Raw genomic sequence first — 144,179 nt, forward strand, 5'->3', positions numbered from 1 at the left:
CCACTATTTGGTTTATTTTCTATTTTCTGAAGGAGGTCATAAAAAACCCAAGTCGTTTTTGCGGGTCCTCTGGTGGCCGCTGATTGGTTCCTGTCCTTGTGTTGTTTCAGAGTTCCGCCACATTTGTAGTGTTTTATTCCCAGTAACAGGTAACAGAGTTAAGGTTCTAGGTAAGAAGTCAGGTTAAAACAGAGGGGTTATTAAGTGGAGTCCTGATGATGGCTGGGTTCTAGATCCCTGTCCTTGATTCTAAGTGTTCCGGGTCAGTGCGTGGCGGAATACTTCATCCTCTTCTGTTTCTGCCGCTGGTTGCAGAACCACACCCGCACCACGTTCTTTTTGAGCTCCAGCTTCTCGGCGATGGCGGCGATCTTTTCGGAGGAGGGCCGCGGCTGGATGGCGAAATACGCCTCGAGCGAGCGCTTCTCGGGCGCCGCGATGCTCGTGCGCTTGCGCTTACGCTCGTTCCCGCAGCCCGGAGGCGCGTTCCCCCCGTCGGCCGCGGCTGCGGCGGCGGCGCGCCTGCGCTCGTGCTCGTGCTCGGCCTCGAGGAGCCAGGCTTGCAGCACGGGCCGCAGCGCGATCATGTTGTTGTGCGAGAGCGTAAGCGACTCGAAGCGGCAGATCGTGCTCTGGCTGAGCGCGCCCACGCCCGGCATGTTGAGGCTCGCGAGCGCCGCGCCCACGTCCGCCTGCGTCACGCCCAGCTTCACGCGCCGCTGCTTGAAGCGCTCGGCGAACGCCTCGAGCTCGCGCGGGTCCGACTCCACGTGCACGCTGGTCGGCGGAGGCACGGGCAGCTGCGCGTGCACGTGGTGAAGGTGATGGGGGTGAGCGTGCAGGGGCGCGTGCAGCGGCGCGTGCACGTCCACCAGGCTCGAGGACAAGTGCTCCAGCAGCTCCGCCTCGAGCGACGACGGAGGGAGAGGAGGCGCGAGGCCCGCGGCTCCGTGCTGTTGCGCGTGCGTCGCCATGGCAGCGGCGGCGTGGCGGCTCGCGTCCTGCTTGAACGCCGCGTGGCACGACGAGGCGAGGTCGGCGGCCGCCAGCACGCTTTCATCCAAACCCGCGAATATATTGGCCTAGAGAGAGAGAGAGAGAAAGAGAGAGAGAGAGGTGGAAGAAGGGAGGTCAGCGGGGAATTGTGTCAAGAGCGGGTTTAGAAGACATGCTCCAAAGCACCAGAACGAGTGAAAGAGAAAACACACACAAAGAGAGAGAGAGAGAAGAGAGAAAGAGATGGAAAAATGAGTGAAAGAATATACAAAAATGGAGAAAGTAGTATAAAAGAGAGGTCAAGGGGGAATTGTGTCAGGACCAGCTTTTGAAAACATGCTCAAGAGGGTGGGCGGGTTACTCTCCTCAAAGCACAGATCATAAAAATTCATATAAAAGAAGAGACTGAAGAGACGCGTGGATGAAAGTGAGGAAGAGGAGGGGGAGGAGGGGTCGTCCCTGAAAGCAGTGAAAGGTGTGGAGGAGCAACATTCTGGGTGGTCGCCGTACCTGCGGGCTGCCGAGGCACGCGCGCCGCATGCTGTCCAGCGCGCTGCTGAAGTGCGCCTTTCCGTTCATGGTCATCATCATGCTGCCGGGACATGGAGGCGAGGCGCGCTCTCCTCTCACACTCTGAGCTCTGTGTACGAGGGACAACTCCTCATATCACCCCTCAACACACACACACACACACACCAGCGTCCTGCTCTTCTTCTCAACTTACACACTGCCAGCGCATGCGCACACAGTTGCCAATGACTGAACCTGAACGAAATCCACGTTTTCACCTTAGGAGCCATGAGAATGATCCACCGCTCAAAACATACCTGCTCTGTGGGGGCTACCAATGTATGCAGAGCAATATGTGGAGTATGGAATATAATTGTAGAACTACAAAGTGCTCCTGTACAGTAAGTGGAGTTGAGAGAATGGACAGTGGGCATAAAGTAATGGCTGATTGGTGTATATAGGGATTTACTGGGGTGTCCGGGTTTATCTGGTATAGGCAGCCAAGGTGGGTCTTATTACCAGCCCCCCCTCAGAGATCAGGCACATCTTGAACCCAGGTTGCCCATTTTCAGCCCCTGTTGGCCCAACTAAGGAGCTGTATTAGTAGTGTTTCCATTGATCTAGTTATGAAATAAGTTTGGCTGAAGGGCACATCCAATACACTGCATCCCCACTGTCTACCGCACAGTAAACACTGTGCTAACCTTAAAAATGTGATTTTTGGCAAGCGTGTACGCAAGTTATTAACATACTAACAGGACGTGACGAACTGTTGCTATGACAACACGCGTCTACTAAGCTGCAGATGCAATGCTGTCGGTGTACCATTGTTTTTCAAAGGGCTGAAACTCAGATATCTCCCTCCACACTGTGTAGTGCACACTGTTGGTCATGAAATAATGATTCCTGCACTGAAATAGCACATTGTATGTCGCAGAGTAAAACCACAGCTTCACATCCCTGTAAGATTTACAGCACTGCCAGTGTGTAGTAATTTAGAATCACGGGGCGGAGGACTCTCATGAGAAATGTATAACTGTTTATGGCACAAATCTCCCGGCTACAAGAAGAATCTAGCTCTATTCCCAGTACAGACTGGGCAGAGAGAGCAAGATGGAGGGGAAAAAAAGAGAAAGAGAGAGAGAATGATTGGCCGTACAATAATTAATACTGGACTGAAATTACAGTTACATGAAACAGACATGAGGACACAAGTTGAAGTATTTGTTGTCCTTTCTTCGTGTGTTGAGGTGTTAGTTAGTTTTGTTGACAAAAGTATTATAATCCGTTTTTTTAGAGTTGCCGAGCAGGGAACCCGGGTTTCCAGCTGCTAACGTTAGCATTAGCTTAATTTTTTACGTTAGACACTGAATCTGGTAATAAGTGCTTTACTGTCATTAGCTGTTGTTATAGCGGTTAGTTACGGTGACGAGACATCCTCTTTTACCCGGACATGTCCTCTTTTTCAGATTTAAAAAAATGTCCGGGCGGAATTTCACAACCGTACGTTTTGTTTTTCTAGAGCTTACATAGAATTTCGAGAAGTTTCGCTCACAAACTAGTCCCTCCCCTACTCCGATTGGTTCGCTTGAATGAGAAGAGGGCGTGGTGAAGTAGCCTAAAATCTTCTGATTGGACGGCCTGACTGTAGAGCTATCGTTATTGGTCGATAACCTTCCCTGTAAATATTTAATTGCTCAGTCTGCACGTCAGTAGTCCTTGTTTATGTCAGGCAAAGCTCATGTACCTAGCTAAGCATACAACGGCAGCAAGGGGCGGGAGCTCATCACCCCACCTCATTATTAGTGGTAGTACCAAACTGAATAATATACCGTGGCAGGTGTCGAAGAAAGCATGAATAACATTTACGGTGCTTTTCCACGGCATGGGTCCGGCGCTACGCGACTCGTCGGCCCTTAAAGCTTGTCGCTTTTCCACTGACAGTGCTCCCCCGCGAAATGGAGCCGGTGACGTCGCAAAATCTCATCTTTATCAGGAATCGCTGGCTTTGAAAACCACAACAACAGCGGTGAGAAAATTAGTACTCTCATATTGTTGTTGTTTTTTTTGTTTGTTTTTTTGGGACTGAACACGACTCCGCGCCCCAGTTCTCGTAGATCAGTTTAACTTGCTGCACGTTCGGCTTTCACTGGAAATTGTCGTTGCCCATCGGCCCCAGGAGCATATAAACCTCTTCAAAACACCTCGATGTAAATTTTATGAGCTGTCGTTGTGAGTCCAATCAAAATAAGTGTGAAAGCTGCTGTAACTTAAGAGATTTTACAAGCTTCGAATTTGTGCTGGTTTTTAACCGGCTCTGAATTTCGTGGTGATTGACATGGAATTGGCCAATCAGCGCTCTGCAGTGTTTGGACGTCACCCTTTAGTACCCAATCAGCATTGGAGCTGGGACTGAAAACTCGGTTCCAGGGACCAGGTACTAGATATGGCTAGTGCAAACGCATAAGAGCCGAGCCGAGTAGAGTCGTGTAGGTTCCATGCAGTGGAAAAGCACCATTAGGCTACATTTTTTTTATTGACAAACAGTTTCACAGCTCTTTATTGTACAGGCATTTCTACAACAGCTTTTATAGTGTCTCAGAAGAACCACCCCACCTCCTAGGGCTTCCTAAACACAATGCAGGAAGGGGTAACAAATAATTAGGACTACTTAAACTAAACTCCAACATCAACGTATTGTCTTTAATCGCTTTAACCAGTTCAGGGTCACCAGTCAATTACAGGCCATCCCATACTCACCCAGTCTCACACACCTACGGACTCCTGTGCACACCCAATCCAAAACCACTCATGCTGGAGTGTTTAGACTGTGGGAGTTGACCGGAGCACCTGGAGGAACCCCCCACAGTCACAGGGAGAACACACCACACTCGTCACAGACAGTGACTCGATTTAAAAGGACACTGGAGCTGTGACAGCCACCTGTTGCCACTAACTAGAATGAACAAAGTGGTTTTACATTTGTAACTTTTAATTAAACACGGCAACAAAAGCCGTTGGCTGAAGTGTACCTTAAAAAAATAATAACAAATAAAATCTGAAAGTAAGTTTGCACACTTCAAAGGCACCTTGTACTTGAGGAGCTTGTTTGTGTAAAGTATATTAAAATATTCATGTTGAAAAAGTGTGTAACTGTGTAGTCTCTCTGTGTGATACAAAGTTGGTTTCTCTTTCAGATACAAAGCACTCTGGGTAACAACCAAGAAAAGTTGAGAGATTTGAACCATCGGGACTGTGCTGTGGCCCCGACTGACCTCTCGGAGGATTGGTGGAGTGTTTTCACCTAGTCTTGTGTAAGTAGTGAAAGTGAAAAGTGGAGACTGCAGCTGGTTAATGTTGTGTAAAGTTGAATTCATAAACAATTTGTTGTGTATATAACACAAATAAGAACAGAACAATGCAGGTATAGCCTTCATCAACCAAGGCATAGGGAAATATAAAGAAAATGGATGTCCTTCATAAATTGTACTTTTTTTGTGTGAAATGGGCCCTCAGTGACATAAATGACACCATCTCTAAATATGACAAGAATAACACGGTTTCTAAGCCATTCCAGCTCTTTGTATGGCCAATATAAGCCGGCTGTAGAAAGAAGAGACATGAGCAGAGTGGTGACACAACTGTAGCACCTGATCCTGTCCACCTCTTCTGTTCCCCCAGACATTCAATAATTCAAGAGCTATGTGGCAGGCATCCATTACCTTGTTGGCATTTTCTTATTCATTATGGAGATTAACAGGGCCTGCCTTCTTCACACCTGCCAAACATTTAACACATCCGTAACCAGGTAGAAACACCACCATTTTCCCTCTCTGTTTTAAGACACCGTGTAATGATAAAGCCAAGCCCCCGCTTTCATCTACAGATAAGATTTCATCGCATAAATATTTCAAAAGCAGAATGTAAAATATCTCATTCATAGTTCAATCTCCTGTCTAAATTCACACGGACCCCATTTTATAATGTGGTCTTCAGGAATCTTCAGTAATTACACAAAGGTATTCCACAACATAACGCTAACTTGTGAATATTAGTCATGATAATAAGTCACAATAGGATTAGTATTTAGAATTACTTTAATGGCAGCTGCAATATTGTCACAGAATCACAAGAGTCACTGAGTTAGTACCCTCAGTGGTACATATTCTGTACCTTTAGTTAGGGAACATAATTGTACCTCATTCTATTATAATTGTAGATTTATAAATCGCCTGGACTTTTACAAATGTATACATATTTTCTGTAATATTTTTTAAACTGCTGTTATATGTTTAGAGGTACATTTAGAATGTACTTTAAGTGACCGATAATGTACTTACCTTTTTTCTTAGAGTGCACACTTACAGAGGCTACCAGTTACCTATCATATGTCTTAAATTTAATTGGTCATATGTGTACTTTTAGGCATCACATTGGCGCAGCAGGTTGTGTCGCAGTCATACAGCTCCAGGGACCTGGAGGTTGTGGGTTCGAGTCCCGCTCCAGGTGTCTGTCTGTGAGGAGTGTTGTGTGTTCTCCCTGTGTCTGCGTGGGTTTCCTCCGGGTGACTGTCTGTGAGGAGTGTGGTTTGTTCTCCCTGTGTCTGCGTGGGTTTCCTCCGGGTGACTGTCTGTGAGGAGTGTGGTGTGTTCTCCCTGTGTCTGCGTGGGTTTCCTCCGGGTGACTGTCTGTGAGGAGTGTGGTGTGTTCTCCCTGTGTCTGCGTGGGTTTCCTCCCACGGTCCAAAAACACACGTTGGTAGGTGGATTGGTGACTTAAGTGTCCGTAGGTGTGAGTGTGTGAATGAATGTGTGAGTGTGTGTCTGTGTTGCCCTGTGAAGGACTGGCGCCCCCTCCAGGGTGTATTCCCGCCTTCCGCCCAATGATTCCAGGTAGGCTCTGGACCCACCGCGACCCTGAACTGGATAAGCGATATCAGATAATGAATGAATGAATGAATGTGTACTTTTACCTACATATGTGTACTTACAATTACTGCTAATTTCTCTACATTCTCTCAGTTAAAAGATAAGAAAATCATACCATGAGTAGCTACAAAGGAATTTCTCTTTGTGGCTTTTACTGAAAAAAAACTGGGTATTTCTTTTTTTATTTATTTTCAAGAGAATGCATTTTCAGAATATTTGTAATGATATTAATAATTTAGATTCTTGTATTTTACAGTGAGACACAAGCTACAGCTGTTTATTCCTACATACAGATACATTTCAAAGACATTTGGAGATACTGTGAGATACTAACTGCTGCTTTCCTCAGTGAGCTCCATGTGTCAATGTGCATTTTTCATTCAAAGACTGTGAAATAAAACAGGTTTGATACTAGTAGCTGCAAATAGATCTTCAAATTAAACTCTTCCTTATGATTGGCTACCGTCTGAGAAAAGACAATTGGGTTCTATAAAAGGGTTTTTGTTTACCGCTCAGTTATTATATTTAACACAATGGACTGTCATCTCCAGCGTAGAGTAGGTCTCTGGTAGTTTCAGCAGAGAATCTCACCTCTGTGGATGGTTCACAGGGATAAACTGAGCTGTGTTTTATGGTCTGGAATTTGCCATTTAACTTAGCTTTCACTATTCCCTACATTACTCACTATGTAGTGCACAAATTATAGAGAACTACCTCATGTTGGTTTGCTCTTTACTGTGAGACTGCAGGTTCCATCACAAACATTGCAGTATCATGTCCACAGTCCACTGTCACAAATTAATTCTAAACTCTGTTTCAGTAAATCCGCTACTCACATTTGTAACAGGTCTGTGAAGAGGTTGCCAGTGATGCTCTCTGTCGCCCTCCTTAGATAAATTTGTCTTCAAACCAAACAATGCAGTGAACTATGGGTATCCACTCTCAACTAGGCCTAGGGTATATTGGTTGTAAACTACTTATTGTGGGATTGTTTGAGTGCATTGTATTTGTTGACTTTATTAACAGAGACCACTACAAAATGGCAGATCCCCAAAATAGTGCACTATATTGTGAATAGGGAACTGTTTCAGTCAAAATATGAAGCACTGATTTTCATAAGTAATTACTGGTATTATAAAAAACATGAAAACCATTGCACTTGCTGTTCCTACTTGTCGCATGTCAAGCCGTTAAACAGGCACAAAATGTACATATCTCTTAGCATATAACACGTATTAATTTACTGCTACCATTATAACACTAAAAAAACAACACAATACACACTAGTCTCTGATACTAACTACATAATTCAAGCTGGTAGATTAGATTGTTGTTGTTATTGGATGTAGTACATGGAACACAATGACATTTTCAAAAATGTATATTGATTTTTATGATTTAGTGTTTTTATATAAAGTTCCTATCACTGCATAGAACCAGTGTGTGTGTTTTTTTTTTTTTTTGTGGCAGAACTTCAAGTAATTAGTGAGTTACAAATGGGTCAGAATACTCTTCATTTAAAAATAAGTTTAAGCACTACGTTAGTTACGAAGGGTTTCTGGAAATGCTTGGAATTTTAAGAATGTTCTTAAGTAGAAGTTTAAGAAATACTAGGAGTTACAAACGTTTTGGAAAAGCCACCGCTGTTGTTTGAGATGCATCTTAACAGACCTGCCTTTCTGTGAATTCAGGAATTCACCCATTTACATTTACATTATTCAGAGGTTATTATTATATTTGCAGGATTGTGATGGTGTGCTAGAATCTTGCCATGATTTTAGATGACATGTTTTATTGATATGTTCTTGGTGAGTTATAACAGGAGTCTGCTCTTTGCACGAGACATTACAGAGAGCTCCATAGAAAGACCCCGTCATTGTTGTTAGCTCTTTTTTTTTCTCGCTTCCTCCATTTCCATTCGGATCCGAGTGCTCATCACTGCAGCAACAAGGGGATGAGAGAATGATGAGTGGGTACGGCTGGTGGTTGACATTCCCTCCCAGGGGGCAGTCAACAGTGCTTGCCTTAAACCGAATAGACTTTGAGTGTTTTTCACTTGGCTTCCCAAAGTAAGGGATGGCCATGTATTATTCAGTGCCATTTGAATATGTCAAAATTGCTGGAGCCAAATTAAGTTTAACACTGCACTGAAAGTTAAACTTGGGTGGCACTTGGGTGGCTCTAGTATGAATGTACTTCAGGCTATGGCAATATCAAGTGATCCACTGCTATTCTCCTTGTAATATCTCAGGCTTTCTGCCAGAACACTTTATTCTAACAAATGGAAATGAACAAAAAGCAATGTAAAAGACATTCTTTGCCGAAGAAGCCTTAAGCTGTCATGTAAGATATTGATGCGTCTGTTGAATTTTGCATCTCATTTTGCAAAAAAATAGAAAAAAAGCTACAGCTTGTGAACGCAATTAAAAGAACCAGAAGACACCATGATATATTTAGAGTGCTGACGTCAATGAAATGTAGCCTGGCCGGATAAATCAATTTAGAGTGCCTTAAAATAGAATAACAAATTGCCACTTTTTGCATATTAAAAAAGGGCAATATTTTAATATTAATATTTTAATTAAGGCACAGTGGCGCAGCAGGTAGTGTCGCAGTCACACAGCTGCAGGGACCTGGAGGTGGTGGGTTCGAGTCCCGCTCCGGGTTACTGTCTGTGAGGAGTTTGCTGTGTTCTCCCTGTGTCTGCGTGGGTTTCCTCCGGATGACTGTACGTGAGGAGCGTGGTGTGTTCTCCCTGTGTCTGCGTGGTTTTCCTCCGGGTGACTGTGAGGTGTTTGGTGTGTTCTCCCTGTGTCTGCGTGGGTGTCCTCCGGGTGACTGTCTGAGGAGTTTGGTGTGTTCTCCCTGTGTCTGCGTGGGTTTCTTCCGGGTGACTGTGAGGAGTTTGGTGTGTTCTCCCTGTGTCTGAGTGGGTTTCCTCCCACGGTCCAAAAACACACATTGGTAGGTGGATTAGTGACTTTAAAGTGTCCGTAGGTGTGTGAGTGAGTGTGTGTTGCCCTGTGAAGGACCGGCGCCCCCTCCAGGCTTTGCTTTGCGCCCAATGATTCCAGGTAGGCTCTGGACCCACCGCGACCCTAACCTGGATGAGCGGTTACAGATAATGAATGAATTTTAATTAGTGTAACAAATTAAAATATTTTGTGCCCTTTTTTTAAATCAGTCTAAAGTTTAAATAGATCAGAGTCTTTTTTTTAGGGTTTTGCTGTTTTCTCCCTGTGTATTATAATCATACACAACAAATGTGTAAAAATTAAAAAATGTAAAATATCCTATGCCATTTCATTAGAGCTTCACATAGGGCCCACCTACCTTTCCTACCCAAATTCCTACCTTCAGCAACCAAAAATTCCTGTTGAATCCTTCACTGCAACACTAAGGTTGCTGTGGCGGTTTATGATCCGATCAGCAACATGCATTCATTAACAACTATGATTACTCATAGAGCCCAAACAAGCCACAGTATCACTAGCTCTTCACAGGGGCCATCAGGCAGACACCTCCTGAATTAAGCCCAGAACACCTCCAAAAGGTCCCAGACCCACCCCAATCAAAGCCAGCTTTACAGTCCTACCTTACCCTTTACCATCAACAACCGTAAATCCACACTGGTCTCCCTGGTGACTAAAACTGTACCTAGCCCCACTGGCACCGTTAATGCATGCTCAATGCCACCAGTTCTATATGAACGTTACCTGCTACATCGCCAACAATCCCAATAGCACTTTGACAGTGCATTTCCACAAGTAATCTGTGCTCCGCTAATCCACAACCACTGACTAGACCTTTCTGCTGTTTCTGAGAACTCCTTCACAGCTGCCTTCAATTTCCAGCCCCTGATGCCAAACTGCACAAGCAGGGATGTGGCCGATTTGGCTACAAATCCTCTAACACCTATCTCCACCAGTCTTACATATGCCTGTAATTGTACTAAAGCATGTACTGAAAATCATACACATCTGATTTTAATTCTGTATGTCATATGAACGTCTGAGCGTTGCAATTTATTTTATGAAGAAAAATGTACAATTAAAATTATTTTAAAATTTTAAATTTGTAGTATGTTGGTCAGATATGTCTCTGCGAACCATAGTTGTTTAGATAAGTTACATGGACGTTTACAGTAGCAGTATCCCAGACCGCGAGCATATATCGGCCCACTGCTGGTCTACCAAAATGTAAATTGGACTGTGAATGGAAAAGTGCTAAAATAATTTAATCAGTAGTGGTCTGCCCAGAAAACGCTGTGCAAAACACTAGTGAACCTCCAGCTTTGCCCTCAGTGGATCAACAGTGGTCCGCCGTCTCCTTGCTATTAAGGATATTTCCTATAAATGCACTACATATAGCTATATTTACAATGTCTACATTATTTAAAGGAGCAATCTGTAGGATATTTACTGTACTTAGTCATAAAATGTCCAGGGAGTGTGATCATAGATTAAGGAACAAGTCAAAGCTAAAGCACTGCTGCCTCTTACAGTATTGCTGAAGCAGTATATTCTCATTGAGAAGTGCCCAGTCCTGAGCGGAGCTCCTGTGATCCCGCCCTCCTAAGTCCCGCCCTCTGTCCAATCATGTTACAGTCCACCGTGTGGCCAGGTTTACAAACACTGTCTCGCAGCCATGAAATGACCAAGTGAACATAGTTAATGTTATATTTTACCAGACCCAAAAAGCCCCGTTCCCCTTTTAAATATCTCCATGACCAGAGACAGAGTAAAATGAGTGGAAATATTGGCTTTGTGTTAGAAAATTGGAGGCAGTTTACAAGCAATGCTACAGAACAAAGCCAGAGCTGGCTAATTTTCTCCTGAACTGGTAACAGCAAATATTTTCTGAAAAAATATATGCTAGCTAGTACAGATCCCTAAAAAGGAGTAAACGCCTTATATTAAAAAAGTGAGGCATTGTGACCATTTGAAAGGGTCAGGACTGTGTTTTCTTAGTTGCGTGTTTTAAATGGTTAAAATGTTAAAAATTCAAAACGAGTTTTGTTCATACAACTTAGGGCTAGCTTTAGCCAGTTTCGCATAGCTGTTTAAGGTGGAAATGAGTATTTAATTTGAGGCTAGAGAACAAAACAAATACTACGCCCATTAACTAGGGTGACCAGACGTCCTCTTTTACCCGGACTCTTTTTTAGACTTAAATAAGTGTCCGGGCGGAATTTCACAAACGTCCGGGATGTTGTTTTTCTAGAGCTTACATAGAACTTCGAGAAGCGTTTCATTCACAAACTAGTCCCGCCCTCCCCTACTCCGTTTGGTTCGCTTGAGTGAGAAGGGGGCGTGGTGAAGTAGCCTAAAATCTTCTGATTGGACGGTCTGACTGTAGAGCTACCGTTATTGGTCGATAACCTTCAGCCTGCACGTCAGTAGTCGTCCACCCCCGGAGACGTGTCCTCTTTTTCACCATCTCAGATCTGTTCACCCTACATTTAAAGTGGTACTAAATGAATGAATGCGAAAATTGTGAATAAATGTTGAATAATACAACTGGTTTGTGGGTCTTAAATGGATAAAGTGGAAATCAGTTGCTTCAAAAAGTTTCAAAAGCGATAACATTGACTTCAGCCCTTAAGGTGGAACAGAGAATTTAAGACTCGTTAACGGACACGTTAGGTGGAACAAAAGGTTTGACTACAAAAATTGTGGTCATATTACAGATTGCGCTTTTAAAACAAAACACGTTAAAACTGAGAGGTTGTTGATTTTTGCTTTCTGTTAGTTGTAAATCAAGTTTTGAGTCGCTCCTGTTTACGTTTTAAAAGAGGATCCGCAATTTGCCGACGATCCCTTAGCGTCATTTTCAGTAAATTTACATCGTGAAACGTAAAGATATGGCATTTTGGCACAACATAATGACTGCAGTTCGTTCTCTGATCCTCCACGATTAAGCAAATACGGATTTCGGAGATTGAAGGACTTTGTTTGTGAGCAAGTGTAAAAGTCACCCTTTTTTTCCCCTTCTAAACCGTTAGTATTTTTCACGTTAAACGTCTCACAGACGTTTTTATCAGGTAAATGACCCCTTCCCCACCCCATATTTAATAATAATAATAAAAAAACACACAGCACAACATTTTCAGAAGGTAACTCTTGGAACGGAACATTAATTTTTCTTTTTTTTTCTCCTTCAAATTTGTTTTTATTGTTTGGTTTGACTTTTTCTTTTTTTTCAATCTGTTTTTTGTTTGGTTTTTTTTGGCCAATTAAAATTTTACTTGTGTTCTTGCTTTACTTTTTTCTTCTTTTTTTTGTTGTAGTTGTTCCTTTATCTCCATTCCTTTGCCTTTATTGATAAGCAAACATGCGAGTGGCAAGTGTTAGAAATCCATTTTACAAACAAAACTGAAAAATACATCCAGAGAGCCTCAAATATATATATATAAACAGTAATAAAGTCAAAATCCATCTTACACTAAATGTATTGAACTACTGTGGTAGAGTAGCGTAGACAGTATGGGTTTTCTTCTTACACTCCCGCCCCACCCCCAAAAAGGAAGAAAATAAACGGAGATCCTTTCCGTACTGAAATTTCTTGAATCATCCTCAAGACGCACACAACTGAAATCACGACTGCTACTCAGATGTTCTACACCACAGCAACTTATTCACTTTCTGAGCTAAACAAACTCCCTCTATGTGGGTTGTAACACTTTGAATTGAAGTGCTTTAAGGAAACATGGAAAGGAAAGGAGGGGGAAAAAAAAGTACATATTGTGCGGGCACAAGGCAGGGCATACAGTATATCTGCTGTAAATAAATGTTACATCAACAGTAGTTACAAGGGGGAAAATGTAAGAATTACATTGCTTTCTCTTACAGAAACAGGTTAATTGTTTTAAATTATGTATATAGGGACAATAATAAAATATGTATATATATATTTATCAGGCTTACACACAGTTTGCTCTTAAAACATCAGAGCATGTCAATACAAGCTCTTGAAGTTTTTTTTTTTTTTTATGCTACTCCTTTAAAATGAAGTACTTGAAACCTGTTAAGAGATGGGTTACTGGAATCTGAAAATGAGTTTAGGAAAAAATACACTGTCAACCCAAAAAAGCCATGAAGCTGTGGTTAAATCGAATGGGAGGTGTTTCACAAATAAGACGTGATGTGCTTTTCCAAATCTGCTTCGAAAATGAGCAGATTTCCGAAGCACTCTAGTAAATGGATTTCTCTTAACGTTAATCTAACATTCATCCTAATGGCTAAAAATAATTAATTGGTCAGTCATTACTACAACCATTTACAAAATTTACAAAAAAGGAGGGAAAAAAGTCAGAAATCTTGTAAAAAGTCAGCCGTATGCTGATAGAGTAAGGCAAAAAAAAAAAAAGGAAAATAAAGTATAAACCAAACGTACACATTCAAAACACATCTGTTCGTGACAAATGATGGTATCTTAATGATTTTTTTTTTTTTTTTCCCCATCCAAAGCGCTCTTTGGTTTTGGATGATGCAACACAGAGTGAGAGGAATGCAGTTTGACGCACACCACTGGGACCATATTTACAGAAGGTGGCACCAGAAAATCGGGGTTGGAATTCTGAAGGTTGATGGCGAACATTAGAAATGCATTAAGAGCTTTGTGTCAACACTTTTTCTAAACGAAAAAGCTGTGTACAGTGTCAAATATATGGCGCCATCTATAAACAAGTTATGTTTATGAACGGTCGTTTAAATTAACTGATATCCAGTGGTGGGGGCTGTTTGTTGTTGTTATTTTTAAAGCAGGCAGATTCCAAAAATATTCACAGTAGTCACAAATGTGAGTTACTGAGCTGGTCAAACACAGTGAAACACAATACATAGGTTTGAGTTCAATCTCAGCAAAAGTGAGAGAGGTTCCTATAGCATGAAGAGGTTTCACAGAGGTTAGCCCCTTCAGATACCTCGCATTCATCAAAACTGACCTTCACAGAAAGTGTGGCGCACGCACGCACACAAACACACACACACTCTAATCTCTTTCCTCTTTCTACATCTAAAAATACTGGAAACTAGTTTAGAAAACAAAGTGATTTTTTTGTCTATCAAACTGACTTAAATTAACTTCTTAAAAAAAAGACAGTCCTTTTACACAAGGAAACAAAACCAAAAAAAATGTATGTTGAACTCTTTCATCGTCTCCAAGAGCGACTCTCATATTCATCATCTTCATCGTCGTCGTCATCCTCTTCCTCCTCTGGCAGCAAGTAAGGGCTAACTGGCTCCTGTGAACACATGACCACAACTCATCACATCAAACACTTCAATCAACTTCAACTAATTATAAAAAGGTATTACTGGTTGTTTTTAAAGCTCTGTAAATTCAACTTAAATGAGCCTCCAGTCAGCTGCTATCAGCTAATCCAGATTCTATTACGTGTTTTTCTAATTCACACATTCTCTCTGTCACTTTATGGTTAGCTGTTGTGCAGTATTAAAATTACAAATGCATTCATTATCTGTAAGCAGGGGCCTACATGAAATCATTGGGTGCAAGGCAGGAACACACCCTGGAGGGGGCGCCAGTCCTCCACAGGGCAACACACACATTCACACCTACAGACACTTGACTCGCCAACCCACCTACCAACGTTTTTGGACAGTGGGAGGAAACCGGAGCACCCGGAGAAAACCCACACAGACACAGGGAGAACACACCACACTCCTCACAGACAGTCACCCGGAGGAAACCCACGCAGACACAGAGAGAACACACCACACTCCTCACAGACAGTCACCCGGAGGAAACCCACACAGACACAGGGAGAACACACCACACTCCTCACAGACAGTCACCCGGAGGAAACCCACGCAGACACAGGGAGAACACACCACACTCCTCACAGACAGTCACCCGGAGGAAACCCACGCAGACACAGGGAGAACACACCACACTCCTCACAGACAGTCACCCAGAGGAAACCCACGCAGACAGAGAGAGAACACACCACACTCCTCACAGACAGTCACCCAGAGGAAACCCATGCAGACACAGGGAGAACACACCACACTCCTCACAGACAAGTCACCCGGAGGAAACTCATGCAGACACAGGGAGAACACACCACACTCCTCACAGACAAGTCACCCGGAGGAAAGCCACACAGACACAGGGAGAACACACCACACTCCTCACAGTCACCCGGAGCGGGACTCAAACCCACAACCTCCAGGTCCCTGCAGCCGTGTGACTGCGACACTACCTGATGCACCACCATGCCGCCAAAAATCACAAATTTAAATATATAAATAAAATATTTTAATTTATATCAAAATCACAATTTTTAAATAATCTAAACCAAAAGCTCATATACTTTCAGATCCAATATTATCCCCAAGACCATAACAAATCGATGCACATACTTTTGCAGCTGTTTTCCCTGTTAGAACACCCATAACAAATACAATGACAAATATAATTTGCCAGTTTGCAAATGACAAGCGAGAAAAATGTATATTTATTTATTTAGAATAAAATTGTAATTTTTAATACTACACAGGTATTAAAATATAAAAGGCAGGAGATTGATTGATTGATTGAATTTTAAATTCTAATTATGTCACAAACACACAAATTATACTTTAAATTTAATTTTACACAATAGAATAAAATTCATTGCTGATGATGGTTTCTGTTGTTGTTATTAGGCTGTCATCCACTATTGATGTTTACAATCTAACTTGAAAACAATAGCAGGATTTGAAGAGCTCCTAAAAGGCCTTGAAACATTAAAATGCAAGCTCAGGTTAATTTTATTTTATTTACTATGCAGATTTACCTATTGTTTTTACTCAGTCTCACTTTTAACTCTTAATCTTACATTTATTCGAATGAAAGAAAAGTAGGTTTTTGTGTTTTTACAAGTTGGACATTAAAGGCTTGTAAAGGCAGGGAAACAGTGGCCACATGTTTTTTTTTATTTAGATGTTTTAGTGAAATGCTGAACACGTTTGTGTAAATATGTTGATTATGGCACATTCTTAGCTATTACGGCCCAAGTTCTTAAATTCATCTCTTACTTGTTCATTCAGATTTCCTCAACCTGGCGACCTGCTCGAGCTTCATGGCTGGGGAGGAGGCAGATAGCTCTCTCCACTGTTTTGAAACTGTATTATAGTTCTGATTTTAAACTTGGTGTCAATATTCCTGCTCCTTTAATGCAGTGTGAGATTACCCCATAAAAAGACACTGACACATTGACACTATGCTAGGAGCTATACTATTCATTTTCAACCAACTGTGCCCTTCTCTTTTGTAACTTAGGATTTCATCAGAATCTGTGTTGAGTCAAGATTATCTGGCTGATTGTGAGTCAATGTGTGTCAAGATGTCTTTCTTTACTCATTTCTATTATTTGAATTATTGAAGAAAATGACAGATTTCGGATTAAAAAAAAATCCCTGCCTGAGATTTGGTGGATTCTGTCACTTGGAAATTGTGGTAAATATAAAGAGTAAATATAACTTACTGCACTAACTTCTTCCTTTGACTCCTCTTCTTCTGGTTCAGTGGAGATGGATGAGGTTTTGGGTTTGTACCATGATATCTGAAGAATTCTACCTTTGAATTTTGCCCCTTGGTTTGCAGCCTGAAAAAAAGACATGCAGAATGCAGTGTCCCAAGCAACAAACATTTAGTTGCAAAAATAAACCAACGCTTTCAAATCTAGATAACTTTAGCATAGTTTAGATTAATCTATGTAGGAACTTGAAGATAAAAAGTAAGTGAGATTACATTCTCTGCTTCACTTCGAGTCTTAAACGTCATCACAACACTGTTGGCATCTTGGTCACGAAGCTCTTCAATTTCCCCAAATTTCTGTGAAAGAAAAGACTGCACGTGAATTTACATTTCTCTGAGGGAGTCAATGCTTCTCAGGCTCTAAATCAACGATCAGAAATAGTGCTGTGTGGTTTTGTGGCTTTATATGCAAGAGATTTCGCCTGTTTTTGGGTGACAACTTTAACATTTAACAGAAATGTTGTGCAAATGATGGTAAAAGTCAGATTTGTGCGGTTAAACACTGCAATCAATATCTCTGTGGAAGTTTACTTCTGAGAAACCAGGCCTAGATTCTTATATTTGATAAGATCTGAATTTATAAAAACGTATACAATTTTTGTGTTTCTCAAATGGCACATAAAAAGTACTCAAATATAATTCAAATCTTTAAAAAAAAAAATTCAGATACTTAAAAAGATACAAAATTCAGATTAAAATCTGAATAGATATTTCTCAACAGCAAGGACATAAAGAATGGTGTTCTTCTGAAGAATGTTCTCAAGAACAACACCCAGGTGATTTATGCAACGTTCCATCTGAACTTGGATGTTAGATTTTCAGAGTTTCCAAGGAGGAAATTTCAACTGGAACACAACTTAGATTTCCTTCTCAAAGTCAGATGAGCCTCACTAATCCCAAGATCAGAATCCAAGATGGCTGCCTGCAGTATTTTTATTTAGTATTTATTAGGCCTTTATCCATTGGTGTTGTTTAATAATATCAGCCTTAAACACAGCACTGTCTGAATCCTGTTTCCATGACGTTTAAATGCTACAAAACAAATGTAAGAAATGTGCTGTTATCAACCGGTATCGCTAACTGCTAACCGGGAACAAGTTAACAAGGAAAACATGGGGCATGATTTGTCTGAACCTTTAAATGGAACATGCACAAGTGTGAAGTCATTTCCACTGCCTATCAAACCATTTATAATGAGCGAATTCAGCTACTTTTTAAAGCGACACACCTTGCATATACATAGCTTTCATTTGGACCATTTTCTACAGACCTTTGGCCATATACAGAATAGAGCATTTGGCAATGGGTGCCTGACACTTTTAAATTCTTACCACAAAGTGAGGCATGAGCTCCTCTTTCTCCTCCTGTGTGACACCCAGAATGGCAAGGGCTCTAGGCCGGTGGTCCACCACCATGTGGTTGCCCATTCCTCGGCCCCTAACACTCCGCCCTCTGCCCCTGCCTCTGCCCCGGTTCTGAGCGAGAGTGGGTTTGGCTCGACCAGGGGGTAAGAGCCCTAATCGCTTGGCCTGGGAGAGAGAAGCAAGTGGTGATTACATTAGTCTAAATATGGAAATAATGATTAGGATATAATTGTATTATATCTTATATGAATACACATGAAATACTGTACAGTTATCATAAAGCATGTCACATACCACTTTGTAAGCTTTGATAAGGAGAATGTTTGTGGGAAAACCGGTATGTGTACATATACATACATAAATGCAGCAGATTACACAAGGTTTGTGAATTTTACCAGCGTAGTAAGAGTATTGTAAATGTGATAAACAATCTGCCAAAAATCTAATCATGCAAATATGAAACTTGTAAATAAAAGCTGACAGCACTGAATAACTACACACACCTGTCCAAAACAGACCTAAACACGCTATTTCATGGGAGCAATTTTTAAATAGTACTGTAATACTTAAACATTCTCTAATAACAGATTTGTATGGATTTATACGTGTTTAGTAGTAGAATCACTTCATAGTCAGTCAACAGAAATACTAATTAAACCAATAGAGCATTACAGTTCTGAAAACACACATCTAGACAAGTGTGTTTCTCCAGCAGTTACTTAGGGTCCTATAAAATCCTTTAAATACTTAAGATTAATGTTTTAAGAAATTAAGCATTTCTTATTTGTTTCAGTTGTATTTCCTTTCATTTTAAGACTCATAGCAGTTTTCCATCTGCATCCTTGACTACAAATACAAAAATGGCACTTGTCTCGTCACTTTAAAGTTTGTAAAGCTAAGAAAATGTGAACAATAAATCATTTACATTCTGTTTGCTGTTGTATGTAGCAGGAATGTGGTGGTCCACAAGGTTATACTGGCTTCGCAGTAAAGAAACAAATTTTCAGTAAGAACTCATTTATATTTTTAGTAATTGGTGCATCTCAATACTAAGAGAATAAATGAAAAATTAGAACTCATCTTTTAGTTCCATTTTATTTTTATATGTTTAATTAATTCATTTATTTTACAATTTTGGTTTTGTTGAGTTCTTGTGGTAGTACTTTTACTACTATAATAACAATAATTCTTGTATATCATTTACTGCGCTGCTGTTACTGTTGATTTCCCTTTTGGGATTAATAAAGTGAGCCATCTATCCATCTTGTAAAGCCATGAAATATGTAACAATATATTATATAAAAATAAAAATAAATAAGTTAATCACAGTTTTGTCATTGGTCCAGGAATCAACTTAAATGTCTTCCCAAAATCTATATTCCCATCTTAGAAGGCTAATGTATGGAGCACGTGGACGTATGGATGCACACTTTGTCAGGTACAAAAGTATGGTGCAGTCTTTAATCAGCTTAGCAAATATTATATAACATTTTCATATGTCAATTCCATGATTCAATCTGTGTTCTCATAGTGAAAACCACAGGGCCCTAGTTTATAGCCCTGGTCATAAAAATGGAATATATTGGACCTTCTACACCAAAGTCAGCCAGTAGGCAAGCAAATAGCTGGCCTTAAGGGTTGCAAATATGAATCCTCTGTTCCCTCACCACTCCACTAATTGTTCTTCCCTCTCTCCTCAACAGCAAGGAGATCAAACTTTAATGTAATGAAAGCATCAGTGCAAGGAGTTGATGTAGAGGCAGGATTCGTTAGGCGTTGTCCTCTGGGTCTGGTAAGTGCCTGCAGTTTAATGTGCAGGAGATGGGTAATGGCATGCATTTTTCACGCCAACTAATTTCAACCCGGCACCGGCTTCTTGCTTGTTTTGAAGGATGGTTGTGTTAGTGCAGAATGTGTGTTAGCTTTGTGTGTTTGTGGGGCGGTCTCAAGTGAGAGGGGTATTGCTGGATTTGACGTTAACATTGAGCAAAGTAAAGATGCCATTATGAAATAAAAGATGGTAGATATTTAGGTTAAAAAAATAAAAATACATTAAAAAAAAAAATAAAAATCAATATTTAATTATGGAAGCAGACAACAAAATAGTTTTAAAAATATGTTTAAAACTTCTGATTACAATAATATTAAAATGAATTATAAGCTTGAGAACGTACTAGTGGGGGCCCCTTAATATAGTGATGCACAATACATGCTTGGCTGATTGGATTTTTTGAGTTATTATCTGTCCGATATTCAAACTTTAGCCAATATTACAACAGTGAACACTTTTGTGCTCAATTTATTACTGAAATACAATGGAAAATAATGTCTCTCTCCAAGACAGAAATAAGTGCACATCAAGAAACCTCTAGTAAATCTTTGATAATGTATAAAGAAGTTAAACTAAATAAACTTAAAGATAAAATTAAAAATACAGAAATGTACAAATACTGAAGAAAAGGTTTGGCCTATGACAAAAAGAACTCCTTTTGCATACGATCACAATTATTGGTTATTAAAATCAGTATCGGCTACACCAAATTGCTACAATTTGTTATCGTATCGACCCAAAAAATTCAATAATCGGTGCACCTTTAACTTAATATATTTTTGCCTGGTAGAATTTAGGCAAGAGGACATCTCACCTCCACCTGCAGCTGTCCCAGTCTCCTCTTCAAATCGGTAGTGTCTTCTCCTGCAGTCAGCTTCTCATTAAAAAAATAAAATAAAAAAATAATGTAAACAATTGTTTCAGTCAATGTGAATGTAAAGAATCTAATTTACCATTCTTTAAAAACATATGGTAGACAGATCTGTAACAACTTGTCATTATAAAACAGTATAAAGGCTGTAAACCTGTCACTTCCCAGATGCTGGCACTTAAAGTATCAATGAAAAGTAAATTTTTATCACTCACACAGTTCACAACACAGACTCCGGTTTTTCAGTAGTAGTCCAACTACCTATGTACGGATTTTCAGCTCTCTACACTTAGCCGTTCTCAAGAAAACACCAAACCTACTCTGTTTTGAGTGGAAGACAGAGCCCCACACAACCCCAGAAGAGAGTGTACTTTTCAAATGTAATGAGAGGCATGATTCAGTCTGAGAGAGCGAGCCGTAACGACTTTCAGCTATTCACGTCATAAGAGTGTGCCAAGTCCTGCAGCTAGTACTGGGGCATTATGAGGCACAAAACGTGTGAATCCATATCGGCTGGTACTTGAACATCAGGTATTGGTGCATCCCTACCTCTTTCACACAGTACTTACATCTGGTTTGGTCTTGGCCTGCGTAACGTTGACTGCGGACTGGGAGGCAGGACTGATCTCGTTCTTCAGTTGAGAGATCTTATCAGTGAGTTCTTTCAGAGTCTTCATGATGTTGGCCCTTTCTTCTGTCTTCATACCTCGGTTCTTCTCCAAACGGGCTATCAACACCTGCGAGTGCCAATTACTGTTAAGATACTTGGACCCTGATACAAATGTGAATTTAATGCAGATAACATGCTCGATGCATTAACAAGTCTTTTCACATTATGTAGCGAACATAAAACAATCAATACCCATTTAACATTCCATCTTACCTTCTGACACTCTATCTGTTTTTCGAGCATCTCTTGTTTCTTTTTTCTCATATCTTGCTGCAACTTCAAAGCTTCCTAAATGGGGACCGGATTTTGGAAAATTTAATCAAGTGTTAACAACATACAAGGTTTTATCATTGCTGCTTATCTGCAAAGCCCAAGAGGACAAAATAGATCACCTGTTTCTTCTTCAGAACCTCCTGAGCTTCAAAAGCTTTGACTGGCTTCCCCTGTGCCTTGAGTGGAGGCTTTAGTACAGTCCGTGAATACGAGCCTTTTTGAATGCTTGCGGCAGGTGGAACAGGCTAAAAACAGAGAAATAAATATTATTTTTAAAAAAAGAAGCAAAGATATTTTTGATGTTGTTTCCTCAGTCAAAAGCACAAAAGCTCCTTACCGTTGAGGACTCTGCACTGGGATTCAGGGTTTCGAGACTGCCTGCAGGTCCCGTTCCAGAAAGGTTTGGAGGTTTGGTCTTATTTAGCACGTAAGATCCTGGTGTGTGTGGCTTATTAATGACCTGAAGATAAAGAAAAGCACAGCGTTAAGAGCAGAGGTTCTTAACCTCGGGTCTCCATGGAGTCCCAATGAGGACGCAAGAACAGTGGTGGATTGAGGTGTTGTTTGAGGCTATGATTAATTATATGATGCAGACCCATCAGCCAATCATCATTCATCATTACATTTATGAAGTTCTACAGCAGCTTGCTGCTTCCTGCTGCCACACAGGCTCTGTATTTAATTAATACAGATATATTTGTGTGTATCACTCTGTATTTGGAGGAGTAAATCAGCAGGTATTCGTAAAAACTGGTAGATTTAACGTTTAGGCACCTCTGCTACAGATTCTCTCTGAACATGTGGCTTGTAGGAACTAATCTACCATAGATTTTTCACCTCCATTTTCTTCTGCCCTGTCATCATAATTTTGACAGAATTAAATTTTTTATATACGTGAATATTGTCAGATGAGGGCCAATGAACTGTAACAAAACAGTCCTTGCTGCTGTCGCAGATGTTAACGGCTCCATCTTATAAACATATTTGTTAAGCAAGCCTAATAAAATACCAAAGGGCAAGAAAAACTACTGCGACAATTATTTCCATGTCTCCTCTGAACACATCTTCAGTCTTCACTCTTTTGACTTCTTATGGGACAGGCTTTTAGGTTGTCAATAAAATATGAAATGGTGAAGTATATGCATGTCCTATACACCATGAAGATAGCGTGGGCTGTGTGCTGCCTTCTGCATTTGAGATATGAACGATGCTCTTGGTGTCTGGCAGTGGCTCAGTGCTCCATTATACATGCTTAAATCACATAATTACAGGAACGGGAACCTCAAAGGAAAAGGCTGAGGTATTGACTTTGAACAGGAATGAAAAGTCGTTTTCTGGTTCTTGAATTCATCGTATACAGCCGAGTTGAGGAATGTTCATTTTTGTCTGTTTGTTTAGCTGCAAATATAGTGATTCAGACGGAACCTTTGACAAGCGCTCCGAACAACGAGGCCAGATTCGGCATGGAGTCCCGTAGAGGTCTTTCACACATGCAGCCCACATTGGGAGATCTTCTACGTCAGGTGCGCTCACGTGGTGGGAAGTGTAAAAAGTGCTTTAGGTTTAGTGCAGCACCTGTGCAGTGCGTACAGGAGGAACTCTGGAATATATCATGCTTCGTTCTCAAGTGTGTGCCGACTGACTTTATCCTGGTAGCACCCTAGTAAAGATTCCAGGTAAAGTCTGGATAATGTCAGGGACGAATGTTGCGGGTCGTCGAGTTCATTGAGTTTACTCCTCCTGGTAAACTCCGGAACATTCCTGGATCACAGTGCATGTGTGGAAGGGGCATGGGCCAAAGTCTATATGATAACAGCATATTCCTGGGGCTATCGTGAATAATTAATTAATATTGGCATTGAAATTTAGCTGTTTTAGTCATTTAAAAATTCCCATAAATTTATGAAACCCTGAAATACCTCAGCAACTTCTAAACTCTGTATGTTACTCTGGATATTGAACTGTCATTTTCAAATCTAACAGAAAAATGGAGAACAACCCTAGAAATGAAATATGAAGTTGGCTTGATCTAAACAAAAATACTAAAAATCAAACTTAAGTAAATATATATGTCTTAAACATATCTAAAACCACATTTCCCAAAACATCCATGGTACTTGCTTCTTTGCAACATCCTCATTTAAAAACAACAGACAGATTATAAAATTATATACCCCTCCCTTCCCATCATATCCTGACCTTGTGGGACGTAGTGTGCTGTTGTCCGAGGCTGGTGCTCTGGCCCTGTTCCTGGGCTGGTGCTGTGGCCTCTCTGTGCCAGTACACTCTAATGAAGCGGTTGTTGAGCACTGCCTCAGTGCTGGAAATGGCCCGCCGCGCCTCCTCATTGGTTGTGTACTGGATCAGAGCTGCCTCTGGGTCGCCCCCAAAAACCACCTGGTACAACAGAGTAAACTCATTCAACAGGCTCATTCATAAACACAGAACATCTACAATACAGTCGTGTTGTAAAGTGGGACGTTTCTGCAATGCTTTGGTTTTTACAATTTATCTTTACTTTGAAATAGAAGTAGCAATAATATTGTGTGCTGGGCATCATCAAGCATTGTATAAAAGCACACTGGCATTGTCACCAAGGTAAAATGTGTGTAAAACTTTCACAACAAATGTCATAAGACTGGTTTAGAGTAAGAAAATATTCCAATTCTATAGCGGTGGGTCAGGAGCCTACCCTGAATCATTGGGTGCAAGGCAGGAACACACCCAGTCCTTCACAGGGCGACACACACTCTCACATTCACATCTATGGACACTTTTGAGTCGCCAATCCACCTACCAACATGTGTTTTTGGACTGTGGGAGGAAACCCACACAGACACAGGGAGAACACAAACTCCTCACAAAGTAGTAGGACTTGAACCCACAATCTCCAGGTCCCTGGAGCTGTGTGACTGCGACACTACCTGCTGCACCACCGTGCCGCCCCAATCACAATCAAAACTTCATTTTTAAAACACTGGAAATTAAATACTAACAAATGTTATAAATCCATTGGTAATATTGTGATTGTATACATATATTACAATGGTGGTAATGCTTGTATATTTTTTTCTTTATAAGACGACAGATTAGCAATGATGGACAAAGGTTAATGTAAACTCAAAGAGTAGATTTTAATTAAAAACTTGTGCCACTGCCCTAAAGAACACTTTTGTTTATATATAAAATATTTAAGCATCTCCTTTATGGAGGAAAATAATTTTTTTTTTACCTGAATATTCACTATCGTGCCAAACTTGCTGAAATGCTCGTTCAGTTTGGTTATGTTGTTGAGGTCTCGGGGGATTTTGCGGACTTCAAGCTTAGTGTTGACGTAGTAGTTTTTCTTAGGGAACGTCGACTTGTGCTGGCTGTTGAAATTTTGCCTAGGGAGGACAAAAGTTCTCTGGTTAGATCAAATGCGTACTCCACCAGAAATCCAACACAGGTATATGCCATTTAATGTCAGCAATACGTTCTGTAAAACCAGACAGGAAAGCAACAGGACGTTGACCAGATTTCCACAGTGATAAACCAAACATTATGACTACCTCCATGTTTCTACACTCAAGAGCCATTCTCTCAGCTCCACTGACCACACAGGCGCACTTTGTAGTTCTACAATTACAGACTGTAGTCCAGCCATTGCTCTGCATGCATTGCTAGCCTTTGGGTGGTGGCGGATCGTTCTCAGCACTGCAGTGACACTGATGATGTGGTGTTGTGCTAGTGTGCTAGCACTGATAAGTTTGGAGTGACCCCTCACTGTTGGACTGAGAATAGTCCACCAACCAGTGGACCATCCCATGTCCACTGATGAAGGTGCAGCAACAGATGAGCTACTGTTCGTGAGTTTACATTTTTAATGTGGACCACAGAGGTGTGTGTGTCTAACAGAGTGGACAGTGAATGGACACAGGGTTTAAAAACTAAGCAGCACTGCTGTGTCTGATCCACTCGTACCAGGGCAACACACACACACACACACCACAACATCAGTGCAGTGCAGAGTGAGGATACGAAAAAGAAAGACCAATTTCATGCATATACTCACTTGTCCATCCAGGGCTTTTTGGCTTGAGGACCATCAGCAGAACCCAGAGGTCTCTTCCTGTTCTCCAGCTCCATGCCGAATCTGGCCTCGTTGTTCGGAGCGCTTGTCAAAGGTTCCGTCTGAATCACTATATTTGCAGCTAAACAAACAGACAAAAATGAACACTCGGCTGTATACGATGAATTCAAGAACCAGAAAACGACTTTTCATTCCTGTTCATAGTCATGTAAACATTACGTAAAATTAATACAAAAACTATTCATTGGTAAGACATATAAAAGGCAGTACAGTACATGTGATACCTCGGGAAGTCTGTCCCTCCCCTGAGGTGAGGCCGATGAGGTTCGATCTCTGGGTCTGGATTCGGGGGATGAACTGACGATACTGCATTCTGCCTGGGCCCGTGAGGCCTGGAGACTCCGGGTTATACGCCTCTGGATCATAATTGTCTGATGAGGCAAAAGAAAAACAAGGAAATAAGTCAATCTGGAGTCCTTTAAACCAATGAATGTAGATAAATAATACACTTTCAGTTATCAACTGTGCAAACTTTTACATGTATTTCAACCAGGAAAATATAATCTGAGAAAACGCACATGTTCTAATAAAATGCCACTCAAAAGAGCCATGTTTTAAATCATTTCAACAGGACAAGAGCACCACCCTCTGGTGAACATTTTTCATTACACTTATATAAAATAGCAAGAAACAGTCACACACTTTTTAGTACTTTTTTTGAGCAAAGAAACCATTAATCCCCCATTGAACCGGCTTCATTAACGTCTCAGTAAATAAACTCCACGTGATCACAACTCAACTATGATGAGTAGAGCATCTCCAAGTATTTCAAACTGGCTGGCTATTGCAGTTTAAGTGCTTAACTATTCAAACTGTCATCTGTCAATCTGCTTTAATCGTTCAACAACATAAAAGCCAAGCGGGAAAAAAAAAAACAATTTTAAACATGCATTGTGTTAAGCTCTCAAAGCTGAAAAAGGTACCACTGCAGAGTGCAGCAAAAGATAGGAGCAGTGGCTTACATTCAGATAATGTATACTGAGGATGGAGAGGGGTGGAAGAAGCAGCAGAGGAAGTAGGAGGAGGAGGAGGAGGAAGAGGAGGAGGGGGTCCCACTCCAGGCGGGGCCAGAGGAGAAGAGTTGCTTGTCCTTGCATGGGGTGAGGGTTCTATCCCACTGGCTGGGATTAGAGGAAGTCCTACATGGGACAGAACGTCAAAACTCAGTGCTTCAAAACAGCAAATTGACAGAACGTTAAGCCTGCAGTCAGCTTTTCAAACCTACAAATGACAGGCCAGTACTGAAAAACAGACTATGACATGCTGTTCATAGCAATTTCATTAATGTGACAGACAAATAGATACAGCAGTGTCATATTAAAAGAACAACACACCATAATAAAGACCTACACACAACACACAAACCTATTCTAAATGGAACATTTCTTGTCTTTTTATACTGAGACAGAGAGTGGGTCCGGGTTCGTGACGATATCCAGAGTATACACAGAAAGGCATATTGTCAAGTAACGTGGTTTAAATGACCATTCTTCATCATTGTGCTCGTATTTGGAGTCTCTAAATCATGGCTGCACTGCTCTAGCTGTATTTTCCTTTGATTTTTAATAATAATTGTTATCAAATGTATCGATTTGGTACTGCAACCCTATTTTAAACCTTTTAACCAACTTTATTTTGCGTCGTTACGTCATTTTTTCCTCATACATAGCTCAAGAGTGCCATCCAGTAGGCAGTTTTTTTTTAATTAATAGCTAAATAACTACCTGCACTCACTCATTAGAAGTATGCTTTGATGTATTTGGACGTATTGTTTAGCCCTTGGATAATGTGGGATTTAGTTATTTAATTTTGTACGTCATTTATTTATATCACAAGAATAAAGGGACCAAATTACAGCCTAAACACTTCAAGGGGGGGGTGAGAAAAATAAAAAAAACACAAGCTTGTGATTTGTTTAAAATTGCTCCTGGAAACTGCAGAATTACTCATTCATTCCGTGGCTGTAGGTTTATCCAGTTTAGGGTCGTGGTGGGTCCGGAGCTTACCCAGAATCATTGGGTGCAAGGCAGGAATACACCCTGCTGGGGCTGCAGTCCTTAACAGGGTGACACACACTTACGGACACTTGAGTTGCCAATCCACCTACCAACGTGTGTTTTTGGACTGTGGAAGAAAACCCGGAGGAAACCCACACGGACACAGAGAGAACACAGCAAAGTCTTCACTGAACCCCATAACCTCTAGGTCCCTGGAGCTGTGTACTATGGAATTATTCAAATAAAATAATTTAAAATGTGACACTTTAAAGAGAGTTCTCAAAGAAATGTGAGGTTTAGGTCTCAGGGATCAACCTTAAAGTGAAGAGCACTTTGCCTTATTGGCGATAAGTCATCCATTTAATTTAATTCGGCTCCAAGACCCATGCTACGTATAGAAATTAGGTAGCACTAATTCATGTGAACAGCTCATAGCCAATGTTTTTTATAAGGTGTGATAAAAATTAGATACTGCTGCTGTGGTTTGTTTATGGGTTTTCAGAAAAAACCAAGGGGCCAATGTAGGAGGATCTCATGAGTCAGATGTTGAATGGAAGAACGGTCCCTGGATGTGGACTGAAGCACCATCTGAGCTAACGTTACGGCTCGAATCTTTAGGACTGTTAACTCATTTCATACATTCAGCTCAAATTGGACTACTTCAGTGAGAATTGAAAAACAGAAGTACTAAGAACATTGCTCTGTTTCAGAACCTGAATACCACTTGAGGATGCAACTTGAGATGTTCTTGAACATCAAGTTACACGTTTTGACAGGAAAGCACTATCACTATACTATCATTTGGGATGGAATTTAGGAATACTGACTGTATCCACAGAATGAGCAACAAACGCAACGAGGTACTCACCAGGTATGGGGAGGATGCCCGGAGGTGGAGGTTGACCGTGGGGAGGGAAGGGCATAGGCATGATTGGAGGAGGCTCCGTCATAGGGGGAAGGGGCATGCGGGCAGGAGGGGGCATTCCAGGAGGTGGAAAAGGGATCATGGTGGGTAGGGCGACGTCGTCCACAATCAGAGGGTCGTTGCCATGGTCGAACGGACAGAGGTCACCCCTCACGCAGAATCCTTTCTCTGGTGGGAGAAAAAATAAAAATAAAAGATTCAAATAAAGAAAGAATAACAGTCACTAAAAATAAAACCCCTCCTTAAAAATCTATTAAAAATGTTCAGAAATGCTCAAAATATGTTAAACCTGTGCTTTATCTACTTTTTGTAGATTTAAAGAAATATATATATTCAATTAAAATGTAAACAAAAAATGTGAATAAAACAAAAATGTTTTGCACCTCTACAGCAGTGGTGCTAGAATCCCATTTCCTGGGTTTACTTTCCCTCTTTCAACACAATTTACCCAATGTAGCAGCTCATTAAATTCAAGCTCAATTTTATTTGTCCAACACCTGGCCATACAAGGTACAACAAAAAGTGAAATGCAACTGAAACTGTTTCAATAGAGCAGAAAAAACCATGTCCTGGACAGAAGTACACAGAAACTAGATTTGGCCACTTCAATAAAATCTATATCTTAAATATAGAGCTCTGCAAGTGGAATGTGGTCTCTGTCATCTATAAACAACACAATAAACCTTCAAGCTACTTATGCAGCTTAATTGCTAGACATTTAGGAGATCATTAGGTGCTCTAGTTAGACAACACACCCCCCCCGGTCTCTACAGACAACCTCAGTCATCTCCCACCAGTGTGAAAAATACCCAAGCTCCAGAGAGACTGAAGGGTAAATATACACACTACCCCTTTCTAGAAGCTCCTCAGAGACAGAAACAGACTGAAAAATAGCCCTGTGGAGAATTCACTGGAAAGACAGTTGCACAAAAGTCATTAGTAACGGTCATTAGAGGTGCCAGGTAGATTAGCTTCCGGGGCAAAATAAGTGATATCAGTTTCTTCAATGTGTTTCAGAAATGTCCTCATGTCTGAATATCAGAAAGATAAGTTATAATCTTCAAAACATTAAAATGTTCATTTGTTTTGGATAATTTAAAGAGGTTTTATTGGTCTAGTGTTTTTCCTGCATCGTCACAAAGATGTTTCACAGTTTTTCGGGGCCTACCACTAAGTGAGAAGGCCGAGGCGACCATGGCTTGATAGTGAGGAAGTAGTACTAAGAGCAACCGAGATTCAAAGGGGAAAACTCATCAACTTTTGTTTGGCACAGATAAAATATAAGATACCTAAATGGTATAAGTCAATAATTTGCTTTTAAATGGTATCAGTTCTTGTGATTAATCATGAATAATTGTAGTTTTTAATTTAGTATGAATGTTCCCTAAATCATAAATTAACTGTGGAAAAGAATTTTGGATACTAAGTCTAGATAAACAGCCCACTGTGATAGGTTTACATATTACGACATGTCTTTACAAATTATATTCACACATTACTATCACTCATTGTTTTCTGATTTAGACACACCAAAGCTGCTTATTTAAACTTAATTAATACACTTAAAGCCTAGGGATGCTCCACAACATTAGCTGGATGCATGTTAATAATATTTGATGTATTTCCCCCTTTTTCACAGCAACCATTCTGACACAGATTTTACATATTGTATTGTCTAAACTGGACGATTCTCCCTTTTCATTTGGGTGAAAGCCTTTGCAGCCATTGTTTCCATTTTATAAAATGAAAAGGGACACTCAGCCATTCAGCAGCAGCTGTTCAGAAGGAAACATTTGGGTGAAATTACACTTAACCCTAATTTTTAATGATTTTTTTTAAACATTTATAATTCATGTTTATAAAACAAGAAAAACTTGCAAAAACAAAATGGGAAAATGTACACATTGCGGTTCTGGCCGTTGCTAGCCTCTCCCTGCGGTTCGCTGGTCAATAGTGCGATGTTGCAGTTACTGCAACAGTCCTGTTAATGCCTTTTTCAAACAAGCACTGACTTTTCCAGACAAATGTCCAAATCCTTTGTACCGAATATTACCAGGATTTTATCCTGCCAAACCCCTAGTACAAAAATCCAGGTAATGACAGATTGAGCACGTGTAAATAGAGCAGTAATCTTCCTTGGAATTTACACTGAATTCAAACCGTGCCTCCTGCATTCATTGAAATAAAGGCCACGCTCCACCCGTATTCAGCCTTGCGAGTGAGACTGTGAGAGAAGCCATGCTGCTTAGCTGCAGTGCAGGAGATTGGTATTTTAAAGTAGGTGACATTCTTATTAAAAAGTGGAATCCACATTCCACCTTAACAAAAGACACCCCAGAGAACAAACGTGACAGACAAGAGACAGGATCCAAACCAATATAAAAAGAAAGATGGAACTATATTCTGATCCATTCAGATGTCTTAGACATGCCATGTTGCTATGAAACTGGCTTAACTTATGATCAAGTGCACACAACCACTTCTAGCATCTAAACCATCCTACCAGTTACACATATATAACTAACAATACACACTCATGATTCAGGTTCTTACCGTCGTAGTCTCTGCAGCGGTGTTTGAGGATGTTGCTCTTGCCTTCGCTGTGTTTAGAGTAGTAAGTGGACCAGCTTTCTGTGGTGCTGTCAGGAAGGTGAGCTGGTGCCACTGCTGTTACCGCGCAGGGGACCCCAGGGCTCCCCGAAGGGGGGAACTGTGGTGGGGGGTTGGGCAGAGGAAGCAGGGGGGCGGGGTGTTGCTTCTGCTGGTGGTGAGGGTTTCCCAAGGGAACAGGAGAGGGAGTGTATGGCTCCAGGTCCTTTCGCTCTTGCTCAAACTTGGATCTGTGTTCTATGGATGAGAAACAGTGTTTAAGAGAAGAGTGAAGACCCACCTTCTTGCTTTCCTACTTTCCTGAAATGGTTTACTATCATATGTAAGTACCCTTTTCTTTTCCTCAAGTGACCCTGACCTTAAATAAATCCACGCATGCAGGGCAGAACACAGCTGTTAAGGGGCTCTTACCTCGTCTTTGTCCGTGCTCTCTGTCTCTGCTCCTGCCACGACTGCTGCTGCGACTGCGACTCCTACTCCGGCTGCGGCTGTAGCTGCGTCCCCTAGAGCTCACGCCCCTGCGCTCATGCCTCTCCCGGTAGGACTCGCTGCCTTTCCCATGGCGTTCAGGCTCCCTCCGTTTGCGGTCATCTCGCCGCCGCTCGTCCCGACTCCTGAGGTAATGCATGTAATGAGAACAAAATAAAAACATCATGTAATATCAAAGGCTGATCACTCACACTCTTGTTTTTAATTTAATACTGAAACATTCATCAAAATCAGCCAAAGACTAACATTTACCACTGAAAACGGTAGGCATACTTAAAGTACATTTAAAAATGCAGCTTGGATAGAAACAAAGCTTAAGCCAAGTTCAGACAGGATTGGCACCTATTATAACCGTTATTATAAACCGTTTAATGGTAACGACACGTTCATAACACGTATGGAGGCTACTAGTGTGAACAAAACATATCTACAGGTCGTTTTGTGGTCGATTTGAGTGTGGGGCGTCGTTCAGCCACTGAGCTTTTACTTAAACCATATAAACGCCTCCTTCAGCTCCTCCGTTCTCGAGAAAACCTGCCAAAAACTCATTTTCTCCAGGATATGATGTGATATTACCCCACATTGAAATTCAGACAGGATTAATATGACCTGGGGTTGATTTTACTGCTCGTTTTACAATAGGTAAAAGGATCAGGAATCTTTCCTGAAACGCGAGGGCGCACTCCGGAAAAATAACTGAAATGGTCTGTTTGGACTGGATTAAAACTACTGATATACTCAGGTAATAATTACTCAACCCCGACGTCCACAGGTAAAACTAATCCTGAATAGGGGTTTACTTTGAACCTTTGAATATTGCATGATGTTGCTTACCTTGATTCATTGAAATCAGGACGATTCCTCAGTGGACTTCTCCTCCTTCGGCTTTCCCTGTCATCCTCAACATGACCGGCCTGAAAATGAAACTGTCGTTACTTTCACATCATAACAGAAAATAGCCTATAAATCTTAAAGATGACTCAAGAACAAAGAAAGAGCAAAGAGCAGACCTTTACCTCTTCCTTCTCGTCAGGTTTTGGAGCTGGAAATTTTGTCTCCTCTTTAGGAACTTCTTTAGCAGGTGGGTTTCCCAAGTAGTTTTTGGTGGTTAGACATTCAAAGAGTTTGTCCACAAACCCTGAGGTCTCTGTGGTTGTAAGGTGCACAAAAGTTCAATTTCAGCATCACAATACTCAACTCATGCCTTTAAGATGTAGACAACCATTTTCTATGTGAAAGCCAGTTATTTTTATTCTCCAAGTAAATCATTTAGATGTAATCTCAGAGAAAGGCAGTGATTTGATTCATAATTTCAGAGTAATGGCACATTAGGTGCTCCATTCTTACATATAAAAGTAAAATTTTGAAAATGAACGCTTATATTAATTATATTAACATAGGCTGCATCAAGTTTTCAGTTAGAGCCTGTTCTATTTTCTGCACTGTACTTGAATGTGTTAAATGACGTTGACTGCTTTAAAATCGGGCTGACCAATCACAGCTCAGTGTTCATAGCAGCAGACCAATCAAATAAGCATCAAGGAGTCAGCAGAACAGCTCGTCTTATTCATAGCAGATCACAAAAGCTTACAGAACCAGTAACATGTTTAATATATAAATCCGGAGGCTAAAGAAACTAACCATTTTTTGAGTTCACACCTATTCCAATTATTTTTTTATTTTTTTATTTAGTTTCGGAACCTTCACACCAAGTCTGACGTGTTATTTATAGTGGTGTCAATCAATAAAAAAATGATTGACATCAAACACAAGCAAAATAAAACTACTAATCACTGATGACATCACTAGGCTCTGTAAAGCCAGTGAATTTTGAGAGGAAGTTGACCAAATTTGGTAAAATGATTATTTGGCGTTTAAAATAAGAAGGTGTTATAGTTTACAGATGAAGCAGACGTTAACGTGTTAACATTGACGGCACTAATTTGCTAGAAGAGGAAGAAATAGGTTCCTCTTGTGGCAGCAGCCATGAAGCACATACTGGATTCACCCTGTTCTACAGAATAGACAACACTACAAGGAGTTCCAGCTACTCATTCAGGATCTAAAGCTGTATAACGAGCTGTTCTGAAGGCAGTGGGGGAGTTGGAATCTCTGTTGCTCCTACGTTTACATTTATGGCGTTCGTCAGACACTCTTATCCAGAGTGACTGGTATTATTCCAATGCAGCGTTAGGAGTCTTGCCCAAGGACTCTTATTGGTGTAGTACAGACTGGTTGCCCAGACCTGGAATCGAACCCAGGTCTCACACATGGTAGCCAATGGTGTTACCACTGTACCACACCAACCATGAGCTCCTCTCATTAAGACAGAAATTGCAGTGATGGTGATAGAAACCATGCTAAACATCAATTAACAGAAAACCGTTACAATTAATCAAAATCCCTGACGCCTGAAACACTGTTTTACGGTAAACAGAGTAAATCCATGGCAGAGAGGTATATAAACAAAATCTTAAGGCAAAATGTTCACTCAAATAATATTACATACTTACAAATGAACTTTTATTAAAAATTATAATTATGATCCTTCAGCGTAAACGTCAAATCATTTTCAATGAGTTTTTATAACTTGCAATGATAATATGCACAAATTCTTTAGAAATTATGCATTATGCAGCTTTCCTGAGATAAAACCTCATTTAAGTTTGCTGAAATTCTCCAGAAGTGATCTGAACAATCCTTCTGATTACAGCTTTCAATATGTTTTCTTAATAGTCTGAGTAGATGCAGAAATATCACTTATACACGTACCCTTCTGCAAGAAAACGTCCAACTGGTCAGCGCACAGGGCTCTGAGTTCTTTCTCTGGTTTGTCCTTCTTGACCAAAGCCACAACGTAGTTTGCCAGGGCAGAAGGATCAGCATCACAACTAGGAAAATCAGATTACACAACTTTAATTTTCATATTCATAACATTTGCTTGTGTTTATATAAACTAGTAAAATGTATTGCTTTGAATACGCTTCAGGTAAAATATTTGTGAACATGGAAATTACACAAGTTCAAAGAGCATTTCCTCCAATGTTTTCCTCAGCATCTTCAACACCCAGTCCCAGAATTTCAAGGATGAATCTCAAGACTTCCTACTCGCTTTATAGTGCACTGTTTGACTTCTACACCCACACAGTGCACTGTAGTTCAACCAGAATCTTATTATTGCCCACAGCATTCCTTGACTCAAAAGCTTTGCTCAGCACCTCAACCCCTAGAATATTAACCCCTGAGTCTCATGACTTTATTTTAAAAAAATAAAAATTGAACTACATTTTCATAAATATCACTGCTCACGCACCTTTAAAAATTATTCCATCGCATAATATAAAGTAGAGGTGGGCGATATGGCAAATATATGACAAAACAATGAAAAATATTTTTATTAATTTCAAGAACATTACTGCAACCAAATAAATGTTTATATGAATTATTTTGCTTTATATTTAATATATTAACAATTTGAAATGGTTTTATATTTTACTACAAATTTAACAGTTTCAAACATTCAGAAGTGACCAAAAAAAAAAAAAAAAGGTAAACATTTTCTTGTTTTGTAAACAACAGATTCTGTTATCAAGTTTCCAATTTTGTATTAAAGAAATGTAAAATATTGTAGCAAATAAATCTACCACCCAAACAAAACGCAGAAAATCTAGTGTGTGCATATAAAAAACAAACAACTGTATAAAAAGTAACTTTAAGACTCCGCAGTAAATAACAAAACAAATACAGATTAGTTGCTATGCTGAGTCAGTGAAGTTTATCTGCTTGAGTTAGAGCTCTTTGGCTGTTGAACACTTCTAACGCCATTTTTGATTTATTCTTGTTGTCAACCAGGTGCTTCTGCTGGAGGTGGTTAAACAGATTAGTTGTGATTCCCCTTTCTGTTGTTATAGGCTTATTTATTTTATTTTTTTTATGTTAAAGGCTAAGCACCAGCTCTACGAAAGTGTCAAACAAATAAATACAGTGGAATTTGAGTTCCTAACTTGTGTTTATTGATAGTCAGAAAACATGTTATTTCTTACTAATTCAAGGAATAAGGTTTAAAAGACATTTAGCCTTTAAACACACAATACCATGGTTTATGGTACATCTGAAATTTTCTAACCAAACCACCTGCATACAGCTAAAGTCACTCCCCCTTTTTTGGAGGAAATCCCTCCACCTCCAAGCCACTTTCCACTGTACTTCTCTGTGCCTAAATGACTCGTGTACAGTACACGTGCCATATTATGCATAACGTCATTATGTAAACTTGTTAGAACACCACTATTATCACAATATTGATTAATCCTTTTAAAAATTACCACAATATTATCACGAACGATACGCTATGGCACAGCCCTAATTATAAAGCATTTAAACATTCAATTTGAAAAAGAGCTGCAATGACAATTAAGACAAAGTTAAAAAATAAATGTATCCCCCTCTTTTCTCTAATTATTGTCCAGCCTACTTAGATGGTTACAGCTTTCAGAAATTGGCAGGTGGTGCAGAGGTTCTTGCTCAATGACTTCAGAACATCATAAATCTCTCACATGGCCCTGGTGTGATTTTATTCCACACTTCTTGCAGTCTCTTCCACAGTTTGGTAACTGCTGTGGGATTCTTAGCCATAACTCTCACTCCACCAATGGTCTTCCAGAGACTCATTCGTGTTTAGATCAGGTCTCTGGGCTGGCTATTGCATTACACCAAATTTAACAGCCTCAAGCAAGTGCTTTACCTTTGCAACCGTGTCAAAAGGGGACGTTGTCTTGCACAAAAACTGCTGGCAGATTGGAAAATATTTGTAAGGGAAGGAGGTTCTGATTAAGATTAGCATTCATCACACCATAGTGACACAGCGTATGGCCCACAGGGCCTTGATCATTCAGGTCTGGATTGGCTGGCAATTGCAGCTGCAGTTTGGAACTAATTCCCTATCGTGTCTCGGTATGGCCCTAGTCTCTAGGGCTTTTGTTTTACGTGGATAACCTGCATTTTGTGGAGACTTGAATGAATTAGTGTAAAGTTTTAATGCTCTTTTGGAATGACCCAACTTCTCCTGCAATGGATGAAAGCCTCAACACAGTGGGCTTAATCATAACCTGCTGTTACACTGCTCTGATCACCTCGGAGAAGCTTGCCATTGTTCAAAATCATTACAATTGCTGTCCGATAATTAAGGACATTCTCGGGCTGTTGACAGATTAACACCAATAGTTGCCAAATATTCCAAAGTGTTCCTTAATTTTGATCACAGCCTTTTCAGCTTTCACATTAATATTGTGATATATCACAGGGATCACCTACATCCCTTGAATTGGTGTTAAAACAACTTTAAATTAGGATCAACAGTGACTTTGAAATTGAGAAAAGTGCAAGTTGTTCCCCAAGTTTGATCTCCCTGAACCAGCACCACCTGCTAATATATGCAGGGGAGTTGTACACAAGTGGCTGAATCCCAAATGACTAACTAGAATAGGATGCACTGTTAGGGTGCAGGATTTATCTTTAAAAGGCCTACGTTGTGCACTACATAGAGAGGAGGGATCCAACTGAAATTCACCTCAAATAAACGGAGTGCAGCAACAGGGCAATCCACAGCTTGTTTTACCCGCAGTACTGAGCATAACGACTATCTAACTTTAAAATGTAAGACCCCGGACCCTTAGCACTTCGAATAAACGTCCCAAAACCATCATATCCTAAATAACTTTTCTGGCCCTCTCTTGGCCTAGCAAGAGACCAATCACGCTGCTTATTCGGGGCTGCGTCTTTAACGGCTCCCTCTGCCCTAGGTAGTGCACAGACATTGGGCAATAAACGGTGTTTGTCGCAGCCAAATATTTGTAAAAGGGTGTTCGGCAGTTTAGGACTGGCTATAACTGACTTTGTATTTAGGATGAAGCGAATTATTTGGATATAGACGCCGTAAATTGTATTGCCTACTTAGTGAACTAGTTAGGTAGTATGGAGGTATTTGTGATTCAGCCTGAGTATCAGTAGCATAGTTCCTCGCTTAGCTCTAGCTAGCTTCGAGCTGCAGATTAAAAGTGTAGAAATAATGTCGTGCTGGAATGTCGAAATGCTTGAACGAGACCCAGTAACCTCGCCTAAAAGGAGACGATAGTCACAGCGTGATAATAAACTGCTAAATGTGTGTGGAGGTGCAAAACCGGCCCGCGGGCTGTTAGCAGGCCAGCTGGCTAATGTGAGCTAACCAACGTTATCTGGTTAAAGATGTCATTCCCGGGGCAGACTTACATGGGCTCTAGGAGTTTAGCCAGCCACGACTTCAGAGCCTCCACATTGTCTATGATCATGGCGCCGGGCTCTCAGCAACACTCAATAAACCTGGAGATCCTTCAGCGCGATCCTTGCTATCATCGTACACAGAAATAGCGTTAATACAGCGCGGGCCTGCTCTTAATCACTGACGAATGGCTACCCGTTCAAACCCAAGACTACGGTTCAAACACACGCTGGAAACGGAGGAGTCCGACTCCTCAACGAGTCACTTCTATTCAACCGATTCCCCACTAAAACGCAAGACTCCTCAACGACTCAGCTCTCCTCAATCGACTCATCAATATAAAACCGACACCTCACTATAACAGCCGGCTCCTCACTGGCCAATGATATTGCAACCCGCTGTTCAACGAGTCGCCTCTCTACAACCGACTCACTAACCACAAAAAGACACTTTTGTGTTCCAACAAAATACCATTTTCACCAAATAAAACCATTCAATGAAATATATAGTAAATGAACAGAATTGTACAGGCACTAAGTATTTTCAAATCATAATATTCTGACTTATTTTAAATGCATTAGTGAATTATGGAATTTATTCACACTTTTCGTTGTAATTTGTGTCCCAAACATCGAAAGCAGCATGTGTTCTAGTGGAGTTCTGTAATACAAAGAGCCACTATTGTTGAAAGTGAATCACTGACTCCTTTATTTTCAACTTATATTTTTGATAGTTTTTAATGTAGTGAACCAATTACATACATAAAAGATATGCACTTTACATATTAAAAAAGCACCATAATTATTCTCTTCACAGGATGTGTTAATATATTTGTGAATAATGTGTGAACAAAAGTCGCGGTCATTCATACACACACGCGGAACCGAATCTCATTGAGTTGTTCAAAGAATCCTTTACTCGGGGTTTTAGTACGGAACAGAGAGTCCAAATGAGTCGATTCAGTGAAGAGCACAACTGTCGATTCCGTGAACCAAGCGTTTCTAGAAGGACGAAGCACTGAACGACTGTTTTGACTAGTTTGCCCTGTTCTGGTAGACAGACTATAGTTATGATGTTAAAGTAGTTGTCAATAGTTCCTCTTAACTTTTAAAAAATGTGATTGTACTGAAAACTAGTGGACTGGAGATGTCAGAGATTCATGACCATCCCTGTGTGAAGAACCCGCTTTATGGAGCATAAACTGGCTCTTTCATGAACACTGCGTCAGTTTATCAGTTTGAAAACTCTGAACTCTCAGAAAAAATATATAATTTATTGATTACAACATATTTTTGGTGCTAAAATTATTAATTTTTTATTTTATTATATTTTATTTTATTTTTTTATTTTATTATTAATTAATTATTAATTCTTTAACGCACATGACTTTACCAAACTTGTGGTTGCAGTATAACTACATTACCCAGAATGCCCCGCGCGGGAGTCTCTTTCTGAGAGTGTCATCAGCGGAGTGTGGAAAAGCCGGCGGCGTGCGGCTGGAGTCTGTGTGTGTGAGAAAAGTTCTCCTCAGCCTCGAACACAATGACGGTAGGAATTTTTCTGTGTTAACAGACACCACCTGTGTTATAAATATACCCCGCATTTTTTTGCTGTAGTGAAAAGTCGTTTGTAACTGCCATTCTTGTTGTAACGCTGTTAGCTGCGAGGCTAACGTCAGCAAACGTGCCACCATTCTTCAGCTGCTGAATTTAATGTCCTACATTCATCGTAAAAAAGAGCTCATGTTCAGCGAGGTGTTGTTATAACTGTATCGTGTAATAATATAAGCGTCCTTTTGGATGGCTTTTTTCCCTATAAGTCATAAGGGAATCTATCTACAGCTGTCAATCCGCTCTGGAGACATAAAATCCTCCATCTGCAGGTATTTAGACAAGTCCTACACATTCATAAGTAAATTTTGAATTAACTCTCTGTGCACGGAGGATAAAACGGCTTTTTGGAGATTTTTAGACATTGTCAGGAGCTCCAAATATTGATATTATATAATGAATATAAACAGAGATGAAGATATTTCTCTATTATTTAAAAAATAAATAAATTAAACTTCAGCCACCTACAAATAAGTTGTTCTTTCCTTTCAAACATACCACTCCACCTTAAAAGACATGGAGCATCTCACATAAACAAACCAGAGAACCGCACTTACCCACAGTTATTCCTTATGTTTCTAGACTTACCCTTTAATGGGTGTAATTGCATTATTATGATATTATCATTATAACAGTGGCATTAAATGATTTTAAAATGACAATAGTTTGTTGCAACTGCTTCTGGGACAATATATTGACCCTTGGTTGACGATGGCCTTCCATCGTCTCTGCTTACACCCCCTCCACTAACCTGCAGAATAAAAGGTCTGCCACACAAGTTGACCCAATTGGTTCTTTAGGTTTATGATGTAAGAAACCCTCGCAGTCTGAATCCCCCTAATCTGACACGGCCTTACTGCAGTTTAGAAGGTGAAATGCTTTGCCATGGTGTTAACTTCTTTTGCTTCTTTGTCTTGACCCTATACTTTTTCTAGAATATAAAAAAGCACCACTCTGACATGTTTACAAAAGTTGCAAGTAGCCTATTTATGAATGTGATTATTTAATGTTTTAAAATGTATATAAGGTTCAACTCTCATAAGAATCCTATTGCTTTGTTATATCGGCAATAACCAGTTTAGGCTCCATAGAGTGGGCCCCTCACATGGAGTTGACCATAATTACAATAGGTTTAATACATTTTCTCCAATACATCCACAATGTGTCATGGAATTTGGCTGTTAAATAAAGTGAAGAAGAATCACCTGAATCACTTTTAAAATGTCTGCTTTTGTGATTTATTTGTGAGATGTTGGTGAAGTGATTCAATACATAAAAATGATGTATTGAAGGGAAACTTACAGACTCAGATTTCTTTACAGTGGGTGTTGGTGGTGGGAACCCATGGTTGTGATGTCTGCGGAACACGTAATGTCAAGAAAAAATCAATCTGGCATCAAAAATATGAAATCTGATCATCCTTCATAAAACGTTTTGTGTTTTTAGATGATGCCCATAATCATTTCAAAAGGTAACATTGTGTGACATAGCTTACGACCCCTGGCAAAAATGATGGAATCACCACGCACAAAGGATGGTCACCCAGCTGATTGTATTTCATAGTGAATAAAGATATCCCACAAATGACATCTTCATTGATTATTCCAGGAAAGAAAAGGAACAGCAAAGCTTGATTTCCTGAAGAAGATTGAGGAGGAGATTCAGCAGAAATGGGACAAGGAAAAAGTCTTTGAATGCGATGCGCTTGAGGACACTCAGAAGTGAGTTTTCTGTAGATTTCAGTATGATCCAGTGCTATCAATGTGGTCATGTTGCTGTCACTGACCAGTTCTGTCAATGTTCGAATGGGTTCACAGTAAGAAGAAGTACTTTGTAACCTTTCCTTACCCATACATGAATGGGAGGCTTCATCTTGGTCACACATTCTGCCTCTCGAAGTGTGAGGTAAGTTTTGTCATTTCAACATTTGTAATGAAATTTCAGTAAGTTATGAACAAGTTGCATGTTTGAATAAAACTTATAAGAGTTTTGAAAAGTATATTTTTGACCTGCTTCTGCAGTTTGCAGTGGGATACCAGCGTATGAAAGGAAAGCATTGTCTCTTCCCATTTGGACTGCATTGCACTGGAATGCCCATCAAAGTAAGAGGTTCAAATTCTTTATCAGTAGATGTGCATGTGTACATTTACCAAGGTAGAGTAAGTTGTTTTTAAAAACATGTTGTTGTTGTAGGCCTGTGCAGATAAGTTGAAGCGAGAGATAGAACTCTATGGCAACCCACCCCAGTTTCCTGATGAAGAGGAGGACGAAGCTGAGGAGAAACCGAAGGTGGTGGATGAAATCATCATCAAAGACAAGGCAAAGGGAAAGAAGGTACAGACTTTACTGGAATGTGGGAACTTGTTTCATTTCTTAGCTAAGGTTCAGAGAACAGATTACCAGCATAAGAAATTAACTTGTCTATTCTAATAATTCAGGCCATTGCTCGGTCTGTTGTATGATTAGAATGGCTCTGCGACCTAAGAATTACATCACTGCTTTAAATACTGATGTTGCTTCAGGTATTTGATGCTGGGAATCCACTGACACCTTTTCCACTGCATGGTACTCACACTACTCTATTCAACTATACTCTGCTTTATTTTGCTTTTCCATTAGGCAAATTTTGTACCCGGTATTAGGGGTGTGCAATATTGTGTCATTCGCGATAATACCAGTATAATAAAAAAATAAAAATAAATAATATATAGTAATAGCGATATTCTGAGTTGTTTGCGAAATTATGTTGTGCGGTTACGCGTGATATGGCATATGGACATTACATGAGTCAATCAGGCACAGCACCAAGTAACTCTGTGGTGGAGGAGGTGGTTCCAAAGAGGGCAGTGGCTTCTGTAGCTTGGAGGTAGTTTGGTTTCACAATGTCATATGTACAACGAGCTGTAATATGTGAAATATTAATTTAAAAAAAAGCCTGTAACAACAAAATGGGGAAAACACAACAAATCTGTTTAACCACATCAAGCAGAAACACCCATTTGAGTATGAGGAAAGTCAAAAAAGCTCTAACCCAAACACAGAGACTACACTGACTCAGCACAGCATGTTTTTTATATTTATTATTTATTTAGTCACACTAGTATATTTTTGAAATTAAGTGTTTTTTAGTGATTTGTCTTATTACCAATGATTTCGTTATCCCAACATTTCATGATGATATTTTAGGGCTATAACACCCATCCCTACCCGGTACCTGAAACTGGGGATTTTTTTAGTACCTGCTCTCTCTCGGTTCCAAGCGAGCAAAATAGAGACTAAACCATGATATCTAAACCCTGTAAAGTGCTTTACACAAGACAATGCAGATATCCAGTAGTCGTCTTCAGTTTAAAAATCTTTAAGCTACACTAGCGATCATTTTTGTTTTAATTGAAAGAATCATGAGAGAGCTGGAAGGTGCAACAAGAACTCCTAAAAAACAACAACAAACAAATACAGGATGAGTAAACAATGCTTAATGTTGGATTCCGAAGCCTGCTGTTCCCATTAGTGATGGTGTTTTGTGACATCAACCACTACAATTTGGGAGGGAGCTGTGGAATTGGACAACGTACCAGGTACCAAAAAGCGAGTAGAGTCAAGAAGTGTAGGTATCATGCAGTGGAAAGGGGTAGCACTATTTTTTTCACTCTCTCTGGGAGGCTAGGAAAGCCCTTCCTCTCCCATCACTCAGCATGATGCCGTCCAGTGTGGCTGTCTGTTAGCTTACATAACACAAGTATGTTGTTGTATAGTGGTGTTGTCAGCAGCAGTTTGAAAAGAAGCAGTAGTTGGCTTCATGCCTCAGAGGAAGCATGTGCTTGTGTTGGATTCGGAAACGGAAAAAATTGGTAATGAGTAACTTGAGGGAAACAAGTGGGTTTAAACGTTCAACTTTGAAAATGTTCTCATGCTTTTACCTTGGCAGAGTAAAGCAGCTGCAAAAGCTGGAGGCTCCAAGTTCCAGTGGGAAATCATGAAGTCACTGGGACTCACAGACAAGGAAATAATCAAATTTGCCAACGCAGAGCACTGGCTGGATTATTTCCCTCCTCTGGCAGTGGAAGACTTGAAGAAAATGGGGTTGAAGGTAGAAATAAAATGCATGCTTGTTGTTTGTGTGGAGGATTTTACACTCACGTTATGGATTTGTAAAACTATGTAAACCTGGATCAGAGACATCATTACTGACTTTAGCGTGAGTTTGAGTAAAATGTGACAAAGTGGAAACTGTAATGAACTTTTGGTACAATCTTGATCTAAAAAGACTGTGTACTCTAGGTGGACTGGCGTCGTTCCTTTATCACAACTGATGTCAACCCTTTCTACGACTCCTTTGTAAGATGGCAGTTCCTCACTACGAAAGAGAGGAAAAAAATCAAGTTTGGGAAGAGGTCTGCACCTTAAAGTAGTCTTTATATTCTTGTGTGGTTAAAGGTCATGCGATTAATATTTGCCTTCTAATAACTCAGGTATACCATTTATTCTCCAAAAGATGGACAGCCGTGTATGGATCATGACAGACAGACTGGAGAGGTGAGTCACTGATTGAGCAATACTTCATCATATAGCATATTTAATTTTAATGGGGACATATTGTAGTGCATTTGGGATGGGATAAAATAAGTCGTTGGAATTTTTCTCTGCACTGGGGGCAAGTGCAGAGACTTTGGAATAACCCCGACTCCTCATCTAAATAAGTCTCTCCAATCACAGCGCTGGACTGTTGTTTATATGAGAACACAAAGACAAGGGTAAAGAAGAAAGGGAACCAAGCAAAAAGGCTAAAAACCAGAGCTTCTGCTTCTCACTCCCCACTACTGTGCACTCAGGGTTAGGGTACAAGTAGCTCATTATCATTTAAAGGAACAGGTGCTGAAATTGGCTGGTCTAAACAGCAATGTTCAGTCATTGGGAGAACGCTGCTGTGGTGTTTGATCCTTGAGGTGTTTTGAACAAAGCAGGTGACAGACATTTCATTAAGACCCCAGAATTCTGTTCCCTTGTGGAAAATGACTATACTATGTCCCCTTTTTAAAAGCAAACAAATAAATAAATAATCTACTATGGTAGATTATATATCTATTATTCTGAAATGAAAACTTCTCTATTGCAGGGAGTTGGCCCTCAGGAGTACACCCTTATAAAAATGAAGATGGCTGAACCATACCCAGCAAAATTAAGGTACAAATTACAAGTAGATGGCTTTCTAGCACAAATGTAATCTAGCTTGTCTTTTTTTCAAGCAAATGTTGTATACTCACGTACTTATGTTTCTTGTCCAGTGCTTTGAAAAGCAAAAATGTGTTCCTGGTGGCAGCCACTCTAAGGCCAGAGACCATGTTTGGACAGACCAACTGCTGGGTCAGGCCCGATATGAAATACATTGTCTTTGAGACTGCCAACGGCGATTTGTTCATCAGCACTCAGAGATCTGCAAGAAACATGGCCTACCAGGGCTTTACCAAGGAGAACGGAGTGGTTCCTGTCATCATGCAAATCATGGGCCAGGTTTGCTACACACACACTTACCTCACAACTTTCAAAGAAATAGAGGGAGAGAGGGAGCTTAGCTTTATTTACTCTCTTCATTTTTGGAATCCACATCAATTTACTGGTTGATTACTTGTAGTAAACATGACATGTAAACTTTGCAGAGCACTGATTGGACAGAGAGATCTGTCAATCACCATGAAATCAACATCCAACAAAATCTAGCCATAACCTTAAAAGTTAAAATGCTTCTTGGATTGCTGGTCAATGGAAAAACTCCATTGAGAGGTGCAGCCAGAGAGCCAGAGGTGCAGCAAGAAAAACTCTTGACCTGTAGGAACCTGTGAGCGGAGCTCTCTTGAGTTTAAAAAAACAACGTGCGAATACACAATGAGTACTTGTGCTTTTCAAAGCCCACAGTTTCCGTTAGAGATGGGATTTTGAGATGGTACCTGCTACGTTTTGTGGGGGAGCTGTGCTAGTCGAAAAGCGCCCAGGGAAATGCGTGTCGAGCCATGCCGAGTCAAGTCAAGTTGAGCTGATGCCATGCAGTGGAAAAGCACACTAAGACTAAGCTAGGGTGTGTACAACAGTAATGTTTTTTTTCGGCTGTAAACTAAATGCTGCCCCTCGTAGGTTATCGCCTAGGCTTGGATTCTGAGACCTGAACATTGACTAGAAGGTTGTTCCAAAGGCTGTTGAAAGGCTTTACCTTCTGCTTTACCTGTTAGGTACAGAATTGTGTGATCATTGTAGTGCTGATATTACCACACTAATAAGGGTCCTACTTCCTAGTTTGTCTAAAAAGTGCATAATCGATGCATTAGAATTGGCGCTCTTCACACACACACTCTCATCAACTCTCCATTACCTTTTTACAGGACATTCTTGGGTGTGCTTTGAGTGCACCTCTCACATCATACAAGACCATCTATGCCCTGCCAATGCTTACCATCAAGGAAGACAAAGGTACTACATAAAATCCATCCTCTTCTCCCCATTTGTACCTGCACCTCATTACACCTACCAGATGAGATGCCTCTCTTTATGGCCCTTGGGCCTGATCTCCCCTTGTTTGTAATAGCTGCAGTGAATGGCATTAGTTATTCTGAAGCATGGACCAAACAAATATGGAATATGTAGATGCGCATTGTGGATGTTACCCTGAGGCCCCTGCAACTTCACTATTTTTCTCTTTAAGTGCTTTCCTACTGCTGTGACTCAACCTGGTGAAGTAGTGTGTGCCTGCATTGCCCAGGGTCCCAGTGTCTTCAACAGGGTGAAAGGACTGAAATTGAAATGTCAGGAAACGTTAACATTTTTTTCCCCTCTTCTTCATTTGAAAGTCATTTTGCTTTTGCTGCTGGGGTTGTTTTACACGCTTAAAAATAGAGATACTAAAAGCTGATTTTTGGAGCAATGGCCTGAAAGAAATGACAGTTGTCTTTTTGAGAAGAACCTGTCAGGAGAGGTTTTGTTTAAAGAGGATATATTCTATCACTTTTCCACAAATTAACACAGTTCTGGGATCTTAATGAAATGTTTGAGGTATTCTCACCCATCTAAACATCTCTGTTTGGGACGGCCAGTTTGAATGCCTGTTCCTTTAAATGATGATGAGTGTTTCTTCTATTCACTGTTTTGTTTGTTGTACAAGGTTTAGCTTTCTGTTTTCTCCCCCATGTAAATCCAAGTCCAGTCTAGTTCAGGATACTCAGATGAGGGTTAAAAAGATTCCACACTTGATGTCTGATTGCAAAATCAGAATGGCTCATTTTAGTCCATGTTTTCTGACTGACTGGGTGGTCTTGTTCCACAGTATGTGGGTTGGTAAGCTCTCCAGATGTGGAGAGTATATATATATATATATATATATATATATATATATATATATATTTTTTTTTTTTTTATAATATGAACAAGCCATTGTTGTGGCTGGTGAGCCTTAATATTTAGGATGGTGTGTGTGTGTGTGTGTCAAGGTCAGACGGGAGTTAAATATCTCTAGAAATATTGCACCTTTATTAATAAACTTGAAAACATAGACATTTTCTACTTTACCAACAATAATAAATAACCTTGAAGGGAACATCAGTGATTCTGGGGAACTGAAGCTCTTATTTTTTTTACTTTCAGAAGCTCTGCTTTTAAGGTGGAACAGTATGATTGAGGGGTGAAAAAATGGCATTTTTGTGCATGGCTGAAGTTTAACTTGTCTAAGTTTCTTTTCACTGTTTGAATTACCACAGAAAATCATTTGTAACTCGTTGTTAAACTTTCAGTCTGTGTTTAGTTTCATGCAGTTAGCTATGTCCTGAATTTAGAGTCAATTCCACCTTAAGTAATTTGAAGCAACAAAAATTAGTAAATATTACCCACCTAAGGAGGAGGAATAGAGCAATATCTTTTTCATGCTTTTCAACGTTTGAAGGTCTCTTCGCTGTCTAAGCACCTCTAGATGCAGTGTTCCCGCCGTGAGCAGAGAGAAAGCCGAGCGTATCACACAGGTTTCTTATTTTAAACTTTCTTTTTTAATCTCTGTAACTCCAGGTACAGGAGTTGTCACCAGTGTGCCATCTGATGCTCCTGATGATATTGCTGCTTTAAGAGACATCAAAAAGAAACAGGTAAAGATATCTTCTTTTTATGTAGCCAGAAAATTACAAAGCCTTTATTACTTATTATACTAAAAACCTATTGTGTCTCTATAGGCTCTGAGAGAAAAGTATGGAATTGAAGATCATATGGTCCTTCCTTTTGAACCGGTAAGGAGCATCATCTAACCAGTCTAGCCCACTCTAAAGCAAAAGCTCGTATTCAGATTTTGAATAGTAGTCTTTTAGAATGATTTACCTCTGGTTTTGCATTGTAGGTGCCTATCATTGAGATCCCAGGTTACGGGAACCTGTCTGCTCCCATGGTGTGTGATGAACTGAAGATTCAAAGCCAGAACGACAGAGAGAAACTAGCCGAGGCCAAAGAGAGGGTCTACCTCAAAGGTTTCTATGAAGGGGTGAGGCTGCATGTTTAACCCAAGCAGTGGAAATCAATCATTAGTGACTGTGGCCATGTTTACATATGTTTTAAGTTAACAGCAGTTTTTAATTTATTTATTGTTTTCTAGATCATGTTGGTGGAAGGTTTTAAAGGGAAAAAAGTCCAGGATGTGAAGAAGCCCATTCAGAAGATGATGGTGGACAAGGTTGATACATTTCTATTTCTTCCCTTCCTGTTTGTATATGGTACTGAACAGGGAATGTTTAACTGAGGTGCTGTAATTCTTTCCCCCCTCTATTTTCATGTAATAAAGTTATACATTTGCTTTGTCATGCCTTGACAAGCCAAATCAAGTTTTTTAATGTGTATTATACAGTTTAAAATACGTAGAATTTAATAATTGAGCCCATTCAATGAAAAACTGTTGTTCATTTTTTATTATCTGTTTTTTGTGCAAATGCACAGTGATTTTTTTTTTTCTTATTCTATTAAAATAGAGGTTTTTAAAAAGAAAAATGTCATATTTTTGGTTGCATGGGCTCTATTAATAAATACAATTATTTAAAATGTTTTCTCTACAAGCTCCAGGACAGACACAAAAAACCTGTATTGAATTGTTATGAAGGTCTGACATTTTCCTTTATTTTGAAGTACTGTATTATTGTTTTTATTATAATAATAATAATAAAGGGAACAAATATAGTACGAATTTAAGGTTCTATTTGGCTTAACAGTTGTAAAAATGAATTTAGAAGTGTTAATACCTATAAAAGAGCTGTGAATACACTGCATTCAGAGATACATACTTTGAAGGCTCCAACACAGAAAATGAAATTAAGAAGCGCAACAAATGCAAATTTAATCAACTGCACCTGTGTCTGTATCAGGGTGAGGCCTTGGTTTACATGGAGCCGGAGAAGCAAGTGATATCTCGCTCAGCCGATGAGTGTGTGGTGGCCCTGTGTGACCAATGGTAAGTGAGATGTCGGAAACAGTGGTGCTGTTTTTCATTTAAATTCTTGGACGTTTAAATGACATGCTCTAAATTGCCTCTCGAAAATGCAACCACAGGAAGCTTTTGTGAGTAAGGTCTTGAGCAAGATGAAGTCCCTCCAGACCCTGTCTCAGAGAATGCAGAGAAACTCATGATTAAGTCTGAGAAATACTCACCTTGATAGTGAGGCCTCATGATATTGTGAGGTTCTTATCTTTTACCAATTACATGCCTAAGGTGTTCTTCAGCTGATGTGATACAGCAGATCGGGTCGAATTGGATCTTGTCTCCGTGTGCCTTTGGGACTTCATCCTATCTTGTAGCACAGTGAAGATTCCTGCTTATGCACCCCCCCCCCCCCCCAAAGTCCTTTTTTGTTCTTCAGACTCTCAAGGAGGTGTTTTATCTGTGACAGGTATCTGGATTACGGAGACAAGGAGTGGAAGCAGCAGGCCATGAATGCCTTGGAATCTCTAGAAACGTAAGCACATTTCCGACACAGTAGGTTCATAAGGACTTGTTTAGGAAACACCACACTGAAGGCAGAATCGACTGACCAGAGTGAGCCATGCAACACTGGTATCATTTGAACAATAGTTCTTCTGATTTTTGACTGTATTGAGGCAGCCAGGATGCTTCATATTTAACATCAATATAACAACCATTTTGCATTGGTTCTGCCAAAGCCAAAAAGTAATTGACAACATGGATATAAATGGAAATGTGCAGTTAATTGTAATTGTACGACTTACAAAGAAATGTCTTCCACAGTTAACAGACTAGTTATCCAAGGCAGCACAGAATTTCCTACTAGAATTGAGACAACCTACACCTAGACCAAAAAAAGTGGTAGGCGCAAGGGGTGAAACGTGATTGAGCTTTAGACTTTTGTTGCTGTATTCTGCTGATTTATGTTAGAAGCTTTCTGACAGTGTATAACTATCATGTTTTAGATTCTGTGATGAGACGAGGAAAAATTTTGAAGCCACACTAGCTTGGCTTCAAGAGCATGCATGTTCCAGGACTTATGGCCTAGGTAAGACCACGTTTCCTATGTGTAAGTGTATTTAACATTGATACTGAGGGTGCTTCTTTTGCTGGTTTGGTACCACTTTCAAATACACCAAGAGCAGTAATTCAAAGCAGTTTTTATTTTCAGAAGAGAATAATCTCTCTCATAGGGAGTACTTTCTCTGTTTATGTTCATAATACAAAGTGATTTTTAAAAAATAAGCTTCTAATTGAAGCCAAGAGTAACCTCCGCTCTATTCTGAAGTGCATTGTCTGCCCATAATGACCCACTTTATGGTTCAGAACCACTTGAATTTTCACCTGCAGTTTTCCCAGAGTGGCTGTTGATCTGCTTCTTTGTGCGGTTTCCCTTAGGAACAAGGTTGCCATGGGATGAGCAGTGGCTGATTGAGTCCCTGTCGGACTCCACCATCTACATGGCCTACTACACTGTGGCTCACCTGCTCCAGGGAGGTGTTCTCAATGGACAGGGTTCTTCTCCACTGGGAATCAGGTAGTGTGTGTCTGTCCTGTCGATGGACTTTGCTCTATGTTTATTCACATTCTTCCCTGTCAGAGCAAACATACACTTGGTGGGTGTGTGTGGGAGAGGGGGGGGTGCCACATTTACCCCATCAGTAGCAGAGAACAACACACACATTCAGAGCAGCAGATAGCCATCCTGTGTTGACAGAGGAGCCCAGTTCCCTCAATCAAGGGAATCGAACTAGCGACCATTTGCTCCCAAGCACATTTCTCAGAACAGATTGTGAACCAGTCAATTTCCTGTGTAGTGCCAAAGTCAGAAAACATGGAATAAAACGAGTGGTTCTAATTTTTCTCCACTCCTCACATCAAGTGCAGACATTTTAGAATTGTCTCTCCAATCACAGTGCTGGACCTGTGTTGTTGTGAGAGTGCAAAGATGAGGTTAAGCAGGGCAAAACTAACATGAGTGAGGAGAAATAGGAGTACCGAATAAAATCGTAGAAAACAAGAACTGAGAAGAAAGAGAACCAAGCGAAAACTGCTAAAAACCAGAGCTTCTGCTCCTCACTCCTATCATTTAAAGGCTAAGCACCAGCTCTATGAAAGTGTCAAACAAATAAATACAGTGGAATTTGAGTTCCTAACCTGTGTTTATTGATAGTCAGAAAACATGTTATTTCTTACTAATTCAAGGAATAAGGTTTAAAAGACCGTTGTTCCCCCCCCCACCGTTTTCCCAACGGTGTTGGGAAACTCTAATAGGCGTCTTGCCTGTGACGTAGATGGTGGACAACAACTCTAGAAGTTGCACTTAATTTAATGCAAAATGACGAAAGGTGTGTTGTTTTTGGCTGCAATCATTCAATGTACAGTGGGACATCTGTGAACAAATGGCCCAAAGATCCCAAAATATCCAGAAAACGGACTAAATCTGTCAACTTTAAACGGGCACTTTGGAAAGGACCATCCGCTCACTCCGTTATCTGTAGCTCATTTCACTGGCGCTTTTCCAACAATATGGGCATGTAAGGACACCAACGAAAGGTGTTCAAGAGCCTCTGTAACATGGAGGTAAACAGGGTAAGGACACTCACTTCACCTGTTTGAGTTGGTGTTAGTTAACGTTAGCTTGACTCGCTAAACTCGGTGGCTCAGATTATACTCGGCTACGTAGCTGCATTACGGAGGTTTATAGTGTCGGATGAATTCGAGTTCGACTTCGATCACATTTACAAGAATAACGGTACCTCTAAATTTGAGTTTAGCTCATTGCTAGGCTATTGTCATGAATAATGTTGGTTAAAAAAAAAATGTTGGTTAAAGTGGGCTAGAATATTTCGCCTTTAAAATAAATATGGCTGATATTTATATATTATAGAATGTAGTCCTGCTCTCCTCTTTATATGTTGTTTTTAAGATTTTTCTTTCCAATTACAATATTTTATTGCATTTATATATATTGTGTGTGTGTGTAGTTATTTATTGATTGATTGACTTCTGTAAAGAGTCCTACATGTCTCTTCTGTGTATATAATTCTGTGAAAAATATATGTGCTATTAGTATGATTCACCCTAGCCTGGAATCAGTAGCATTATGTTGCCTTAAAAGACTAATATAAATAATGTTGCCATAGTATAAGATTGTTATACAGAAATTATGATCAAAATATCTTTGGCTTACCTTTTTTTTTATTTTTATTTTATTTTTTATTTTTTTAAAGACCAGAGCAGATGACCCGGGAGGTGTGGGACTACATCTTCTTCAAAACGGCACCCTTCCCCAAGACGAGCATACCTAAACAGCACCTAGAGAAGCTGAGAAGAGAGTTTGAATACTGGTACCCTGTGGATGCCCGTGTCTCCGGAAAAGATCTGGTGCCCAATCATCTATCCTACTACCTTTACAACCATGTGGCCATGTGGCCTGAAGACAGGTAGGCTGCAGTTCAGTCAGGCAATTTTTTTCAGTAACATTCTTATTATTTTGTGTAGTTTAACATAACTTCAAGGATTTAGATTAGGTGTATAACCACAATAAAAAATGTTCGCTATTAACATGGTTTCTCAGTTTGAAATACATCCCTAATTAAGTAATAAAAATCATGCTATTATGAGTTTTATTATTAAAATGAGACCCTAATTCATGCAAGGTGTTAATATTAGTAAATAGTTTGAGCTATGTAGTTGGTTGTCATGGTTGACAACTACAAGTCCCAGCATGCCTTGAATATGGTGTTGTACCCATAAAGCAAGTGGATGGTTTTACACAGTTGACATATTCATTTAGAGATTGATCGACCTTGGTAACTGAAGTGTGAGAGAGTGTGAGGCAGGCATACATTAGGCCAGCAGCAGAATCTACCACATCATTACTGGTTGAATTTGCATTTAGAGGCTTTTTGCTGAGGCCAGGGGGTAAAGGAATTGTCAGAAGAAGCTGAAAACCCCAGTTGTGGATGGGGAGGACACAGGATGGCTAGGGAAGTGAATTATAAATGTTATTTTGAGTCTTAAGTAGGTTGGGGACTGTGGATGTGTGGATAAAATCCATATGGAACTGGTGGCACAGCATCGGTATTGTGGGTTCGGAAATGATTAATTACCCAGGTGAAGCACAGTGAGAGGTGGTGCAGTTAGATAAGAGTGTTGGAGCTCAGTGATAAGCTAAGTAGCAGTTCTTCAAATGGATCTGTTGAATTTATAAAATGAAGAAGCATATGCACTTGCACACTGAATACAGGACCATACCTTTTACTTTTACATTTACTGATCTAATTTAATCAGGATTTTTCCATAAAATAGCCAATTGGTTTGATATAAATGTTGCTTAGGTATACAACACAGGAAAAGACTGCTATTTGCTGTATATTCAATGTTACTAAAAGAACACATCTGAAATAGTTCATCAAGCATCCAATAAGATGAATATAGAAGTCAGTTGAAGATGAAACCTGTAGCAAAACCTGTACTGTGGTGCAGTTAGTGCTGATTTGAAATTATGAAAATGTCTAATTGCAAGGAAAGTACCCTATCAGGGTCCAGGCTCTGTTTTCATAACAACGAGGCTACCTACAGTTTGTATTAAAGGCAAAGTTCAGGTTTGTAGTCAAAAACCACTTTTTATAAAACTCAGACTTCCTAGCTCCAGTCTGTTTGCGTGTTCAATACTGTTCTAATGTGTTTACGAAACCCCAATGTCGGTAAATGATTTTTAAAAACCGGGTCCGGTATACAAGTCTTTCTCTCTGCTCATGGTAGAGGTATCTGGAGTTGCTTTTAGACAATTGAGAGACCACCAAACGTTAAAAATCATGAACCAAAATTACTTTTGCTCTACTCCTGCTCCATAGGTGGGTAATATTGGCTTATCTTTGCAGTTTTGAATCACTTAAAGTAGAAATGTCTCCAAACTCATGAGATGGCTAACTGCGTTAGTGAAACTCAAGTTATAAATGAGTTTCTGTGGTCATTCAGACGGTAAATAAAAACGTACAGAGAAGTTAAACTTCAACTACATACAAAAACAACAGCGGTTATTTTTCCCTTGTTCAACCTTTAAAGACACAGAGCTTAGAACTACATTTCCCCCACAATCGTAGACGTTCCATTTACAGTTATCCCAAAGGCCTTACAGAAGCATCCTATCGCTTCACCTGTTCCAAACACGTTCACATTGCCCAGCTGAAGTGATTCAAATCTGATTGATTAATCATTTATTATTGTTGTTATTGGCTAAATGTGGCACATGATTGTTTCTGGGCTGTGTGAACATGTCAAATCCCACCTTTTAAATCAGATTTTAGTCATTTTCATATGACTATATAGGATGTTTGTTGACTGGATTTTGTTTTGTAATTATTTATTTGCCTACACCTATGCACTGGCAGCATCATTCAGTCTGTGTCCCAGACAAATCCATGCTTCGTACATAGTGCACTGTGCGGGTGATGAAACTACAGGCTCTGTACCAAAATAATTCACTGAATGTTAGGAAAGGAGCCATGCAGGAGATGGCTCAATATAAATGGATTTGTTTTAGACACACTGCACAGTACTTGGGTGGAGAAGCGGTTATTTAAGGAGCTGTGCCCTACATAGGTCTTTGGGAGCCATTTGTTGTGGCATCGCATAAATGTATTAATATGCGCATATTTGTCATTTCAGGGGCAGATTTGTTCACATTAAAGACAGATATAGGTCACTTGCATTTATGAATGTGAACGTTCAAAACAGCTAAATCCCATCTTAGCAAAAACTTGGAATCGATTAATGAGGTTTATAATGCGAACGTAGCACGGGTCATTCTCTATTGAAAATATTTGGGCAAACACTGGAACATCTTTGTGCCATGTGAGGTTTTGAAGTGGGTTCAGTGAATGAATTATGCAAATGTCTGAATTGCTTTTCTGTTTTTTTTTTTCATTCTTTCAGTGGAAAGTGGCCAAAGGCGGTTCGTGCCAATGGACATCTCTTGTTAAACTCTGAGAAAGTGGGTTGGGTTTTTATTTTCAGTCATTCTGCATTTCACTTTCAACCTAATGTCTACGTGGTGGTGTGTGGTGATTGTCAGTCTACTCAATAAGGTACATCTTTGTTCACCAGATGTCCAAATCCACTGGCAACTTCCTCACCCTGAGTCAAGCTATTGCTAAGTTCTCTGCAGATGGTAAGTCCTCTAAAACATGCCAGACACATTTGACCATTGCTTATTTTGGCCTCATTTCCCTTGCTTTGCTCGAAAAAAGCTGGCAAGAAGCTTTCTGGGTTTGCTTTCGGATACTAAATCTGTTTCTTTTCTTGAAGCACAAAAGACAGATGGCATTGGTTTTGACGTTTTCAGACCAATTGAACGAAACAAGATTACCACCAAGGGAGTGGTTCTTGACGGCGGAGTTCTGTTAAATTTCATCAGAAATCTGAGAATAGAAAGCGAGTCCATCTGGAGAGAGCCGTGGACGTCTGGCGGACTCTCATCAGATGGAGTGTGTGAGAGGATGTGTTTGTGTTTGCGTAGTGTGCTTGTCTTGGTTATTTATGGGGAGAAATATGGCTGTCTAATAAGAATAGGCTGTTTTTAATGAGCATATTTATCATTGGTAAGCAATAGATATTTTCCATTGTGTGAAAAGTTTAGTAATTATTTGGGGCTTCTTTTAAGATATTAATCTCTGTATTCCCCTAAGGGGACTCCTATCTGAAAGAAGTTTATAACGTTATTTGTTGTGTTTGACATTATGAGTCAGCCACTTTGGTTTGATAGAGCGTGTGTTTTTATGTTGTTTTTGTGCCTGGTGGTCTAGCCACTAATCTCAAGTCAGTTAAAAGTTGAAAAAACAGAAAGGAAGGAATGAGCCTCCCTTTTATTCAGAGTAAAATGAATCCTAGAGAGCATCTATTATTAATTAATTCATTCATTGTTTGTAACGGCTTATCCAATTCAGGGTCACAGTGGCTCCGGTGCCTACCCGGAATCACTGGACACAAGGCAGGACCACACCCTGAAGGGGGCACCAGTCCTTTACAGGGCGACACACACTCACACATTCACTCACACACTCACACCTACGGACACTTTGGAGTTGTCAAGCCACCTGCCAATGTGTGTTTTTGGAGCGTGGGAGGAAACCCATGCAGACACGGAGAACACAACAAACTCCTCACAGACAGTCACCCGGAGGAAACCCACGCAGACACAGAGAGAACACACCACACTCCTCACAGACAGTCACCCGGAGGAAACCCACGCGGACACAGGGAGAACACACCACACTCCTCACAGACAGTCACCCGGAGGAAACCCACGCGGACACAGGGAGAACACACCACACTCCTCACAGACAGTCACCCGGAGGAAACCCGTGCAGACACAGGGAGAACACAACAAACTCCTCACAGTCACCCGGAGGAAACCCACGCAGACACAGGGAGAACACGCCACATTCATCACAGACAGTCACCCGGAGGAAACCCATGCAGACACAGGGAGAACACACCACACTCCTCACAGACAGTCACCTGGAGGAAACCCACGCGGACACAGGGAGAACACACCACACTCCTCACAGACAGTCACCCGGAGGAAACCCACGCGGACACAGGGAGAACACACCACACTCCTCACAGACAGTCAACCGGTGGAAACACACGCAGACACAGGGAGAACACACCATACTCCTCACAGACAGTCAACCGGTGGAAACACACGCAGACACAGGGAGAACACACCACACTCCTCACAGACAGTCACCCGGAGGAAACCCACGCAGACACAGGGAGAACACACCACACTCCTCACAGACAGTCACCCGGAGCAGGACTTGAACAGCCATCACATGCAAATATCACTGACAACAGTAAAACATTTTTTTTTCTAGAGTAGAGCCAGAAATTTGTTTTCTGTCACTTTTATTAAAAATGTACAAAGCTTTCTTTCTTGTTGGATACACAGTTTTTCTGAGCAGGTGTGTGAGCGCATTCAGATTCAGGTTTAAATGATTCCTTTCATTTTTAATTTCCTTTCAGAATAACACTCAAACATGATTGATATGTGACTTTCAGTCCTAGTCATAGTTCAAAAATGAGCCTATTATACAGTATCAACTACTATTGTTAATTCTTAATAGCAGTTAACAAATAAAAATGCCATTCACAGAAATGTAAAAGAGATCGTTGTCTCCTGCAGGCATGCGTCTGGCCCTTGCTGATGCTGGGGACACGGTAGAGGATGCTAATTTTGTGGAGGCCATGGCTGATGCTGGCATTCTGCGTCTTTACACCTGGGTGGAATGGGTGAAGGAGATGATTGCTAACCAAAACAGTTTGAGGACTGGACCTGCTGACACGTTCAACGACCGAGTGTTTGCTAGGTAAACAGCACAGTCCTGCCACAGGACCTGCCTCTAATCCCTTCCTTGCGACTGGCTTTTTGTTAACAGCTGTCTGTTTTTTTGTTAAACTGACCATGGACTTGAGCTGAAGATGCGTTAGTGCCAATATGAAGCATTCTGTTCTGTGTCTCTAGTGAAATGAGCTCTGGCATCATCAAAACTGAGCAGCACTATGAGAGGATGATGTACAAAGAGGCACTGAAAAGTGGCTTCTTTGAGTTCCAGGTAATAAATATGCTTTTTATTTTTATTGTATTTTTTATTTTTGTGTCAGGCTTCCTTCAAAATACATTTCAAAGTCCAACATATTTTTTGCTGTCTTCTCTCTGCGACTGGATCTTAACTGTACTTCTACTTTTGTCTCTCATGGTACATTTAATAGTCTCACCTTGAAGCACTGCTTCTGAGGGTATTCTAAATCTTTTCATTCTTTTATTTTTACTGTGACTTCCTCTTCTAGGCAGCCAAGGATAAGTACAGGGAGCTGGCAATCGAAGGCATGCACAGAGACCTTGTGTTCCAGTTTATTGAGAACCAGACACTGCTGCTTGCCCCCATCTGCCCTCATCTGTGTGAATATACATGGACCCTTCTAGGGAAGGTGGGTGCTCTGTTCTCTTAGCTCTGTTTCCACAGCAGAGCTGATACCTGGGTGGAGCAAGTGAAAGTACAGGTCACTTCAGTTCAGATTTATCAAGGGACATGATTGGAATTGACCTATTCGGCCGAGAACTATGAAGCCCTTGTAATTTTGTTGTTCTGTGGTGTGTTTCGTAGCAGATTAAATGTCAGAAAGGGTGACGGTGCATCGGGTACAGGGACTTAAAATTGAATACGAGGGTTAAGATTCAAAAGAACATTTGTGACCCCGACTGTCCTTTGCCTCCACAGACTGGTTCCTTGATGAAGGCTAGCTGGCCCCTGGCTGGTCCAGTGGATGAGATTCTGATCCGATCGTCACAGTACTTGATGGAGACCGCCCATGACTTGCGCTTGCGTCTCAAAGCCTACATGCAGCCTCCCAAGAGCAAGGTATGGCCCGTGTGTGATCAGCATCAGAGTGCACATGCCCTTAGTGAACAACACGTCATTTGGAAATGTTCAGGTTTGATTATCAGCGTCAGTAAACCAAGTGTGAATGGCCCATTAGTGCCTTGTTTACACCATTCTATTATTAAAGTCACTGTCCATTCTCTCAGCTGCATGGACCAGACAGGATCATTTCTACAAGTCTGTAGTTTTACAATTACCGAGTAGTCCATCTCTTGCTCTGCATACTTTGTTTGCTCACTTTCCCTTTCTTCAATAGTCAGGACCCCCACAAAGCTGCAACATAGTGACACTGACCTGGCTGTGGTGTGTTAGTGGTATGAGTGGATCAGACACAGCAGTGCTGCTGGAGTATTTGAACACTCTGTTAGACACACCTCCCTCACTGGTCCACCTTGTAGGTGTAAAGTCAGAGACAGTAGGTCATCTGTCGTCCTCTAGTCTTTCATCAGTGGACACAGGACGCCGTTGTCACTCCAGGGAGGTGGTATTAATGTTACAGCTGATCAGTCTTGATATTGTTGCTAATTCTAACATATTTTGTAGCAAAACAAGCACCTTCTTAGTGCCTGGTGATATGACCACCAATCAGTACCACGATTAAATGAATAGTTTACGATTAATAAACAATTATTTTGAATTTTTTCCCCTCATACTTTGCTGATGAAGCTTGTACTATAAATATTTTCAAGTACTAAAGCTGGGGTATTTTTTCTAATGTTGCTGGGAGCTTGTCAGTCTCTCTATTTTTGAGCCATGCACTGTTCATATTTGGTGATGTAACTGGGCTTCAAGCATTGTAACAGACTACTGGGATTAACTTTGATGCTGAAACTGTCCCCCCCCCCCTGTCTGAGTTTTCATTTAAATTTTTTACATTAACAAAATTAAAAAGATGAAAAGCATAATTTAATTAATTACATTTTGATTCCTTTTTCCTCCCCTACACCTTGCTATAACGCTTTCCTATTTGGCAGCCTGATTCAGCTAATCCGTTCTGAGATGCATTTTCTTCTCAGCATTAACCTAGAGGGCAACCAAGCCTTTCTAAATATAATGTGCAAATCAAAACCTTTTGCAGTGTGAGATTTCAGTCATTAGAAGCACCAGGCAGACTATTCTATCACAATATCTGGGTGTATTTATATCTGAGCCCAGCCTAGTGTCACTGGAGAGAGCGCACCAGGTCAGCCCGAGGCAAAGAGTGGACGAGAGACGACAGATGTCATGTAGAATATGCTTATACGAACAGCTCAGCTCCCTCGATGGAGGACGAATGCACCGTCTCCCTGCTTTTAAGATGGCACCATCCTCTTTCAAACAGTGTTTACCATGCTAGGGGCTTTGGTAATGGGAATGGGGAGCGTGGGCTTTTCTCAGCCATGTCACGGCAGCCATGTGGTAATGGCCGTCGGATTGGATTAGGTGTCGCCGTGGTGATGTGGAGGTGGGGTTAGTGGCCTGAGCATGAGGGAACATGGGAGCTTGGGAGTTTCAGTGGCTCAGCGCACAAGAATAGCTGCAAATAGGAATATTGCCAGTGACAGATTAACTTTTCTTGATGAAAATTGCCTGTGTCAAAGTCAGAGTAATTCAAAACTGCTAAAACAAGGGGTGCAGACTTCATCATTTTGTAACCATTTTGCAAATCCAAGTGCCGGTTATAACTGGTCAACTTTATTTATTTAGCATGTTTAAAACCAAAAATAAGGCATGTATTTGGAGATGGAAATGTAGTCAAAATGAAATTAGTAATATGTAAACAACCAAAGGTAACTGAGTTTCCTCACATTCGTAAACTGTTCCTTTAATGTATTTCAGTTAAAGAATTTTAATGTAATTTGAATAAAGGTTGACTGATTGCAATTTCTTTGTCATTAAATATGTATAATGGATATCAGAGAATGTGTTATTACAGAGAGAGCATAGCGATTAAAAAATATAATCAAAATCTACATTTAGAAACTCTAATTGATATAATCTTGCCTATATCAATTCAATCTTTTTTATTATTTAATTCTGTTTGCCGGATCATGGCTCATGAAAAGCTCCCTGGAACATAAAAAAAATACCCCAGCTTAAATACTTGAGCATATTAACAGTGCATGAGGGCAAAAAACTAAATCATTAATCATTCATCAATCACAATTGAAGTGAAATGTTAATTAATTATTTGTGATATTCATTTGAGGCCATATCATCCAGCACTAGTGTTCACTGTAAAAAAAAAATGCTGTAAATGCTGTCTGCTACAGTATTTTACTGTAAATCACCTTATTTACAGTAAATTATTGCATTTTTCAATTACAGTAATATGCTGTAAGTTTGAAATACAGTAGTGTTCTTGTAAAAATACAGTAAATAGCTGGGAACTCTGCTGCTACTATTTTACTGTAAATCGCAGTATTTACAGTAAATTATTGTATTATTCAATTACAGTAATATGCTGTAAATTTGAAATACAGTAGTGTTCTTGTAAAAATACGGTAAATGGCTGGGAACTCTGCTGCCAGTATTTTACTGTAAAATTTACCAGAATGTTTTTACAGTGTAGTTTAGTAGTATTGCATGGTATACTGATACTAGAAACTATCTCAATACTTTGTCATTAAAAACAGTACAGCACCCTGTTTAATTTGAACCCGTACCTTAATAAGGAGTGTTTTAAAATGAGAGCAGTATTTCCAACGAGTGTCACGGGGTGGGGGCAGTGTGCACCCGCAGCGCTTTGACTCCTCTTCCTCCCTTAATGATTTTGCTGCTAGTTTTAGCGACTTTTCGGGCCATCTAGTGAGTTATTTAAAAAACAAAATTAAAAACTTTCTGTATAAACTTTAACTACATTTTATAGAAGAGAATCACCGATAGCACAACTTGTTAGAACACAGGGATTGACCGTGATTGGAAGAGACAGCTCTCTCTCCGTAGCTTCTCTGCTCCCAGAGACAGAGCTCTGGGAGAGACAGCTCCCTCGATGCCGCTCGTCTGCTCCAGAGATGATGCAGCACAGTCAGCATGAATGAGCTGCGAATGTTGAAAAAGTGCTGCCAAATACACGTTTGCTTCCTTTTTATGTTGAATTTATTCCTTTTTCTGAACTCCTGAACACGGAGATCACATAATTGATTGAGGCATTCAGCTTTATTTAAACAGTAAACACATCATATGAATGTATGACACAGGGCTGAAGGCGCGACTGGATCCAGAGATGGTGAAACGCCACGTGGTGTCACACTTAACAAGCAGATACCAGCGATTTTGCCGACTGCCCTCAGCATGTAGAGAAAGTACATTACTTTTCCTGATGTTTTAGGTTTTTGCCATGGTATCGTTTTAGTATCGGTATTGAGATGTTTAGGCAGGTATCAAATCGAAAGTTACAATTTTGGTAGCGTGACAGTTCTGTTTAATTGAATTCAGTGCAGTGCAGTATGTGACTCAATTAGTAAAACTAGTTATTTGCTTTATCCCCACAATCAATTATTAACCTTCTGGCACAGAAGGTCTAAGTAGTGTATCCTGTTTAATTCTATCTGTTGTCCTCAGAATTGATTTGATTTTATTACCATTATAAGTCTAATGGTCTTCCATTTTGTCATTGGCTTTTGGCCATTAATGTCTTGCTCACCCTTTCTTTTCAGGACAATAATAAAATCAGCCACCCATTTGTACTGATCTTGCACATTCTTCTCCCCTGACAGAAAGGAGACAACAAGCCTCCAATCAAACCCTCTCACTGCACAGTGTACGTGGCAAAGAACTACCCACCCTGGCAGCACAGTGCCCTGTCTCTCCTGGGCAAGTACTACAAGGTAAGCTTTCGATTTGTTTTTGTGTTACCAGTTGAATGAGGATGAGAGAGTTTTTCTGAATTTTAAACAGTTGAAATTAAATATAGCTGTCTGGAAAGTACACGCTGTTACTGCAGTTACCTGTTAATACTCTGATTTGATCGATAATGGATGAGCAGATGGTCCTGTGTATGCCTAAATGGCTAAACTGTTGACAGCCCCCGTTCTAAAGTGCTTATTTGAACAGGCAAATCTGTTCACAGGCCACGATTCCAATTACTTTTTACTCGTTCATTCTTCCCGCACTCCCAAACATTTTGTGTGCGTCATGCATATTTAACAAGAGAGTCCACTAAATAGGAACTATAGGTGCCATCCTTGGATGAAACAGAGGGTTTGAGGGTCTGCTGATAGCAGCTATCTGCCTTTTTAACATGGCAGCAGGTATCCTCCCAAGGCCAAGTGGGGAAGTGAAGTGTGGGAGTGGCTCTCTTATCCTGAATTGGAACTGAAGGCAGACCTCTTTCTGTCCGCTTAGAGCAATCAATCAGCAGTGCATCATAATGCTGAGCACACTGTGATGCTAAAAGTGGATTCTTTGAAGTGTAATGATTACATTCACTGGAACATAACTGTTTTTTTTCTGCTGGAGGCGCTAAGATTGTTATCTGTGCAACAAACAAAATGTTGCTTGTTGACTAACTTGTAATGCTAGTCACATCAAATATCAATCAATTTTCCAAGCTCAATTGATTTGAAATCATCATAGTAATGTAATAATCATAGATGTATTTGTTGTGTTACTACAATGGCATCTTTAGGTAGGGATTTGGGTGCACAACAACAATAATGCTGGTTTTCCAAAACATAATGCGTAAAAAAAGAGTGTAGTTTAATTTTTGAGAAAGATGGCAGCTAAAGGAATACAATAACAGCAACTAATTTTTATAGGGGGTTATGGCTCATTACCCATGCCCACCTCTCTCCGTCTCTCTCTTGCTGACTGGACATTGGCACACTGGCAAAATACAGACCAAAACACCACTGCTTTTTTTCTCAGCCTCGCACATCTTTGGCTTGACGCGACACATTCATACACCCCCTTAAAAATGGACTATACCAGTAAGAAAAAGCACAACTACCACTAATAGACAAGAGAATAAACAAGACACTGGTGAAAAGTATACGAGGATGAAGAAGGGGAAAAAACCAGAGCGCACTCAAACTGTGATATATTTATTTTTCCTCGTTCCCCCATTGGGTTGGCGAATGATTTCTCCTCATCATCAAGAAATCAGCATTCAGTTCTGTTTGGAACAGTCCAGCAAATGGCACCTCCTCTGTGATGAGTGAAGTTGTCCCACTTGAGTTTTATTCTGTGTATGACAGCATTTTCTTTGTCTCCTTAGAACAACAACGGAACTCTGCCTGACAACAAGGTCATTGCTATGGATCTGGGGGCCATGCCAGAACTGAAGAAGTACATGAAGCGGGCGATGCCGTTTGTAGCCATGATCAAGGTAGGAGCAGCGTCTGAACGTTGAATTTTGAATGTTTATGCATTCACCACCCATATTATCAGCTCCACTTACCATAGAGGACAGACTCTAGTCCATCGGTTTCTCTGTATACTTTGCTAACCCCCTTTCACCTTGTTGTTCAATGGTCAGGACCCCAGAGATCCACCATAGAGCAGGTATTGTTTGGATGGTGCCTCATATTTAGTACTGAAGTGATATTGCAGTAATCTCCATCCAATAGTGAACTGTGGCCTGTAAGTAGGCCAAAAAGCCCAGCAGCACTGCTGTGTCTGACCCACTCATACCAGCGCAACACACACCAACATGATGTCAGTGTCAGTGCAGCAAAATGAGTGATTTTTAACCCCCTAATTCCAGATTGTAAGTAGATTCTAGTTAGTAATGACTTCCCAATTCTTTACATGTTGCTGTTAGCTTGCCGCTCATTTATTTATACATAGGCCTTTCCAAATGCAATATCCAGTGTTTTCTACAGACGGTGCTGAAGGTACTGCTTTCTAAGAATATGGAGGAAGCGGTTGCAGATTCTGTCACAGGAACAGTAGTGTACTTGTAGCTGGGGTTTAGCCTGCTTCATGGTGTGAAATGTAATCGCACCATTTAAAAAAAAATAATAAATATTGCAGTAACATGCTACTAACTTCGTTTGTATTTTTTAGGACAACCTGGAAAAGAATGGGCCAAGGGTCTTGGACCTGGAGCTGGAGTTTGATGAGCGAGCAGTTCTGCTGGAGAATATTGTTTATCTGACCAACTCTCTGGAGGTGGGCACGGGAACAGCTGTGCAGTGTAGACAATATTTGGACCAATCAAATACTGCACCGCAAATTGTGTCAAGCAAAAGGCTGGTTAAAGTGGACATATACAAATTAATTTTGTCAGTACATATCCATGTTTATTTCGGGATCTTTGTGCCCACCAACCCACAAACCACGAAACAAGACCGCCCAGTCAATGTTTTGTTAGCCACCTAAGTCTAAAAAAGGCTCAAAACAAGTCATTCTGATTTTGCACTGCTTCTTGCTTATAGTACAGAGATTTTAGAGTTGTCCCGCTCCAACCTGTGAGTCTCTCCAATCACAGAGCTAGACCTGCTTTTATGTGAGAGCAGGGCGGAAATATCAGGAAGGATGGGAAAGATGGTGTTTTGTCCCACCCTGTAATCATTGTAAATATAACTATATAATTTTAAATAATAATCAGTAATATGCACTGAAAATAATGTGTTAATTATAGACACAAACTTATTTTGTGATATTTGGGTTTTTTATTCTTGAAATATTCCTTCTGCAAGTATAACTACATTTAAAGCTCAAAATATATCCATCCATCCATTATCTGTAAGTGCTTATCAAGTTCAGGGTCGTAGTGGGTCCAGAGCCTACCTGGAAACATTGGGCGCAAGGCTGGAATACACCCTGGAGGGGGCGCCAGTCCTTCATAGGGCAACACACACATTCACTCACACACTCACACCTACGGACACTTTTGAGTTGCCAATCCACCTACCAACATGTGTTTTTCGATTGTGGGAGGAAACCCACGCAGACACAGGGAGAACACACCACACTCCTCGCAGACAGTCACCCGGAACGGGAGTCGAACCCACAACCTCCAGGTCCCTGGAGCTGTGTGACTGCGACACCTACCCGCTGCGCCAAGGTGCCGCCCTAGAAAAACATATTGAATGACTGAAGTGCAAATTCATACTGAAATGATCTTTTTTGATTGCTTTATATTCTAAAAATCTGTTAGATGAGATCATGCCACTATGACCATGTATTGTGTATCATCAACAGGCCATTTTTGGTATAACTGGTTTAACATATTGCCTGTAGCTTTAAAACAACAGTACTCTGGCGCTCACAGGCTTTTGCCAGTGCAAATATGTGATTAAACAGAGCAAAACAAACACCAGGTGCGCGGACGATTAGAGCACTGAGTGGAAAACGAAGACGAATAAAGAGAACTGACCAGAAATGGCTGAAAACCAGAGCTTCTGCTCCTGGCTGCTGTGCACTCAGGTCAGGGTGAAGAGTCCCCGGTTCAACAAAAATGCTTTAGGTTTTTAGTTTTGTTAATACTTAAGGGAACATAAGTTAAGTGTGTTAAAGAAAATAATGCCTTAAGTGCAAACCTAAGGGAAATTTTCCAACCAGGGTGTTTTACGCAACCGGGCACAGTTGCTGAAACAGGCTGTTCTGAAGAAGACTGTACAAACAGTAGGAAAACGCTGCTGTGGGGCTGGATCCTTGTGGTATTTTGACCAAAGCATGTCGCAAGCAATTCATTAAGACCCTAGAATTGTGTTCCGTTGTGGAAAAGGCGGTATAATATGTCCATGATTGTTCATTAGGCTTAAAGAATTACTCCCACTGATATAATCAGCTGATGTACAGGCTGCAAAAGAGTGTGTTTAAGTAATTTGTCATGTTTTAACACTCCCTCTGTTTCTGACTGTAGCTGGATCAGATAGACGTGCTGTTTGCCTCCGAGGCTGACGAAAAAGTAAAGGAGGACTGTTGCCCAGGGAAACCGTTCTGTGTCTTCAGATCAGAGGTAAGACTGTTACGACAACCACCCACCCACACAAAACAGGCCTCATCTATTGTTTCGTCGTTTCTTTTTAATGGCTGATCAGCCTTCCTCTGCACACAGTGAGAAAGGCAGTCTAATTTTAGCTGCGTTCTCTGCATCGTTAATGCTGGTGGGACACGAGTTGTCATTCAGACGCAAAAGTGCGTTATGAGTCAATGCAAGGGTTATGGTCTTTTTTTTACACACTGGAAAATGCAGCTAATTAATGTTATCTAAAGTCATACTCCTCTATTCACTGATTTGACTTGTACACAGATTGGCCATTTTAGTATTAGTTTGGCATCTTTCTGCATCAGGAAAAGAACAGAAAACATATTCAACAGAATAGTTTGCATAATTATTGCCCTGAGGTCCTTTTTGAATGCTTGAAAATATAATAGAATCACTCTGCAACTTGGTTAATAATCTTCAGGAAAATGTGTGCCTATGCCAACAAGGGCAGTATGCTGCAAGTGCTAGTAATGGAGCAGTTCTTCATTGTGTCCACCCTTTGCCTATATTCTAACTTCATTCTTTCAGAAGCCTTTCTTTTGCATTAGAGCTAATTATGTAAATGATTGAGGGTACCATTATAGATCATTAAACCCAGTTATTTCCCTCTGTTCCCATAGCCTGGAGTGTCAGTTTCCCTGGTGAACCCTCAGCCATCCAACGGCCTGTTCTCTACACGGCTTGACATCCGCGAGGGAGATAGCAAGGACAGCGTCATCCGCAGATTATCCAAAACCAACAGGGGCATTAAAGGCAAGGCTTTGTGAACTAAAATCCTTTCACTGATTTGGAGTTTTAAATTCCGTTAAAATAATTAATAACCTACCCGTGTTTATCCATGTGTCACGGCTGACGTCAATGTGTAGAGTGGCCGCCATATTGGATACCGACTCATTACACAGAACACTTTTATTAACAGATCTCAGTCTGTCATTCAGTAGAGAGGAGCTCAGGCTGTGTCCCAAATGTGCACATACTCCCTACATAGTCTACATCACAGATAAAAATAAAACAAAAAACACTGCACCCAGACAGTGCGCTAAATTAAAATAAGGTGTAGGTAGACATTTGGGGATCATTCATTTCATTCATTCGTTATCTGTAACCGCTTATCCAGTTCAGGGTTGTGGTGAGTCCGGAGCCCACCCGGAATCATTGGGCGCAAGGCGGGAACACACCCTGGAGGGGGCGCCAGATTTGGGGATCAGTCTTGGCTTAATTCTCATCCAAAGAAGGAGATAATTTAGACAGACAGTTGTGATGAATCAATTTCCTCCAAGGGTCTGTTACACTGTAAAACACTGAGACAAAAGAATACGTTGATTATGCTTGTAGTCGTTTACACACAAAAACAGCCCCGAGTGAAATAACACAAATACTAAAGCTTGTATATTATCTGTGCTTAAATAACTCACACACATATTGTCCCAGTAGCAGAGAAATATCTTAGAGTCTAACATACTAATTATTCAAGACTGTGGTATATTTTACCCCTGATGTAGAGACGGTATTCTTCTGTGCTTCTGAGTGCTGTGAGACTCTCTCCAGCACAGGGAGGGAGCTGTGTATGATATCCATATTTGCCATCCATTTCCATTAATGCTCTGTTCTGAAACCAGACCATCAGCCCCCAATATGGCACCCATGCCATCACATGACTGCAACCCATAGATTCCACATATTGCTACATGTTGCTTTAATTGGCAATCTCTGGTCTTGTGTACAGCTTCTAACTCCTGCACTCTTCTTGTTTAGACCTGTCCAAAGTAAAACTCATGCGCTTTGAAGACCCAGTGCATGGCCCCCGTCGAGTGCCGGTTTTGGGAAAAGAAGAGCAGGGCAAGCTCCCCATCTCGGACAAGTCTGTCTTCCACATAAACCTAGAGGACAAGCAGGTCCATTTGAGTGACAACGGCCTCAAGTTGGAGATTGGAGACACTCTTATCTACCTGGTCCAATAAGACTTGGGACACCTTCATAAAGGAGAAAAGCAACCATCACAGTTTCTACAGCTTCTACTCCGTCGACTGGTCATTTCTTTCTGAAGTTTCTTCTAATAGCCATTTAGAAAATGTAATATTGCTGGTTTGGGGTTAACCTAAAACAGCCCAGAAAGGTATTGGGTACGCTTATGGGATTAGTTTTAAATGGAGAGGATGTTTGAGTTTTACCACATAATGTCAAGTAAAGATTATGTGTACTCAGATGTTTACTGATACTATAACAGGAACCCCAGGATGTATTAACCCAGTGTACGGTGAAAAGTTTTCCCATTCTGTTTTCACAATATGAAGATACTCAGAAGTGTTGATTTGTATTTTCTGTCTCAGATGAAGTCAGTTAGAGTTGTATCACCTCAACTCAATGACTTCACACATTAAATCATGAAACAAATGTTGCATACAAAGATTTCTTTTGCATTTAACGGTGTCCAGAACCTACCCGGAATCACTGGGCGCAAGGCAGGAATCCTAACATTTTCTGGCATGAGCAGCCACTCCTCTCTGCTGTTTATACTGTTCAGAGATGTTAAATATCCTGTGGTAAAATTACTGTTTTCTACTTGTCCATGTAAAACCAATCCCATCTGAATAGTACTTAAGACTGTAAACACAAATGGTGAGTCTGTTTTTATCTGTTTGACTGTAAAGCTGTTAAATAAGGAATATTTCCCCTTTGTGTTGTTTCCTAAGCATCATTTTTCACAATTAGAGATTAATGTAGAGGATGAATGGAATGTTATAAAATAAACAAAGGAATCTTTAAAAAGCTTGTGGTATTTTATTTATTTATTTTTAAACCCACCTTATTAGTAAACCTCTGTGGAATAACCCAGTGAAAGCTTGTATTTCTTGCAGGCAAACCCGCAGCAGGTTCAGGGGCAGAGGATGTAATCAGTTTAATGTGCATTGGACTTGCAGGAGTAGGATATGAGGTGAGACGTCAACCTCCAGAGGGCTGTACTGTAGCTTCAGACAAAGGAGGTACAGTATCGGATTCATTGTTGAGTGTATGTATTGTGGCACTGGTGGTTTTGTTTGTGTGAATGAATGCCAGTTGTGTAAGTTTGGGAGGCCCACTGCGTGCTGTTTCTGAATGCCAATTTACTTATTGTGTTTAGCCACGCAACGTGTGTATGTATCCTGCCTTTTGTGTGTCTTAATTGGCTTTGGACTTATGAACTGGACGTCCTCTTTCTACAGAAGGTGTACAACTTCTCCATTGTGTATTTCTTCACTCTAAGTTGAGTGCGAGCGTGCCTGTGTATTAGCTACTCGGAGGAGGCTGGACTCTTATCAGTCCAGAACAGCTGGCTTTTTCAGCTCCTTAGCCTGGCAGCTATCTGAAGTAGCTCACCCTTGTCTTCTCCCTCAGCCCCCTGTCAGCCCGAGGAATTTGTTACGCGCTGACGCCTCAGCTGCCGCCATGATGTAAGTGTTCCCCCTATCAGGAGCCATCACTCGTGCGGAGGGTAATGTTGTCAAAACACTGTCAAAACATTCAGGTCAGGAGTATACGCTCGTACGTGGCTGCTACCGTTGGCTCCTTGAAAGCGCACTGAATGTGACAGAGTTGTGTGTGTATCTCTGTGCTTTAACCATGCAACAGCTACCTCTTCTGTCGTCTGAGCCCCTCATGGAAGACTCGGGTGGACGTGGAACGCGAGGCAATGGAGCAGGGAGTTGGTCACCACACAATGATGAGCTGGAACTTCCAGTGCTGACTCAGCCAGGCCTTGGTGTGACCACCACGACGGTGACCACCATCACGCAGACAGGAGGTGACTGGAGCACGGGGCTTTTTGAAGTGTGCAGTGACAGCAGCGCCTGTAAGGGGAGTTGTTCGAATTTGCCTTGTGTGTTTGTGTGTAAGAAAAGCAGGTTGTGGTAAATAGATGTGACAGACTTAATACAGTACTAGCTCATTTCAGTTTTAGAGAACGGGTTAATGTTTGTGAAATGGACATTTAAAGGAAAAGCCCATGATTCAGTGTATGGCTAATAGACATTGATCACTTTTTCATAGTGCTGTATATTACTAAGATGGGTCCATCGCTCATAAAACACAATCACTTTGCTTTGACTGTCCACTTTTACTGCTTTCCCACAGGTTTGATGGGTGCATTTTTACCTTGCTGTTTGGATCTGAGTTTGGCTCATCAGTATGGAGAGTGCCTGTGTCTGCCACTGTTACCTGGCTCCACATTTGCTATGCGAGTTGCCATCAGAGAACGTTTCAAAATCAGGGTCAGTATTCACGGATGAAGAGAATAGTTTATTCATTTAAAAAAAAGCAAAAAACAATCTGTGAGAGAAGCAAAGGGAAATTACAAATCTATGCATGAATGAACCAATCCAAAAGCCTGCCCATGGTACTGAACTTTGAAAATATCACAGATACGTTCTCCAGATCACAATGTCGGCTATAAATTCAGTGATGCAGAAAGACTGAGAAATAGAGTTTAAAAACAATATGGACTTACATATGGACTTACAACTTATGGAGTTACAGAGGGGTCCTTGAGCCTAGTGTCAGGGTTGTGAAAGTAAATAAAAGTTACTTTAGAAAGTTATGATGCACATTAATGATTATCTAAATGACATTAAAAAATACTATAAAATTTAAATAATTGCTGTAACCCAATCCAAAGGTACTCATTTACCATACGTTTACATTTTACTACTATATAAGTAATAAAATAATAGTAATAAACGTTTAAAATGAAGTCAAAGTTTTATGTTCTGTGGCAGCACAGTGGCGTTGCAGATGGTGTTACTGCCACACAGTTCAAATTTCTCAGTGTCATAGGTTCAATCCCAGCCTTGAGACATTGTAAGGACTTTGGTCTGTTCTCCCTGTGTCTGTGTGGGTTTCCTCCGGGTGCTCTGGTTTCCCCCCACAGTCCGACAACACATGTTGGTAGACAGATTGTCGTAGACAGGATGTGTGAAAATAAAGGGGTGAGTTTGTGAACTTTTTGTCTCCTATTTCAGTCCTTACCAGGTCTACCCACTAGCCAGGTCACCTTCTGTAACACAGTGCTACCCACTTGCAAGGCTGAAGACTTTAACTGTAGATATTTTAATTAGATTTTCCTAAACTCCAACACCAGATTTATAATTTGGAGGAGACGAGCTCCCTTGGTTGACAATAGTAGAACTAGCAGCAGTGAAAGCAGGCCACTAGCTACTGAGCAGAGCCGATGATAACGGGTTCCCTCGGTTGACGTTGGCAGCAGGTAGCAACAATGTTAGCAAGTACCTAACTGCCAAGCAGCAGCAATGATAACGTGCTTCCTCTGTTGACAGCAGCAGCAGCTAGTAGCAGTGATAACAAGCCTTCAAAGTACACACCTGGACTTAAAGACAACTGTTGTATCTCTGAAGGGACAATACCATTGTCTGTACCTTTACCGAACAACAATATGCCAGTACAGGATATATTTTTTTCTTTTTTTTCCTGACAGGACTGAGTCTGTTGTTATAGCAACTCTCTATTGTTGACTGAATAATTATTCACCAAATTTTGATGTCTTCAGTACCAGAAAGATAGCTCTGTAAACTGTGTATATATATAATATACCTGATAGATGGTCTGGCACTGTTTCACTTCACAATACGAACACTGCCCACATACAGATTTCAAAGCTGCGGTTGCAATTGGAAAAACTATCCTCAACAGTGTCCAGAGCCGGCTTGTACTTTAAGGTGCACCCACTGCTGACACAGGCTTTCAATTTTGCACACACAGCTTATATAATCTTGATAGAAAAGGATTGCCAGTAAAACCGGACACTCTAGAGCATCTGCACCAGGCCAGTTAGTGCCTTTGGGATCAGCTGAATAGTGAAGTTGGCAGAAAGGGTTTGAACCCTTTGCTAACATGCTATTGGTATTAGATCTGGCCTATAATTTCTAGTTTCTTGTATCAAGTTGCTGTATATTGAATAACCACTGCATGCCCAAGAGAAGGGTAAGACATGGCCTTTAGTAATGGTTTTTCATGGTCTGAAATACCTTATATAACCTCTGTGTGTTTGTACACCCTCTATCTGTAGGGTAATGTGTGCGAGGACTGGGCCACAGTATACTTCTGCTACCCTTTGGCTCTTTGTCAGATGATCCGAGAGATGAAGAGGAGGCTGAAGAGTCAGATATACACTGTTTCTACAGCACTGGAGTGCTCCTGAGAGAGAAAGCAAATGGTAGTGTGTGTGTCTGAGAGACAGAGAGGTATATATCACTTTTAAAAACTGAGGGGATTTTGTAGAGACCTGCCAATACTTATTGGTTAAATATTGATGTCTTTGGCATTTCAGTAGTATGGATGGATGGATGGATGGAAGGGTAACTATAAGCATAAGGTATTTGTTTATATATATTTTATGTTTTCTAGGTGTATTGTCAGAAAACTTCCCCAAGGAAAATGTTTGGGCAGGATTCTTTTTTTATTTAAATTTAGATTTTGATACAAATGGCCTTTTCTAAAGTTGGTTTGTGAAATAGATTCATTTGTTTTAAATGATCATTTACTGTTTACACTTTATTTTCAGTTTTAAGAAAGCTTCTGAAATCTCTGCAATTTTCTTTGTATGAATTTGCATAAAATGTGTAGAATAAGAGTTTTCAAGAAAGTGTCTGTTGAGGAAACCACAAGACAGCATCCCAGTTGTGAAGCATGGAGGAGTTGGTGTAATAGCGTGGGGTTGATTTCCTACCTCAGGCCCTGAATTGTTTGGGGGGAACGAGAGAAATTCCAGCTGTACCTCCAACATTGTAATTCATATAAAACTACAACTTCTTATTGAACAAAATAAAATAACTTAACATTTACACTGGGTTTATAACATAGAACATGCCTGTATTTATTTGCCTTTCTGGAACACAGCTGTCAAGCAAACACAACTGACATTAAGTGTTGAATTACTCTGGTATATCCTTGACTAAGGTCTTGCCTTTATTAGTTTTTGGTCATGGCCATCTTTAAAATACCGTCAATCATTCGTCCTCTATCTGCTTCATCCTGTTCAGGGTCACAGTGTGGCCAGAACCTACCAAGATTGATGGGGAACTAAGCAGAAACGCACCATATCCAGGGCATCACACAAACACCCTGACACTACACTCACTTCTGTGGGCACTTTTGCACAGCCTGTCCACCTGCTATCATGTGTTGGGACTGCGGGAGGGCACTCACATAGACACAAAAGGAAAACAGCAAACTCCTCACAGACAGTCCAGCAGAGCCAGACCACCATATATACTCAGTATACACAAATCCCTGGATGTTAGTAAAGGCAGGCCCACATCTCTCCCTTGCATCAAGATATGGTAAATTAGGTTGAACCCCATTTCACCCCTTAGCCCCCTCCCTCCATTTTGCCTATAGGAATAGGGGTGTTAAAATTCTCAATTCTGTGGACGACTACTGACGTGCAGACTGACCAATTAAATGTTTACAGGGAAGGTTATCGACCAATAACGGTAGCTCTACAGTCAGACCGTCCAATCAGAAGATTTTAGGCTACTTCACCACGCCCCCTTCTCACTCAAGCGAACCAATCGGAGTAGGGGAGGGCGGGACCAGTTTTTGAACGAAACTTCTCGAAATTCTATGTAAGCTCCCGGACATTTTTTTAAAGTCTAAAAAAGAGGACATGTCCGGGTAAAAGAGGACGTCTGGTCACCCTAACTTAAACAGTTAGTAATAGTATCCACAGACACGGGAATATATTTCTAGGTCGGGATGTGGAGCGGGGTCGTGGGCCGTTGGACTTTCCACAACTTTAAAAGCTTCGCAGCACCAGAGTATGAACGAACCAAAGCAGAAAACTAAAAAAAATTGAATGCTTACAAACGCTTAAAGTTACTTACTATTCCTTTCCACCTTAAAAAAAAAGGGAAATATCAACTTTCAAACGACATTTTTTCAAAATGTCGTTACCACCTTAAATGCTGCCTCTATTCACTCAATCACAACCCCGTTTCGTTCAGTGAAGCGGTTACAGGTTTCCTGCTGCACCAGTTAAGGTGACACAAAGCCGCAAGCTGGAGAATAAACTACTAAGTTGGCTTCTTTTTCTTCTATTCCATATTAAATGCTGCAGCTGTTTTATAATTATTGCTGTCTCTGTTTGCCAGCTGCTTATTTGTTTTTTCTATTCCACCTTAAATAGTGTTGTGTTGAATACTAGTGCTACAAATTTCTTTCTAACGGTTTCTAACCGTAGTAATTCCACCTTAAATACGTTAATATTCCCGTGAAACTCGAATACGAAATTATGCTGGCACTTGAGTAACCTCTGTGATAAACAATATTGATTTTATTCGTGATTCTCCCCGTTTCCTCAGATTACATTTATTTACAGAGTACATTTTATATCTATTTTTAGGCTAATATTGTTTGTTTACACCTCGTTTTGTTCTATTTAGCTCTGTTTATTTTGAAGCCATCAAAGGAGGGAGAATAATAGTGGAGTGTCCAACTGCAACTGTCCAAAAATCCTCACGTTTAGACTCAAAGACTTCAGGTAGAATGGTCCCTTATCAGAATTTTGCTTAGGGCCCCAGGGAAGTCCGGACAGTCTCTGCAGTCCAGGAAGTAATCAACCACAACAAGAGACACTTGAAGCAGATTAAAACATACACAGGCACAGCAAACACTGCCCTTTTTATTCTATGAAATCCTTATGTGTATATTCCAGTGGAGGGCACTGTTGTCACACTCACCCATATGAATGAAAACACACAGGCGCACACACACACACATACATTTATTTATACACACACACACCTCTTGTTTTCTCTGTGGGCCACAAAAAAAGTGTGTATACGGTGTAGTAGATGCAGCTAAGGGCTTTCTCTGCACCTCCTGGGCACGGAGAGAGCCAGGGCCTCCAGTGCTGTTGCTTCAAGCCTAGAGAGGGATGGACAAGTGGAGGAAAGCATTTGAAAACAACAGAAGGCTCATCTCCCACTTGCCCCACTTCTTCCATATTCCATGGAACCAGTTTGCATCTGATAGAAGTGGGCTCCTTCCTTGGGGTGCCCATACTAACATAAAAAAGTGGGCCAATGGAGCGATGACAGAGATGGAGGTGTGCAATTTAAATTTTTATTGATTTATTTTTTGGCAACTGCGGCACTTATTCCCCTCATCCGTGTCTTCACTTTCCTTCCCAGGTCCCTTGTTGGGGAGTTTTATGCCCGTGACGTACTTGTGTGTGTAGTGTTTGTTTGAGGGAGAGAGAGATGAAGAGAGAGTGTGTGTGTGTGTTTTTGTTGGAGCGTCATCCCCTTGGTGAATGTTCCATCCAGGGCAACAGCATGGTCACCTGGGGGCTGGTGTAGTGTGCTGTTACTCTGAGCGAGGGCCAATCAGATGCTGAAGAGCCATGACCAAGTAGACAGCTTTATAGGAAGGCAGGGGGGTGGGGGTAGCTGGAAGACAAGCACTTGTTTGGACTGGACTTTACTAACGGAGCCAAGAGGCCGGCTGCTTTTTTTCCCCTCATCAACTGACAAATAGGGGCCAAACAGCCATGCTGCCAAAAAGGATGCAGTCTGTCCCCCAGCTGGGTCATGCCCTCAGCCTGAAGCACTACACACTGTTGGTTTGGTATACAGTGGCTGCACATTTGTTTTTTGGATCCTTTGCATTGACATTCATGTATTAGACAAAATGTTCAACAGTAATGTTTCCTCAGAGGCAGAATTCATTCAGCGTCTCTAACTGCTCTAGTTCAGGGTGGTGGTGGTGGTGGTGGGTCCGGAGCTTTTGGAAGCAAAAAGTGTGTGTGTGCGTCAGTGTAGGGGGCCTCGAAAATACATCTACAAAATGGTGGCATTGCAGAAAATATTTGGGAATCACTGAACTACTCGTACTGTGGTCCAGTATTTACAATGAAATGAGCAAACATAGACAGTACCGCTGCTTCTCTGAACACTTCTTTGAAGTCACTTACAGTCTCAACACCTTTAATGCCACGTCTCTCTGTGCAGGTTTGTTAGCGCTGTGCTCTCGCCTACTTGGTCGCATGTTGTGTGCCTTTTATCTTTCTCTGCGGGCTTCCAAGGTCTTGCATTGATTGATGCTGCGATCCTTTCATCCTCCACAGTTGATTCATGGCTGGGCAGTAGCTGTTATCTATGTGGTTCTGGCCTTACAGTGACGAATAGGTCATAGGAGATGTACTAGCCCCTTCTGGGAAAGTAGTACAGATCAAGCACTGGTTTATCATTATTAATAAACTGTAACACCCTTAACATAGCTATGTTCAAAAATGCTCCGCTGAAGCAGAATCATAGTCTAAAACTATGATGAACTTACTGTGGATAAGTTCAATTCAGATTGCCCCTTAGTAATAAACATATATGGGTCATGTAACAAGGGTAATATGATTCCAATAGGCTGCTCCAGATTAGGACTTTGGTCACATTCAGAGACACTGACCCTCAACATTAAGCCTTGTAATAAACAATACACGCTGGCATTTGTTATTCATTAATTTATGTACAGGAGGTCCTCGGGTTATGTCAGTCCCGAGTTACGATGTTTCGTGGTTACGACACATCTCCCATTTACTGTATAAAGCCTTGTTACGACTTAAGTGGTTTTGCGTCGTAAACGTCGTAACGCAAACTTTGTGTTTGGTGTGTGCGGCGCGGCGGAAGAATACACGGTTACGCAGCTCGGGACCGAGGAGGATAGGTGTTAGGATAGGATAAGTGCTTACAGTATGTTATTTACGTACAGTATGTACGCATGTTCCGACTTACACCGAAAATCGGTTTACAACGCGACGTAGAAACGGATCAACGTCATAAGTCGAGGACCCCCTGTACAATCATGGACTTAATTCATTCATTGTCTGTAACCCTTATCCAGTTCAAGGCCTCATTGGGTCCATAGCCTACCTGGAATCATTGGGCACAGGAACACACCCTCTAGGGGGCGCCAGTCCTTCACGGGGCAACACACACATTCGCTCACACCTATGAACACTTCTGAGGGAAGAAACCGGAGCACCCGGAGGAAACCCACGCAGACACGGGGAGAACACACCTAACTTCAGCATAAAACATGCAATAGAAATGACAATACTGTGGTGTTTTCAGTGAAAATCGAGTAACATAGAGTGTATGGGTAAAAATGATCTTTACTGAACTAGCAATTAATAGCCAATAGGGGGGGATCTCCACTGATAAGGTCAACCATTGGCTCATGAGCTGCTGAATACTTTAATGGACTCGCAATCAAAACATCTGCATAACCTAGGCATACTTTCATGTACGTTATATATATTTATATAAGACAAAGGAGGCATGGCTTATGTATATTGAAATTCAGCAGTGGCACTTGTATGGTTCATATATTTCACTCAAATCTGCTTCTGATCATAAACCAACCAGAGAGAACAGCGTTTACCCACAATTATAGACATTCCCTTTAAATGAGGTATTTCCAAAGGTTAGTAATATAGTCCTCTCACATTTTCAGTGTACCCCATGTGTATCAGAGGAAACAAATTGTTTTGGCAAATTGTGCAAAACTGAGAAGCTCCTCCAAATTTTACATAGTGCAGTTTCTGCAGTGATGAGCCCAATGAAGCATCGACAGAGGCTCTATTCTCCCTTTCATAGCTCAATGAGGCATCACAATGAATTTGGAACTGTAATTTTAAAGTGCTTTGAAGTTCTTTCAAAGGGTACACAAATCTGAGGGGCAGCTGAACTGAATGCATCACCCCGTCGGCATTCCTGTCCACACCGCAAAGGACCAAATCCCTGCCCTTGTTCACAAAGAGCATTTCTGCCTCCCTGTTGATGACAACAGTATGCGACACTCCTTGGCGACCTCCTTTGGCTGGTAATATTTTAGGTCTTGGCAACAAGGACGTCAAAAATAGAGCCCTGACAACACACCATTCCAAGGGATTAATGACACAGCAGTGGATCAGGAACAGCAGCAAATTCACACAAAGCCCCATGAGGAACTGGACACGTTCCAGGTGTCTCACCAAGCATCAAACCCCACCACTGCCATAATGCAGGTTTACATGTTTTCTTATTTTAGTTTGAAGTTTACGACATTTTGTTTGATTTCTTTGGCACTAATCTTATTCGATCGCTACAGAGAAACACAAACAAAGAGAGAGAGAGTTATTGTTCTTTCAATTTTGCATCACTGCCTTTTAAAATATGCTTCTGGGGTGCTTTCATGTATCCAATATTTTAACAGGACAGATTGCTTAGACTTCTCAAATGGACAGATGGAGTACCATTCGGCGTAAAGGCGTATAAAAGTTGTAGCAGATATTCTGGACTTTACTGGCCTAGAAGCTTGGCTGGGGTTCGTGGTTTACTTATCTATGAGTAATACATTGCATTTTTTTTAACTAAGTGTTAGTTTTATTCCAGAATTGGTGAAACAATAAATTATTCACTGATGAATGCATTGACCAGTGTGTCACAACAGTCTTTTTAAAACAAAATGAGCCTTAAATATTGGGAAACATCTTTGTCCGTTATACATTTCCCCCAACCGACTTCAAGGTCTTAGAGGGCATACAGTATATGGCAAAAAAGCTAGTGAGCAGCTGCTTATGGAGATTATACAAGCTGTTTGAATGCAATGACACACCAGGGTTCACCTTAAAGAGCCCGTACTGGTCTCACTTCTGTTTGTGAATTAGTTACATAAAGACACTGAATTATCACTGGATTAGGAACACCTAACGTGTATCTATAGACATTGTCTATTTGACCAGTTCTAAAATTACAGACTGTAGTCCACCTCGTTCTCTCCATACGGTCTTATCCCCATTTCAACCTGCCGTTGGGACCATAAAAGAGCATGTATTATTAAGGTGGTGGATCATTCACAGCGCTTTTGTTTGTTGTGCTGGCACACATGGATCAGACACAGTAGGGCTGCTAGAGTTTTTATACATGAGATCCACTCACTCTCCACTCTATTAGAAGCACCAACCAGTAGCTCATCTGTTGGTGCAGTTTGTGTTGGCTATCTTCTAGCCCTTCATCAACAGGCAGAACACGATGTTGGCTGGATATTTTGGCTGATGGACTATACTCGGTCTAGCAGTGACACTGAGGACTTTAAAAACTCGAGCAGCACAGCTGTGTCTGATCCGGTCGTACGAGCAGAACAAACACACAATAAAACGTGTCACTGAAGCGCTTAGAATGGTCCATACCTGCTCTGTGGGGGTCCTGACCATGGAAGAACAGGGTGAAATGGGGATAAGAATGTATGCAGTCAGTGGAGCTTATAAACGGACAATGAGTGTAGATACAGGGTAGGGTTTCCTAACGCAGTGATCGACCATGGTTTTTATCTAGAAGTGTTAGGACATGAAATTACTTTGGGCTTTTGAAATTACTTGTGAGGCTAAGTCAGTCACCCGTACTGTACATAATACCATTCTCCACTGTACCTGCTCTCCTTTGGCCAGAGCAAATTCAGACCCAGGAGGCAGCAGGTCCAGACGTGCGCTGAATTTGACCGGAAGCTTTATATATTTATTTTTGATCAAGTGCTGTATTGATTTTCTCTGTGCTTCTGCCCTCCTGCTTTTGGAAGCCATGTATATTGTTGTCCATCACTTCAAGAAGTGCAAGAGCAGAGTAAACATGGGTTCCCTGCATCTTTTGGCTGGTTTTTTGAACGGGCTTCAGCTATGTTTCAGGTCTGTTCCTGGGTTGCATCAGAGCGACTGAAGAGGAGATGAGAGCTGGAGGCATTGTTTTTTTTTTTAATGCATTCTGCATTTCAAGGCCACGATGACAAAGAGTTAGCCCATACAGCTGGAACAAAAGGTATAGACCTGAGGAAATTCAAAGTCTGAAGATGATCTACACGCTTGGTTCCCAACTCTGTAAACGTCTGAATGCCATAATTAATTATAATATCTATAATTTGATATAGATGTTGACTGTGGCTTCCGAATGGCCACACGGTAAACCAGTCTCGGATGGTTTCTTAAACAAGCCGCTAGCTTCTTCATTCTAAGCACAATGTCTTTCAGAGATGTACCCTGTGGATCTGCAATATTATTGAAATTGTGAAGTGCTTGCAGTTTGGTCTAAACACCATTCCTCTCTGGAACATTTGCTGTCTAACAGCTATTAATCAGCAGGCCTTGTTCAAATTCTAGCACTTTTATCACCTGCCTTATTCCTCGGTATGGGCTTATGTCATTGATGTTTAAAGAGTTATGTCTTTGAAGAAGCATTTGGAGCTGTTTTTTGAGAGGAGAAATGGGAAAAGATGTGGTTTTGAAAAGCTTGACTTGAAACATGGCCTTTGGCATGGATTATGGCATTTCAAAAACAGGAATGTCCAAAATACATACCCTTGTCATTGGAAGGTCTGGAGAAACTTTGGTGCTCCATATCAATGCTTTGTTTACAATAATAACATATAATAACAAAGTATAAAAATAGCTTATCTCGTCAGTTGCTGACAGTGTGTGTAAGATCAGGGAAAGCCTGTTTTCTGTTCATACAAAGCTGTAACACTAGGGTGACCAGACGTCCTCTTTTACCCGGACATGTCCTCTTTTTTAGACTTAAAAAAATGTCCGGGCGGAATTTCACAACCGTCCGGGATTTTCTTTTTCTAGAGCTTAAATAGAACTTCGAGAAGCATTTCGTTCACAAACTAGTCCCGCCCTCCCCTACTCCGATTGGTTCGTTTGAGCGAGAAGGGGGCGTGGTGAAGTAGCCTAAAATCTTCTGATTGGACGGCCTGACTGTAGAGCTACCGTTATTGGTCGATAACCTTCTCTGTAAACATTTAATTGGTCAGTCTGCACGTCAGTAGTCAGCCTCGTTTATTTTAAATAACACCTCGCTCTGGTGTTCTGACTTTAATAATCCCAAGAGTTAGTGTAAAGTTAAACAAAAAGTGGTGCAGATGTAACTTACTCGTCAGAAAGTCAGTAACGGTGAGATGTGGCAGTGTATTTGTGTCGTTATAGGGACAGACAAGACGACTTCCTGTTTGTTAAATATATAGTAGAAAACAAGAGGCTGTGTCACAGAAACATTCTCCAAACATAAAGAAGAGACTATGATAAATATTACCTCAGCAACGGTCAACACGTTTCTGTTCGAGGCTCCAGTAAAACACTGAGCTGCTCACCGCGGTAGATGGTGGACCTACAGCGCTGAAGCGGCGCGAGTGTGTCCCAATTCAGCTCTCAACACTCTGACCCCTGGAACACGCATATTTTAGGTTCCAAAAATAGTACTTGTCCAAGGAAAAGAGGAACTCTGGTCAAATTTAGCTCATGAACCGGAATGTGAAATATGGCTGAACTAACAACAGACGGTGTAGTGGCGCCACCTTAAGTCCTCTCTGTGAAATACGGCTGAATTAACAGTTCGTACTTGCGCATGTGCGTTTCAAATTAGGAGTCAGTCAGAAAGTACACATGCCTCTTCTAGCATCTCAAACATGAAGTTGTACTGCAGACGAGGGCTTCCAGGCACCTATATATGCGCATCATAAACTACATTCATTCGATCAGTCAGTCATTGTCTATAACCGCCTATCCACTTCAGGGCCGTGGAGGGTCCAGAGCCCACCTGGAATCATCGGGTGCAAGGCAGGAAGCCATACCAGACACACTCACATCCATGTCAATCCACCTTCCAATGTGTATTTTTGGACTGTGGGAGGAAACCCACGGAGAGAACACACCAAACTCCTCACAGTCACCTGAGCAGGACTCGAACTCTGGAGGTCCCTGGAGCTTAGTGACAGCAACACTACCTGCTGTGCCACCCCCAAACTCTACAGTACATATATTTTTGACTGCATATATGCTTGATTGAATGGTGTACAATCATTGCTGTTGTCTGTGTTTTCTAATTCCCCTGGTTGCTAAGTAATGACTGTCAATCACTCACTCACTCATATTTAGCAGGTGAAATAAAGTTAGTAATATTCATAAGAACAGGGGTTTTGTTTACATTATTTGAAAATGGCTGTTGCCTTTACATTGTGCTTAATTTAATATTTAATTAAAATAAAAGAACAATGAATATTTTTTATGAAATAATGTGGATTATTTTTCCCTTGTCCTGAAACATTCCATTTTGGAGATTTAAGGTGTTGCTATGACAGCAGTTGTGACACAGTCCTTGATCAGTTTTGTGACATTCTGGAACTGCACATTTTTTGTTGTTGTTTATCTATACATTTTTAATATCTTTGTATTTTATGACACCACCTTATTACTGGTGTCACCTTACTGCATTATTAAAGGGCCTTCATACCTTCCCTCCCCTCATTTCTCTTTCTCTAACAATCCTTTCTATATTACTCTCTCTCTCTCTCTCTCTCTCTCTCTCTCTCTCTCTCTCCACCGACCAACCATAAAATTATAACCACCTCTTTGTTTCTATGCTCCCTGTCCATTCTCAGAGCTACACAGACCATAAAGAAGAACTTTGTAGTTCTACAATTACAGTGTGTAGTCCATTTGTTGTTCAATGGTCAGGACCCCAACATGACCAACACAGAGCAGGTATGATTTGGGTGGTGGATCATTCTTAGAGCTGAGCTGCAGTGACACTGACCTGGTGGTGATGGTATGAGTGGATCAGACACAGCAGTGCTGCTAGAGTTGTTAAACACCTCAGTGTCACTGCCAGATTGAGAATAGTCCACCAACAAAAAAAAATATGCAGTCAATGGTGTCCTGTGTCCACTGATGAGCTACTGTCCCTGACTTTATACCTACCATGGAGGTAAGTGTGCTTAACAGAGTGGACAGTAGGTGGACACTTTAAAAATTCCAGCAGTACTGATGTGTCTGATCCACTCATACCAGCACAACACACATTTACAACACACAGTGCCACTGCAGTGCTGAGAATGACCTTTTTTTCTCCATTATCTTGTTTAATCATGCATTACAGACATTTCTACCTGTCTTATTTTTCTCTCTCTATCAGCACCCTATGAAGAAACAGAAACCTCAGTCAACAAGCTTTATTCATATGTGTATACTACAGATGCCTTGGCAATATGGCCCTTATACTGTAAAGTTAAAATGCACTGCTCCACTCCACAAGCTTTATGCTTTTTCTGCTTTTACACGGTTAATTCCAGCATCTGGAGTCACTTTATTCAGCACCCTTAAATGTTGTTATTCTTTCTCTTTCTGAAATGTTACGTATGCTGCGGCATTCAGGGCACCATTTAGAATCTGCTGGATCTTTTCTGCTCTGCTTTGTGCTCCGATTCCTCTCCAGTAAAAGGCCAGCTTATTCCCTGACAGCACTGACCATTCAATTTTTCTTGTGGGTTGCGGAGTGTTTGAAATGATTCGTCTCTCCCGAACGGTCACTGTCTCACCTGCTTTAAAATCCACAGAGCAGCACTCAGCGGCTGTATCTTCGTGCTCAGTCAAGAAGACCGCAGGTCAGGAACCGTGGGTGATTCCATGAATATTCCAGTCATTCCTCCAGGTCTCAATTCCACCCACTTGAAGATCAAGGCCAACACACTCTGCGATGGACATTTTCAGGGCAATGGTGGGCAGAAGGTACAGCTCTTTCTCTGGTTCTGTGTTCTATAAGCACATGCATGTAGGAGATTTCATAACATACATTCATATGCAAATGATTATAACACTGGTCAAACTGCATATGTTTTTGAATGAAAATATGTGAACACACTTAATAAGCCTTTTTCCTTCTTATTCATTTTACTGACTTTTATATACTATTAGTAAATTAGTGAGTGCTTATCCAGTTCAGGGTCGCGGTGGGTCCAGAGACTACCTGGAATCATTGGGCGCAAGGCCTTCACAGGGCAACTCACACGCTCACACCTACAGACACTTTTGAGTCACCAATCCACCTGCCAATGTGTGTTTTTGGACTGTGGGAGGAAACCGGAGCACCCGGAGGAAACCCACACAGACACGGGGAGAACACACCACACTCCTCACAGACAGTCACCCGGAGGAAACCCACACAGACACGGGGAGAACACACCACACACCTCACAGACAGTCACCCGGAGAAAACCCACGCAGACACGGGGAGAACACACCACTCTCCTCACAGACAGTCACCCGGAGGAAACCCATGCAGACACAGGGAGAACACACCACACTCCTCACAGACAGTCACCCGGAGGAAACCCACGCAGACACGGAGAGAACACACCACAGTCCTCACAGTCACCCGGAGGAAACCCACACAGACACGGGGAGAACACACCACACTCCTCACAGACAGTCACCCGGAGGAAACCCACACAGACACGGGGAGAACACACCACACACCTCACAGACAGTCACCCGGAGAAAACCCACGCAGACACGGGGAGAACACACCACTCTCCTCACAGACAGTCACCCGGAGGAAACCCACGCAGACACAGGGAGAACACACCACACTCCTCACAGACAGTCACCCGGAGGAAACCCACGCAGACACGGAGAGAACACACCACAGTCCTCACAGACAGTCACCCGGAGGAAACCCACGCAGACACAGGGAGAACACACCACACTCCTCACAGACAGTCACCCGGAGGAAACCCACACAGACACAGGGAGAACACACCACACTCCTCACAGACAGTCACCCGGAGGAAACCCACACAGACACAGGGAGAACACACCACACTCCTCACAGATAGTCACCCGGAGGAAACCCACGCAGACACAGGGAGAACACACCACACTCCTCACAGACAGTCACCCGGAGGAAACCCACGCAGACACGGAGAGAACACACCACAGTCCTCACAGACAGTCACCCGGAGGAAACCCACGCAGACACAGGGAGAACACACCACACTCCTCACAGACAGTCACCCGGAGGAAACCCACACAGACACAGGGAGAACACACCACACTCCTCACAGACAGTCACCCGGAGGAAACCCACACAGACACAGGGAGAACACACCACACTCCTCACAGATAGTCACCCGGAGGAAACCCACACAGACACAGGGTGAACACACCACACTCCTCACAGACAGTCACCCGGAGGAAACCCATGCAGACACGGGGAGAACACAGGGAGGTCCCTGGAGCTTTGTGACTGTGACACTACCTGCTCCATCACTATGCCGCCCTCCACAAGTGTGTGTGTATGTGAATAACCAGGCCAGTACAGTGAGTGACTGGGTTACAGAAGACAAAATGATTTAACATTCCATTTCTGCTAATATATCCCCGTAAATCTTACACTCAGTGCTCTTAATGACTTCACTCGTTACGAGCGATATCTACAAAGTGTACATTGTGTAATATGTCACAACAGTGTCACCTATTTTATCTCGCCACCATTAACAGAAACCATTGCAGAGCTGTTTGGAATCCATCTCAGTGTTTTTCTTTTTCAGGGAAAGAGGACACAGATTGCGCTGGCATCGATTCATCTTATCTGGAGCTGGTTGTCAGGGTGCTCACAACGCTTGTCTGCGCCTGCTGAAAAATCCCCTTTTCAAAAAGTTTGCTGGCCGGGGCTAAACCTGAAGGAGTGCAGCTCTAAAAATAGGCCCGGCTCTGTCTCACCAGATCCACACACTGCAGAGAGACAGAAGTGGGGTGGTGGGGGATGGGGGGGGTAAAAATCTTCTGCGGATGATGACGTGTCAATCAAACGAACGGAACACGATGGAGGGTGATGAGGCGTGGCTGAGCGGAGCTGCTGATGATAGGTCATCACTCACCAACACTGCACTGTTACACTCAGAGAGAGAGAGAGAGAGAGAGGGAAAAGAGATGGAGCAGGCTGGAAGAAAAAGAGGAAATGGGTATGACAACAACGATGACTAAATGAGATGCCTAGCAAGGAGGGAACCTGAGAAGGAGGAGGGAAGTCTGAGACGGTGAGGCATAAGGAAAGAGAAGAGAGATAGTGAAAGAGAAGATAAGAGAAAGAGAAAGGCAAGACCAAATGAGATACCTACTGATAAGCGATGGAGAGAGAAATGAAAAGGAGCGAAAGAGAAGAAATAGTAAGAGAAAGATTGCGAAAAACAGAAATTTAACAGAATCTGAGACAAGGTGGAGCAAAAGATAAAAAATAAAATGAATTGGGAGCGGAAAGACAAATGTAAGTGAGGAGAAAGATAAAATGAGACAGAGGGAGTGTTGGAGAGGAAGAGAAGAAGAAGAAGAAGAAGAAATGGCAAAATGAGAGGCTTGGCATGAAGGGAACCTTAGGGAGGAAGGCGAGAAGAAAGGGGAGAAGAAGAGTGAAAGATGGCAACAGAGAAAAGAATGAATCAAAAAAGAAAAAGAGAAGGAGTGGTGAAGGAGGGAATTACAGAAGGCAGCATGTTAAAAACTGAGGTGAAAGAGTGTGAGAAGAAATGATGGAAGTCCGCAGGCTATATGACATGAGAAAGAATAACAGAAAGGCCTATGGCACTAACATCTTGTAAGATTTAAGCTAACAAAGCAAACACAAACAGAGAGAGAGAGCCCCAATGAAGAGAGTAGGGAAAAAATAGGCAAACAGAAAGAAAGAGCAGAGAAGAGAAGTGAGTTGGTAAAACCCTAGAGAGAGAGAGAGCTGAAAGAAGTAAAGAGGCTGAGACAGAGGAACACAGGGCTGAGATAAAGAGGACGGAGTAGGACTGTGGGTAAGAGCAAAAACCTTCAGAAGCATAGGGAAACTTGGAAAGGAAGTGGGCAAGAGTAGAGAAAGAACAAGTCTGTGGACACTTCAGAGAGAAAGGAAAGAGCGAGTGATTGATAGAGAGAGAGGGGTCATCGGGGATTTAATTACCCCTATTTGCGTTGGTCTTAGCTTGGCTCTAGCATGTGTCACAACACATAACCAGTCTTTGAGGAAAGAACTTCACAATGGTCTTCTGTACTTGTGTCTTATACACACTGTGAGCACTGCCTTTTCCTCAGCTAGCGCAGGCTATAGCACGGCTATAGCTAGGCAAGCCTTTAGCACATAAACAAACAATGCTCCCCTGAAAAAGCTAACCTCCATAGCAGATTAGCAATAACATGCTTTGCGCTAGCTAATTCACTTTCCAGTCTTTATTTACAGTATAAAGTGTTGAATAAAGCTCATAACAGACGTTTTACTTTTTTTTATTATGTAATGACAAGTATTCTATCCAGTTTGGTTGTTGTCAGTTACCTGTTAGCTAAGACAGCTGCTAACACAACATTACTGGACAGCTCAACACACTTGGAGTATGCTAACAGCCCAGATCTGCTATGTCAGCTAACAAGCACCCACAATGACTTGTGCTTGAGGAGAGATGAATGACCATACCTACAAATCTCTTGGATTTCCAGCCTTAAGCCTATTCAAACAGGATTTGTTTTACGTGGGACCGGTTAATTTAATCTTGGTGAAAATAACAGAGTTGGGAGTAACTATTCTATTGATGTCACACAGTGTGGATCAGACACAGTAGCGCTACTAGAGGTTTTTGACCTGCTATGAGAACAGCCCTCTCACCAACAATTTTATTGTTAAGTCCTTCAAAATGGGTGAGAAAATGGCAAAAATTTTACTAATCCTTCACCTTATTATTACTGATATTATAAACCATTCAACAGTGACCATGGACACATGTTCATAACTTGTATGAAGGCTGGTATTGTGTCCAGAAAATAGTGGAATAATGGAAATCCCTCTAAGCTGAGTGAACCATTAGGTTGTTTTGTGGATTTGAGAGTGTGCACTGTTAAGCAGCTGAATGTATCCTTGTGCTTGAATCAATTCCTGAGAAAAGCCTACAAAAATCTCCTTTACCTTTGGATATGATGAACTATTCCCCCACATGTCAGTTCTGGATGGTAGGGTCAAGGCTTAGGTCCCTTCCACATGGATCTATTCATTTTTAAAAACTGAGATTTTACGCTTTGTTTTTGAAAAACTCCCTGTAGAGACCAAACAAAAATGGCTGCATTATCATGCCAGCCCAGTAGGAGGAGGGCATAGTAGCTCTTAAAGAGATGCTTCAAAACACTATGACACATGAGAAACACAGAGGTGTTAATCCTGAATCACTCAATACATCCTAAGTAGTGCACTATGGAAGTGATGTAATTAAATACAGCATTATTTATATTTATTCATATGTGGGAATCTGAAATCTAGTGCTGGTTGTCTGTATATTATAGTTTAAAGACTTGTATTTCACTATATAGGAGTGAGGAGGTATTTCAATTTCAGCCAGAGACAGAGTGTTTTTGGACTGTGGGAGGAAACAAACATGGACACAGGGGGAACACACCAAGCTTCTCACAGAGGGTCACCCAGAGCGGGTGTTGAACCCACAACAACCTCCAGAGATACAGATGCTATCAGATGCTGAAACCACATGAGAGAGACAGAATTAATTCAGTGCTGTACTTTTACTACTCATATTTTTTATACTGAAGAAGGATGAGGAAATATTTTTCATGGAATTATGGCAGAGCATTTTACTCTTCTTCTTATTCACCTGTAAAGCAAAACAGATGGTTTGGAGGGCACAGTTAAGCCTGCATTCTTAAGTCCCAGTTACACTAGCGTACTTGCTGATCTAGAGACCAATAAAAGCAATATTCAAAAATGTGTAGACACTGTTTATAGCAGCTGTACATAACTATACATACATTTAATTTCACCAAACTTAATGACAGGTGTGAGCCAGAGGGATACAAACTGCCCCTAAATTGGACTGTAGAGCAATGGAGTGACTGAGCACCATTTTGTACATTTGGCATGAGTTGGAGTGCAGAGCCAAAAAAGAAACTACCTCACCTCACTACATTTTTGTGGCTGAATGCAATCAAGTCTTCACTCAAATTTTCCAACATCTACATTGTAAAAAATTTCTTCTAAATTTTACAGTAAAATACTGGCAGCAGAGTTCCCAGCCATTTACTGTATTTTTACAGGAACACTACTGTATTTCAAATTTACAGCATATTACTGTAAATAAATAATACAATAATTTACTGTAAATACTGTGATTTACAGTAAAATACTGGCAGCAGACACGATGTAAATTTACAGCAATTTTTTACAGTGTAATATAAAACCATATATTCATTCATTCATTTTCCACAACCACTTCAAATTGAGCAGTGTTTGCAGTGGATCAGAGACCACCTAGAATCATTGGGCACAGGGTGGGAAACACAGCAAGGGCAAGGTGCCAGTCCATCACAGGGCATTATATATTCCCCCCAGTCATGCATTTTCAGATTGTAGAAAGAAACTATAGCACCCAGAGGAATCCCACACAGTCTCAGGGAGAACTCACCTCACTCCTCACAGTGACAAGAGGCAAGGATTGAAGCCAGGAGCCCAGGATCCTGAAGCTGTGTTTCACTGACGTTATTCAACACTGCCACGTCCCTAATAGGTTTGACTTAAAATGTAAAAATGTTGAATTGCTGTATCATACATGTTTTTGTCTTGTATCTAGCAGGAATGCTATTGACCTTCTTTGGCATCAGTAATCTACGAATACAAAACAAATCTCCCTATAGGAACCACTGTAAGAGACAAGTACTGATGGTTATATTTTTCATTTTTTCTAGTGTCTCTTTAAAAGTGGCAAAAAGTGCTCAATCGAGCAATGCTACGGAAGGTCTACCACTGGGTCCCATAAAAAGAAAAAAACAAATACCCTTTCAATGGATGGTACTTTAAAAGGCTTCAAGTGTAACCACTCAGTGTGAAGGTTCCCTAGGGAACAAGGAGTTCATATTAGGCACCGCTCCTAAGCACCCTTGAGTCAGTCGTGTCAGAAATCCACTGAATTCCGATTTGGGTTTGAAATCCCAAATGGAGGCCTGGTGAGCAGTGTTTGGCATGCTGTTTCTTGGGTCACAGGCCAAGGTGTTACAAGAAATGTATGGATTCTGACGTGAAGTCTGTTGGCTGGGGTCCTCGGATGCTTTTGTAAGACTGCAGAATGTCTGGACTTCATGAATTTTTAGAGTAGCATTAGGAATACAATACATCAAGCAAGCATAGCCTAATATGTTCTACACATGCTGTATATACTGTCTCTCCAATGAGGATATAAGTAGAGCAGCTGCTTCTTCTCTTAAAGATATTCCACATGTCCATCTGTTTGAGCTATTCAGGGATATAAAACTGCATCATGATCACCATTTTAGTGTATAATAATCAACATTATATTCCTAATATGTTGTATAAAGGAGATATACCAATCAGTTTTAATATTAAATTAATCTGCTTGTATCAGTGCCACTGAGCACTTCGTAAAATCACAGGCTGTAGTCCATCTGTTGCGCTGCGTGGTTTGCTATCCCATATCACCATGTTCTTCAATGGTCAGGGCCACTGCAGAGCAAGTATGATTTGGAGGTGGACTACGAGGTGGTTGTGGTGTCTTAGTGTGTGTTGTGTATATGAGTGGATCAGACACAGCAGTGCTGCTGAAGTTGTTAAACCCCTCAGTGTCACTGCTGGACTGAAAATAGTCCACCAACATATGCAGCTAACAGCATCCTGTGTGCACTGGTGAAGGACTAGAGGACAACCAACACAAACTGTTTATTTTGTCCATGTTTGTGCACGTTCTCTGAAAAGCTTACAGACCTCTTTTACAAAAAGAGCTTTGACACCACAGCCACGTTTGTCTTTTTCATGTTTGTTGTCGTCGTAATGAACGTTTGACTCTGAACTGCCCTCTAGTGGATGTATTGCTTAACATCCACTCCAGTGTAAAGAAAACATAGAAGTATGTTGGCAGCAACAGTTACAAAAAGTTTGAAAGAGACATATCCATTTACATAAGTAAAGGGAGCATAAATGAACCTTAAACATCTAGTATTCTGGGGAACTGCTGCTCTCTGTAGGTTGTTTACGTTCAGAAGCTTTGCATCCGTTTAAAGGGAAAGCTATGGTTGAGGGAAAAAACGATTGTTGATGTGGCTGATGTTAAACTTGTAATATTTAGTCACTTTTTCAATTACCAGAGAAACTCATTTGTAACTGGAGTTGTTTGGGTTTTGGTCTGTGTTTACTTTCATGCAGTTAGTGTTCTCCTGAATTTAGAGTGGGTGGCACGGTGGCGCAGCAGGAAGTGTCGCAGTCACACAGCTACACGGACCTTGTTGTGCTCTCCATGTGTCCGCGTGGGTTTCCTCCGGATACTCTAGTTTCCTTCCACGGTCCAGAAACTCACGTTAATAGATGGATTGGTGACTCAAAAGTGAGTGAATGTGTGTGTCACCATGTGAATGACCGGCGCCCCCTGTAGGTTGTGTTCCTGCCTTGCGCCAATGATTCCAGGTAAGCGTTTTCAGACAATGAATGCATTCCTTAATTAATTTAGAGTCTGTTCTCCATTAAGTAATTTGAATTAGCAAAAATATGTAAATATTACCCACCTATGGAGCAGGAATAGAGCAATATTCTTATAATTTTTTCATGCTTTTCAATGTTTGGAGCTCTCTTCATTGTCCAATAGCCTCAGATGCCAGTTCTCTTCCATGAGCAGAGCAAGAGAAAGCCTAGCATATTGGACTGAGAACATTTGTTTATTTATCAATTTACTGACACTAGGGCTTCATAAACACATTAGACCAGATTCCAGGATACATTCAGACTGGTGAGCTACAAAATGGTGAGGAAACATCCTCACCAAAGTTTTTTTTTTAATGGTGAACATCGCCTTTATATGTGCTCCAACAAAATACGTGTATCAAGTGGCCAATGAATGGCCACTCTATTTAAAACCTCCAGCAGACCTGCTGTGTCTGATCCACTACAAACTTTAAACATCATGTATGTGCAGTTACCAACAAGAATTCCCAACAATCCCCATAATATCCCCTTGTCCTGACCACAGGACTGGCAGTTTCTAATCAGCTTGCTATTGTCTTGGTTAAAGCTAGCATGCTTGATGCCTTTATAATACCTTCCAAGTCTGATCAGATTGGGCCATGTTTTTACTAGATGTACTAAGAATAAGAATAACTGTGTACTCATTGAGGCACCATGCCTGAACTTCCATTCTCTCAGTCAATGTAAGCAGAGAAATCCACTAATTTCTTCAGAAGGGGCATTAAACAAATGAGTAACTCACATTGAGAGTGCTTAGCATATTTTGAATGAGTTAATGATCTGCAACATGAGCAGTTTAGTAACGGTCATTTAAACGTGGCGAAGTGTGAGGAGATGCATACTCATGGGTTTTTAAGTATGCATGCCCAAGGCTTTTAAGCGTATTAGTTCAACAATTCTGTAGTTTTGTGTGGTAGGAAAATCTGAGCCAATTCTCCAACCATTCATTGCCATGACTTTTCTGTTTGCTCGGAGTTACCGCAGCTTGCTCCCCAGAGGATCTGAGCTCAGTAACTTGACGTGCCCATTAAAGATCCTGCTCTCGTCTCATAAATATTGAACTTAAGTCAAAACATCATGGCTTCAAGGCTGAAATCTATGAAAGGTACCTCGGTTAAATTAGTTCCTAAGCACATTCTCCCAACTCCTGTCAGACTTGTCCACAGACTGGATGCTATAGTAGTGGGAAGCACTTGTCCAAGTCAAAGCAGGACATTTTTAGGATTTAACTGGGAAACTTGTGTCCAAATCAGTTTAATGATTTCCCTTTTTCAAACCCACTTTATAAAGCTGGTAATTAAGCGATGAGTTGAATGAGGAAAATCACAGAAATGGTAAGTCCTCTAATGTAAGATTGAGGGAACTATGGCTCCATGGGCCCACCTCAAAACATACACATTTCTGGCCATCAAACCACTGCTGAATGTTAAATTTTCTGTCTCAAGATTGGTGCCAAGTAAACATAACGGTATTAGAGAGCAGTCGTTAACACAGCTAAAGCTATGACAATTTAAGAAATTATTTGCTTTTCCATGTGAAGATAAAGACACATAACAATAACACACAACAATAGATATAAACTAAAATGGTATATGGTGAAATGATTAGTTATTTTCAGATATCACCTCGCAAATGGTTAGCTCTAGCTAGCGTAAGCAAGTAAGCTAGCCCTTATGTTTGTTTGCTATGTTAACCTTTGTGCTAGCTTTGACAAAATGGGAGTTTTGTGACCATAATTTGTGATGATGAAAATAAGCTTAAACCAGCATAGAATTTATCTTGCTTTATGGAGATTTATGCTTGTCTTGAGCTGGGTTTGCTTGTTACACCCTCTGTGTGATCAGAAAACACACGAGTATCCATGTTAGTTATGATATTCCTGCTAGTCCCCATTAAAAAAAAAAAAAAGACCAAATGAGCATAAAACAGCCTAGACATTGTATCAGCTGGCATAAACGTGTCAAACTTCAAATATGTGTTGAACCTCTGGCTTTGGATGCTAAAAATTGGTAAGTAAAGGGTGTAGTGAGAACCTGTATACAGTGTGCAGGAGGTTCAAAAGAAAACCTTTCTTCAAAGCTGTCTAGAGGGAAGATGAAACAGGGCATAGGCTGAGCGACTGGACTTCTCTGAGACAGGCAGAGAACTGCTGGGATATATATATATATATTTTTTTTGAAGTGAAGTTTGTTCTGACATTTTTGTGATGACATTTAAGTATAGAGTTAATGTAAGGGCTTGATAAAAGTGGAGAATGGTGACTCAATCTAGATTCCCTTGGAAGAGGTTTCATGACATGAAAACTCCATTCTCTCTCTCATTTATATATATATATATATATATATATATATATGGCAGAAAGGAAAGTTTCAGCTGTGTGCAGGAGAAATTCTCGCTAGTCTCGGTCACAGCTGACATACAATTATACAGTGCCTTGGCAGCGCACAATCAAATTAACACTTTAGGATGTTAAAGGGCTGCTCAGGAGACATCACCACCTGGTTACTATTTCAGGAAAACAAACAGGGAGACAACAGTTGCTTTCCCTGGGATGTCACTATGTAATGTATTACATCACGACTCTTTGGCATTTTAAGTTCGATTTATGTTTCATAGATGGAATGAACTGGCATCACACTGAACTGGGCACTTTGCACTGGGTGTTGTTTTGAAATGTCATCTTTTGTGAGTGCATTAGTCAAGGTAATCATCTGTGATAATGTGTTTCCTTGCAGGGCAGCATTTTGTGTATTGCATTAGTCCAATTATAAACTTTGTACTTTGTAGGTTTGGAGTTATTGACCATAACATCATAAACAAAGCCCAGGGTTGACCTTTCTCTACTCCTAGAATAGAAATACGGTATGATTAAAATATCTTGGCAGGTACACAAGGAACAAAAAAAAAATTATCTTTTTAAATTTAGAAAGTTCATATCTTTACCTTTTTTCTCTGTGAAGTTGTGGTTGGGGCTGTACTGTGCTGCACCCATTAGTGTCCCTGCCAAACATCTCTAGGGTCCTGGGGTTGTGGGTTCAAACCTCACCTTAGTTCACTGTGTGTTAGGAATGTGTTGTGTTCTTTTGGTGTCTGCGAGGGTTTCCTCCAGGTGCAACACTTTCTTCCCACAAATCAGAGACATATGTGAACTAGGTGTATGAGATTGTCCACATGTGTAAGTACCATTGGTAGGACTTCAGGAGCTGAACAGAAGGCATTTTCAGACAAATTGGCTGCTGGTGAAGGCATTCTTTACCTTGTAAATTTGCCTCTGACCTTTCCAATGCACGTCAATCAGACAAACTTTGTTTGCGCAGAAACTCTGGATTATTTCTTAGGTATTACACTATTGTTTTTTGAGTAGGAATACAAATTACTAATAGCTTTGTGAACATTTTACAAATCTTTAGTGACTGCCGAATGTTGGTTACATTAGTTGAGAAATAAAAAGAATTAATATAAAAGGAAAAAAAAACACATATACGTATGCAGAGCCCCCCTTAATACATTGTGTCTGGTGGTTACAACACACTACTTTCTAATCTACAGTGAGCATGTTGCACTACTCAGACTCAAAGAACAAAGTGACAATGCTTGCCAGTGGCAGCAGTATGATTGGGCCCAATGGGCTATGGTCCATCCATTTTTATCACTGGCCCACCCAAACTGACGTATTTTTTAATAAATAAAAAACCAAATAAAAATGGGCTATATCTTTTTACATTCTTACAAAAGTCTCATAATGAAGAATATAAGGTATAATATATGGGCAACTGTTTGTAAACCCAATTTCCCAATTATTCTCCTGAAATGTTTCTCTTTTGCTGCAGTAAAAGCGTGTTCTTCTGTGAACGCTTTAGATTTGGAACATTTCTTGAAGCATTTAGCCATTAAAAAAGTATGTTGGTGATCAGATTTTTCAATATCTTTGCTTGAATTAGCTAATTCACATGACCTATTCTGCCCTCTCATCCTAAAAGAAATGTTCCAGCGTCTAGTATACCGCTTTCCCAATAGAAGCTGACACAGCAGCAAAAAGGGACACACTCTGTATTGATTATATTGATCCCAGAGAAAATTGTGGCTGAGTAGGTGTCCACACACCTGGCTGTGGTAACTGACAGTAAGCATAATGTATGAAAGGCCCCTGGTGTCTAATACTATAAGGGAGTAGGTGTAATCATAGCTTTAGCATCCAGATTGTCAACACAAATGCGAGTCCCACTGTCAACCTTCACATTCCTTCTAGCCCTAGAGCTAACATCATCAGACATGGGGTTAAGGCAAGGTCTGAAGGCAAAATAGAAGTGGAACAACCACTTTGCCTCTCTTTTAACATAGTTAGAGCCGGCCGCTGGATGGGTCGGCCTGTTTCTGAGGGAGTCGAGTAGCTGGCGTCAAGCACACATGAAAATCACGCTGACAGGCAGCTGTAATTGAAGCTACTTGGAAGGAGTGTAACAGTGAGTGGACGGCTCAGCCGGGTGGAATGAGCTTCAGTAAGGGATAGAGGACTGTGCTGGAGCATTACATAAGACTACAGTGTGAGTCACCAGCAGCTATAGATTAGCTGCTGGGAATCCACTCTTTGCTTAGAGACTTAAAGGAATATTTTGGAGTTTCACAACTGAACTGTTATTTGAACTGTTACTAGAATTCTTACTTGGGCTTAGACTCTAACTGGACATCTGTAAACTGATCCCAAACTGTATCTGGCCGTTCTCCTAGTCATTTGAACTTATGGGGATTATCCACTGTATGGTAACCATACTGTCAGAAAAAAAAACGTCACTTTGATGGTACCCTCAATGGTATATATTCAATACCTTCACTTAGGGAACAGTACCTCATTCTATTTGAATTGTAAATTCTAAACCTGTGTTGATTTCATACGCACCATTTCATCTCCATGGCTTATATAATGTTGTTTTATTTTACACAGATCTATAATGAAAGGTTACACATATCTCCTTCTTGTAGAAGAGAATGCAATGTACCTTTAAGAAGCATAACTGGACATTAAAACACTGTTTTTACCTTTAGTGACAGTATTTTTTTTTCTCAGACTATATTTAGCTCTACTCACTTAGTACATGATTGGTTTTCTACTATAAATAAATGTAAAACATGTAGCAGTTGATGTTGCAAACCCCATCTCTAATGGGAACAGCAGGCTTTAAAAACCACATCAACAGCGCCAGTAACTTTAATCATTGTTTACTCATCTTGTATTTGCATGTTGTTGTTTGGGACTGAACACAGCTCCATGGATCAGTTCAGAAACATCAGTAGAGATTTTTGTTCTTTGTTGTAGTGTCCGGCTCTCGCTGGAGTCTTTTGTCAGCCACCAATCCAAGATGTATTTGAAGCACTTTAAAAGACCATGGTGTTGTTTTGTAAGCTACTGTAGTTTGGAGATTTTACAAATAGCTTGTCTGTGCTGGATGTCTGCATTTCGTCATGTAGACGTGTCTTTCTGGCCAGTCAGTGCTCTGCAGTGTTTACATGTCACAGGAGCAAGCAGGGACTACAAAAGTACCTGGTTCCAGACACCTTGTACCAGAGCCGAGTCAAGTAGAGTAGTGACCATGCAGCGGAAAAGCACCGATAGTGATACAAGTCATATATTATTAACCAATCAGGAAAAACATTAATATTACCATCTTGTTTGTACACTCATTGGGCCACTAAAGAGCATGCAATTCCTGCAGTGACAATGATGTGGTTGTGGTGGTGTGTTAGCAAAACTTTACCTCAAACCAACTATAAATCAATGTCTTAGGCTTCAGACTGTATACAGTATACAATCCCATGCATTTTTCTGTGAGGAATTAGTAACGTAAAGATGCACCCATTGCTGACACAGACCTACAGCTGTGCCCCTATAGTTTGTATAATTTCCATAGAAATGCAGCCAAATAGCTGTGCATGCCTAACGTCTCCATGCTCATGCCATTTGTGGACTAGACGGGTATAAAAACCACAATCCAATTTCACTAGGATGAGTTGTTTTTCATTCAGAATTAATAATCCATCATCAGTACCTAACCTCATCACTATTGATGTGGCTAAACGTAATCAAACCCTCACAGCACTGTTCAAATATTTACTGTAAATTCTTTCTTGAAGAGCAGCTAAGAGTTGGGAAGGTCAATCTCATGAACAATACCCTGGATTTCAGCAGAAACAATAGACAAGTGGGTGGCTACTCATATCAACTGTGTTTGGTGTGGTATAGTGGTAACACCATTGGCCCCCATGTGTGAGACCTGGGTTTGATTCCAGGTCTGTGCTACACCAACAAGAGTCCTTGGGCAAGACTCCTAACATTGCATTAGCCAACCTGTAATACCAGTAACCGTGTAAGTCGCTCTGGATGAGAGGGTCTGCCAAAATGCTATAAATAACTCATTACATTATTTCTGTATTGTCGTTTCAATAATTATTTAATATCTAGATATTCTGAAAATGTTAAAGTTATAGTATATCTTCATTTAAAAAACCCTTACAACCAATTTCACTGACCTTGCACCCCGTTTGGTGTAATATTAAGTAATAATGCCTTATAGTTATCACCATTTAAACCCAGTTATAACAATGCTGATGTAAAAATAAAATAATGTAATGTAATATTATAAATAAAACAACAACAACAAATAATCCAACACAAAGTCATACTGTAAAAGCAGAGAGATAAGGTTCATGGGGTTTCCAACCTGAGGCTGTGTTAAGTGCTACCCAAGTGCAAAAGTATTGGCGTATTTGCAATTCCACCTTAAAGGCTTTGGTTCCTCTCAGTCTGAGGAGAAATGCTTACGCAGCTCTGCCACTGTGGCTCTTAGAACGGCATGAAAACAGCCTCATCCACTTGACCCTCTTCCAGTTCAACTAAATCCACAGGGGAGTACATAGTTCATGTTAGCATGTCAGCTAATAAAGCCTTGGCTTTGACTTCTACTTACTTATATCCTGTTCCTCATATCAGTTAGGATTCTTCTGTTGGTGTTTTTTTCCTGCTCGCTGGCAAATGAAGATGGCCGCCAGATAGATATGGTAACCTTACTACCAGGAAGTGAACCCTTGTGGACCTTCTGTTCCTCCAGAGCACATAATGATACAACTTGTAGTTCATTTTAAATTGATATAATCTTCATTCTTGTTGTATTTTAATTCTGCAGTTTGTTAAACAGGTTTAAATGCCCAATGGAAAAAATTATAGTCAAGACCTTTGCCCTATGCAAGCAATCCCATTGGTTAGGCCTTTAGGAGCTGAACTGAAGGCACTAACAAAATTAGAAATATAGACAGTTGTCATTCAAATTTCTTTCATGCCAAGATCCATGCCAAGGTTTTGGATTTGTAAAACAAAACTAGCAAAAAAATATGTTCTATCCCAAGCTTAAAGCCAGTGTTTAATTATTTTCATATAATTATTTTCCCTAAATATAATCTGTATGTTTGGTGGTGTATGTGCACTGAAGTGGCACAGAATGATGCAGGCTTTTGTATTTTGAGGCACAGTGTTCTTCTGTTGGATTATGTTGGCAGAACTAGGTTTAACAAACAGCAGGTGTACCACAGAATCAATTAGAGTTAGTAATATGTCTTTGTTTACATATTTTTTCATTCATTGTATGTAACCGTTTATCCATTTCAGGGTCGCGGTGGGTCTGGAAAGTATCCAGAATCATGTTAGTATATTGTTTAACAGCCATGTGAATTACCATTAACTTAACCATTAGTCCTCAGGAGTGCTAGCAGTAGTCGTTAGATGAACCAAAATGTTTATACTTGTTACTAGGCATTGTAAAATCCAGCCCTACCTTGCCCTGTAACTCCCCTCTTCATGTGCCTTTGTTTTTGTTTAGGTTCTAAGTTCCCCCTCTCCCTAGCTCCGCCCCCTTTCAAGTTTTGCACCTAGGAGTGGTCGGTTACCATGATTACCAATTGTTCAAACTTTCTTCTTGTTCTTTTGTCTGTGTAATTATATCCCTTGCTTTTATCTTGTCACTTGCATTCCTTGTTGTTTATAACCTGCTACTGTATTATTAGCAGTGTACTAGTTTGGTATTCTGTGTTGTATTTAAGGTTTGTTTGTTATTTTGTACTAGTCTTTTTACCCAGGACTACGTCAGTAACGCAATCTTGCGTCCTGCCTCCACTCCTGCTGTGTTACAGGCACTGCACTGAGACATTAATAGATAGAAAACTTCAGCTGCAAACAACCTCTGCTCACAAATATTCTTCCCTTGACCTTAGCATTGTTCTAGACCAGTCTCAGAACAGCCCTTAAAGTTACCCACACAGGCAGCCTTGCGCCCTCCACAGCTCGAATGACGTTCTTCTTTACAAGCTCCCCATCTGCGTTAGCTGGATGCTTCTGAATTATTCACAACGTGATGCATGAGTCCTTGCCAGCGCGTAAATGGGCTTCCCCTCCCCGTCCTCCTTTCCATCTTTAGCCCTTCCTGACCTGGCCCTGCTGGAGGTCTCAACAACACTGATCAAACCCAACGAGCTCTCAGCATGAGGCTGTGGGGGGCCTTAGTTAATAAGCCCATGCTTCATGTGGCGGTGGTATGAAGTGCTCAGCAGATAGGTGCAGAGATATAGTGTAATGCAGACATGTGGCTCAAACTTCCACAGTCTGGTCTGGGCCTTCTGAAATGAAAAGTCATCTGTAAATGTGTCTCAGCATTGGAGGTCCTGGCTTATTCTTGTGAAGCACTGTGGCACTGTGAAATATCCAGAGTTGCTAGATACTAATACACTACACTCTACACTAAAATAAAGTAATATAAGACCTCCACAGGACCACCACAGAGCAGGTATGATTTGAGTGGTAGATCACAGCATACTACTGGAGTTATTAAAGCCCTCAGTATCACTGCTGGACCCACCAAAAATATCCAGCCAGCAGAGTCTTGTGTCCACTGATGAAGTGGACAAACTGTGCAACAACATATGAGCTAGCCTCCTGAATTTCATTTAGAAAGTGGAGCAATAAGGTAGGACTGTCTAACAGAGTGGACAGTTAGTGGACACAGTCTTTAAAAACCTGGGGATCCTGATCATTAAAGAGCAGGGTGAAACAGGGGTAAGGAAATATGCAGAGAAACAGATGGACAACAGTGATTTTAGAACTACAAAGTGCTCCTGTATGGTCAGTAGAGCTGATAAAAATGTACAATGAGTGTAGACACAAGGTTGGTGTTCCTAATCCAGCGATTGTTGTCTCCCCTTTTCAGCAGTAATGACCTCTTATTTTTTGAGACGGCTTTATAGTAAATATCAGAACATTGCTGTGAGAGTTTTATGGCATTGAAATCCCAAACTGTTGATTATTTCTGGATGTCAAATACCACTCAAACTCAAGCTGTGTGAAGATATCAGGTGTCCAAACTGGACTCAATGCAGATCTCTATTTTAGTATTCCCCCTGAGCAACGGTGCCATAGACTCATAATTAATGATCCCAAGTGCTAGCCCTCAGCTGTATTAAACCTTAAAGGTCCTGCCACAATCAGTAGCTAACTTGTGGAGGACATGGATAAGACAGAGAGACAGACTGAAAAGTGCAATTAAGTGCAAAGCGAGGATGTTCATACCCAACTTATCACATCTCATCAACCGTGAAGACTTACCACTTCAAGGAATTAGCTTTAGCATGCCGCTCTATCTCGGGTCAACTTGAATCCTGGCTCCGTTTCTACTTCATTTTAACTGGTTGTTTTCTGAAACTACTAAACATTATCAAGAAATATATTCTGAAATGCTTCCCATTACAGCTTGCAGATTATATAATCACGGTAAACTACTCTAATACTTTTCATTACTACAACATCAGCAGCTTCATAGGCTTGAGTTGTCTCACAGTGGAAACTTGTGGTGGTGTATTATAGTGTGTTGCTGTGGTCCAAGTGGACTGCTAAATCAGGAAGAGCATGTGCATGATGTCTTGTAATAAATATGTGATTTAGCATGCTAGCATTGTTTTTCCATATTTCTTTGTGTGTGTTTGTTAGCACAGCAGCACAAACTAACCTTTACAGTCCATGAATACCAGGAACAAAGGTGGCAAAAAGGGTCTTACCAGTAGATGCTTGCAGAAAACATCACCAACAGGAGGACTTGTGTGGTTAAGGTATGTTATAGATACTAGCATGTCATACAATACACATTTTAAAAATATAGGGAGAATCATTTTTTGTAATTTTTGCACAAATGTAAAAATGTTGCATCGCAAAACCCTAAACCTAATATGTTTGAGTAGAAAAAAGTCTTTAGAAGCCAATCAGCGGATCTATGTCATTTAAGCCCTCCCACAGAATGATTCTGTGACCTTGAGTAAGTTTTGCTAACCGTGCTGAGATCCCTGGACTCAGCAAGCTTTGTCTTATGATTAATACTCATGTCTCACCCACTGGAATGTAGTATTGCTGTTGGAACAAAGCTATGTACATCCAAAATTTGTAATCTGCCCATTATGAATTTATAGAGTAAAAAGCTAGGCTAACTTGGGCTTTTTTACAGCACATATAAATGTGTATAGTTCATCATAAGTTTCAAATCATTCTGTTTTACAAGAAATACACACAAACGTAGCCTAAAAATATATATGAATCACTCCCCTACAGCCAGTTATAAACATTGCCTTATCAGTTATATACAACCTGGATTAAGCCTGGCAAGTGGCTCTCTTTGCTGCTTTTTTGGCATGCCTGTGTTTGTGAGGGGCAGTAGAGTGTGAGAAGGTGGAAGGAAAAGTAGTTCCTATACTCTGCCACTATTTATGGTGAAAACCAGCAACGCCTGAACTGTAGATTTTATTGTATACCAGTGTGTTTTGGCACATTGGCCTTCATCAGGGTTAAAAAAAAAAAATGATATCAATATTCCATCCATCCATTATCTGTAACCGCTTATCCAATTTAGGGTCGCGGGGGGTCCAGAGCCTACCTGGAATCATCGGGCGCAAGGCGGGAATACACCCTGGAGGGGGCGCCAGTCCTTCACAGGGCAACACAGACACACACACATTCACTCACACCTACGGACACTTTCGAGTCACCAATCCACCTGCAACGTGTAATTTTAGGACTGTGGGAGGAAACCGGAGCACCCGGAGGAAACCCACGCGGACACGGGGAGAACACACCAACTCCTCACAGACAGTCACCCGGAGCGGGAATCGAACCCACAACCTCCAGGCCCCTGGAGCTGTGTGACTGCGACACTACCTGCTGCGCCACCGTGCTGCCCTGATATCAATATTCTGGAGACAAAATTGATTTTTAAACCTATACGCAAGTATCGTATGTATTTAGGTGTCGATCTGCTCATCCCTAGTAGTAGCATACATCCTATACCATTTATCCCAACATAAAGATGTATAATAAATGAATACAAGTACACACTGCAAGTAGCAATTAATTAGTTATTAGCTTGATAAAGCTGTTACTTAAGACCAATGCATAATAAAATCATAAATGCATATTAGTTTGATATACAAATAAATGACCTGGAAAATGCTTCATTTATAGCTAGCGTAATAAAATGTAGAAAATTGAATTAGACCTACATTATAATAGCCTCAATATTGAAGTGCTATTACATATTTAAAACACCAGTTAGCTTTATTATAGTGGAAACTGTCATAATGTGTAAACCACCAAAAGATTTTAAAATTTTCATTTATTCATTCATTCTTCTGCTATATGTCTGCCTCATTCTATGTGCAGCAAAATATTCTGACTTTATTGTCAGAATCGGAATTATATTTTTCTCCGAACGTCTGAGAATTAATCTCAGAATTATTTTGACTTTATTCTCAGAATCTTTTTTTTTTACAATGCCAATGCCCTAAAACTCCATCATCGATTTGAGTTACACTTTATAGAAATAAATAAATAAATAAACAAATGCCAAAGAGAAAATGATCCATTCGCTAAATTTCTAGCGTTATGACTACAATTACTGAAATAACAGTTACATATCTTGCAGGATATAGTTTAAGTTTTAATCTGTAGTTAGCCTAATTCAAACATTTCTTTATGAATTTAATTATAAAATAGAGTTGCAACCATTCCTCCATTACACACGGATGCATTTGCTTGTATAAATCTCAAAAGGAAGAATGGCCTGAAGCTCAGCCAAAACTGCCGAGCCTAGGAGCCGCTTTCTAACAATAAAGCAGTGTTGCCGCTTGGTTCCCCAACAGTAGTCAAGCGTAGGGAGCTCTCTCTCAGCCTCCACATTGAAGGTTCGCCATCCATTCAAACTCTAATCTGATACTGGCAGCTGACTCGCAATCCCTTATCTGTTCACTCGTATCCAGCTCTGTGCAGGTGCTACTGCCTTCAAAAGGCTTTCCACAGAAACCTGGCAAAGACACAGAAGAGAAATACAGTATGCACACCAAAAAAAAAAAAAAAAAAAATACAAAGGCAAAGGAGCAGAAAATAGCATGAGCTTAAAATAGCCAAAAAATAAGATTAGTCTGAACGAAAAGCTACAGATCCCATATTCTCACAGAGGAAGCTGCTAAACAACAAAGACATGTACATGACGTTTTATCACAGAGCTCTTCTTTACCAGGGGTGGCAATATTTCTAGTGTGTACCCATTATTCTTTCTTCATTGATATGAATTTTATTTTTAAGAAAGACACCTGAAAGTTTCTTAGTGACAAAAAGCTAGTGCCTAAAGCTCCACAACATGCTGTGTGTTAAAATGCTTTTCCACAAGTTAACACAGTTCTGGGGAAGCCAGCCAAATATAGACATGGCAGGAGTACACTATTTCTTTACTTAAGTAAAAGTACAAGCAAATTAGTAAAGAATATCCCAAGAAGAGGCTGAAGACATACATTTGTATTCAAATATGAAGGTGCATGCTCTTTAAGGTATTTTAAAAATATTTTCAAAAGCATTTCAATTTTTCATTCAATTTCATTCAAATCTATTTCAATTTTTTTATTTAGGATTAAAGGTAAGTATTCACGAAACTGAGCCTACACAGATATTTATACTTAAACTGCTTTCTACATCCACATACGCCATTCCATTGACATCATCAGTTTCTATGTAGACCAAAGAATGCGTGGGATATCTAACAACAGCCTGTTCACATGCTCGATTTCCTATAAAAGTATTTGAGGTGCCATTGTTGGATTCTTTCTCAGGTAACTGTTAAGTTTTCATTTAGTTTGTAATTATTATTATTATTATTTATTGATTTACTTAAAAAAACATATGTCTTGGAATGGAATGAAGGTGTGAGTGTGTGTCACCCTGCGAAGGACTGGCGCCCCCTCCAGACTGTGTTCCTGCGTTGCGCCCAGTGATTCCAGGTAAGTTCACCGTGACCCTGAACTGGATAAGCGGTTTCAGACAGTGAAAGGATTAATGAATGTTTCTATAAATGTTCCCTCTAACAAGAGGCCAAGAATGTCTTATTTAATTTCAACAGCGTGCTCTTTTGGGACTATAAATCAGTGCTGCTGTGCTAAAAAGTCTCTTGCATGTTGCTGCAGGCGGGCAGTGGGGTATTAAGCTTATGAGACATCTTACATACTGCTGTACAGGATTTCAGGGCATTGATGGTGTCCAACTGGACATGCCAAATATGCTTCAAGTTGCCTGATGTTTTCTTGAGTTTTGGACGGTTTAATAGTGGGGAATAGTCTTCTTCAGAAGATTTGGCATGTCCTGTTGGACACCATGAATGCATTTTTAAAACTGAAATTAGCCCCACCCACACAACTAGCATTAGATTGGACCTCATTTTAATTGTATGCTTAGAGTGAGGACTTGTGATTTAAATTGTACATACCTTGCAAATCATGTTCACTTATTTTCAATTTTGAATCATACTTTTATCTTATGCAAAAAATGCAAGATCCAAAAACAAATAGTAAACCTCTTACCTCATCTGTGAATGCCTTCATCACTTGTCCAGCAGGTCTCGAACTCTTGGAGATAGACAGATGAAGCAATTAACTCAGGGTCAGCAAGCATCTGTCCAAAGCCTTTTTTTCAAGTCCTCTTTGAAGAGCTTCCAACAAAAGCCCAATGTGCAGAAAAACAAACATAATGTTTTAATTTTTAGAAGGGTAATTGGGGGTACCAGACACCCTACACCGACACCAGTCTCTGCCAGAAGAACATTGCCTTAGGAGCTGGGTCTGTGCAGTTATGGTGTATCTACTACCTTTTGTACTGGGTTTCCACATTTGCAGCACTTATAAAAGAAGAGTAAGAGATCTTGTAGGTTGCTTTTGAATTTGCTGCTTAAATATCAGTAATAGACCCCAACTTACGAGAATCCTGGCACAGCAATGATGTTTCAGCAACTGGTATTCCAGGAGTTCATCTTCATCCTCATCATCATCATCTTCTTCTATTCCGCTTTTCCATTTCAGGGTTCATCCTCATCTAACATACACTATGTTGTCCAAAGTATTCACTCACCCATCCACATCATTAAATTCAGGTTTCCAATCACTTCCATGGCAACAGATGTATTAAAACCATACATAGGCATGCAGACTGCTTCTACAAACATTTGTGAAAGAATGGGTAACTCTCAGGAGTTCAGTGTATTCCAGCATGATACAGTGATAGGATGCCACCTGTGCAACAAGTCCAGTTGTGAAATTTCATTGCTACTAAATATTCCAAAATCAGTGGTATCATAACAAAGTGGAAGCAACTGGGAACGACAGCAATTCAGCCACAAAGTGGTAAGCCATGTAAGCTGCATCCAAGCCTTACATCACCAAGGGCAATGCAAAGCATCAGAAGCAGTGGTGTAAAGCATGGCATCACTGGACTGTAGAGCAGTGGAGATGTTTTTGTGGAGTGACGAATCACACCTCTCCATTTGGCAATCCGAAAGATGAGTCTGGTTTTGGCGGTTGCCATGAAAACAGTACTTTTCTAACAGCATTGTGGGTTTGTTTTTCAGGATTCTGCCCCTTAGTTCCAGTGAAACTCCTTATGCTTCAGCATATCCAAGAGATTTTGGAAAATGTCTTGCTCCCAAATTTGTGGGAACAGTTTGGGGATGGCTCCTACTTGTTCCAACATGACTGTGCACCAGTGCACAAAGCAAGATCCACAAAGATATGGATGAGTGAGTTTGGTGTGGAGATTGGCCTGCACAGAGTCCTGACTTCAACGCGATAGAACACCTTTGGGATGAATTTGGGCAGAAACTGCAAGCCAGTCTCTTGTCCAATATCAGTGTCTGACCTCATAAATGCACTTCTGAAAAAATAGTCAAATATTCCCATAAATACGCTCCTAAACCTTGTGGAAAGCCTTCCCATAAAAGTTAAAGCTGTTATAGCTGCAAAGGGTGGGTCGACAAAATAAGAATCCCTATGGATTGAGAATGGGTCATCACTCAAATTCATATGCATGTTAAGGCAGACCAGTGAATACTTTTGGCAATATTGTGAAGATCCTACTTTTCCAAATGATTCACAATTTACTGGTACTTAATATAAGAGTGGCACAGTAAATTATGTTGAAAATGCAAATAGTAGTTAACAATTTACTGTCAATTTACAGTATATTTTTTTAAAGTGTTTTATTGTCCAAGCTAATAGCATCCAACTTACTCTTGTCATTTATTTATGTTTAAAGTATTATTTAAGATTGAAAATCCAAAACCTAAAGAGCACACTGTTCTTTACTATTTCTAAGTTCTCATTTTAATAAAATGGGATTTTTCTCCATTAAATATAATCATTAATCATAATTTGCAGGGACAGTGAGTGCCATTGATCTAGACAGTCTCTCTATTTTGATTTACAGAACACTACCGTGTACTGAAATAGCTCTCATTGCCCAAAAAGTTTAATTTTGTTTTTAATTTTTGTTTTCTTCCACATTCATAAAAAATAACATTCCCAAATTGTCACTTTTTTACTTAAATTGGGATTCCATCATTTTTTTACAAGTAATTTAACTCTAAATGTGACATTTAACACTGGGGGCATCCGTAGCCTAATGTTTAGCTAAAAGTGGCCTTAGGACTGGAAGGTCACTTGTTTGATTCTCTTGACTGGCTGGAAAACTGGGGGCGGTGGGAGCAAAGGAAGGCATTGTCCTCCTCCCACAATCCATGGGTGAGGTGCCCTTGAGCAAGGCATCTAAACCCAAACTGCAACCCAGACAATGTGAAAGACTGCCCTCCAGCCCGGGTGTATGTTCACTACCCCTAGTGCAATAGTGTGTGTGTTCCCTTAAATGCGCAATACACATTTTGATGTATGTTGTACAATAACAGGGACGGAACAGTGTCGCAGTTACATACGTAGGTGGGAGTGTGTGTATGTATGTGTGTGCTTCTAACATCAAATCTATTTTGAATTAATCCAACATGAAGAAACTGAACAAAAAAAAAATCAACAACAACAACTATTGCTCCGTTAACAATAAACCAAAACCAGTTTTATACCAAATGTCACTTTGATGGAAACAAATGTTTGATGAATACTAGGGCTATAACACAAACTGATTTCTCTGTTGAGTTTTATAGAATAAAGCCTAAGTCAAATGTTTCCAAAAGAGGAGTTTCCTATTGAACAGTCCTCAAATTGAAATTACACATCCTGCTTTGTAGCTCAGCCCCTTCAAGTAAGTAAGCTCTGCTCCTGTCTTGACCTAGCTGGTGTGTATAAAAACCTCACAGTTATAATTATATTCCATTTATCACAAGATGAAGTAGTGTGTGGTTTGGGACACAGCCACTGGGAAGCCATTGTGAATGTGGTATTTTCCCTCAACTCTGAACATATCTGTACTTTGACAAATGTGTCGGTGTGTTTTAGGGGGTGATTCTGGTCCATTGATAACATCTGCACGTTTCAGTGACTTATTAAGAGTTTGATAAACGACACCAATAACTGGCGTGTCCTCTCTGTGACATTTTGGCTCAAGGTTTACAGAGGGATATTTTCCCACCATTTTACTGAGGAGAAACACTGTCTCTTGAGGATACATTTGGGGACTCTTCTGTCCTCCATCCCACCCCTGTGATTATCAAGAAGATTAACATTGTGTACAGCCTTCCCTCACCCATAATTTAAAACACGCATGAATATTTTATCTCTTTCTCTTTCTCTCTTTCACTCTCTCTCTCTGTTTGTGTGTGTGTGTGTGTGTTTGAGAGGCAACATGTTGAATAGACTGCTAATAATAACCTGAAACTCATTACCCAGTGTTATATATTGCAGTGCTAATCAAAGGGCTATCAGACCGAGATCTTACTAGAAATCACAAACTATAGTTCTGTGAAAGGTTTCTGAGGAAGGTTTTTGCACATCCCACCTTTCATTTCCCTTCAAAAAATATGTATGCATATATAACAATTAATAAATAAATACGTACAAAGTCGATTTTTTTCTCACCACAGGGCAGGTGGATTTTTTGGGTGATGGATCATTCTCAGTGCTGCAGTGATACTCGTGATAGTGGTGTGTTAGTGTTTGTTGCATTGGTATGGGTGGATCAGGTACAACAGGGCTGCTGAATCACCTGTGTCACCACTGGACTGAGAACAGTTTTTTGTTTTTTTGGCATCCTGTGATCACCAGATGATGAATGAGTTCACACAATGTTTATAAACTCCAGCAGCACTGCTGTGTCTGATCCACTCATACCAGCACATCTCATACTAACACACCTTCATTACAATGATCCACTGTCCAAATAATTCCTGCCCTGTGGCAGCCCTGCTAGCATGTCCAGGGTGTGTTCCCGCCTTGTGCCCAGTGATTCCAGGTAGGCTCCAGACTTGGCGTGACTCTGATCAGGATGAAGCAGGTACAATATTGCTGCTGTCCGAAAAAAGACATGTATCTCCATATCTGTATTATAATAATAATAATACTCATTATAATTATACATTTTATCTGATTAGTGCATTTCAAGACACCCAAGGACACTGTACAATAGAAAAAAAGGGAAGACATAAGAACAAAGAATGCAAAAAAAGCAATAAAATAAATAAATATATAAATGTAGTGTTCTCCCCGTGTCTGCGTGGGTTTCCTCCGGGTGACTGTCTGTGAGGAGTGTGGTGTGTTCTCCCTGTGTCTGCGTGGGTTTCCTCCGGGTGCTCCGGTTTCCTCCCACAGTCCAAAAACACACATGTTGGTAGGTGGATTGGCGACTCAAAAAAGTGTCCGTAGGTGTGAGTCTGTGAGTGAATGTGAGTGTGTGTGTGTGTGTGTGTGTGTTGCCCTGTGAAGGATTGGCGCCCCCTCCAGGGTGTATTCCTGCCTTGCGCCCAATGACTCCAGGTAGGCTCTGGACCTACCGCGACCCTGAACTGGATAAGCGCTCACAGATAATGAATGAATGAATGAATGAATATATAAATGTAATATAAAATAAAAATCACAGATCAGACTCACCCATAAACCAATATACAAAAATGTCCAATCTCCTCTGAATGTTCAATTATCTCCTGGAAGACTGACCAGTTTTAATTAATAAATGGAGATGAATCAAATGAAAGTTGGTGTCTGACTTTTGTATCATAAATGGCATATTATCTGCTGTAAACAAACCACATCTCTGTGAATGCACTAAATACATACATATTTACTGAGAAAGAGTCATGTGTTATTATTCACTGTGGTCTGAGGAGATACATGTTTTACCCAATTTTACCCAAATCAGGCCTCATTGCAGAGATATGAACTGTTTTGCTTAATGAAATGAAGGAATTATGGGTATAATAAAGTAGCAGGCCACAGGATACCACCCACTATTGGAAACAATGGTTCCTCTACAGGAAGGCCCATACAGGAGACTGCACACTTAAATGAAGACAGAAAATAGGCAGCACGTAGATTAATAATCATTTAGTCCAACCTAGCTGGAGACTTGACATGTCAAATGATTCTTTTAGCGAGAAGCGCGCAAAACAATTTCTCACATGAATGATTCCACGGTAATCTAGCTGCTGTGAACTGGTGGAAAAAAAGACAAAATATCTTAGGAGTCAGTCAGAAAGCAATAACAGTCAACGGGGGAGATAATTGCCAGATTGATGGCAGAATGCATAAGGGTTAATGTCGGCCATTTGTTAGATTACTGTCTCTCTCGCTCGGGCCTCAGCCTAATCTTCAGGGTTTGCTGATGCAACGGAGGCTTTCACATACACTGCAAGCAGCCGTGTGGAAATATGACAGATACAAATGGCCACTACCCATAATGACCACTGATAATACTGTAATGGCTGAAAAGAAGCATGCGCAATATTGCTGAATAAGCCTTTGAATTCCAATGGCTTTTTTTATTATTATTATTATTTTTTTATATCCAATGGACTGTCCTTCGGCACAGCAATTTATCATTGACCAAATAATAAGTCGTTTACTCATTAGCTTCACTACAGCATGCTCAGTGTGTTCAAATGGCTTTTAAATATAAACACAAATATCTCATATCACTGCCCATAATATTTTCAGTGCTGAGTTACTGAGTAACTATTATTGGAGAATTCTATATTCTTTTCTTTATTTGGGTCCCCATTAGCTGCAGTGAATTATTCCAAATAACGAAGGACAATTCTATGAATTCTATCGATTTCTGCATTATTTTATTATTAAGAAGTAGTTTTTTTTCCCATTTAACTTTATTGTTCCCTAGAAAATATTGTTCTTGGACTTCACATAGCTACAATTACTGCAGCATTCCCAAACACATTCAAACATTCATTCATATCTACAGTATCTGATATAACGTATCATATTACACAACTCACACCTGGACATTCATCGTGTGACACATGGAATGATGGCAGTTGCGAGGACCACCCTACGCTTGCCACATAATGGCGGCTTAAATGGCAAATTAGGTCCAGATGTTGCCAAGACGTTACTCTTAGTGCCACATTTGGCTCACATCCAGTTGGCGGTGGCTTTGTCAGAGGTGGGCCAGATGTGTTTTGTGACCTATGGCCGAATGAGCATTTATAATATGTGGAGCACTTTGGAGTCATATACCGTTTGCAGTGCCAACCGTGGGCAGGGAATGTGCATCTTTGCCAGATAAGGTTATGTTTGCACCTTATTCAGCCCCATCCAATCTGCCACATGAGAGCAACATTAAGGAGAACCTAAACACCGAGGCTGACCGAGCAGCTTGTACCAAAGTAAAATGACATGTCTGTCGTTTGGATATATTTTGACTTTAGTGAAAATGACATTTAATGGCTCAAAAAAAAAAAAGGGACGAGGTGGGTCCAGAGCCTACCTGGAATCAATGGGCACAAGGCGGGAATACACCCTGGAGGGGGCGCCAGTTCTTCACAAGGCAACACACACACATTCATTCACACACTCACACCTACGGACACTTTTGAGTCGCCAATTCACCTACCAACGTGTGTTTTTGGACTGTGGGAGGAAACCGGAGCACCCGGAGGAAACCCACGCGGACACAGGGAGAACACACCACACTCCTCACAGACAGTCACCCGGAGGAAACCCACGCGGACACAGGGAGAACACACCACACTCCTCACAGACAGTCACCCAGAGGAAACCCACACGGACACAGAGAGAACACACCAACTCCTCACAGACAGTCACCCGGTGCGGGAATCGAACCCACAACCTCAAATTCAAATTCAAATTTATTTATTTATATAGCGCTTTTCACAACTGATGTTGTCACAAAGCGGCTTCACAGAATTCCAACCTCCAGGCCCCTGGAGCTGTGTGACTGCGACACTACCTGCTGCACCACCGTGCCACCCATATTTGAGCATATGTACAGTGCAGTCCTTGTCAGTGAATTATAAGGAGAAAAACCAAAATAATCGTGATATTGATTTGCGGTCATATCGTCCAGCACTGCCTTGAATATGCATTAGCTTTGTCCAGGGTGTGGTCCTGATTTCCGCCTTTCTGGATCCTAGTAGCTGACCTTTAGCAGAATGAAGTAACTACAGATATATGAACGAATGAACGGATATGCGCTAATAATCCTATGAGCTGCTACATTTTAAACTCCTTTATTAGTGTAGAGACACACCTGCTAGGTTCTCTAAGCCATGATTATTTGATGAAAGCAAGAGTGTCAGTTTCGTCCTCTCTGGTTCCGCACCTGATCCGGCTGCTCAATAATTGAACAGGGATTGCTATGAAGAGTGACTGAAGCTTCTTCTCATTTTTCCAAAGGACACCACTAGTGCAGATGGCAGGTGCAGCATGGCACTCATCAGACACGTTTAACACCAGGAACATCCACCGAGGGACCATGGAGGAGTTGCCGAAAAAGTCGGGTCAGAGGTACGAAAGCAAGCCACGGAAAGTGAGGTTCAAGCTGGCCTCATCCTACAGCGGTCGAGTGCTGAAACACGTGTACGAGGACGGCCAGGAGCTGGACAGCCCAGAAGAGAAATACCCTCACAGCTTCATCAACACCAAAGTCCCCCAGCACCTAGACATGGGGCAGCTGTGCGGCTTCGAGGGGATGCAGGAGCAAGGTTTGTACACATCCACGGGGCTCATAGCTCAGAGAATCAACGTCTACAGGGGAGTCAGTGGAGGTTACAGGCCTCCAGCCTACGGGGACGTGGAAGACGGTGATGAAAAAGTGAGTGGAGTCTTGATAACACAATGGCGCAGTGCTCATGTTGGGAAAAGTGACAATGTTTTACCTCCACTGTGACACTTTTTTCTTAGTCTCTGAGTGCTGCAAAGAACGTCTTGGCAGTTTCTCCTCTCCCTGTGCTCTAGCATTATATAATTGATACTTCTTCAGTGTGTGATTACTTATTCCTAGTTCAGGTCTATTTATAGAGGCATATGGCTTTTAACCATAGCCAGTTGAGCCTCTAGATACAGGTTGACATTCTTAGTTTAGCTGTAATTGTTGGTGGCACGCTTTGCTTTTCTCTCCCACTTAATGTGTGTGCACAATGCTGCTCTCCGATAATTGGGGTGAATAATTAGACCAAATCCTCCAGCAAAATTTATCATTAGCATGCAGCTGCTGAAAGTGGCTTTTCAGAATGGGAAAGTAACAAGATTTTTTTTTTCATCCTCTTGCTGACATCCCAGATGTGTCTGAAACAAGGCAAATATCTATCTCTGGAAAGAGCATTCTGTTCAGTCAGGTGGACAAGTTATGTCAGTATTTCCTGCTGGGCATTGCTGTCAGTGGTTTCTAATTACGCTCCATATTATTAACAGCGTCATTGATAAAAGTTCTGCAGTGAGTTCTGAGATGAATCCGAAGCTCAAACTCCTCATGAAAGAATAGTAACCGTCTGCCATGTTTCTCTCAAAAGATCTTTGTTATTCTACACTCCATTCATAGCATTCCCTGATTACAGTGGCGCAGTCAAAGGGATTCAAAGTAGACAAAAGGGAGCTTTGATCTATTGCTTTACTGTGCGTGATTCATTTTTTACAGACATGTAATTCTAGCTTTATTCATGTCTTTGTGTTTGCGTTTTCGCATTACCAGGCCCCCGTTTTAGACTTCGGCAAGATCATCATCTACACCAGCAACCTTAAGATCATCCGCTCTCCACACAGAAAAAGTGAATCCGGTAGAAGCCACCATCGGAGCCGTGGGGAAGGAGGTGACTCTTCACCAGGTCGAGAGTCCAGATCCAAAGGAAGACACAAATCTAAAAGTGCCCGGGCAGAAGAACGCAGTCCTACGCCCAAACACAAGGCTTCTGTGAAGGTCAGGACCTCTGTATTCTTGGATTATTAGGAAAATATTACTATACAAGTGCTTCTAGCTATAACTAAAAAAGTAGTAGTAGTGATCCCATTGGAGCTGTGAGCTCCTTGCCCTTTTGCTCTCAAACTGGCCTTTTGGTCACAGTGTATAATAGTAGCGTTTTTATACAGCCGTTCTTCAAGATTGGTTTCGGCGTAGTTCAGCTCAGCATCATCTTGCAGTAGAGATAGTGAGTCTGCTTAAGTTCCATGAGTTTCATCAAGGGTGGGCATCACATCAGCTAGAAATCATACAAGCAAGGTATTGATATCCTGGTCAAATTTCCTAACTGAACAACAGCAGGACAATATGCAAATTAGCTTTTGTTATTGTATAAAAGAGATTTACGTTAGGCTCTTTACAGCTTTTCAGACTGGTAGTAACTTTTTTTTACTTTTATTATTGTAATTGTCTGCTAAATTAGCTGGGTTTCCATCCAAAAATGTAGCTAATGTTATGCACAATAAAGTAAAAAATTGTTATGTTGCCATCTACGACACTTTTGTTAATATATTTCAGATGACGTAGGGAGGAACATCGAATAGAGAATAGAGGGTAATGGACTGATTTGAGTGGGTTTTTGCTTTGATCAGAATAATTTTTACAAACATTTCTACAAAAACACACTTTATATCAAAAGGTTAATTTAATATTTATTTGTTGGGGCTTTTGTGTTGTTTTTGTCACATAGACAAGTAAATAAATGATGTGTGGTCTCTGTGTTTTGCACAGTGCTGTATATCTGTACAGTAATCTGCACATGCAATAAAACTACAAGCTCAGGTGTGCGGTTCCAATGTGAAGGATCTTTCGTATACAGCTGAGAAATGCAGCCTACGTTCAGAGCGATTTGAAGAATACAGCAAACGTATCCCTCGTGGCCCTCAGTTACCCACAATTCTCTGTGCATGACTGGAGCGTTGGAGAAAATAAACAAGACCCGGCAAACAACGGACCTTTAGAGTTTGTTTAGTTTCTAAAGTGTAAATTAACTAATTAACTAAACTCTTTGTCTCAATACCATATTTAGTCAGAAAGCTTATTGGCATATTACAGTACCACAGAAAGCATAAATATAATAGTAGTACAGTAATCCCTCGCTACTTCGCGGTTCATCTTTCGCGGATTCGCTACTTCGCGGGTTTTTTCAAGGGGGGCTTATGGTCGCTATATCCCGGATATTGAGGGAAAATCTAGGAAAGCCGTGAAAGATGAATAGCCAAAATATTTCATTAAATATATCATTTACAAGTATTTCTTACGTACAGTACGTGCATTGTTCATGTCCACATCTGAGTGAAATGTACTTACGCTAAATCACAGCTTAGGAATGACTCTATTAAAGAAACAGGTAGGATATCACATGTTGTTCCAGCTGAAAAACATTATAGAATGACTGTTTAACACAAAGGGTGGGTTGTTAACAGTAACAGGGAGGATTTTAAACGTCCAAATACTCGTTAAATACATAAAAAATATCTTTCCTCTACTTTGCGGAAATTCGTTTTTCACTAGTGTGTTCCTGCTGTCTGTCTCATTTGTGCTCCTCCCTCTTGTGCCTACTTTGTGTTTCTGCCCCCTCGTTATCTGTCCCAGGTGTTTCTTGTTTGTGTTGTCTTTTTATAGTCCATGTCAGCGTTTCCTAGTTATGGGACATTGTGATTGCTTTTGTGGTTCATGTCCGTGTGTAGGATTCTAAGAGGCTAAGTTTTGGTGTTCTGTTTAGTTTGTGTTCTGCTGTTTAGCCTTCTTGTTTAGCCTTGTTTGATGTTTATCTTATGGTTTAGTGTCTTGCCCCTTTAGATCTGTTCTTGTTTAGTGTTTAGCCCAGTGTTCAGTGTTTAGCTCTTGTTTAGCCCTTGTGTATAATGTCCTAGCCTTTGTGTTTAGCCTTGTTGTTTATAGTTTAGCCTCTGTTTTGTGTTCATCATCTTTTAATTGTTAAGCCTGTTCTGTTTTGTTCTTGATTACTTTCTCTGTTTTTAGTTTTTTTAGTGTCTAGCCTTGTTTAGTGTTTTGTTTTTGTTTCAAGATCTTTGTATTGTTTTTGTTCTATGAGTTAAATTAGTCTTGCTAAGTGAGTTTAGTAGTCTTTGTCTAGATCCCTTATCTCTCTGTTTAGTTCACTTTGTGTTAATTAAGTCTCTCCTGCGATTACCTCCTACCTGTTCATTGCTCTTTGACCTCCCCTACATACCACCAAGTGACACCCACCTGAAATGTAAAGATTAAATTTGAGTGTTTATATAAATATAATTTGACTGTGTTGACAACTCATTTACTTTTTTTTATTTTTATTTTTTTTATTTACATTTAAATATCCATTAGTAAAAGCTAAAGTCTTCAGAAGAGATAGTGTGATAAATTACAGCAAACTCTGTGATTTATTTGTTGATTATATTTTAGTCCATCGACAGCACTTATTGCTACATATTGTAGTTGTACCTCCTAATTCATTTGAACACATTATCAGTGAATCAGGTATTTAACATGGATAAAGATTGTCAGAGTGTATCAATGCCTTTATTTCTTAATCCCCCCTACAATAACAACCCTCTGTAACTGTGATTAGTCAAAATGCTCACTGAGGGGACACACACACACACTCTCTCTCTCTCTCTCTCTCACACACACACACACACACACACACACATCATACCTGCCTTCAACCTTCAAATCTTCTTGAAGGCACTTGGAATAGTAGTGAATAACAACACTGCCCTCCACACACAGACTAGGGTTCAGTTGCCAGCTTGGGCAGGATTGTCTTTCTCTCAGCCATTAAGAGTCCTTAGCCTCAGCAAACAGCACTTACATCTAGGTCTGTAACATGATTACAGCTGTAAGTCACTCTGGATAATAGCATCTGCCAAACGCCATAAATGTAAATGTAGTTGGTGTTAACAGAACATTAAAGTTGGAACTAAACTTTTCAGAGTCACTAGGGTCTGTCTTGTGAACCCCTCTTAAAAACACTTAACACTTAACAAACATAAGAAATAAATATTATGACGTTTTGAAGCTGTTTCTAGCCATTTTCACTACGTTCACTTTTTTCCTCCCTTCTCATTTTCCCCATTTTACTTAGTGCTCTTATTCCTCTGTGCTCAACGCGTTGCTTTTCCTCCAGTTAACCTCGTCTTTGTCCTTATGCATTAACACAGGTCCAGCGCTTTGATTGGAGAAACACTGACGAGGACCGGGACAACTCTAATGTTTCTGCATTTGACGTAAGATGCAGCACGCAATCAGAGCAGCTCCTGTTATCCCATAATCCCCAGACTTAGGCAGTCCACATAACACTGATTGGGTTGTTTCATTTCGCAGTGTGTGGGTTGGTAGGAGCTCCAAATCCCCGAATGAATGTGCACATGCACTGAAAAAGTGATTTCTTCATAATATGTACCCTTTAAATCCAGGCGTTACATTTAAATAATTTAACAGGCATTCACCAACAGTAAAGCATTTTTATATCATTGTGCACGCAGTGTGGGCATGTGTCTTGAAAAATAAACGGCATCTTATTCAGTGCTGAAATGGATTTGGCACTGGTCTCTGTGCATTGTGCTAACCATTGTGTTCATTCCCTCATTTCACTCAAAGTAAGCCAGAGCTTTGTTAACATCAAACAATAAGCTTTCACTTAGAATCAGTAGCATTTCTACAGCACAGCGTAGACAGCGTAGGCAGGTTTCTGTTCTTGGTGTGTGTTATGGATCTAACATTTACCAGGTTGTTATTAAACTACCATTGGTATTTTTAGGCTTTCAGAGACACAAATAATTTCTACTGTCATAAATAAAGCTACTATACAGGTACATTATTATTGCTAAAGGTACAAACCCTGCAAATGTTGCCTACAGCAATGTTTTTAAAGTCCAGTTGTGTTTGGTAAAGGTACATTACATTCTCTTCTCCAGAAGTAGAGGTAATGTTTGTAATCTTTCATTATAGATGTGGGTTAAACAAAGCAACATAACATACGTCCTGGGGATGAAATGGTGCACATGAAATCAACAGAGTTTTAAAGTCTAATAATGGAATACGGTACCATAATATTCCCTAACTAAAGGTACAGTATATGTACCCTTGAGGGTACCACCACAGTGATAGTTTTTCTGATAGTATAGAAACTAATATGCAATCTCTGTCAAACAGCATAATCATGCTGTTTGTATTTAAACTCTAATTTGAACCAAATCAATAATGGCCCAGTGAGAATTTTCCAGTGGGTTCTGGGTTGATTCAGTTAAAAGAACACTATATAAGTTTGTTTTACACTAGGGATCTCCATTGTTATAGTGCCTTATTGAAATTTAATGGGGAGGGGAAGGAAGGGTGTGTGAGTTCCTACTCTCCACTAAAATTTACATAGTGCAGTTTCTGCAGTGCCGAGCCCAGAGTAGCAAAGACAGAAGCCCTAAACTCCCTATTCCAGGTCAGTACACTCTCACAATGTTTGGCTTAGTGTTTGTTTTAACCTGTCTCTCCTATTGGCTTGAACTTTAGCAACTGGACTGAAGGCTTTACACTTTAGACTGACTACCAATATTTTTAAGAAATAACAGAGGAATCAACCAAACAAAATGGAGGCAGTCACCATTTGCTGAAAATCACATGGTCTGTGCAGTGGTTCCCAAAATGGTGGCACAGAGCTAATGAAGGGGGGTTACAGGAAGTGTTTTTTAGAAATCTCCATCTAAACATAAAGAGAGGATGAGACTTCACTACTTCCAAAGATTTGTATGAATTACAATGTAAAAGCAAAGACCAGTGGTGTTTGGAAGCAAAATACATGTACATTTGGGACTACTGGTCTAATGTTTGCTATAAGGCTGCTAACACAAATTAGCATTAGCATAGAGATGTTTTATTTTTAGACTAGGCTGTGGCATTTAAACTCCACACTAAATACCATGTTTTAATAGTCATAGTCCACCACTGCTATAGAAAGTATACCAGTATCTGAGTCTACTTAGTGTTTTATTCAAATGCATTATGGTATGAGCTCTAGCATGTCTTAGTGTTTGAAATTGCATGACGCTGCTGGATTTTTTTTCTCTTTCCTTGGGTTGTAGCTGACATCACTGTGTACAGTAGCCACCATACTGAAGGACTACTCATTAATCAAACACACTACCTAAAACTGATATTTAAATAATTGTATTGTTTCTGTCCGGGCACTTTCCAAAAATAGCGCCATACCCTTATTTTTTGCACATTACAGATAATAAAAGTAATATTACTGCAACTAGACAGTCATTAGATGCTAATTCAACAAGGACCTGTGAACCTCATAGCTGACTAATTTATAGAGAAATCGTTATTTTATGACACTCTGCTCTACAGATGGTGTGGGCAGACATTTGGGATTCAGCCTCAGCTACAACATGATCTCTCACTGATCATTCACATTTTCAGACAGGGAGAACTACTATATTAAACTTTAGGAAAAACCAGAGGAATAATTTAGGCAGACAGTCACGATAAAACATTATCCTCTAAGAATCTGTTACACTCTCAAAGCTTAGAATCAGGGGGAAAGAATGAGACAAAAGAACACGTGTAGTGTGTTTGTAGTCTCTTACAGGCTAAAATATCACATATGATCTGTGTATGAACAACTCACACAGATTAGCGCACTAATACACATGCTAATAATTTTCCATTAGATCCTATGATAAAAATGCTAAAGTGGCTAATAGAGTATAATGTTCTTTTCTCCTCATTATGCTACACTGAGGGGTCATTGACCCAAAAAGGTCAGACTCTCTCCAGTGCAGGAACAACAGCTGTGTATGAGATAAATGTATCCATCTTTCCTGTCCATTTTCATTAGTACTGTGCTCTGAAACCGGGACAATCAGTGGTTTCACAGAACTGCAACCCATGAATAACTAAAAATGACACAGTCGATGATGGACTCCACCATTTACACCTGTGCTTGTTTGTTTGTTCTCGCAGGAGGTGGTCAGTTGTGGACAGTGTGGGGGTTCAGGCAGTGCCCCTTGTTCCGTGTGCCACGGCAGCAAGCTGTCCATGCTGGCCAACCGCTTCAACGAGTCCATCCGTGAGCTACGCTGTCCGGCCTGCAACCCCGATGGCTTGGAGCGCTGCCAGTCCTGTGCCCGGTGATCTGCTGGACATTGTGTAGCATCAGCAAAAGCATGATTAGGAGATAACACTTGGTCTGGAGAAGGATTCATAATCATGATATTGCTGGAGGGGACTGAGATTTGTAGGAATGTATGAAAACCCATTAGGAAATATCAGGCCTTGTACACTGCAGGAACATCTTGGCACCATTTTCTAATAAAGAGCAACACGAATGAAAACACTGGAAGGTAATAACCGTAGAGCCTAGCATAGATAGAGAGAGTGGGGGAAGAGATAGAGAGAAAGAGAGCTAATCGAGGCAAGAGCGTCTCTATGCACAGTTGCACAATGTGTGATGGAAAGTGAAAATGAAGACGATTCTTATTCCAGGACCATTTTCCAAGATGTGTAATTACATAGCAAAACACAATTAAGATAGAAGATAATGTAAGACGTGTTCGCTCTTTCAAAGCACCATATGTTAAAATGGCTCCACAAATGAGATTTTGAGTACAATTTATGTTGCTACACTCGTTGAAGGAAAGCAGCGTAAAGGAAATGTATGCATTTTAAGAGGTAAAATTTCAGAAAACAATTATGTTGATTACACACCAGCTCCCAAAGCATTCTGGATCTACTTCTTGGTGCATGCAGTTTTACACTAGATGTGACCATTCAGTGCAATTATGAGGCACATTTCAGTGCTCCTCAATAAACTAGTTGTTCTGATTTTACACTGTCTTACGTCAAGAGCCGAGACTTTACAATGGTCCCGCCTCCTTGTCTGAGTCTCTCCAATCACAAGGCTGCATTTATATATGAGCAAATGAGGAGAAAGCAATCAAGGCAAATAAGGGTGAAAATGAGAGCTTCTGCTCCTCGTTCCTCACTTCTGTGTTCATTCGAGTTGGTGATCAACAGCTGGAACAGTAGCTGAAACCAGATGTTCAGAATAGGGCTGTTTAGACAAGGTGAGAATGTTGCTGTGTGGTTTCGTCTCTTGGTATTTAGCACAAAGCAGGTCATCAATGTTTCTTTAAGTTTCTTTGGTGTAAAATGGGTAGAATTTGTCTCATTTAAGCTTCTCTCCACTGCATTTTTCACAAACAAAAGTCAAACCAATGGTTGTCAGTTTTGATCAAGCATTGAAAATGTTCAGGATTTTAATGAACAACTAAAATAAAATTAGAGGATGTTTACTCACCATTTGCTAGCTCTCCAGTCTGTTTGTGCACTCAAAACTGGTCTAATGTGTTTATGAAGCCACAGTGTACGTAAATGAGTAAAACAAAAAAATAACAGCCTCGGTTCAATTTGCTAAGTGCTCTCTCTCTCTGCTCATGACAGTGAAAAGTCATCTGGAGTTTTTTAGACTACAGTGAGAACTCTAAATGTTGTGGATATTGCTCTATTCCTTCTCATTGTGTTGGTAATATTGACTTATTTTTGCTGTTTCAGATCACTTAATTTACAAATGTCTCCAAATTTAGGAGACAGCTAATGGCTTTACTGCAAAGTGCTACAAAACTAAACAAATTTAGTTTGTGTGGTAGTTAAAACGGTGATTAAAACAAGACGAAATTTCAAGTTAAACTTCAGCCATGTACAAACAAGCCCAAAGACACAGAGCTTCTGAATGTAAACAAACCAGAGAGAACAGTATTTACCCACAGTCATAGGCACCCCTTTAAGAGAGTTGTAGATGAATATATGCCATTAAGGAATGCTGTGGAGTGAATGTAGAGCTCTCATGTGTTGAGTATGACCCTCAGTGAGACTATTCGGTTTTGTAGTGTTTTTCTTCTGCCCTGTGTGGCAAGGGTCCAAATAGGAACAAAGCATGTGTTTTCGCTTGATTACAGTGTTCCTGCTGTGTTCAGTGTGACACACAGCCAATGTGAAAGTCTACACTGATTAACAGGAGTGTATTGCTTGTGAAATGGCCTGGCACATTAAGCATTGTAGTTGCTGTGTCTGGTATAAAATGGGCTTTAACATAAAACACATTATGGACAACTATAGTTATAACTATATAAGTGGATTTCTTAAACAAAATACCGTGGTTGCTAAATGCTGGCTATGGTTTCCCAGGTGGTTGTTAGGGCATTTCTGCTGTTTCAGAGAAGGGTGTTATCAAAATGTAAATAAAGTGTATGGATTAACAAAACCATCTGTGGAAGTGTCAGGGTCTGTTGAAGCTAACATTAATGTGTTGATAATAGAGAGCAAATTAAGTTGCTGTATTTTACATCATAAGTCATGCATTTACAGCATAAACATTAACTTTGAGAATATGATTTACTTTTGTTGCCTTCTCACGTTATGTTTAGGCAATGAGTTCAATATAGTCTAAAATATATTTCCCAATTTTTCACATAACCAAAGGGTTATTATGCATTAAATATGAATTTCAAACATAAGAAAACTCCTGGAGCTTTATTTTGAGAGACTGACAGTTAAGCATGCTTCTGAATCGCAATGGGTCTACTGCTCACTTTCTGGCCTCTCTAATATTCTCATGGTTTAATCGAGTTCTCATATTAAATCGAATGGCAGCCGACGGTATTCCGTTTGTTCCTAAAAGGCGAGAATCTCTGGAAGCATTGTTGCTGGTATCTCGGTGGAACATTCAGATATCGATACAAACATTTGAACATGAACAAATCACCAAAAACCAATTGTGTTAAGACTGAGAATGGAAGTATATTCTGCAGATTATCAATTATCATTGATAAATATATAGTTATATATTTATATAGTTTCCTGTGTCTTACATGTAGTTTATGAGGTCTGTTTTCTCCATCAGATTGACGATTCATCATTCACGTGAGGTTACAATAGATCTTATACATCGGAGTAAATCATACGTAACAGTGCACTGACCCTGAACTGACCCTGCGTTGCCCTCAGGTTTCCCTACAAAGAGCAAGGTTGTAAACCCAAATTGTCTCCTGAACCCCTGCAGTTATCAAGTCATAAATTCAAGTCAGAGAGCAGGAAAGAACGCTTTCTCTTGAACCTTTCATGTAGTTCTAATCACATAAAATCAATGCAAATTAGCCATGTATTTTCTTTGATGGAAAGGAGAACCACATATTGAAACATAATGATAAAATATTGACATGAAATTTCCACCACACCATCCATGCTTTCAGGGTTCTGGGGGATTTTTAATAATTTTTTTTGTTTTATTCGTGTGTTTGTTGATGTTTCTAGTGCCCGTTTATGGCAGAAGCACAGGCAGTCAGAAATGTTATTGCGAAAACATGGACATAGCAACGTAAATTTAGCCAATCAGCATCCTCCATTTGGACACCGCAAGCTAAGTCAGTGATTATGGACACCTGAGGGTTATTCGTGACTACTGAGGGCACCAAATTCATTAACATCTCTATATTCTCCAAAATCGGTGTGAGTGGAAAAAAGAAAAAAACAGGTCAAAGAGTTCAGTCCTGATAAACACACACACAGACACATAGAGAGTGAGTATGATCCAGCTGTATACAGCACCCTAGAAATGTCCTAATATTATTATTAATTAATATTTCATACTTTCATTCATTGTCTGTAACCACTAATCCAATTCAGGGTCGCGGTGGGTCCGAAGCCTACCTGGAATCACACCCTGGAGAGGGCACCAGTTTCTCACAGGGTGACACACACTCACACATTCACACCTACGGACACTCTTGAGTCGCTAATCCACCTAGCAACGTGTGTTTTTGGACCGTGGGAGGAAACCGGAGCACCCGGAGGAAACCCACGCAGACACAGGGAGAACACACCACACTCCTCACAGACAGTCACCCGGAGGAAACCAACGCAGACACAGGGAGAACACACCACACTCCAAAACACATGTTGGTAGGTGGGTTAGCAACTCAAATGTGTCCGTAGGTGTGTGTGTGTGTGTTGCCCCTTGAAGGACTGGCGCCCCCTCCAGGGTGTATTCCTGCCTTGCTCCCAATGACTCCAGGTAGGCTCTGGACCCACCGCGACCCTGAAGTGGATAAGCGCTTACAGATAATGAATGAATGAATGATTTTCACAGAGTTGTGGTGTCTTGTAGTATGTGTTAAATTGTATCGAGACGATTGCTGAAACTGACAATGTGGCACAAACAGCCCCACCTCGAATATTTGTCACCAGCTGCAACAGCACAGATCCACTGCTGATGTCAAGTGATGAGGAGCAATGTGTGCTGAAGGCTTCATTTAGCTGTCTGAAGAGAAAAACTGATTCTGGTTTTGTAAAAGATAGTAGACCATTAGAAAGAAGATGAGTCATCAGATCGTATAACTTTCTCCTGTTGTGAGGTTCGAGTCTGTCTTTCCCAGTCCCAGTCCTGAGTGCGGACATGAGTCCATACTCAGCACATTTTTTTTCCCAACTCTAACTTCAGCTAATTACCAAGCCATCAGCGAACTGAGGCAGCTAGCTTATTACCCCAGGCAATGTCTTCAGCGGTGATCCTAGTACTAGCCTGTGCTGATACAAAAATCTAATCATATGCAGTTTCTTTTGATACTACCTCTGAGATATTCCAGCTAGGTTTGGCATTGATTTAAATTATAGATATATGTCCAGAACTGTATTCATGTGGTTTAAAAGAGAACTCCAGACGTTTTTCAAAACATCTACATAGGGTTGTGCATTGCTATAGTAATATTAACAGTAAAACCCTGTACCGCACTTTTTACAAATGTGGATGGTATCTCTAAATGAGGGTCGTCAATCACAATTATTTTTTGGAGTTTTGTTTTTTTTTTGGGGGGGGGGGCATCTGTGCCTAGTTTAGATATTCACTTCAAAACAGATGAAAATATGCATTGTATGGTCTTAAATTTATTTATAAATTAAATCCAAAGGATGAACTTCTAGACAAAAAAGTATGTTACTTAGTTGTAAAAACGCCGTGTTGTCAGTTTTTGGGCTCTTGCACGTCCTCTCTATTGAGGCAAAGCAAATAGCTGCCTCATGTGGTACCTGTTTCATTGCAGTTTTATCAATAGCAACATGCCTAAATATCTTCTACACATATATGAAATAAATTACCTACACTAGGGATGGTGATGAGGTCTACAATGCACATGAGGTCTACAAATAACATACTGGTGATATTCACTCAAATACCAACGGCTTTGCATCAGAATCATACGGAAATGGCATTTATAACAAATATTGGAGAGAAATGCATGTTTTAAAAAGTATATTTTCACATTTCTTTAAATTTTTTTATTGGAATAAAACTGGTGAGGCACTGACCCTGCCTCTGATGACTTCACGTTGCCAAATTTCTATTCTGCTGCTCTGTCCGAAACAGTACCCTATTCACTGCACTACTTTTGGGTTGCGCCATTTCGTATTAGTGTCCAAAAACATGGCAAACATATACGGTAAAAACCCGCATGAGGTAGTATCTGAAATCATTCTCTACCCTATTAGTATACAGTGCACTTTATAGAAAGTAATATAGGGAATAGTGAACAGGGAGCCATTTTGGACAAAGGGGGTGTTTGACCAAGTTAAGTACAAGGAAAAATGAGGCAATTCAAGTGCATTTAAGACAGCCACACTGAGGGGGTGCTGTGTTAACTCACTGACTGTTGATGTCGCGCTGTAAAAATGGGTGCGAAACAAATACAAATACAGTAGCTCAGTGCAGTTGTGAGTTTAGCGCTGATTTTAGCTTAAAAGAGAAAGGAAGGACGCTGAAACACTCCAAAGACACTTCACTCATGTTTGTGCTCAGATGTATTAAGCTTTATCCTCTAAATGTGTGTAATGTGAGCCTCGATTATCTGGAACGTGGTCTGTGCTGTGTTGTTTAGCCTGTTAGCTCACATATCTTAGCCTAGCTGGCCAGCTATGTTTCTGACTGGTTCTGAAACTGTTTTATTTTCCTTATTTATGAACTTTTCTTTCCCTCCAGCACTAGTCACTGGACTTCTCTCTCAGACAGCATTTTTTATTTTTCAACATGTCTGTCTGTGTGTGCTGTTGGGCTGAGCTGTACTGAACTGCACAGTGCAGCTCAGCACAAACACTCTGAAAAAACACTTCAGTTTGTCACTTAGTGCCTGCCCTTAAATTTAACAACCAATATAATGCAGACTACACCATCTCACATACTATTCATAATGGACCAACCACTTAGTGTCATAATGAACTAGAACATATACAAACTGCTGACTCTTTACTGAGATCTTGTATTCCTTCTGACAGGGATGAAGTGATGTCCCTCTCTAAGGAAAGCATAGCAAGGCCTCATAAAGCCTTCATTTAGATTTTGCCCACAGTATCTTAGCATTTAACCAGGTACATTATATTTGGTAATGTAGCGTTAGCCCAAATGACTCTAATTTGTGTAGCATAGTGTGCTTACTTGAGCAGAGACCTGAATTGAACTCAACTCTTCCACCTGGAAGGCAGAGGAGTTACCCACTATGCTGCATCATTTCCTCTGCAATGACACCACTTCTGAGAAGCTGAGAATAATATAATAGTGGTAAGTCTGGTTACTGTTTTACCTTATATGTTCTTGCAGTTAATGGATTTAATAATTCATTGATTTACTTCATCAGTGTCATGAAATCGTGCCTCTGATATCAGGAAAGATATCTCTGTCGAGTTCTATGTACAAACTTGGAGAGTGTGTGATTCCCTGTGATGCAGTGGTATACGGAGAATGTTCCTTCTTGTCACCCACTGATTTGGGGTAGTTTTGGCACACACTGCGACCCTTACCAGAGTAAAGTGGCTCCAAAAGGTGTATGAAAATATGAAGGAATGCCCTGTCACCACAACTGAGAACAGTTCTAACTTCATTTTTCTTTTTTTCTTTTTTTAATTCAAAGCACATTTCCTAAAATCATTTGGGATATTTTGGCAAAAAAGCAATAAAAACCAGCATCTATTATTTGTTCATTCTTTTGACACTTTAATTACAAGCAATAAGATTTTTATCAATATTTTTAATGAAAACGTAATTAAATTTACGGACATTTACGGAACATAGATTATACTCACATGACATGAATCTGTTTATGTGTGATCTCATTTACTGAATGAATGTTGAGTACATAGATACCATGGAAATACTTATTTTATTAACATATTCTTGTTCCTAAAAGGTGTGTTCCGAGTGTTTTAAAGATCAACATTTTGAAAAGAAGTTACAAAAAGGTTGTTCTTATATTTATGTTGAAATTGGGATTTTGACCCAGAAATAATTACAAAACATGGCATTAAATGTGAGAGATAGATAGATAGATAGATAGATAGATAGATAGATAGATAGATAGATAGATAGATAGATGGATGGATGTGTTCCATGTTGTTTTCTGTTTTACATTTCTCATAATTTGGCTTTATGTCAACATGAGTTTGGGCTCTTATGGTTTAAAACGTACATAACAATGTTATTGTATCTGGCTTTGGCTTTTCATAAGGTTATTCCATGCATCCTCTTATTAGTGTCTCTATTCTTGTGGGTGCCCTCTTTGCTGTAATTTTTACCATGTTCAGAGATATCATTTGAGGCTTGATGAAGCTCAGATAAATATGATTCTCTTTAGATTTTCCTGACATTCACAGCCAAGTAACACTTAGAGGATCTGTGGTGTGTATCTCCGGGCTGATCTTTCAGCGTAGTGTTCAGACTGATGCCTCCACAGGCTGCAGCTGATCTGATTGTAGATTAAGCTCGGTTTATCTGAAATGAGCTGGGACTCGGGGAGACATTATTGTTCTTTTTCGAAGAGATCCCTGCGAGGCCTCAGCCAAATCGGCGCTTCAAGATTTTTTATTGTCCTTTTATTTTTTTTCTCTCTTCTTTTCTTCACCCAGCATAGCGGAGCATACTAATCCACGCAGGTTTTGCCCTCTAACTCCTGTAGCAGCGCTCAGATATTGGCAGCCGTCCTTATTTTCATATCACCAAAATAAATCCACTTGCCTGTGGATGCTACAACACAATGTGTTATTTAGATTTGCATTTAATAAATATGTCAGATGTTTTTAGTTATCATTCAAATATATAGGACATTTCAGTGCAACTAAATATGTACATTATATTTTTTGACATCACTTATAATTAGTGAATTCTGCCACTTTAACTTGCACCTATGCCCCCAAGCACCAATCTGCTGATGGTCAACTAGTCCACAGCCAAGCGTCAGCTAGAGGTATATAAACGCCCAGTATTGATCTGTGAAGTGGTGGAAGACATTTTAAGGGGTCAGTTGGAGTAGCATCTGCAATCTAAAACTAATCATCCAGCATCAATACCTGACCTCACTAGTGTTCTCACGGCTGAATGACATTATATCCTCACATCTAGTGTAGAGCTTTCCCAGAAGAGTGCGATAACGGTGAACAATTTCCATACAGCTGTGGCCTAATGGTTAGAGAAAGGCACCTCACACCCAACAGCTCCTGGAGTGTGTTCACTGACACAGTGCACTAGTGTGTTTGTGTATGTTCACTGACATGGAAGGGTTAAATGTGGAAGACAAATTTCATTGTACAAATATACACACATTTACATTTTTTACATTTACTGGTACCCTTCCTTTCAGAAGACATGTTGGAAGAGTAGGTGTAACAGATCTTTTAACCTGCGGGGTGGGTGCAGGGGATGGGGATGTGGGGGACTCGTCTATGGGTGTGTGAGGTTATGAGATTTTACACTTTTAACACTGAGCAGACAAACATAATACTGCAATGTCCCTGTCCTGACGACAGCTATTCATTTTTTGCCCACTAGAGTCTGGTCAATAGCCTCATGGGTACTGATTTAATTTGGAATAACTTTTAAACATGACGTTCACAATTTCATAAAAACAAAAAAAAAATATATATATATATATATATATTTTTTTTTTATAAAATTCTCAGGATGTTTCCTCACAATTTGCTGCCCTCCAGTCTGTTTGCATGCTCAACACTGATCTAATGTGTTTACTCATCCTCATTGTCTGTAAATGGCTAAAAAACCAAGTGTCTCAGTCTGGTATGCTAGGCTAACTCTCTCACTGCTCACAGAGGAAAAAAAGGCTTCTGGGTTTATTTTTTGACAGTGGAGAGAATTCCAAAAGTTGAAAATTACAAACCAAGATGAGGATAATGGTCTATTCCTGCTCCATATGTAGGTAATATTGACTTATTTATTTATTTGTTTCAGATTACTTAAGGGTGTAACTGATGACAAATTTGGGAGAGAGCTCCATGAAAGTAACCACTTTGAAAGTGCTATAAAACTAACAGCTCTGGTTACAAATTAGTTTGAATAAAAACTTACAGAAAGGTAGGCTTCAAACAAGAGTAGTTTTCTTCTGCAAACACATTATTCCATCTTAAAAGACGCTGAGCTTCCGAATGTAAACAAACCTGATAGAACAGAGTTTCCCGACAACTGTAGATGTTCCCTTTAAAATGAGTAGGTGTAGTGGAAAAGGACAAATTACTCCTTTTGTGAATTGGCTTGATAGAATTTGAATGCAGTGTGTTCAGATCAGAGTGATATATAAAACACATGTGGAAACAATGCAGACTACGGTCTGTTAAAGTCTGAGCATTTCCAAGTAAGATCATGCTGAGCTTGTGAACAGCGAAATAAAGTGGGGTGGCATGGTGGCGCAGCAGGTAGTGTCACAGTCACACAGCTCCACATCCAGATCCAGTGCATGGTAATGCTTTGAGGCTCTGTGCTCTTTTTGGAGATTCTTTGGCTTAAAAGAGCTACACCGAAAACCCCTGACCTAGAGGCATATAAAGATCTTGATCTGTGGAACTAATCATCCTGAGCTCACATATATTCTCCTGGCTGAATGTCATCAAATACTCATATAAATGCTCGTAGAGGGGTTTAAACTCTAGCAGCACTGCTGTGTCTGATCCACTCATAGCAGCACAACACACACTAACACACCACCACCTTGACAATGCCATTACAGTCTTTAATACAGTCCTTTCACCAGGTGTTCATTGGAGTGGCAAAATAGCCACCACGACCCTGAACTGGATAAGCAACTACAGACAATAAAATAATTAACCAAAATTTCCTGGATTTGATAAAAAGGAAATGGGTGTAGAAACAGGGTGGCACGGTGGTCCTGTTACACAGCTAGTAGTGTCACACAGTAGTGTCGCAGTCACACAGCTCCAGGGACCTGGAGGTTGTGGGTTCGATTCCTGCTCCGGGTGACTGTCTGTGAGGAGTGTGGTGTGTTCTCCCTGTGTCTGCGTGGGTTTCCTCCGGGTGACTGTCTGTGGGGAGTGTGGTGTGTTCTCCCTGTGTCTGCGTGAGTTTCCTCTGGGTGCTCCAGTTTTCTCCCACAGTCCAAAAACACACGTTGGTAGGTGGATTGGCGACTCAAAAGTGTCCGTAGATGTGAGTGTGTGAGTGAATGTGTGTGTGTTTCCCTGTGAAGGACTGGCGCCCCCTCCAGGGTGTATTCCCGCCTTGTGCCCAATAATTCCAGGTAGGCTCTGGACCCACCGCGACCCTGACCTGGATAAGCACTTGCAGATAATGAATGAATGTAGAAACAAAGAAATGATTTTATTATTATGGCTGATGTGTATATGTAAACATGCTGGTATTCAACAATGAATGAACTCAGCAGCTGTACATGAACAAAAAGAGGGAATAGGGGATGAATGAAACAGCTGTGAACATCAAAATTCAGGAAGCAAGTTTCTGCCTGATATGGAATTCTGTTTATTTGTGCCGAGAGACTGAGGAAAAACAGCTTCTGTTATTTAGTTGTTTTATGCTTTCTTAGCTTTTCTTTGACATAAAATAGCATATGGTCTGTGGCCTAAATTGAAGAAATAGGATGGAAAAGAGTCTTGTGGATGTTGCAACCATGACCAAGATATTTTGGCCCGCAGGAAAGAGCCCATGCTGCTTCTGACAGCTCTGAATGATTTCCTAATTCTGGAAATGGCAGTGGCATAATGCTAACTTCAATCTCAGCCTTCAGTCTCCACTGATATTACATTTTTTTCCCTCCTCCTAAATGCAAGGAGAAACACATCAATACATCATCCGTGTGTTTTCCATCTGCATCCTTAAGTCTCTGTGGGCCTAGATACTCTATGTTACTGTGATGAACATGTTTATTTATAATGGGGCATTCACATTGAAAGGAGGAGTCATTTTCTGCAGTTAGTCATATTCACTTTGTGAAAGTCATTATACTGACACTGAGAGGCCTGAATGTATTATAGACTAAACCTATTTTAATCATAGACACCCAGAGCCTGCTTTTTGTGGGTAAATATGACTGAACGCTGCTTTAGGAGCTGGAATTGTTGATCTTCCTCTTTGACTAGCTTGGCTTTTCCTCTAATGACAGCCTGCATTCAACATGGGAGAAAATGTCAGACGTGTTGTTGTACAACCCACGAAAGTGTCATCTTTGACCTATTTCCTACAGACATGGCTTTTAGCCAAATAACTTATAATACAAGGGATTAAAAAATGTCAATGTAGCCTTGGCCTAATGGTTAGAGGATCGGGCTTGGTACTGGAAGGTTGCAGGTTCTATCCCCGTCCACGGCTGAAGAGCCCTTGAGCAAGGAACTGAACCCCCAAATGCTCCCCGGGTGCCGCTGCTCTGGGTGTGTGTTCACAGAACCTAGTGCACTAGTGTGTGTGTGTGTTCACTGCCACATATGGGTTAAATGTTATCACAGTTCTGGCGTCTTAATGAAATATATGTGACGGGACTTTCGAACCACTAAATGTACCACAACACCACAGCAGCATTCTCCCCATCCAAACAGCCCTGTTCAGAATGGTGGCTTTTTTCTTTAAATGGTAATGAGCCACAGCTCAGTTCATGACAAGCACCCAGGACTGAGAAGTAAGGAGATGAAGCTCTAATTTTGATCCATTTTTGCTTTGTTCTTTTTATCCTCCATTCTGAATGTTATAATATTTTATTGCTAAAAATGTTGTGATAATTTATAATCAGTACACAGTGAGAGAAAAGAATAAGCCACAGTGTTGTTAGCGACAGCTAGCTAACTAACATAGTAATGTGCTAGCACTCGTTTGGTATTTAATTCTAAAAGAAGCAAACCTTATTCAGAACTCTAGATTTAACCAAGGGATGAAGCAAGTGTTTACCCAAGTCCCCCAACCCCACACTCGCTGTTTCCCCCACTCACACAATGCTATAAAAGGAGGATAAAGCTAGCTATGTCTTCTTGTGCTAGGACCTGTCATCATTTCAAACTACTGCTAATCTAGCATAATTGGACATCTGAACTTGCTTAGAGGAGTACACAACTAGCTACTTTTTCTTAAAATTGCACACCTTTATTAATATTAGTCATGTGAGGTATCTATCTGTTTAGGGACAACTTTCTTTAGAACAGGACACGGTACTGAAATCTTCCAAATCCATCATTTCCTGGCATTTCATCATGCCAGTCCTTCACAGGGCAACACACACTCACACATCCACTCACACCTACAGACACTTTTGAGTCGCCAATCCACCTACCAACGTGTGTTTATGGACTGTGGAAGAAAACGCGACTCGAACCCACAACCTCCAGGTCCTGGAGTGGTGTGATTGCGACACTAACCTGCTGCGCTACCATGCCGCCCTCAACAGGTCAATCAAATTGTAATTAAAATTTTGAACAATTTGGTTAACCATGCAACAGAAAGCCACTTAAAAAAACAATTAAAAAATAAACAGTAGAGAGAGAGTACAGTTGAATATACGGCTGTCAGGCCTGCACTTGGCTTTGAAGAAGTGCATTTTTCCAAACAGCCAAACTTTGTCTAGTTAAGGCTGTGACTGGTTGTGTGAAATGTCAACAGAAGAGAAGCAAAGGAGACAGAGAGGCTGTAGCAATCATTTCTGACAGGTCTCTCGGCTGTGTCAGAAAGCGCACAGCGCACAGAGATCAGAGAGAGAAAGAAAGAGAGAGAGAACACACAGCCTCCTTGGTTAATTACTAGAGCATTCGCAGAGTGGACATGCACTTGTTTTGCACATTCTCTTTTTTCCAGTCACAAAGCAAAGAGAAAAGACCAAGCGCCTGAGGAATTTAACCCTTCTGCATGATGTGTCACATTTTTCCACAACAGTGGAGGATCATTTCATGGTCACCGAAATTCATGGCTACTACCCAAACGCCCAAGTGAGGACATCCATGTCTGATGTTGCACTTAACAAATACCCTCCATTTTTTCCACGTTGTTTGTAAGTAATTCAATACAAAATAGTGTCTTGCTAATGAATATACTTTCTGGGTGCTTGCTGCAGTGTAGTGGGTAACAATGCTGCCTTGATATTTCCAGAAAACAAGGATTTTTAACTGAAAAATGTACAGTCAAAAGATTTACATTTTGAAGCAATCCACAGTCAGCAAAAAAAAAAAAAGTAAGAAAAGTGAGCACCCCTCAAAGCATGTCTTTGCAAGAAAAGGCTTATTATTTTGCACCAGATGTGGAAGAGTTGTCATTACCAACAGTTCAAAAAAAGCTCTTAGGTCTGTTATCATTTGCAGTACATAATATTACGAAGAGATTTGGGAAATCCCACAAAAATCTGTGTAGGGTAAGAGACACATGCACAGACATTTTTTGGGGGCAGGTGCTTAAGCCAAATAAAAAGGGCTCCCATTGCCAAAATGATTCATAAAAAAAAGTAAAACAAACAAAATAATAATAATAAACCCTCATTAGGATATTTCTTTAATTCATTAATTTATTCATTGTCTGTGACCGCTTATCCAGTTCAGGGTCACGGTGTGTCGGAGCCTACTGGACTGTGGGAGGAAACCGGAGCACCTGGATTAAACCCACGCAGACACATGGAGAACACACCACACTCCTCACAGACAGTCACCCAGAGGAAACCCACGCAGACACGGGGAGAACACACCACACTCCTCACAGACAGTCACCCAGAGGAAACCCACGCAGACACGGGGAGAACACACCACACTCCTCACAGACAGTCACCCGGAGGAAACCTCCACAGACACAGGGAGAACACACCACACTCCTCACAGACAGTCACCCAGAGGAAACCCACGCAGACACAGGGAGAACACACCACACTCCACACAGACAGTCACCCGGAGGAAACCCACGCAGACACAGGGAGAACACACCACACTCCTCACAGACAGTCACCCGGAGGAAACCCACGCAGACACAGGGAGAACACACCACACTCCTCACAGACAGTCACCCGGAGGAAACCCACACAGACACAGGGAGAACACACCACACTCCACACAGACAGTCACCCAGAGGAAACCCACGCAGACACAGGGAGAACACACCACACTCCTCACAGACAGTCACCCGGAGGAAACCCACGCAGACACAGGGAGAACACACCACACTCCTCACAGACAGTCACCCAGAGGAAACCCACACCAACACAGGGAGAACACACCACACTCCACACAGACAGTCACCCAGAGGAAACCCACGCAGACACAGGGAGAACACACCACACTCCTCACAGACAGTCACCCGGAGGAAACCCACACAGACACAGGGAGAACACACCACACTCCACACAGACAGTCACCCAGAGGAAACCCACGCAGACACAGGGAGAACACACCACACTCCTCACAGACAGTCACCCGGAGGAAACCCACGCAGACACAGGGAGAACACACCACACTCCTCACAGACAGTCACCCAGAGGAAACCCACACCAACACAGGGAGAACACACCACACTCCACACAGACAGTCACCCAGAGGAAACCCACACAGACACAGGGAGAACACACCACACTCCTCACAGACAGTCACCCGGAGGAAACCCACACAGACACAGGGAGAACACACCACACTCCACACAGACAGTCACCCAGAGGAAACCCACGCAGACACAGGGAGAACACACCACACTCCTCACAGACAGTCACCCGGAGGAAACCCACGCAGACACAGGGAGAACACACCACACTCCTCACAGACAGTCACCCAGAGGAAACCCACACCAACACAGGGAGAACACACCACACTCCACACAGACAGTCACCCAGAGGAAACCCACACAGACACAGAGAGAACACAACACACTCCACTACAGCTGTACATGAGCCTAAAACACAAAGAGGAAATCCCAGGTGTCCAGTAGAGTTATACATTTTCAGTCCCAAAAAACAACAGCATGCAAATACACAATGAGTAAACAAAGATTAACATTACAGCTGCCGATGTTGTAGTTTTTAAATAATGTGGCTCCCGTTGCGACGTGTAGAGTAGATATCATACAGTGGAAAACTGCCATAACTGATCTCCCTTGGAAGATCCCTACTCTTTCCTATCTGTGCTGCCCTAGGTATAAAACATTATTGACTGTTAAGAGGTCATGAAGAAGTAATTAATGACAACAGCATGAATACATCAATGAATCAATGATTCGATCATTTATTTTTGGGGTTTTTTTTTCTTTTACATTAGAATGACATTAGAATTTCCACTCCCAATAGTCTCTGCATTAATACTCCATCATCAGAATTCCCATGTATAAATTAACTACAAGATCAATGACCTTCGTTTAACCATTCATATTATTTTCGCAAAATACTGGACAGTATTTCCATTCCTAAACAATGCAGGCTATTAGACTCTCCCTCAGCAAGGGCAAGAGGTTGGAAGCTGAAAACAATGAAAAACCCCTACAATGAGGATAAAAGCTGCAGATGATGTACTGATACTGAAATAAATTACTCCTCTCTGACTCAGACAGATCAATGCTAAGCACAGGACGTCGCTATGACCCCTGCTTTTTCTAGACTTTTTCTAGTAAGTTTTTCCTGTTTTTGGACAGGTCAGAACACAGTGGGATGCTGGATATCAGTGAATGACTTAATGTAGGATGCAAATCAAGAGGATTTTGGCCTGAAAACCACAACAAAAACAATAAAAAACGCATTTCCTAATGAAATGGTTGCATAGTTTATCAGTTCCTCAGTGGATTGCTAAGCTGTGACTAGCATAAAAAGGGTGGTCACTGGGATGTTGTTACGATTTTGCTGCAGGGTTTTCGGGTGGTTGCTGAAATGTCGCTAGGAGGGTACTACACCAGATCATTGCTAGGGTATGGCTAAATGCTAAGGTAGGGTGTGACCAGGTGGTTGCTTTAGTGTTCCTGGTTGTTTCTAGGATGTTGTATATGTCTAGTGGTAATATACTACTTGTAATCTATGGTATTCCATGTGGTTTCTATGATGTTGTAAGGTTGTGCCAAGATGTGTTTTGTGGTGTGTAGGGTTTTTGTGGTTTCTATGGTGTTCCAGGTGGTTGCTATAGTGGTGATTCGTATATGTTTTATTGTCCCAGGCATTCTTAGGGTGGTTAAAATGTACCACTAAAGGAATTTCAAAGCATTTTCCAAAGTATGCAAGGATTTGTACCACATTAAATAGTCCTGCCATTCATATCTTTTAATAAATGGCATTCAAAATGTGTACTCCCAGTGAATAAAGCTGTTTACAAGCACATATATCACACTTGTTCATTCCAGAACTGGAGAACTCAGGCTCCAGCAGACCCCGTAGACAATGGTCCTCTACAAGCTGTTTGAAACTGAACACCTATCTGAGCAGAATTCACTACGACATTTACATTTACATTTATGCATTTGGCAGACGCTTTTAAAGCGACTTACAAAAGAGGATCTAACATTCAAACTACAGCATAATTTATACAAATTACCTTACATTGAGTGCAATATGCCAGGAAGTAATAAGTGCATTAACGAAAGAAAGTGGTCAGCCACTGATAGGGACTCTAGCTTGATGCTGATGTTGTGGAGAATAGCTTGCTTGGCTGGGAGGACCAGCAGTTCAGTTTTAGATAAATTCAATTGGAGGTGATGTTCCTTCATCCATGTAGATATGTGTAGACTATGAGCTTGTTTATACCTTATATGAACACGTGTTTCATATCCAGACTGTATACATTGGCTGGATTCCATTTATGCATTCACTAAAATGCATCCTTAGTGTGAGATGACATCCTGTCTGGCTTTTTTTGCATGCTTTTTACACCAACAATCATCATTTCTGGTTTATTTTCTGAAACCTACCAAAAACATGGATTCTCTATGACTTTTAACAGTATATTAGAAGCTGAAAAATGTATAGATAGAATAACTAACTGTCATTCATTTGCATTAGACACCACATATTTCATTTAATTTTTGAGAAAATACAGCCACTCATCTCGAGAAAAATAAATGACCCACCTCTATACTCAAATGGAAAAGAGAGTTTCAGTAACACTGTGTTATCTTGTGGTATTTTTTAATTATTTAAACTCATGGTCAAGATCAGTTGTCAGATGTACTTTGAGTGACCTGACCACAGTGTGTTTTGTGTGTTCACACTTGGCTTTTCATGCAGTCAAGGAAAACCTAATTTAAAAGCAATGTTTACAATTGTAAACAAAACTATTTTTTTAAGTCAGAAAAAAACCCCACAAAAAAACAAATGGCTCAGTCAGAAATGCTAGGCTTCCTCACTTTCTGCTCAGAGTAGCAAAAAAGACAAATAGATGTTCAAACTTTGAAAATGATTTAAAAGAGATAAGGATAAAGCTTGTTTCCTGTGCCATAAGTGAGTAAAATTGACTTATTTTTCCTGTTTCAGATTTCAGATTTAGTTTGGAACACACTCTAAATTCTGGAGACAAACATGAAAGTAAACACAGAGCAAAAGTGCTACAAAACTAAACAGCTTGAGTTACAGTGGCCATTCAAAAAATGTGTAACAGCCACGTACAAGCAACAATCCTTTTTTCTCCTCAAACATACCGTTCCACCTTAAAAGACGTTCACCACAATTGTAGATGTTTCCTTTAAGCATGAGCTTTTTTTATGCATTTATCGATCCTCTGCATCTGCTTCATCCTGATTGGGGTCATGGTGGGTCCAAAGCCTACACAAAATTATTGGCTGCAACTCCGAAACACAGCCTGGACAGGGCACCAATCCATCGTAAGGCACCACATACTTATACAGTCATTCTCTACTATGGACAGTTTCACAGTGCCAATCTTACTACCAACGCTTTTTTGGAATGTGGGCAGAAACTAGAGCATTTGGAGGAAACCCAAGCAAACACTGAGAGAACACATCGCAAGATGAAGATTGATAACATGACACGAGACCTTGGACATATATGACATTGCCGCAGAACGTAAAGCCATAATCCAAAATGGCTGATACTTCTAGACTGCACTGGTTTTCCAGACCAGTGAACTATAGTCCATTGAATGGAAAATCTTCATTTTCCTCCTCCAGAACTAAGCTTGATCCCTATCTAGGAAACCAGGCTTAAAAGTTTCCAACAAAACTTCCTGCAAAAGTTTCCCTGACTTCACACAGTCCTGGGCAACATTCCCTGTACCATAAGACGACGAAATACAAAGATGGTCAGGAACACATCAAAGCTTTGATATTTGAATGGAACTTTTTAATGAGGATGTCCGGCACACTAATTGTTTGCCACTTTTTAATTGCAGTTGTCTTCTCTAGCTCCTGTGACCGAGATTGCGAGAGAGGGCTGGTCATTTTCTCCGGCTGTTCAGCTGTTGTCATGGAGATAGACATCGATGTGCCTTTGCCCATGGCCTTGTGATACTGCTGGGTCATATGGACCTAATTACTGTACTTCTAATCAACTGCATTAGCGTCATCATTAGCTCTGACCCTGGGTGACCACCGTGAGGGAATGGCACCAATTTTTTTGTTTTATTCCGGTGGCACTTTGCAAGATGAGTGCTTTTTTTTTTGGTTAATAATAAGAACCAGGTGCTGTGGAGGACTTTTGACTGTCAGTGGATCTTCTGATCGATACACTTAATTACATAATAGGCATAACTGCGCCCATTAGTTCTAACCTGAGGTGACCAATTGTTCTGAACCCACCAGAAAGAAAAGGACACAGCAGTCTGTCAAACGACAATCAACACTTGTTCTTTGTCCACACCTAATTTACCACCATTACAAGAAATTATAGTGTTTGAGGAAAGACAAAACTGGAGACACTGTCCTGTTTATTAGCTTATCTAACTATTTATGATTTACATCAAATGCACTTTTTAATAAAGTTCATAGAATGTTTCCTCACCATTTACCATTTACTATTTATTATTACTATTCACTATGCACTGGAAAAAGATTCAATTTTTGTACGCAACCCTGTCTCTGTAAATGGGAAACAAGCTAAATGTCTTGGTCTGAAATAACACAAGCGTTCTCTCACTGAGTTGCTGGCTGAGCTATGTCTGAGAAATGGCATCTGGAGGTGTTTAGATTGTGGAGAGAACTCTGTATGTTGAAAAGCATGAAAATAGACGAGGATGTTGTTTTATTCCTACTCCATATGTAGTTAACATTGACATATTTTTGCTGTTCAGTTACAGTACTTAAGGTGGAAGTGACTCCGCATCCAGGAGACTACTGAAAAAATAAAGTAAACACAGACCGAAAGTGCTACAAAACTAAACAGCTCAAATTACAAATGAGTTTCTGTGGTAAGTGAATAAAAACTTATACAAGTTCAACTTCAACCACAAACAAGCTCCAGTCGGTTTGTTTCTCAAACATACTGTCCTATGCTAAAAGATTCCACAAAGCTACGTTTCTTAAGGTGGAACTGACTGCAAATTTGGGAGATTGCTAACTGCATGAAAGTAAACACAAACTGAAAGTGATGAGTTTCTGTGGTAGATCAAACAGTGAATAAAAACTTGCAGACAAGTTCAACTTTAACCATAAACAAGCTACAACCAGCATACAGCGTTCCACCTTAAGAGATGCAGAGGTAGGGTGAGTTTGTGTGCTGTGCTGACAGTAGTTTGTCAGAATTCTCTATGTTACTTTAAGGATGCATGTTCTCCTTTGCTGCAGTAACAGCTTCTCTACTAGGAATACTTACACTCAGTGTTGTAACACTGTGAGGATTTGAGAGAAGGTATCTCTGCAGGCCAGAGGCACCTCCAAGTGGGAGGTACAACCTAACACTAAACCTATCCCTAACCCTAACCTCCCACTTGCTGGTATCCGCCTAATTTCTGTGTATGTCCCTCCCACTTGCTGGTCTCCAGCCTGTACGAGTGGATCAGACACAGCAGTGCCGTTGGAGTGTTATACACTGTGTCCACCCACTGCCCGTAGACACAACTTTTTTCATTGGTCCACCTTGTTGATTTAAAGTCAGAGACAGTTGTTCATTGCTTGCTGCACAGTTTGTTTTGGTTGTTCTCTGTTGGCTGGATTTTTCTTTTCTAATGCTTATATTTCTACGGAGAGCACTATTCACCCAGCTCAGGATTTTTCATCACTATTTAGACACTCACTTCTTTCGCTCAGAAAGCTCCAATGAGTTATAAAACGCCACAGAAACATCATCGAATCAGAAAAGCTGGAGGCCGTCCACTCGTCGGAAGTGCAGCGCCACTTCAGCTGACCGTGGAACTGTTCAATTTTTTTCCCTGAACGTAATCACATTAGCATATTCATGCATACAAGGACATCTAGACCCACAGCTTGCAAAGCACTACGCTTGCACACTTGAATAATAGCCCTGATATTCTTATGGTGGTCATGTCCACGCTGAAGCTGAAGTGTCATCACTCTGACTGAATGAACGTTTACCATCTCAGTGAATAGATGTTGTTCTGCTGCAATGGCATTTAAAGGCACACAAAATCAACTAAATGCTACTAGTGCGCCCCCTGCTGGGGAATGCCCAGCCTGTAGTGAATGAGTGAGTGAGTTCGGCTACATGTTTTCAACGCATGCAGCCTTTGTCTAGATACGTCAAGTCACACTTCTGTGCTTTCCCTGTAGAGTATCTTCAGTTTTGAAACTTATTTATTTATTACATTTTATTTCTGTTAATTAGTTACCCACAAATAATCTAACAAACGAAGTGAGGTGTGGTCTCCTTGTGTCCATGTGGGTTTCCTCCAGGTGCTTGGGTTTTCTTTCATGGTGAATGTGTGAGTGTATGTCGCCCTGTCAATGATTGGTGCCCCCTACAGTTTGTGTCCCTGCTTTGCGCTCAGTGATTCTGGGTTGGCTCCGGATCCATAGCAACCCTGAACTGGATAAGCAGTTACAAACAAGGTATGAATGATTGAATGAATGAATGATTAGTTAGTTACCTTTGCTTCCTTTATTCTTAATATTTATGTTTTCACATACCTTTGCTTCTACCTGTGTCACAATTTTAAGCAAACTTTAGCTTGGGAAAAAAGACATATGAATCCATCCATTATCTGTAAGCGCTTATCCAATTCAGAGTCAAGGTGGGTCCAGAGCCTACCTGGAATCATTGGGTGCAAGGCGGGAATACACCCTGGAGGGGACGCCAGTCCTTCACAGGGCAACACACACACACACTCACACCTACGAACACTTTTGAGTAGCCAATCAACCTACCAATGTGTGTTTTTGGACTGTGGGAGGAAACCGGAGCACCCAGAGGAAACCCACACGGACAACACACCAACTCCTCACAGACAGTCACCCGGAGGAAACCCACGCAGACACAGGGAGAACACACCACACTCCTCACAGACAGTCACCCAGAGCGGGAATCGAACCCACAACCTCCAGGTCCCTGGAGTTGTGTGACTGCGACACTACCACCGTGCCGCCCAGACATATGAATGAAACTTACTATTATTAGGAGTAGTAGTAGTAGTAGCAGTAATAGTAGAGTTAGGTATAGTAGTCGTCTCATCCTCAGTGAGAAACAGGATGGTTCTACTGGTCAGATGATGTTAAATTTATTTTTAAAACCATGGCCCCAGAGCAGAGATGCACTGTATTTTATATTGGAGAAAATTTGGGGAGCAACTGGCATAGCAAGTAGTCTCTACGACTTTTGCTGTATCGTCCCTAGACCTGTGTGTGTGTGTGTGTATGTGTGTGTGTGTGGATAGCTGTGGTGCACCGAGAGCAGCTGGAAGCTGTTGTAAGGCTCAAAGATTTTACCTCGCAGCCTTTGGCAGGGCACGGTCAGAGAGCGATTACAAATTGCATTTTTAGAAGCAGGTGAAAATGGGTTGGCCCCTTTCACTTTGGCCTGACCGAGGATGATAAAGTCGATGAATGTGGAAGTGGTGGGCTGCTCATTAAGCGAGCTGCAGAAAGGCCCTTGCCACATTAACATGGCTCATTCTCTGTGGTGGGCAAATCGCAGAGTGTTAATTTAAGTTAACATGCATGAATCAAGCTATTTCACCACCTTCCTTGCTGTCAGCATGGAGTCTGGTGATGTCAGAAACTAAGGAATATATTTTAGCAACTCCCTGTTAAAATATTCAGCAATGAAGGGGCAGTTTGTTACAGTCTGTCAGACCCCATATTTTAACAGGGGCTAGAGTGGGCAGAAGGAAAATGGGGGAATGTAATGCCCATTCCATCCCCTATTAAAGTGGTCAGAAGGACTCTGGGGCTGTGGTCGGCTGAATAAAAAAATACAGGGGTGGGGGTGTGGGGAGCGGTTGGTAATGCCCACCCTAGACCCTGTTAGAAATGACAGCATTGTAGAGCGAGTGAGACCCCCAAGTCAGAGTTAATCAGCTGTTGAGATACTGAAAAGTATGAGCCTGGTGTGTTCTCCCTGTGTCTGCGTGGGTTTCCTCCGGGTGACAGTCTGTGAGGAGTGTGGTGTGTTCTCCCTGTGTCTGCGTGGGTTTCCTCCGGGTGACAGTCTGTGAGGAGTGTGGTGTGTTCTCCCTGTGTCTGCGTGGGTTTCCTCCGGGTGACTGTCTGTGACGAGATACTGGATCAGTCATGCTTATTGCAACACCCTGCCCTTGTCACTGCTTTATGTACTTTTGTCTTGTTTTGGTTCTGTTACCCCACCCTTACTCCTCCTTTGCCCCAACTGTGTCATGTGTTGCACCTGGGAGTGGTCATTCACCTTGGTGACTAATTGTTCACAGCTGTACATTTTCTCCTAGCTGGGTGTCTTGTGGGCACACCAACTCCTCACAGACAGTCACCCGGAGCAGGACTTGAACCCACAACCTCCAGGTCCCTGGAGCTGTGTGACTGCGACACTACCTGCTGCACCACCGTGCCACCGACTTTTACGTTGACGAGT

General features: G+C 40.8%; 5 protein-coding genes across 11 annotated transcripts; 3 read left to right on the top strand and 2 right to left on the bottom strand.

The window, feature by feature from the left end:
- Positions 1-263: 263 nt before the first annotated feature.
- On the bottom strand, positions 264-1,587 carry pou4f3 (POU class 4 homeobox 3). The gene is made up of 2 exons (XM_066645312.1): positions 1,507-1,587; positions 264-1,082 (listed from the first exon to the last, which is right to left on the bottom strand). Exons 1-2 carry the CDS (start codon positions 1,585-1,587, stop codon positions 264-266), a joined length of 900 nt encoding a protein of 299 aa, XP_066501409.1.
- A 10,983-nt stretch (positions 1,588-12,570) lies between these two features.
- On the bottom strand, positions 12,571-38,597 carry rbm27 (RNA binding motif protein 27). Of its 4 annotated transcripts, none has more exons than XM_066645258.1 (21): positions 38,406-38,597; positions 34,911-35,029; positions 33,155-33,285; positions 32,973-33,052; positions 32,061-32,263; positions 31,593-31,886; positions 28,983-29,207; positions 27,080-27,256; positions 26,342-26,488; positions 26,040-26,178; positions 25,218-25,371; positions 24,185-24,382; positions 22,323-22,445; positions 22,105-22,230; positions 21,926-22,000; positions 21,612-21,779; positions 20,986-21,045; positions 18,308-18,505; positions 17,190-17,273; positions 16,924-17,043; positions 12,571-14,679 (listed from the first exon to the last, which is right to left on the bottom strand). In XM_066645258.1, the coding sequence occupies exons 1-21, from the start codon at positions 38,462-38,464 to the stop codon at positions 14,587-14,589; spliced, it is 2,973 nt and encodes a 990-aa protein (XP_066501355.1). In that variant the 5' UTR covers positions 38,465-38,597; the 3' UTR covers positions 12,571-14,586. The 4 variants fall into 4 exon arrangements, with proteins under 4 accessions (XP_066501355.1, XP_066501353.1, XP_066501354.1 ...); XM_066645256.1 differs by having other exon boundaries at positions 26,333-26,488; XM_066645257.1 differs by having other exon boundaries at positions 33,149-33,285.
- A 1,226-nt stretch (positions 38,598-39,823) lies between these two features.
- Positions 39,824-69,601, top strand: lars1b (leucyl-tRNA synthetase 1b). The gene is made up of 32 exons (XM_066645253.1): positions 39,824-39,942; positions 41,613-41,725; positions 41,822-41,909; positions 42,026-42,106; positions 42,198-42,338; positions 43,933-44,094; positions 44,286-44,398; positions 44,477-44,540; positions 45,121-45,188; positions 45,290-45,515; positions 46,379-46,466; positions 48,048-48,124; positions 48,209-48,262; positions 48,370-48,510; positions 48,622-48,699; positions 49,382-49,467; positions 49,904-49,969; positions 50,442-50,524; positions 50,875-51,013; positions 52,710-52,922; positions 55,420-55,477; positions 55,591-55,654; positions 57,671-57,854; positions 58,010-58,100; positions 58,336-58,476; positions 58,767-58,907; positions 62,627-62,737; positions 64,126-64,236; positions 64,917-65,021; positions 66,721-66,816; positions 67,467-67,599; positions 68,602-69,601. The coding sequence occupies exons 1-32, from the start codon at positions 39,937-39,939 to the stop codon at positions 68,805-68,807; spliced, it is 3,528 nt and encodes a 1,175-aa protein (XP_066501350.1). The 5' UTR covers positions 39,824-39,936; the 3' UTR covers positions 68,808-69,601.
- Positions 69,602-70,231: 630 nt separating this feature from the next.
- On the top strand, positions 70,232-73,650 carry plac8l1 (PLAC8 like 1). Of its 4 annotated transcripts, none has more exons than XM_066646685.1 (4): positions 70,232-70,277; positions 70,456-70,675; positions 70,957-71,093; positions 72,905-73,650. In XM_066646685.1, the coding sequence occupies exons 2-4, from the start codon at positions 70,483-70,485 to the stop codon at positions 73,034-73,036; spliced, it is 462 nt and encodes a 153-aa protein (XP_066502782.1). In that variant the 5' UTR covers positions 70,232-70,277; positions 70,456-70,482; the 3' UTR covers positions 73,037-73,650. The 4 variants fall into 4 exon arrangements, with proteins under 4 accessions (XP_066502782.1, XP_066502778.1, XP_066502781.1 ...); XM_066646681.1 differs by having other exon boundaries at positions 70,255-70,351; XM_066646684.1 differs by having other exon boundaries at positions 70,255-70,351; positions 70,456-70,627.
- Positions 73,651-113,475: 39,825 nt separating this feature from the next.
- LOC136667985 (glutaredoxin domain-containing cysteine-rich protein 2) lies at positions 113,476-121,223 on the top strand. Its single transcript, XM_066645183.1, has 3 exons — positions 113,476-113,814; positions 114,691-114,903; positions 120,919-121,223. The coding sequence occupies exons 1-3, from the start codon at positions 113,476-113,478 to the stop codon at positions 121,087-121,089; spliced, it is 723 nt and encodes a 240-aa protein (XP_066501280.1). The 3' UTR covers positions 121,090-121,223.
- The last annotated feature ends 22,956 nt before the right edge of the window (positions 121,224-144,179 follow it).

This window comes from Hoplias malabaricus, chromosome 15 (genome assembly GCF_029633855.1).
Source record: "Hoplias malabaricus isolate fHopMal1 chromosome 15, fHopMal1.hap1, whole genome shotgun sequence".
Lineage (NCBI taxonomy): Eukaryota > Metazoa > Chordata > Actinopteri > Characiformes > Erythrinidae > Hoplias > Hoplias malabaricus.

What these genes read in the sequence shown, in the direction of transcription:
- LOC136667985 (XM_066645183.1), top strand. Translation starts at nt 113,476, where the DNA reads ATGGAGGAGTTGCCGAAAAAGTCGGGTCAGAGGTACGAAAGCAAGCCA. An exon ending in TGGAAGACGGTGATGAAAAA is followed by an intron (nt 113,815 to 114,690) that starts GTGAGTGGAGTC and finishes TCGCATTACCAG; the next exon opens with GCCCCCGTTTTAGACTTCGG. An exon ending in GTCCTACGCCCAAACACAAG is followed by an intron (nt 114,904 to 120,918) that starts GCTTCTGTGAAG and finishes TTGTTCTCGCAG; the next exon opens with GAGGTGGTCAGTTGTGGACA.
- lars1b (XM_066645253.1), top strand. An exon ending in ACAAGGCAAAGGGAAAGAAG is followed by an intron (nt 42,339 to 43,932) that starts GTACAGACTTTA and finishes TTACCTTGGCAG; the next exon opens with AGTAAAGCAGCTGCAAAAGC. An exon ending in TGGTCCTTCCTTTTGAACCG is followed by an intron (nt 48,263 to 48,369) that starts GTAAGGAGCATC and finishes TTTGCATTGTAG; the next exon opens with GTGCCTATCATTGAGATCCC.
- pou4f3 (XM_066645312.1), bottom strand. Translation starts at nt 1,587, where the DNA reads ATGATGATGACCATGAACGGAAAGGCGCACTTCAGCAGCGCGCTGGAC. An exon ending in CGTGCCTCGGCAGCCCGCAG is followed by an intron (nt 1,083 to 1,506) that starts GTACGGCGACCA and finishes CTCTCTCTCTAG; the next exon opens with GCCAATATATTCGCGGGTTT.
- rbm27 (XM_066645254.1), bottom strand. Translation starts at nt 38,464, where the DNA reads ATGATCATAGACAATGTGGAGGCTCTGAAGTCGTGGCTGGCTAAACTC. An exon ending in ACGAGAAGGAAGAGGTAAAG is followed by an intron (nt 33,053 to 33,148) that starts GTCTGCTCTTTG and finishes TTTCATTTTCAG; the next exon opens with GCCGGTCATGTTGAGGATGA. An exon ending in CTCGAAGTGAAGCAGAGAAT is followed by an intron (nt 17,044 to 17,189) that starts GTAATCTCACTT and finishes TCTTTTTTTCAG; the next exon opens with GCTGCAAACCAAGGGGCAAA.
- plac8l1 (XM_066646681.1), top strand. Translation starts at nt 70,322, where the DNA reads ATGTTGTCAAAACACTGTCAAAACATTCAG. An exon ending in AACACTGTCAAAACATTCAG is followed by an intron (nt 70,352 to 70,455) that starts GTCAGGAGTATA and finishes ACCATGCAACAG; the next exon opens with CTACCTCTTCTGTCGTCTGA. An exon ending in GTGCAGTGACAGCAGCGCCT is followed by an intron (nt 70,676 to 70,956) that starts GTAAGGGGAGTT and finishes GCTTTCCCACAG; the next exon opens with GTTTGATGGGTGCATTTTTA.